The following is a 103894-nucleotide window of genomic DNA, read 5'->3' on the forward strand; positions in this document are numbered from 1 at the left end:
CTCTGCATATAGAAACATGTTCTCATATCTGCAACGCATACTCCTTTATCACTCAACTTTTTTATACGATAAATTGATTGGAAGCAAAAGAAATTTGAAACCAATAACCAGCTTATAAATATGAAAATTGTATTCAAAACAACACAAGCATACTTGTATAGAGCGAAGGAATAAAACCACACAGTGGTTAAAAAGAGTAATCAAACAGCAATATTGGACAGTTATACATGTTTGTATACCGTTCGACTACGAGAAGAAATTTGAACTCGACTCCGACTACTGCAGTCCGGACATTAAGAAATGCTATGCTTTCCATGTTATCCTTTTCGAATTTTGTGGCATTAGGTTATCATGGCTGTATTACAGTCGTCATTCCGTTTGTAATATCCTGAAATATTGACCTGCAAGCCTATAAGGTTTATATATTCTTGATCGTTTACACGTTCGATCTAACGATGTGTTTCCATGCGGATGTCGAAATCACGATAGCGTCCAAACGAATGGAGAAATTTCCGTCCGTCTGCCGATTATAACTTCCCGAATATTGTGCAAATCGGTTATCTCCGTCCTTCCGATTTACGGTTTTTAGCCCATATAAGGTCCATCAATTAACCAACTTCGCTGAAATTCGGAGCAGTGAGTTGTGTTACACCCTTCGACATCCGTGCCGAGTTTGTTCCTGATCGGAGCAGAGTTAGTTGTTGTTGTAGTAGTAGCAGTGTGTGGTACACTGAGGGGGCATGAAGGAATTCATCGGGTCAATCCGGTACATACAACCGTCTGCCATGGGATTGCAGAGTTTGTTGTAGTTTCTATGGGTTTATAAATGGTGAATTCTTCACCGGATTTTAATGAAAAGTAGTAGCCGGCCGAACTTAAGCGCTTATACTGTTTTTCTTTTATGTATTAGGCATGCTGCATTATATTTCCCCTGAAATTTTGCGCAACGACTTCTCTTATGACCTTCAACATACGTACTATATTTGGCATCGGTCCATAACCTGATATAGCTTCCATATAAACCGATCTTCTGAATTTATTTCTTGATCCCCGATTTGGCTGAAATTTTGCACAGTGACTTCTACTATAATCTCCAACATCCAAACCAAGAATGACATGAATCCGTCCTCATCATTTACCTCAAAAAATTAAATTTTTCTTTGAATAACAAAATAACGCTTGTTTTTGGAAAACCCTATATATCGACCCCCCAATGTAGGGACATGGCTTCATGGAAAGCACATTTATTATCTGATTTCGCAGATACAATGAGTTGTGTAGGCCTTTCGACATCCGCATCGAATATGGTCTAGATCGGACTTTATTTGTATACTGCCACTATATGTACCGACCTCCCGATTTATGATCTTGGACCCATGCAAGATGCATTTATTATCCGATTTTGTTGAAATTTAACACAGGGATTCGAACAGATGAATTTGGGCACAACAAAACACCATTGGCATATGTATTTCACTTTGGTGAGGTCTATCATCAGTACCAAAACGCTGTTCTCTATTTTTGATGTTTAAAAAATTTTTTGTCTGTTGTTACTTTTACATAATAGTAAAGAGGTCATATCTGTAAAATACTCTGTTGGAATAGTAACAAGTAAAAGCGAGTTAAGTTCGGCCGGGCGGAATCTTGGGAACCCAACACCATCTGCTAAAAATTTATACAAAATAAAAATATATGCAAATAAAAAGTTATGCAGCAGCAGTGTGGTCTAGTCAACTTTGTGACACGCAGTGGAATAATATTCAGATCTGTCAGAATGCCACCCTCCGAACTGCGACGGGCTGTCTCCTCAGTTCTCATGTGGACCACCTCCATCAGGAGACAAAGATCCTACCAGTGCGAAGACATAACTACATGCTGTCAAAACAATACCCCACCGCCCATAAGCCTTAAGGTAGATCTACACGATCCAGAGCGTGAGGTTCAGCGCTACAAGAGAGAACCTCTAGATCAAGCGGCATATCAAGCGGGTCTGAACAACATTCATGCAGACACGGTAGCAGACGCGGTAATTGGCTACCGGGTGAATGTAGTCCTTGGAGAACGACCGCCACCCATTGCACCCGAAGAAACCGACCTCCCCCGGCAAACCAGAGTGGTTCTGGCTCAATTACGTTCCGGCAGATGCAGCCACCTCAATTCCCACAGAGCTAGGATTGATGCCGACGTGCAAGATGTATGTCCCGATTGTAACCAGGGACCGCACGATACACGTCACCTGTTTAACTGCCCGGCCAGACCCACTCGACTTAGACCCGGATCCCTGTGGACGCAGCCCATCTTAGTCGCAGAGTTCATGGGTCTTGACACTCAACAGAATCAAGCAGACGAAAGATAGAACACCATAAACTGCTACAACAACAACAACAAAATAAATTAAGTTGAACGGCATAATTTTATTCTAAAGGGTGATTTTTTGAGGTTAGGATTTTCATGCATTAGTATTTGACAGATCACGTGGGATTTCAGACATGGTGTCAAAGAGAAAGATGCTCAGTATGCTTTGACATTTCATCATGAATAGACTTACTAACGAGCAACGCTTGCAAATCATTGAATTTTATTACCAAAATCAGTGTTCGGTTCGAAATGTGTTCAAATTTTGACAAATTTTGTTCAGCGATGAGGCTCATTTCTGGTTGAATGGCTACTCAAATAAGCAAAATTGCCGCATTTGGAGTGAAGAGCAACCAGAAGCCGTTCAAGAACTGCCCATGCATCCCGAAAAATGCACTGTTTGGTGTGGTTTGTACGCTGGTGGAATCATTGGACCGTATTTTTTCAAAGATGCTGTTGGACGCAACGTTACGGTGAATGAACACAATTCGAACCGAACACTGATTTTGGTAATAAAATTCAATGATTTGCAAGCGTTGCTCGTTAGTAAGTCTATTCATGATGAAATGTCAAAGCATACTGAGCATCTTTCTCTTTGACACCATGTCTGAAATCCCACGTGATCTGTCAAATACTAATGCATGAAAATCCTAACCTCAAAAAAATCACCCTTTACATACCAAAATTCTGTCAAACCAGCAAAAATTAAAGCTTCTAGGAATCTAACACGAATGATCAAGAGACCGGTTTATATGGGAGCTTTACCATGTTATAGACTCATTTGGACAGTAATTGGCACAGTTGCTGGAAGTCGTAATAAAACACAACATGCCAAATTTCAGCCAAATCAGACAAAAATTGCGGCTTGAAAGGACTCAAGAAGTAAAATTGGGAGATCGGTTTATGTGGGAGCTGTATCTGTGCAAAATTTCGACGATCAAGACTATATGCACTTTATGGGGTCTCAGACGAATGTTTCGAGGACTGAATGAACGGAATGACTGGATGATTATACCCCCATCCTAAGGAGGTGGGTATAATGAATATACATATCATACATATATACGCCCTTATTGACAAAACTTAATATAGATATAGATAAATACGAATTTCATATTTGAAGACTCTTCTTTTCACTGTGTACTATGTATTTGTTTCATTACAATATTCTAGTTTAAGGACATGCAAAAAGCGTCACATTCCCATACTCAAAGAGGATACGGAAAGACACATAGAAAATTATGCGAACTCATTTATATTTTTGCGCAGCCAGACCAATATCTGGGGGGGGGGGGGGGATAAATTGGTTGGTAAGCAAACATTGATACCCATTCCAAAGAATAAGAAATGATGGCCAGCTAGGCCACTAACCATGCACAGTTTCAGTAGCTCAACACTGTACAAATGCCTTGATTGGTAGCAACGGGAGCTGAAACTAGGTTGTCCTGAAAAAAAGGAATAAAACAAAACAAAAAAAAAATTAAAACTTTTGTAAACAAGTAAGGAAAGGAGGTGCAGACTATACAACATCCTATATCTGCATTATAAATGTAAATTGAGCTATATCACTAGATGGAACCTACACTACATAATTGAAATATTACTATATCCTTATTTTGATATCATGTTTCTTTGGCTGAATTAAAAATTTGCAGTTTTTAATAATGTGTTTTTTGAATAATGGAAAACGATCGGACATCTTCAACAAGTAAAAGTGTGCTAAATTCGGCCGGGCCGAATCTTGGGAGCCCACTACCATGGATTCTGCAAAAAATGTATACAAAATAAATTTAGTTGAAGGGCATAATTTTATTCTACATACCAAACTTCTGTCAAACCAGCGAAAATTAAAGCTTCTAGGAACCGAACAAGAATGATCGAGAGACCGCTTTACATGAGAGCTATATCAGGTTATAGACCTATTTGGCACAGTTGTTGAAAGTCATAACAGAACACAGCATGCAAAATTTCAGCCAAATCTGATAAAAATTGCGGCTTGTAAGGACTCAAGAAGTCAAATCGGGAGTTCGGTTTATATGAGAGCTATATCAGGTTAGAGACCAAATTGGACCGTACTAGTCAGAGTTGTTGGAAGTCATGACAGAACACTACATGCACAATTTCAGTCAAATCGAGTAAAAATTTCTACTTGTAAGGGCTCAAGAAGACAAATCGGAAGATCGGTTTATATGGGAGCTATATCAGGTTATAAACCAATTTGGACCGTACTAGGCGCGGTTATTGGAAGTCATAACAGAACACTACATGCAACAAAGCCAAATCGGACAAAAATTGCGGCTTGTAAGGGCTAAAGAGAGGCTATATTAGGTTATTGACTGATTGGATCGTACTTGGCACAGTTGTTGGAAATTGCGGCTTCCAGGGGATCAATAAGTCAAATCGTGAGGTCGGTTTTACTTACTTACTTACATTAATTGGCTATGACAGAACATTTGTTCCACCAGCCGAATGCGTTCCAAGCTCCTCGATCTTCTGCGCTCATTCTAAGATCTCTGACACCAAGTTTCGAGGTGTCTTCCACTACTTGATCTTTCTAACGGATTTTTGGTCTTCCCAGTTTGCGTGTACCACCGTGTTTGCCTTCAAAAGACTTCTTTGCTGGAGCTTCTTCATCCATTCTGACAACATGACCTAGCCAACGCAGCCGTTGTATTTGAAGCTTGTAACTATGCTATCGTCGTCATACAGTTCATACAGTACGTGATTCATACGTCGCCTATATTCTCTATTAACGCAAACTGGTCCATATATTTTACGAAGAATCTTTCTCTCAAATACTCCAAGCACTGCCTCGGTTTATATGGGAGCTATATCTAAATCTGAACCGATATGGCCCATTGGCAATCCCCAACGACCGCTATCGTGATTTCGAAAGACGGATGGACGGACATGGCTAGATCGACTCAGAGCGCCGAGACGATCCAGAATATATATACTTTATAGGCTCTTAGACGAATATTTCGAGATGTTACAAACGGAATGACTACATTAGTGGTGGGCATAAAAATATATATATATCATATATATAAGTATATATATTGCCCTAGATTAATATTTCCAGGTGTTAGAGACTGAATGAAGTAGCCAGCATGTAAAGGATATTAAAATTAAAATATTCCTAAAATATGTTTACAGTATTCCCACCACCCTTATATAGCAACGCCATATGATCCATTGGTGTATGCATGCCACATATTGAACACATACAAATGAAAACATTGCAGAATTGGTAAGGGACAAAGTAAAACTCAATATTCTTCCATCAGACAAAGTTCAGTCTTAATTTAGAATTCCTGTGATAAGGATCAGCTAATTGTAAAAGTGATATTAAAGGCCATTTTTGAAAATTAGCATACAACCTCCAAAATGATTTCATCTCGCGTAGAACGTTTTCGCCAATGTTTCATATCCCATCAAGTTTTTGAGGCCTTGCAGCCATTGTTTCTCATAACCTTTCTGTATGGCTTGACACCATTTCATGTGGCCAAAGACAAAAGCGGTGAAAGTGCAGTGCGTATGTCCTTTTTCGGTTTTGTCAATATTGCTTTGTATACCCTGCTCTATGGTTCCTGCTACATTGTATCCCTGCTGCAGGATGAAACTGTCGTCGGTTATTTTTTTCGCACGGAAATTTCCAATGTCGGTAATACTTTGCAAATTTGTAATGGTCTTATAACCGGTGCGGTCATTTATATTTCGGCTGTAACGCAAAGGCGAAAGTTATTGCGCGTCTGTGAAATACTTTTCAATTTGGATGACAATTTTGCCAATATAGGCATAAAAGTGAAATATTCTCGCATCTATAGATTTTGCATATTGATGATTGTTTTCAAAATATTAGTGATTGGCTCATATTTTGGAGGAGTTCTTCACTTGTTGAAATCTATGGGAATAACACCTTCTTTTAGTGTTTGTGTGACTTTCTTTTTGCAACATTCGGTGCTGTCGATTGCTATTTGTCTATTTTGTTTTATGGCAAGGAGTTTTGAGCGGCGCTTGGTCATATTGAATAAGGTAGGTGGGCAACTTGAAACTCCAGAAATTTAATCCAGACATTATATAGCCATTCACACTTCAGCTAGCAATATTGATAAAAAAAAAAGAACTCCGACAGGTAAAAGCGTGCTAATTTCGGTCGGGCCGTATTTTTTATACACTCCACCATAGATCGCATTTGTCAAGTTCTTTCCCGTTATCTCTTTTTAGGCAAACAAAGGATAAAAGAAAGGAATGGCTATTCTATTGGAGCTATATCAAGTTATGGTCTGATTCAGAACTTTATTGAATTGAATGTTGGAGACCATAGTAGAAGTCATTGTGTAAAATTTTACCAAATCGAACAAGAATTGCGCCATTTAGGGGCTCAAGAAGTAAAATAGAGAGATCGGTTTATATGGGAGCTGTTTTAGGCTATGACCGATAAAGACCATATATGACTCGTATGATAAAGGTAATGAGAGAAACCGTTGCACAAAATTTTAGCCAAATCGGATACTAATTGCGCCCCCTAGAGGCTCAAGTAGTCAAGTCAAATCGGATAATAATTGCGCCCCCTAGAGGCTCAAGAAGTCAAGATCCTAGATCGGTTTATACCGCAGCTATTGTATATTAGGTTATGGACCGATTTAATACATATTTGACACAGTTGTTGGAAGTCCTAATAAAACACGTAATGCTAAATTTCAGCCAAATGGGATAAGAATAGCGCCCTCTAGTGGCTCAAGAAGTCAAGATTCAAGATCGGTTTATATGGCAGCTATATCAAGTTATGGATCGATTCAATTTGATGCATTTAACTATGCTATCGTCGTCATACAGCTCGTTGTTCATACGAAATCTATATTCGCCATTTAAGCAAACTGGTCCATATATTTTACGAAGGATTTATATAACCTACACCATTACTGTGGTACAGGGTATAACTTTGTGAATTAGTTTGTAACACCCAAAAGGAAGAGAGATAGACACATTCATAAGCATACCGTTCGACTCAGAATTACTTTCAGATTCGATTTAGCTATGTCCGTCTATCTGTCCATGTTAATTTGTGTACAAACTACAGGTCGCAATTTTCATCCGATCGTCTTCATATTTGGTATGGGCATGTTTTTCGGCCTAGAGACGAAGCCTATTGAAATTGGAAAAAATCGGCTCAGATTTGGATATAGCTCCCATATTGCAGTAATTATACAATAAAATGGTCATTTGTTACCCGATTCTCTCGAAAGAATCAGGAAAGGGAGAATTTTCTAATGACTCCCGACATTACTGGTCGAAATAGAAATCGGTTCAGATTTAGATATAGCTCTCACAGATATAGAATCGCCGGATTTTCACTCCTAGAGCCACTGTAAGCGCATTTATTGACCAATCTTCCCAAAGCTTTGTACAACACTTTCTCAACGACTTCCACGAGTGTCATTTGTTTCGGTGCCAAGGTAGGTAAAGTTGCTGATTATCTCAAAGTTGTAGTTCCCAACTTTCTCCATTTTCCTTATCTGATCGGGTTTAAACGGCTTTGTAGAAGTTTATATCATCCACTTTGGCTTATCTCCATTTACTGCCAGACCCATTTTCATTGATATCCTCTCGATTCTTTCAAAGGCTGCAACTACTACTTCCGACTATGACAGCATAGGCGAGTAGCATTTGTTGTCTTGTGAGTAGTGTGCCATATCTGGTTTTCAGTCGGGTCACAGCTAATTGGACCTAATTTTGACAAGAGATAAACATTCTATACCATCATGAGCGATTGGTTCTGCGGTATAATCATCACCGTCATCGTCGGATACTAGCAACTTAGTAAAATGTATCTTCCATATCCTCAGCAGTTACCAGATATCCTTCTTTGTCTCTGCAGGAGGTTGTGCTAGAACCAAAGCCATCGGTTTAATGTTTGATTCTATGGTAGAATTTCTGGAGTTCATTCTGACTCCTTTACATCTCAATGCGCACACACTTACTTCTTTACAGAGTGGACATTGGATTGCCACTGCGCCACTATATCATCGGAACAAGCAGTGCTTTCATCTAGCAGTTGGGTCAGTCGAGTGGAGTATGCCGTTAGAGTATGCTGTTGTGTTTGTAGTTTTTGAATGTTCAGCTTCTGTGCAGTGTCAGGTCATACTTTTCTCGCCATACTCAAATGAGTGCGAATCTTTCCTGCAACAAAGTAATGATTCGAATCTAATTTGCTCTACGGATCGATCATACACCTAACACAAGATCAATTTGGTTTCTCGTGCTCTGATCGGGTGACAGCCATGTGCCTTTGCAATTATTTATACACGACACCACTACTGTGGTACAGGATATTTTAACTTAGTGAATTTGTTTGTAGCACCCAGAAGAAAGAGAGATAGACCCATTGATAAGTATACCGACCGACCCAGAATTAATATCTGATTCGATTGAGCTATGTCCGTCTGTCCGTCTTCCCATGTTAATTTGTACACAAAGTACAGGTCGCAATTTTCATCCTATCGTCAAATTTGTTACAAGCATTTTCTTGAGCCTAGAGACGAAGCCTATAGAAATTCGAAAAAAACGGTTCTGATTTGGATATAGCTCCAATATACATGTTCGTCCGATTTGAGCTAGTATTGCAATTATTTGGTCATTTGTTAACCGTTTCACACAAAAATTGGCACAAAGGATTCTCTTATGACTCCCGGCATTGCTATTGAATTTCATGTCAATTATGGTCTGAATCAGTCCATAGCCTGATACAGCTACCATATAAGACGATCTCCCTATTTTACCTCTTGAGCCCCTAAAGGGCGCAATTTTTATTCGAATTGGCTGAAATTTTACACAACGTTGCAGACCAACATTCAGTTTAATTATGGTCTGAATCGGACGATAACTTGATATTATAGTTCCAGGATCATAGAAATTCTTTTATTTTATCCTTTGTTTGCCTAAAAAGAGATACCGGGAAAAGAACTCAACAAATGAGATCCATGGTGGAGGGTATATAAGATTTGGCCCGGCCGAACTTAGCACGCTTTTACTTGTTTCAACCTAATTTAGCCTATTAAATACTTTAAATGTTATTTTTTAAAATCTTTAAACAGTTGTCAAACTATTGAAAATCTTATACGTTATATTCCATTAAAATTGAAAGATGGAATATTAATTTTTGGATAAGTTGGATTTGAATAAGGGAAGTAAGATTTGATTTATTTTCTATTGCGCTTATGAAACAAGTCGATTTAGAGAGCCCTGTTCAAATTCAGATGTGTGCTTTACAACTTACTCTAGTTGGAATGGTTGTAAAGCACCATTATCTATTTGACATCTCCTGCTGATGGTTTTTCTTGGTCAAAAATTAAATCGCCATACAGGAAATCAGTCAAATACTTCTAGCAACAACACGCTTCTTGTTGACTATTAAATGTTTTTTGCTATACTATTCTTTGTATAGAAAGCATTTAACAATGGTGTAAAGCCGGACAATATCCTCCAATGGAATCTCAATAAGATTTTAAGACCAAATAAAGAAAGCGCAAACAGATTTATTTTTTTTAAATATGTTTCTAATTTTTTGTTATTATCAACCTTTTACCATCTGAAAACCGTGATCAATGTTTGCAGTCTTCGGAAAAAATTACTGCTGTCCCATTTTCAGCATGTCTTCGTTACAGCAAACATTTTTGCTACATTTACTAAAACATTTCTAGGGGAACTACTTGAATGACAACAAACATATCTATAGAGTTCGATGTGTAATAATGACGAGGTGGGATAGCAAGCATCCTTTATGACCAGTACATCTGCCTGAATTATGTACTCGGCAATGCTCAGGAAGCTGCAATGAATTTGTTTGAAGTCGTCCTAACTGATTCCTCGTTTATTTCTCAAACTAATATCAACTCATTTAGGATTGAATTCCAAAGAATCCCCGCCATTTAAATAAGGCCAATGTCAGAGAACAATTACCAGCCAGCCAAGAGATTATCCACTCATCCATCTGTCCACCCACTGATTCTAACATTCATCATGCATATATATGAGTGCGAGCTCCTTCATAGTCATTATTAATGATGATGACGAAAGCTCCTGGGGAAGACGGCAATTTGAATAAATGGCCATCGATATTTGTTTTGTTGAATGTTGTCGCAGCCAGGAAATGCCATGCGAGAGTGACATCCGGCTGGCACCATAACATAACTGGGTTAAATGCAACAGGTCGATTAAGATAATTTTATGATGGTCTCCTGGCCTCTTAGCCATTGTTTCGCAATTACTGCGTGGTGGTTCAATCACTTTGCGTGACATGCAATTCCTAGTTCCTAGTCAGTTGTCTGTGAAAGTTCAAGCGATATGGACGTGGCTATTCCTGAAAGAATTCCTCTGGAAAATCCTTTACGCAGTCGTTGGCGTAGCTTATTCACAGCGAATCAAATGTACGAGTGTCTGCAACCGCTTATGTTTCTGCTCTACTGGCATGGCCTGTGTCCCTTTTACATAGCCAGTGATGGACATGGCCGCAAGGAGTTGAAAGAATCCTTTTGGGGTTATATAAATGTCGGTGTCCATATTCTTGTGTATGGTGCTTGCTACATTTTGACTTTGATGAATGATTGTGAAACAGTGGCCGGTTATTTTTTTCGAACGGGTATTTCGTATTTTGGAGATTTCATGCAAATCATCAGTGGCTTTTTGGGTGTAACGGTTATCTATCTTTCGGCCATTATACCCAAACAATATGTCCAGCATAGTCTGGGCATTATACAGATGATGGATGAGCAATTGCGAGAATTGGGCATAAAAATTCTTTATACAAAAGTTTTGCGTCATAACTATTGCTTTTTGGCTTCGATGATTGTGGCCAATGTTTGTTATACCATTGGTAGTGTTTTTGTTTTGCGAACAGGCGATGAGACACCTTCAGCTTGGTTACACATCACTTTTGTGGTCCAGCATACGATTGTTTTGTATTCAACAATAATATTTTCGTGTTTTACCAAAATGTTGGAAATGCGTTTCACAATGATGCAACAGGTAAGTTTTCTTTTTACAAAGAGAGAAAGAACTACTCATTGAATTCGGATGAAGTATAAAATTATAAAAAATGAGACCGAATCTTGTATATCCTCCACCAAGGAGCGCATTTATTGGAAGTAATAACAGAAGTTTCGTACAAAGCTGTGGGATGGAGGGACACAAAGGTAATTTTCACAAAGGTCACGTTCAGCATTCTTCTGACACTTTTTAGCACTTATTTGGCGTGGACAAAATGTCAATGCCAATGCCAAAAATTTATTAATTGATGCGTTGATGATTTTGTATAACTTCCACCATAGGATGGGGGTATACTAATTTCGTCATTCTGTTTGTAATTCCTCGAAATATTCGTCTAAGACCCCATAAAGTATATATTGGGTTGCCCAAAAAGTAATTGCGGATTTTTCATATAGTCGGCGTTGACAAATTCTGTCAGTTATCAGCTGTTACTTTTAGCTTGCTTTAGAAAAAAAGTGTAAAAAAGTATATTTGATTAAAGTTCATTCTAAGTTTTATTAAAAATGCATTTACTTTCTTTTAAAAAATCCGCAATTACTTTTTGGGCAACTCAATATATTCTTGATCGTCATGACATTTTAAGTCGATCTAGCCATGTCCGACCATCTGTCTCTCCGCCCGTCTGTCTATCGAAATAACGCTAACTTTCGAAGGAGTAAAGCTAGGCCCTTGAAATTTTACACAAATACTACTTATTAGTGTAGGTCGGTTGGGATGGGTTGTAAATGGGCTATATAGGTCCACGTTTTTATATAGCTGCCATATAAACCGATCTTGGATCTTGACTTCTATCGATTCGCCTGAAATTTTGCATGATGCGTTTTGTTATGACTTCCTACAACTGGGCTAAGAATAGGTTAAATCGGTCCATAACCTGATGTAGCTGCCATATAAATCGATATGGGGTCTTGAATTCTTGAGCCACTAGAGGGCACAATTAGTATACGATTTAGCTGAAATTTAGCATGACGTGTTTTGTTATGACTCCCAACAACTGCATAAAGAATGGTTTAAATTGGTTCATATCCGATTTAGCTGAAATGTAGCTTGAGGTGTTTAGGCGTAATTTCGTCTAAATTGGATAAGAAATGCACCCTCTAGTGGCTCAAAAAGTCAAGATTCAAGAGCGGTTTATATGACAGCTATATCAGGTTATGAACCAATTTAAACCATACTAAGCACAGTTGTTGGAAGCCATAACATAACACGTCGTGTAAAATTTCAGCCAAATCGGATAGCAATTGCGCCCTCTAGACGCTCAAGAAGTCAAGACCCCGGATAGGCTAATATGACAGCTATATCAGGTTATGGACCGATTTCAACCATACTCAATACAGTTGTTGGAAGTCATAATAAATCTCCTCATGCAAAATTTCAGCCAAATCGAATAAGAATTGTGCCCTCTAGTGGCTCAAGAAGTGAAGATCCAAGATCGGTTTATATGGCAGCTATATCAAAACTCGGACCAATAAAGCCCATTTACCTACGCTAATAAGAAGAATTTGTGCTAGCTTTACTCCTTCGAAAGTTAGCGTGCTTTCGACAGACAGACGGACGGACGGACATGGCTAGATCGACTTAAAATGTCATGACGATCAAGAATATATATACTTTATGGGGTCTTAGACGAATATGACGAAATTATGGTGGAGGATATACAAAAAAATAAAGTACTAATTTTTCCATCCTGCCTTGAAGACGCAGTCAGTTGCGGCACCTACTCTGAATAAGTGCCCATTTAGTATTATATTTTTCTTTAAGATATCGAAAGCTATACTGCCAACATCCTCTCAGATATAGCAATATTTTTCAACACGCAGGGGACGTATCTTGTGAATGCAATGCATTGTTTGGCTTGTTTAATTTATTGATATTTGCCTTACATTTCTTGATGTCATAGTCAGGTGGAAAAACATTTGTCGGAAGTCGTTTCCACATACGAACGGTTAGGTTAAAAAACAAATTTTCTCTGGTGGGCATGGTCTGGTTAGCTGGCCAATCAATTACAAATGGGAATGAGTGGAAATCAATCAGACAGTCTTTGGTCCTCAATCTAGACCCCTAGGCCGACCCTGTCCTCTAGCTTTGATCTCAACATGAACTTTTAGATGTCAATACCAGAGTTCTAGCAATCGCAGACTTTGCTACCGGCACCAGGCATCGCTCTTGACAGTGACACGATTAGAAACATCTTCCTATCTATCCAGTTCTCCTGGCGACGCCTAGATTCTCGCGATGGTATTACCTGGTCCTTTATTCTATCGCCTCTCCCAACGCCTTAAGGCTCATAGCCACATTGACTTCCTCAAACTTAAGATGCTATCAGACAATAAGTATTTGTCATATGACACTTTTTGTATCCACATGTCTTTCCTTACGTATGTCAGATACGAATAAAGCTCGCTCGAATTAGCATGTATTTGGCATATGTACTGTACTTTTTATCCACTTGCTCGTGCAATAAAAATAGAGCTCACTTTAATCGAAACAAGCAATTGGCTAATGTTCGGCCGCGCATCAAGTTTAACCCCAACCCCAAAACTTCTCTAAACAGATATATTCGAAGTTCAAATACACCCAAATGGGCATATTAGCCGACCATGGCTATATGGGACTCAAATGAAAGGTTTGAGGGACTAGATTACGAACATGACATTAAAATTTGCGTTCAAGTCGAGGTGGAACTTTTCTTCCCAAAAATACGTCAAATGGTTTATTTGACCCATTATGATAATATGGGACTCAAATGAAAGGTATTTGAGAGTAGAAAACGAATTTGATATCCAATTTTGGAGCCAAGTGTTTTGGGCTACGCCCTAATGCACCCTCTTAACTGAATTTCCGTTGGGAATAAACTTCCGTTAATTTGACTAGGGAATAAAGAACGAATTTGATATCTATTTTCAGAGCAAAGTGCCGACGGGCGCCCCAGCCCCAAAATACCCTTCAAACGGTTCATATTTACGGCCATGGCAATATGGGGCTCAACTTAAAGAGATTTGGAGATGTCTGAGGTGTCATTCCTCCCCTAAGGAAGAACATTGCCACCAGAAATCGAGAAGAGGCAAATTCTCACACATCAATGTGTGCTTTCCGATTCAAATTTAAACTCAATGATAAGGGACCTTTTTTTATAGCCGAGTCCGAATGGCGTCCGGCAGTGCCTCTTTGGGGAAATTTTTTTAAATAAAGATTCGAACGCGTTCATCATCATAGGCTACAATGGCACGAATTCGATATCCGCATTCAGGGTGAAGTGTCCCCACCCTAAAAAGAAATTAGAGAATTAAAGAAGGCGCAGCGGAGCGGGCCCCGTTTGTCTACTATATAGGTCTTACAGATCAATACGCCTTTGATGGCTGCCTTCAGCTGTTAATACCAAAACTATCTCCGGGACTCGCATATACTCTAACGGACTGAGTATATGCGAGTCTTAAGCAAGCTGTGGGGCGCCAGGTAGTCCGCCTCCTGAAATATTCCATTAGGTTCTAATGACTTAAATGGCTGGAAACTTTTCAAGGCTTTTCATTTATATACATATAAACGCTAAACCTCAACCATAGTGATTCGATGACTGCTTAGTAAATCTCTTGCCAACTAATTCAAAGTTTTGACGCATTTTCTTTAACACAGACATAATTTATGTGTGCTTTGAACCAGCAGCAATCGTGATTAAGTGGGAAAACTTTAATGACAATCATCATCTTTGTGAACTCCTATTATACCCTCCACCATAAGATGGGGGGTGTATTAGTTTCGTCATTCTGTTTGTAACTACTCGAAATATTCGTCTGAGACCCCATAAAGTATATATATTCTTGATCGTCGTGACATTTTATGTCGATCTAGCCATGTCCGTCCGTCTGTCTGTCGAAAGCACGCTAACTTCCGAAGGAGTAAAGCTAGCCGCTTGAAATTTTGCACAAATACTTATTATTAGTGTAGGTCGGTTGGTATTGTAAATGGGCCATATCGGTCCATGTTTTGATATAGCTGTCATATAAACCGATCTTGGGTCTTGACTTCTTGAGCCTCTAGAGGGCGCAATTCTTATCCGATTTGAATGAAATTTTGCACGAAGTGTTTTGTTATAATATCCAACAACTGTGCCAAGTATGGTTCAAATCGGTCCATAACCTGCTATAGCTGCCATATAAACCGATCATGGGTCGTGACTTCTAGAGCCTCTAGAGTGCGCAATTCTTATCCGATTGGAATGAACTTTCGCACGACGTGTTTTGTCATGATATCCAACAACTGTGCCAAGAATGGTTCAAATCGGTCTATAACCTGATATAGCTGTCATATAAACCGATCTTGGGTCTTGACTTCTTGAGCCTCTAGAGTGCGTAATTCTTATCCGATTGGAATGAAATTTCGCACGAAGTATTTTGTTATGATATCCAACAACTGTGCCAAGTATGGTTCAAATCGGTTCATAACCTGATATAGCTGTCATATAAACCGATCTGGGATCTTGACTTCTTGAGCCTCTAGATGTCGCAATTATTATCCGATTTGCCTGAAATTTTGTACGACGGATTCTCTCATGACCATCAACATACGTGTTTATTATGGTCTGAATCGGTCTATACCCCGATACAGCTCCCATATAAATCGATCTCTCTATTTTACTTCATGAGCCCCCAAAGGGCGCAATTCTTATTCGAATTCGCTGACATTTTACACAGGTCTCCAACATATAATTTAATTGTGGTCCAAACCGGACCATATCTTGATATCGCTCTAATAGCAGAGCGAATCTTTTCTTATATCCTGTTTTGCCGTAGAAGAGATGCCGGGAAAAGAACTCGACAAATGCGATCCATGGTGGAGGGTATATAAGATTCGGCCCGACCGAACTTAGCACGCTTTTACTTTTTTGTATATCAAATTACTTTTCCTTTTTTTTTTGTAAGTTTGAAACCATGCTGGTGTATAAATTTATGAAAAGAGTGATAATTATATATCAATAAAATAGAAATAAATCGATTGACCAACGACACCACTTGGCTAAGTGCAAACAAACAACTTTAATTAATAAACAATAAAAAAACTACTAAACAATAAAAACAACTTCATTATTTCACAGTCCATCACACAAGGGCCTAGAAATGGAAAAAGAACAAACATTTTGTCGTCGGTCGGCTAATGTTAACATAAAAGATTGTGGGAGCTATAAAACAGTTGTAGTCGGTCATTAAATATTTATCCAGCGTGTTGTTATTGGTCTATAAAAGTAATACCCGCTGTTCTGTTCCTGGGGTCATTATTTATGGGCCAATGGATAACACGCAACAAGAAACACATAACAAATGCAACAGGTTTATGAAAGTGTCAATAGAGGGTGTTGCCCATATGCTAATTCCTTTGTCATAAACCACCATGAGAGGGTTGTTGCTTGTGGTCAGTTGTCTTTTGAATGTCATACGAAATGGACGAAGAACGCCAAGGAAGTCCGCAATTGGAAAAACCAATGCATAGCCGCCTGAGGCGTTTTTTCTCAGCCAAGCAGCTCTACGAGTGTTTGCAGCCTTTATTCTTTTTGATGTATATGCATGGCTTGATACCTTTCTACATTAGAAGTGATGCGAATGGTAAGAAGGAACTGAGGCAGACACCTTGGGGCTATATCAATGTAGCTCTACATATCACACTCTACAGCGTCTGCTACATCCTGACAATTGTGAATAATTTCGAAACGGTAGCTGGTTATTTCTTTCGTACCGGCATTTCTCATTTTGGAGATTCCATGCAAGTTCTCAGCAGCTTTTTGGGAGTTACGGTGATTTACATAACGGCCATTATTCCCAAACACTATGTGCAACGCAGTTTAGCCACCATGCAGGAAATGGATCAGCAGCTCCATGGCATGGGCATAAAAATCATGTACAGCAAGGTATTGCGCTTCAGCTACATTTATATGCTGTCGGTAATGACTGCCAATCTTCTGTACACAATTGGCAGTTTATGATTGTTGCGTAATATCAATGAGGCACCCTCGGTAGCGCTGCATGTGACATTTATTTTGCAGCACACGGTGGTTTTATTTGCGGTGGCCATGTTTTCGATTTTTACCAAAATGCTACAGATGCGTTACAATATGGTGCATGAGGTAAGTGAACCAATGAATGTTAAGAAGAAGTGAATATGTGGTTAAGTGTTAAACTGGACAAATAATTTAATAATTTGTAAACCTAATCAAAAAGACTGAAGCCAAACTTGAAGAAAGTTGCCAGCGATAAGTTGTAGTTCAATTCGAATACTTCTTATATCAACATCAAATAGAAGCATCGGTTTATATAGGAAGAGCTGTATCGACCTATGAACCGATATGAACTTTTGGAATACCCTAAAATCTAGATCAGGAAAAAGGATGTTTTCAACATTTAGTTTTAGTGATTGTAATGCCGACAGATGAACGGAGAGCATTGGATGCATTGTCTTGGAATGTCAAGAGGATCATGAATAGCTTATATAGCTCAAGTTGAATCTTTCGAGGTGTTACAAAATGAATAATCATTTTAGTAAAAAGTTAAGTTAAACATCAAAATTAGAAGAATTCATTTAAATTCTATGTTAAATCAATTCAATGGAACAAAAGCTGAACTAGACCTAGACAAAATGTTCACCCCCGTACATTGAACAATATTTCGCTGCCAGACGTTACTTAAAATTGTTATTGTATGTATTGTATTTGCTTGTTTTCCCATTCGTATGCAGTATCAGGGAATCCTGATACCTAATGTTGTTGTAATGTAATGTTCAAACTTAGTTGTAATAGCGTGAGTAATTTATCAAATTATTGTAATCTCTAGCATTTTAATGAAAAGTTTTTTAGATCAGTCGATGGTTTGGTATAACTGCTTTAATAATTAATAACATTGCATTGGAACACAATTCAACTTTTTTCGAAAATTAACGGAAACAAGTAAAAGAGCGTTCGTTCGGCTGGGTCGAACTTTACATACTCTTCACCATGAATCGCATTTGACAAGTTCTTTAAATGACCTTTTCAAATATATACATAGGAGCAATATCAAGGTATGAATCGCAGTGATGTCAACAATTTACCGGCAAAATATGTAATAAAAATTGTAAAAAGGATAATATTTTGTGTAAAAAAAGCAAATGCAAATTTTGCCCATGAACATTCCACTAAGGCACAGGGGCAAACTTGGAATTGTTCTTGAAATAAGTAAAAAATCCAAGAAGATTACAACGAGTGTACGATTTGACGGTGACGTCGTCATCGATTGTTTTCGCTTTGATCTTTGATTTGGTTGAGCCGTCGGAACATGTAGTTAAAGTCCCAGGTGAAGTCTCAGAAACTTGTTCTGTAATGGTTTTCTCATCATTCCGTTTTAGTTTTTCTCTCATTTGTGATATATTCAGGCATTAATTTAAGGGCACGTTTGTGCAACTAGATCTGGGGACCATTGGATATATTTTAAAAATTCATAAAGTTGTCCCAATACCAAAAGGAAATCGTCCAATATCAATATTGCCAGTAGTTAATAACATCTTTGAAATAATTATGGAACGTCAAATATCTGCTTTTTTTGAAACCAACGAACTTTTAAGTAGAAGTCAGTTTGGGTTTAGGAAAGGATGTGGAACTGAAGAAGCTCTGATCAATGTTCAAAATCATCACATATGTAGTTTATTGGATAAAGGTTATACTGGTGTCGTAGACATTTTTTCGATTTATCAAAGGCATTTGATATGATTGACCACAACATTATTTTGGAAAGGCTTGGCTATTACGGTGTTGGAGGACAGCAATTAGAATTGAATGCATCCTATTTAAGTAATAGAAGGCAGTTTGTTCAAATTAAAGGCAAGAGAAGTGAATTGGCTCTAGTGAAACATGGGTTACCTAAAGGTAGTGTCATAGGTCCCTTACTTACTAACAGTTAATAGGTGGACTGTTTTTGTTCGCTGACGACTTATGCTTATTTTACCCATATAAATTCGATGCTTCTTTAAAGTGTTATACAGAACGGGATGTTGCGTTAATTTTTGAATATTTGCGTATTAACAGACTTTTTCCAAACCGATCAAAAACGAAATTAATGCGGTTTCGGCCTCAAGGGATTTTTAATTCAGATTTTACCATTCAAATCGACGGTCGGGAATTACCAGAGGCAATGAAACCTAGCTTGGGATGAACATATTGCAAAAAATTAAAATTTTGTTCATGAACATTCCACTAAGAAACTGGGGCAAACTTCTCACATATTAATGAGTGTAGTCCGATTCAAGTTTAAGCTCAATGATAAGGGGCATCCATTTTATAGCCGAGTCCGAACGGCGTGCCACAGTGCGACACCTCTTTGGAGAGAAGTTTTACATGGCATAGTACCTCACAAATGTTGCCAGCATTAGGAGGGGAAAACCACCCCTGAAAATTTTTCCTAACGGTCTAGCCAGGATTCGAACCCAGGCTTTCAGCGTCGTTGGCGGACATGCTAATCTTTGCGCTACGGTGAATGAACATATTAAACATTTTAAATCAAAAATATCATCTGCAATGGGTATATTAATAAATTGAAATATGCTTTTGACCACAAGACAAAGCTGCTCATTTATCAGCGTTTAGTTCACAGTCAACTTAATTATTTGTCAATTATATACAATACAAACTACACAATTAAGATCTTTGCAAAGACTTCAGAATCAATCTGTAAAGTGCATAGCTAATGTACCATTGAGTTATCCGACACATTCGTTATTTTGTAATCTGTTTCCAAACGTATTACCGCTCCGTGTTTTATACAAATTTCAAACAAATTTATACGTTTTTAAATGCGTTAACAGTATCGGCCACCACACAATTACGTTTAGAATAAATCAGAATTTTTTCAGCATTATGTCGCACCGAAACAACACAACAAAACAACGTATTGAATTTTCAGGAAGTACTGAGTTCAATAATTTGCCACAGGAAAGATAATCTTGTAACAGTCTTTCCATTTTTAAGAAATTATTAAGAGAGCATATTTTAACAAGTCTACAAAATCTACTAGAAACCATTTTCTATGAAAAATTGCTTCTGGTATATGCCGAATCACTTTCTACACTAAATTAAAGTAGCATACTTCTTTTGTATATATATTTATATATTTTTTTCTTTATATTATCGTAGCAGTGAAGCCAACTTGACTCTACAAGGTCTACCGCCACTGAGGCAATAACTTATTTCTGAAATTAATGTATACAATGAAAAAAACCAACAACAAAAAACTCCGCCCTCAAGAGGCTCAAGAAGGCCCGATTAGTTTAGATACTCAAGAAGTCCCGAGATCAGTTTATATGGTGCTATATCATGTTATCGAACATACTTGACACAATTATTTGAAGTCATAGCAAAGGATTAAGAACAAAATTTCAGTCCAATCGGATTATTGTGCCTTCTTGAGAATCAAGAAGTGAAATCTGAATCCAAAGGATGCTTATTGTAACATGCTCAAAAAAGACGTTAAAGTTCTACTTACACTCCACGACTATCCATTACACCTCCATTCTATTCTCTTTGCCCTAACGACCAACATACTGTCCGCAAAGATGTTTACATTTGACGTTCTTGCCTCGACACTGGGCACTTCGTGATTACTCGAATTTTCGACCGCAGGACCGAGATATTAATAGGTTACCCGAAACAGAACTGGGTATCTGATTCCCCATTGTAGATGACCAATTTTGTTCTCTTTTCTAGGTTTGGCCTACTCGTGTGGCATAAACTTTCAGATTGCAATTCCAAGGGTCGAATTAACACATACGTTGTTGTTGTTGTAACCCGACGTTGCAGGTTTATATTTTGATTCTTCTGTATCTTTAGACGTTTCTGCTCTCCCTCTGAGATCAGTCTGTTCCGGCAATTTGGTCCCTTCAATTGGAGTAGTTTATACTGCCTTTTGATGTAAGATTGGATGGTCTCGCCGGGCCTCCAAACAGGTGATTGGTGTGATGGGGTCCAGTACTGAATTTAGGGCAAAAATTGGAAGTTCACTGTGGGCCTTAACCTTAGTGTTTTCGTGTAGATGGTCGGTGCTCGCCAAAGACCGGCACAAAACTATATATTTCCAATACACGAAGACAATGAGATGAGTGAATGCAAATAGAGTGACATAGATTTCAGTGATTGCACGTTGTACAATGCAAGTATTACGCGAACATTTTGCTTCAGACAAAGTATTTTGCTTGTCGTCTGCTTTCGTTTCGTTAATTTATTTATTTTCATAATCGGTTAGCCATTACTCGGCCAATTTGATTATGTGGATCAACATTCTACGACAATAGAAATAACAATGCGAGCATTTGTAATGCTATGTTAAATAATAATTGTGAAAAATTACAGAAAAACAAATCTTAACAAAAATCTAAATTCAAAAATTTGTATAATTTAGCACAAATACGAATGAAAAAATGAAAAAAAAGAGAAAATCAACGTCTGTCATTAACAAAAGCACATAAGAATCGAAAGTCTTATACATAGGATATTGCAATAGATTTAAACTCATTGTTAATCCCCAAAAAATTCCTCTTATCATATGGAATTGAACTATTCCAGATATGTATAGGACGAATTTTGAAAGACATCCCATCAACAGGGACTGATACCTGGGCACGATTATAGAATGGGTTCTGTTCGATGCTCCAAACTAAAATTTTGATAATAAGTAGTCTGGGCTTTGGAACTTCATTATTTTATAGAACAAGAAAATAATGTTAAAGTTGATAAAGCTGTTAAAAGTGCCTTCTAGAAACTGAACAGTATATGAAGATACGTGGTCGTAATACTTTAGATTATAAACATATCGTACTATACGATGAATACACAACTCCAAACTATACAGACTACCTGTGTTCACACCAGAAAATACCTCTAATCCATAGGTAACGTGAGGCACCAAGAGTGATTTTCCAATGTGCAATTGGACATTTAAAGGAAGATTTGTTCCTGTATTATGGATTTTGAACAAGATAAATGTAGTCTTTAAAATTATCTTGGTCAAATTTAAGGTCTTCGTCAAGATGCAGGCCCAAAACTTTAAGATTTATTACGTTATCAATAAGAGAGCCATTGAGAAAAAAGCTAAATATTCGACCAGATAAGTTGTTGAATGCGATAGACTTTGATTTGCTTGGGTTGATAACTATAAAATTGTTATGACATTACTCATTTATTCATCCTAAATCATAATTAACCAAATGCTCTATATATGTTTCCGACCCTATCTCACCAGTTGGGATTAGTTGTATGTCATCTACGTATAAATGACACTTCATAAATGATACTTTATCAAATATATTATTGATATATAAGGTGAATAACTTGGGTCCCAAAACAGACCCCTGTGGCACACCTCAAAATGTAGGATGTATAGAAGACCTTTTACCATTACTGAAACCATGTTGAGATATACCAGATAGGAAGGACTTTAATAGGTGACATGCTACTATGGAAAACCCATAATGATGAAATAACTAATTAATCAATACTTCATGACTCAACGAATCAAAGACCCTGCTAATATTCAGACTAACTAAAACCGCAAATTCTTTATGATCTACACTCTTCCTTAGTCCATAGACTAGATCTATCATTAATGTAGTTGTACTATGGCACTTTCTAAATCCAGATTGATTTTCAGAAATAATAGAACGCTCTGATATAGATGTGGATATCTGGACGTCCATAAATACCTCAAAACCCTTCGATAGTACTGAAACAATACTAATTGGACGGTAGTCAAAAGCACTCTGCGGTCTTGGAATTTTTGGCACTGGTATTACCCTAGCAATAGTCCAAACTCTAGATCGTAGTACGAAATTCGCACGAAGACAACGTGGTTGATTTGACAAAAGTGTCGGTAAATACGCACTCACACGCGTATGTTTTTTATATGAGACAGACACAACAACGATTTGTGTGATCAGTTCATCTTTTAAAAATGACAGCGAGAAGCTTTCATATGACTCAGTGTGCAGCGGGTTGTTTCTCTTATTTCACTGTAGCGGTGATAAATTCGAGATAAAAATACTACCAAGCACTCAGTGTAATCCAATCACTCAAGTCTGTAATCCAATCAGAAAGTGATTCAGAGTCTGTACGACAGTAGTGGTATGGCGTATAGAAACATGGTTACATTCCTTTTGATAAGTCGTCGCTGTCTCCCGCTGACTCTGAAGAGGTCAATAACTTAGTGAAGCTGTCAATAACTAGTTCGCAGTGAAATGAAAGACGAACGTTTTTGTATATATAGAGTAGAAGAATTCACCAAACTTTAACTTTTAAGAATTTTTGGACTAAACCAAATATCAAATGTCATATCTTGGTTATTTTTAGGGCATGCTATCAAAGTGGCTAAAAACTTCTATGAACATTTGGAAATCTTCTTTTATAGAAGTGCATCACCACAATGTACTCTATTAACTTTAATGGCCCTTAATGATTACAAACCAATTTGAGGCTATTAGTGCTATTTACACATTAAATGCGCATTGCACAAAGTGCACGAAAACAAAAGGATTCAACGCCTTTACTCACATCAGTTAGTTAGGGTATACCATGGAATATCACTACAAAGTTAGTCAGAGACAGAAAATAAAAATTTCATTCATCTTTAAATGAAATGTCAATCAGAGAAATTCTTTTCAATTTTGCTGTCAATAAGAAAATATGAAATTTTCCCATGATGAACAACAAGGCAAAAGGTGACTATAAAAGCTACATCTTAAGCGGCAACGATTTTTAGTTACAAGTGTATTTTCCAAGAGTGTTGGTTTTGGCCCAAGTTTTCCACCATGGCAGTGCTAACGGACTTTTTGCATCCCCAGGATTCCTATGCAGCCGAAAAGATTATGCTGCTGATCACCTTCTTCTTAGGCCTAACACCATTACGCATAGCGGGACCATATGGCAACCGTCGTATCTTCATATCTCGCCTGGGTTTGATGATCACTTTGGTGCAGGGCGTCTTTTTTGCCTACTGCTTTTTGCACTCCTTCTGTTCGGAGGAGTCCATTGTGGGTTTCTTTTTCAAAACGGAAATCTCCAAAGTTGGTGATGTTTTGCAAAAATTCATTGGCCTCACCGGCATGATGATTTTGTTTGGCATGAGTTTGAGTAAGTGTCGCGACATGAAGGCCATGTACCAGATGGTGGCATTCGTTGACGAGAAGTTCCTAGATTTGGGAGTGGAGTTTAACTATCGTTTTATATTGAAATTTCGTCAAACCAAACTATTGATGATGATGTCTGTGTGTTGCAGTTACATGACCACTAGCATGTGGATATTGTTTCACAATCAAATATGGCCTTCATTCCAAACTGTGGGAGCCTTTTTTGTACCACATATTTTCATACTGAGTGTGGTGGTTTTGAATATCTCATTTGCCATGCGCTTTGGACAACATTTCAATCTGTTAAATCGGGTAAGTGTGGAAAGAAAAATGGATTTCGTTGCTTACTTCAATGCTTTTTTTCAAAAGAGGAATTTCAAGAATAAACGCTCTACAAAACTTAAACAAATCTACAAAAACATTTTTTGGCTTGCCTTATATCTTCTATAGTTTCCAAGATATTGGAGGTTCTAGCCTAGACTGCAGTTATGTTTTGAATATAAATACTGGTAGAAATGTACAATAATTTTCAAGCAATATGTATGAGCAAAGTTATTAAGGACATTCAGCGAACTGATCAAACACAAACAACATGCCTATGTCAAGGGAACGTTGGTTGAGACTGACCTGCACGAGGTTGTGCATAAAACAGATAAAATAGAAGAATCCTTCGAAGCCATACGTACTGGCGGTATACATTGACATCGAGGGGGCGGACCGACACATTGTTTCAATCCGTAGACCAGTACCGGCTGGGCCTGGTCCTTAGACTGGATAAACCTATGCTAAGGAACAGGTGGATAAATTGTGTGTATCATGGCATAAATATAAGGAAGAAATTGGCACAAGCCACGACCCAGAGGGGCTTTTTATCGCCACACCTATGGGTGACCATCATCAATGACCTATTACGGAAGTTGACTGAGGAGGCACCTCGAAATATTGATATAAGACCCTATAAAGTAAATATATTCTTGATTGACCAATGACATCAATATCTCGGAATCGAACTCAAGTGGCGCCCAAGGTATCCGATCCGATCTCTTTCAATCCATGTAGGTTTCCTATCGTCGCCTCGATTATCTCTTAATGGGATAATCGATAATACTTTATTCTATTCACTCTACCATCGCCTTGAATCTGATAGTCGCAGTTATCGGATCGGATATCTAAAATAATCTCTAGTGCCCTTATACCCAAACTTGGTCTCGATCGAGCTTACTATGTTTTCATTCATTGGTTACACTCATTTTAATATATAAATACCCCTAAAATTATTTTTACAATTCCATGGAGCCATGGATATGTCTATCCAAACTCAAAAATTAATCCATTAAAAACAGAAAATAAACACCACTTGTCCTTATAAAGGTGATGTAAATTGACAATTAAAAGCTATCTATTGGAATAATTATTAATAGTAAATGTGTTCGATAAATATCAACACCCCAAGGGGTCAGCCATTAAAACTCCAAAGTCATTGAATTTGGTTATGGTCATAACTTTAGTATTTCATAAGCGTTCGAGTTGGCACAATGTGCCTTGCTTCGGTTATACCCCTCCCCATAAGGATATTCCTGCATGATTTGCATAGGCCAAGTGATATTTATGGCTGCTACCGAGTTCTTTTGCTATGGACTTTCATCGTTGGTGTTGCCCCTTTGGAATTGCGGTCGATACCCAAACGTCACTTAAAGACCACCATTTTTGGTTCGCTAACAGCCATTTGTCACTTGGTTTTCTATTTTTGCATATTTCTGTATCATAAGTCCCAAGAGCAGTCATTGCTGGCACATTTTTATGAAGGTGATGTTTCGCGTTTTGCCGATAATATGCAAAAATTCAATGGCATGGTGGCGCTACTTATTATACTCTGTCAGGGTCTTTCACGAAGAAAATTTTTGATTAAAATTTTGGAAAAATATGAAAATTTGGAATTATATTTTACGCAAGAGGGCATACGTTTCGCCCATAACCACTTTGCCTATTGGATAAATTTGAACATTTTCTTTATGATTTGTGCAAATCTTGGCTTCATTTTGTATGGATCTTTGGTGGTATTTTATCGTAATGGTGTTTCGGTATCGGTATTTGCTTCGATAGCATTTTATTCGCCATTTTTAATATTGGGCAGTGTGATGATGTTATACCGCGCCATATTGAAAAATCTGTCAGAATATTTGGAAGCCGTTTATCAGGTATGTCATTAGAACTAAAATAATAAGCCATAAACTTAAAACAAAATGTAGGGTATAACAAACGTGAACCAATCCTAGCACAAGCAATAATTCTTTAAACCGCTATAAGAGTCCAATAATAAGATCGAACTAGAGCTGGAAAATTATCGATGTTTTTGACATTTCTGATTAAAGTTTATTTGCTATCACCTATCTTTAAAACGTAAATGAGAAGTAAAAATCAGGATATCGGTTTATATAGAAGCAAAATTTATGCATGGACCGACTTAAACCAAGTTTAATAGAGTCAGTTGGGAATAATGAGGGAAATCATCGTACAAAATGTATGCCTAATCGGATGAAAATTGCGCCCTCTATAGGCTGAAGAAGTAAAAACGGGAGATTTAATAAGGAAGATATATTAGGTTATGGAGCGATTCGAACGACACTTGAAATACTTAACAAAAAGGACGATTGAAAAATGCATGATTGGTGTAGCGCACTCATGCATTCATGCCAACCAACCAACTATTAACAAATAGAGTGCTAAATTACACTAAGCAACAGCCAACATGAGCGAATCGATAGTTAAGCATAAGCAGCAATGTGAAAATGCACAACCATGGTGGCCAGCAAATTCTTTTCATTGTCACAGCCGCTAAACACTTTCACTGATATTGCTACAATTCTTATACACTTTTCGGGAAAATGCAAAGGCATTGACCTTAAAAAGGACTTCATAAATGCACTAGATGCATATTTTGTACAAAGAACTTAGATGTAAGAAATATTTGTATGTATTAGTAATAAGTGTATTGAACGGATTAATTTTGGGGAACCATCAAATGTATAAATTCTATGGCATTTCTCAAAAAAAAAAAATAAAGTAATGTCATCAGGCATATATCTGCCTGATCCAATAACACCCTCTGTGAAGACATCTTTTTATACCCTCCACCATAGGATGAGGGGTATACTAATTTCGTCATTCTGTTTGTAACTACTCGAAATATTCGTCTGAGACCCCATAAAGTATATATATTCTTGACCGTCACGAATTTTTATGTCGATCTTGCCATGTCCGTCCGTCCGTCCGTCTGTCTGTCGAAAGCACACTAACTTCCGAAGGAGTAAAGCTAGCCGCTTGAAATTTTGCACAAATACTTCTTATTAGTGTAGGTCTGTTGGTATTGTAAATGGACCATATCGGTCAATGTTTTGATACAGTTGCCATATAAACCGATCTTGGGTCTTGACTTCTTGAGCCTCTAGAGTGCGCAATTCTTGTCCGATTGGAATGAATTTTTGCTCGAAGTATTTTGTTATGATATCCAACAATTGTGCCATGTATGGTTCAAATCGGTTCATAACCTGATACAGCTGCCATATAAATCGATCTGGGGACTTGACTTCTTGAACCCCCAAAGGGCGCAATTCTTATTCGAATTGGCTGACATTTTACACAGGTCTCCAACATATAATTTAATTGTGGTCCAAACCGGACCATATCTTGATATCGCTCCAATAGCGGAGCAAATCTTTTCTTATATCCCTTTTTGTCTAAGAAGAGATGCCGTTAAAAGAACTCAACAAATGCGATCCATGGTGGAGCGTATATAAGATTCGGCCCGGCCGAACTTAGCACGCTTTTACTTATTATTTCCACATTAGGATACATTCAATTTTACAAATAGTATAACTTTGCCTATAGTATCGATAGGAAAAATATCAATCGATATTCAGCCAAAAACTGTAATACTCGTATCGATTGACCCATCGATGTTTTGCCAGCTCTAGCCTGAACCCTCTACATACATTGCCACATCTGTTAAATATGTTGGGGGTCAAGAAAAAGTCATCGTTTAAATTTCAAGTTCTCTAGTTGGTGAAAAGGTAAAGTTGGAAAATCGGTTTATAAGGAACCGGTTCGAATCATGCTTGGCAAGACTGTTGAAATTTGGCACAAAGTCCCAAAGTCCCACAAATAAATTGTACCATCTATAGGCTAGATGGCATGGGAGGCCATGCCATGACCGTACATTCGTCCACATATGGTACGATATCTAGAAAGGGTGGAATGGTGGATAGGTAAAGGCTAAATAGTGCCGGAGATATCAACCCGCCTTGAGTAACACCCTGTTTCACCCTACAGGGTTTCGACTTCTAATCCCTAAATAACACACAGACCACAGAGATAATTGGTGACCCACCGTTTCAGGACTAGCTGGATAGACTTATTGGCGATGGCCTCAATACGTCTTACCAATGCCAAGAGGATCGTCCTATCACATGGCCTGGATATAAATAGGATAGTCGACGAACACAGAGGTTAGCATGTCCGCCTATGACGCTGAACGCCTGGGTTCAAGTCCCGGCGTGAAAAAAATTTTGAGCGCTGGTTACCCCCTTACTAATGCTGGCTACATTTGTGAGGTAATTTGCCATGTTAAAACTTCTCCCCAAAGAAGTGTCGCACTGCGGCACGCCGTTTACACTCGGCTATAAAAAGGAGACCCCTTATCATTGTGCTTAAAATTGAATCGGACACCACTCATTAATATGTGAGAAGTTCGACCCTGTCGCTTAGCGGAATGTTCATGGGCAAATTTGCATTGCATTTGCATCCAGCAAGAAAAGATGGAAATTGAGTCACAAATGAAGATTTGTCAGCCCGCACAAGTGTCCAAAGGCCAAGGAGCCTGTCAATATCCCCCTGGCGCACCTAGAATCTTCAAATTGAACACCATCGCATTAATCTTAATTATTCACATTTTCAAAGACTTATCATAGGGCCCTACAATTTTGTATCTCATTAATGAATTTGCTGCTCAGCTCAAGCTATTCAAAATTGTAAAAAGTTATCTCTACCCGTTGTCAAACGGCATCATCTTAATTCTCTTAGCCGCGAATGTTGCCCAATATTTTATCTGTATGTCCATGAGTATGACGATCCTCTCCATAGCTCCAATCGGAATTGTTATCATAGCCCCACCTATGGCAAGACTGCAAATGCGTTGGATTTGTTGGAATGTTTATACCCTACACCACCACTGTGGTACAGAGTATTATAGATTTGTACATTTGTTTGCAACGCTAAGAAGGAGAAGAGCTAGACCCACTGATAATTATACGGATCGGCTTAGAATCACTTCCTGATTCGATATAGCTATGTCCGTCTGTCCGTTTGTCCATGCATTCTTGTAATCAAGGTACAGGTCGCATTTGTTGTCCGATTTTCACAAAATTTTGTACAAGTCTCTTTTTTGGTCCAAGGACGAATGCTATTGATTTTGAAAAAATAGGTTCAGATTTAGATATAGCTCCCATATATATCTTTCATCCGATGTGGCCTTTAAAGCTGTAGAAGGCACAATTTGGATCCGATCGTTACAAAATTTGGCAATAAGTGTTTTTTGACGTCCCAACATGTGTGCAAAATTTCATTGAAATCGGTCCAGATTTAGATGTAGCTCTTGTATATATCTTTCATCCGATGTGGCCTTTTAAAGCTGTAGGAGCCACAATCTTGGTCCGATCTTTACCAAATTTAGCATGAGATGTTTTGTGTAACGTCTCAATATATGTGCAAAATTTGATCTAAATCGGTTCAGATTTAGATATAGCTCCCATACATAACTTTCATCCGATTTGAACTATTAAGGCTGTAGAAGGCACAATTTTGGACCGATCTTTACCAAATTTGTGTCGTCCCAATATGTGTGCAAAATTTCATTGAAATCGGTTCAGATTTAGATATAGCTCCCATGTATATCTTTCATCCGATATGCCCTTTTAAAGCTGTAGAAGCCACAATTTGGGTCCGATCTTTACTAAATTTAGCATGAGACGTTTTGTGTCGTCCCAATATGTGTGCAATATTTCATCAGAATCGGATCAGATGTATATATAGCTCCCACATATATCTCTCATCCGATATGGTCTTTCAAGGCTGTAGTAGCCACAATTTTGGTCCCATCCTTACAAAATTTTGCAGGATTTTATGCGTTTCGGCTTTTAACGCTTTAGTAGCTGCAATTTTGGTCCGATCTCTACAAAATTTTTCATGAGATGTTTTAATTGACATCCCACTATGTGTGCAAAATTTCATCAAAATCGAATCAGATTTGGATAAAACTCATAAATATATATATATATTTCATGCGTTTCGACGTACAATGCTGTAGAAGCCACAATTTTCGTACAATCCTAAGAAAATCCTACAAGGTTCATGGGCAAAAAGTATTACGTAGACTTAGTGGTGTAGGTGTATTATATAGTCGGCTCTGCCCGACTTTTGCTTTTCCTTACTGGTTTTATATTGCGCTTCCTCTCCTTTGCGGTGCACCATACTGCTTGTGCGTAGAGCAGAATCGGCCTGATCACACTTTCGTAGAGTCAGTAAATCAACTTGGGATTCAGTCCATGGGTCTTCTGCATAGTAACCAACATTTATAAGCCTCTCCCTCGTACGCAGCTGAATGTGCCACCTCCAGTTCAGCTTCCCTTCCAAATATTCAAATATTGAGATCATATTTCCCTATCTTTCTGTGTTCGTAGTGAACAGTTTGAGACCCAGTTATATGCCAATTCACTTTACAATTTTTTCTGTGCATTTGAGTCGCATTCCCATGATGTTTTATTGACTCACAAACCCATAATATATCATTTATAGCAGAAACTCTAATAATAATACACCTTGAAATGACAAACACGTATTACAATATATAAAAATCATAATCATAGATAAAATAGTTAACAAGTTTACCCAATTAATTTAACAATTTTTAGATAACATCAATGCACCACAAGGCAATAAACATTACCACACTGAAGTATGGTTGAAGTGAAGTGGCCTTTAATCATTTTACATAGGCTAGTGTATGATATTTAATATAAGCAAACAATTTTCGTCCTTTAGTTTCATTTCAAATTCCCGGCAGCAATGTATAGTACCTCAATATGGGTCCCCCTTTGTTTACAAATATTTGTACATGATTTCTTCAAACCAGGCGATGTTTTTGCCTGCTATCGTCTACTGTTTCTACTTAACTTTGCGGCCGGTATTATTGCCTTCGAATTTCGTTCGCTACCCGGTCGTCATGTGGAAACTACCATTTTAGGTTATACCAACTCTGCACTTCACATTTCCATCTACACTACAATATTTGCCTTTGGCATGATGAGTGAAGAGTCCTTGTTGGATAATTTCTATGAGACAAGAGTGTCGCGCTTTACGGACTCCTTGCAAAAATTCAATGGCATGTTTGGCATTCTGATGGTACTGGTCTACAGCCTAATGAAAAATAGATTTTTAATTAGACTTGTATCGGAATACGAATGGCTGGAGTTGTGCCTTTCGCGTTTGGGTATACGATTTTTGCAGAAGCATTGTGCTCTACGAATAAATATTACGATTTTTTTAATGTTTTGTGTGAATATTGGATTTATACTGTATGGCACCTTGATGGTTTTTGCTAGAAATGGTGTATCGGTATCGGTGATTGCCTCTATATGCTTTTATTCTCCCCATTTGATAATTAGCAGTGTGGTGGTAATGTTCTGTACCATGTTGCAAAAGTTGGTTGCCTACTTTAAGGCCATCAATAAGGTAGGAAAAGGATTCGAAGTTCTCATAATGAATCAGAAGGTTCACTGTCAAGTTTATTGAACTACCATTTCAACTCCATATACTTTCAAAAACTTCTACTTTCGTTGCAAGACCTCTTTCGTAATTGTAATTTTTCTCTAATTATTTAACCTCTCTTTCTCCTTTACAGGTCCTTAAAAATCTCTACCACCAATGGGATACTCGCACCATTAAAACCATAACGCAAAAACAACGTTCCCTACAGTGTCTTGACTCTTTCTCCATGTACACAATTGTCTCGAAGAATCCCTCGGAAATAATACAAGAATCCATGGAAATTCATCAGCTCATATGTGAAGCTGCTTCAACGGCCAACAAGTATTTCACCTACCAATTGCTGACCATCATCTCCATAGCCTTTTTGATAATAGTCTTTGATGCGTACTATGTGCTGGAAACGCTATTGGGCAAATCGAAGAGGGAAAGCAAATTCAAGACAGTGGAGTTTGTGACCTTCTTTTCATGTCAAATGATTTTGTATTTAATAGCCATTATATCGATAGTGGAGGGCAGTAATCGAGTAATTAAAAAGGTGAGAAAAAATATTGACTATTTTATATTAGGGTGGATTTTGATTAGTCTCATGTTTGCAGAGTGAGAAAACCGGTGGCATTGTCCATGCCCTGCTCAATCGAGCCAAGCAACCCGAGGTCAAAGAAAAATTGCAACAATTCTCCATGCAATTGTTGCATCTTAAAATAAGTTTTACCGCCGCAGGCCTATTTAACATAGATCGCACCCTATATTTTACGGTGATTTTATGATTTTTTTCTCCCCCACCTAACTCTAAAATCTTTTGTGTTTGCAGATAAGTGGAGCTTTAACTACCTATTTGATTATTTTGCTTCAATTTACTTCAAGCAGTCCGCCTGCTGTGCAAACTGCATGCAGCATCCTTAACTCAACTGAGATTGCAAATGTTACACAAACTTAAAGAAGAGTACCAAAAAGTTTTTTTTTAAATATTTTTAAGTGTTAAATGTGGTCTTAATTATTAAAAGCTGTAATAAAAATAATCATAAGAATATATCTATGGATAATAAAAAAGTGTTTATACATTAAGGGAAGGGACATTAATGTGTGACTCCATCAAAAAATTCAACATTTCACTGAAAATCCAACAAAATTTCAATTGGCTGTATCTGCTAAACTATGCGTGCTAGAGGGAAATGGCCTTTCATCAAAAAATTTAAAATTTCATCAAAAATCGAATTTTCAGTTTGAAAATTTTAAGTTGTCTGTATCTTCTTAACTCTGCGTTCAAATGTTAAAGGGGTCTCAATTCTTGACTTCTTAATTTCTGTATCTCCTAGTCATACGTACTAAAGGTAAAGGTGCCTAATTGGTGATACCATTCAAAATTGTATCGAAAGTCCCCTAAAAATAAAAATTTCACTATGAAAACTTTAGTATGGCTGCATCTCCTAATCATGCATCCTAGAAGGAAAAAGGGACTTAACTTGTGACTCCTTGAAATAAAATTCAGAAATTTAACAAAAATCTAACAAACAACGAAATTTTAGTATGAGAACTCTAAATTGGCTATATCTCCCAAACTATGCATCTAGAGGCAATTGGATCCCAACTCATCCAAAATCGAAAATTTATTTGAAAATTTTAAACAAACTGTATCGCTTACACTATATGTTCTGGAGGGAAATGGGGCTTAATTCGCGATTCCATCACCAATTTCAAAATTTCATCGAAAATCCATCAATAATCTAAATTTTGGTTTACAATACTTCTAATGGCTGTATCTCCTAAACTATACGTCCTAGCGGGAAATGGGCCTTAATTCGCGACTCCATCAAAAAATTTAAAATTCCATCCAAAATCCATAAAAAATCTAACTTTCAGTTTGAAAAATTTTAAATGGGTGTATCTCCTAAACTATGTCTCCCAGATGGAAATGGACTTTAATTCGTAACTTCATCAAAAATTTTCAAAATTTCATCGAAAATCATTAAAGTATCGAAATTTCAGTTTCAAAAATTTTAAATGGCTGTATCTCCTAAACTATGCGTCCTAGAGGGAAATGGGCCTTAATTCGTGACTCCAACAAAAAATTTAAAATTTCATCGAAAATCCATCAAAAAAATTAAAAATTTTAAGTTGCTGTATCTCCTAAACTGTGATTCCTAGACGGAAAAGTACCTGTATTCGTGACTCCGTCAAAAAATTCAATAGTTAATCGGAAATCCATCAATAATCGTAATGTTAGTTTGAAAAATTGTAAGTGGCTGTATCTCCTAAACTATGCTTCCTAGAGGAAAATGAAAATGTAATTGAAAATCCGCCAAAACTCCAAATTCCAAAATAAATATTTAAAATGTCTGTATCTCCTAATCTAAGCGTCCTAGACGGAAATGGGATTTGTGACTCTATCAAAAAATTCAAAATTTCATCGAAAATCCATTAAAAATCAAAATTTCAGTTTGAACAATCTTAAATGGCTGTATCCCCTTAACTATGCGTCCTAGAGGGAAATGGGCCTTAATTCGTGACTCCATCGAGAAATTCGAAATTTCATCGAAAATCCATTCAAAATTGAAATTTTACATTCAAAACTTAAAATGGGTCTATTTCCTAACTATGGGTCCTAGAAGAAAATGGGCCTTAATTATTGACTCCATCAAAAATTCGGAGTTTCATCGAAAATCCATTCAAAATTGAAACTTCACATGCCAAACTTAAAATGACTGTATCTCTTTAGCTATGCGTCCTAGAAGGAAATGGGCCTTAATTCGTGACTCCATCAACAATTTCAGAACTTCATCGAAAATCCTTAAAAATCTAAATTTCACTTGCAATGCTTAAAATGGCTGTATCTCCTAAACAATGCGTCCTATAGGGAAATGGGCCTTAATTCGTGAATCTATTAAAACATTAAAATTTTCATCGAATACCTCAAAAATCGAAATTTCAATTTGAAATTTTTAAGTTGGCTGTATCTCCTTAACAATGCAACTTAGAGGAAAATGAGCCTTAATGCGTGGCTTCATCAAAAAATTCATTAAAAATGCTTGACTCAATCAAATAACTTAAAATTTTAATTTTAAATTTCGTGAAGAGAGAGAGAGAAATTGGCCTTACTACGTGATTCCTTCAAAAAATCATAATGTCATCGAAAATCTTTATAAACTTAAAAATTGGCTATATCTCCTGTACTATCAGAATATTCAAAAATTCATTTAAAATTCATCGCAAGTGGAAATTTCAGTTTAAAAGCTTTATATGGACTGTATCTCATAAACTATACGTCCCAGAGGGAAATGGGCCTTAATTCATGACTTAATGCACAAATTCAAAGTCTGAAGGAAAATCCTCCAACTATTGCACGCTCACTTCAAAAATTCTAAATTGAATGAAAATCTTTAAAAAAATGAACTTCAGTTTGAAAACTTAATTGCTTGTATCTCCTACACTTTTCTCTAGAGTGAAATTCCGCAATATCCTCGAGATCTGAAATATCGTAGTTATAAAAGATTGCAAATTTGACCATGAACGTTCCATTTAGAACCAGGGGCTAACTTCTCACATATCAATGACTGCTGTCCGATTCAAATGTAAGCTTCGTAAAAAAGGGGCCCCATTTTTTATAGCCTTGTCCGAACGGCGTGGTGCAGTACGACACTTCTTTGGGGAGAAGTTCTTTCAAGACTTTTATGCATAACATAGTACCTTACAAATGTCACCAGTATTTTGAGGAGATATCCACCGCTGAAAGTGTTTCTGATGTTCATGCTAGGATTCGAATCCAGGCGTTCAGCGTCATCAGTAAACATGCTTACCTCTGCGCTTCGGTGGCCTCTCTTTCTGGATTGTCTATAAGCAGGTTAAGTTCGAAGATGGGCCATATCGGATTATATCCTGTTATAGCCGCCATACATATCGATCTGCCGATTTAAGGTCTTAGGCCCATTAAAGCCACATTTATTACCCAATTTCGCTGAAATTTGAAACAATGTGTTGCCGATTATGGTCAAGATCGGGCTATATTTCGATATAGTTCATGATGCATTTTCCCCGGATTATGACGAAAGGTGTTGAACAGAAATACGCGAGGCGGTGGGTATCCATAGTTGGGATAGTTTTTCGTATCACACGACGTGTACAACTTTCAGGGTTGCCATCTTTGAAAATGCATATGACAATACATTTCGTGTGATAGCAGCTTAACAATTCTTTCAAAATTTCACCGATTTGTATAACCTACCTGTTTAAACACATCATTCCTTTAAGTTCATCTGTATACAAAAGGTTAAATTTATTTAACTTAGTCGCCTCTCGATTGGTTTACAAGAAAGAATGACCTTTAAGCACTTGTTAGCAAATACTAATTGGAAAATGTCATATTACACTAGGTTAGTTGGCCTTTGTTTGATTGGTACTGACCTTTATGCCGTCAGTTTGTTGGCATAATTTAACAAACAGGACATTTAATAGACGCACTCTTGCACGCACACCCACCCATATGCACTACGCTGTACCTCTAGACGAAAGTACTTTAGTAACATAATACAATTGAAATATTTGCTAGAGCATGTCATCGGTACCCCCCAACAAATACGAGTATGAAATGAAGTTCTCTGCCATATTATGAAATTATGATTGCTTTGTTTTCCTAGAACATGAAGTTCTTCTTCTTTGTTTGAAAGCAAATAAGCGGCATAACTGTGAGCCTTTAAGGGGTAAGAAATGTCTGCAGTACTGTTCAAAAATGTAGCAGAATTTATGTTGTCATGCCTATGCAATAGAAAACTGTTATATTTACCCCTAAAGTGTTTATTTTATTTACACCCTAAGCGTATTTTCTAGGGAATTTTGTGTGGCTTATCTTATCCCCGACTACTAACGGCATTTGGGTTGTTTTATTTACCAGTTAGCGCTAGCTTATGGATAAATAAAACGCTCTTCCCGAAAATGTATTTTGAAGCGTTGAGCGGAGTGGATGTTTTGTTATTTCACTCCGCAAGAATAATAGGTAATTATTTTTGAAAAAAAGTCATTCAAGGATAACTAAGATAGTGTTATCCATTAGGCGGTTAATGATCTGCGTCTGTTTCCACTGGAGCAGCAGATCTATAGCTCGGGAGTAGGCTTTGAATGGACTCCAAAGACCCAGCAGCTGCGGTTGTGATATCAGGCCGTAGCATGTTGTCTGCTACTGAAACCTGGACTGGTGGAGCGGATGCTCCATGCTCCACTAGCAGACAGACGACTGGTCAGCAGGGGCTTTTGACGAAGACACCTGGCTCGAGTCTTAAGGACGCGGTCGAATCTATTCCATATTCGAATGTCACTAATTTGCCTAGGCCATTGGGCCACCCCGACAAACCAAGACGCTCTTTAAGAGGTTGGAATAGTAGAAGGTTTATAGAGAGGCTTGGTGCGAATGATCTTAAGATTCTCACTAATAGGGAGAGAATCTCCCTCGGGGACTCGCTGCACAGGCTACCCCAAAAACTACACGTCTAGATTCGGAAGTCAGCAGTCAGCCAAAAGGCTGCGGTCAGCTGGAGGGCATCCCATGCCTTAAAAAACAAGAGCGAACAATAGTAATATGGGTCCAAAAACCTTGGCTAATGTCGCTAGGGACAGTTTGGTGGTGATGACAGTTGTCGACAAGGGATAAGAACAGGACTGCATACCTAGGAATAATTGGAATGGGATAGTCAATGGACTGTCATCAGTATACTCCGATGTTCTTGAGGAATTTCCTGGGTCTCCTTCAATTTGTGATGTGTCCAAGAACCTTTGCTTAAGTCGCTAGGGGCAGTGTGGTGATGGCAGTTGTCGACAAGGTAGAAGAACAGGGCTGCATACCTAGGAATAATTGGAGTGGGATAGTCAATGGACTGTCATCAGTATACTCGGATGTTCCTGGGTTTCTTCCAGTTTGTGACGATGGAGGCTGGTAACGGGGCCGATACAGACTAATTGCCTTCGGGGATCAACTCTCAATTGAAATGTATCATTGCGCCCTAAAAAAGATTGGTGACATCTGGCCAGGCGCAACACTAGATTTAGTCAAGAAGGTAGGTATTCCTTCTCGATCAATGGCGCATGCTTGGATACCTCAGATCCTGAATCCATATTTGTAAGATGGGAATTTAATCCAAATTAGAATTTAATGCTACATCTAATGCCTTTGGACATTGTGGCTAGACAAATTGCTGCGACAACTGCCGTGAGCTTTCTCTTTGTTCATGTGGCGGCTACGGACACTGTGTTATCCTTGATATAATGTCCGATGTTCCAGGCAGTGTGGATTACAGCCGCTATATATATATTATATTATACTGCTATCAAGCGGAGATCCTTGCAAATAAGGAAGGGATGGAATGGCTGAGATATAATGTTATAACGACAATTGGCATAAATATCTTCTCAGACAGCCAAGTAGCAACTAAATCCCTAAATCCACTTCTGAACACAAAAACCTCCCTCGACTGTCGCAGATCTCCCAACGAGTTGGCTGCACAAAATTCAAAATTCACCTGTTCTGTGTGCCGGGCCACAGAAATATCCCAGAGAATTGTAAGGCGGACGAGCTTGCGAGACTGGGAACTACCTTACACACTTCAGGAAAACTAGAATCTGTGGGTATGCCTCTAGCAACATGTAAGCTTAGTTTTCAGTATTAGGCCTGAAGGACAACGAATGATAGATGAGCATTCCAAAACTATGTGGTTCTAATCTAGACTTGAAGAGGTCTACTGCTTTGCTGTCACTGGCTAGAATAGAAGTCTCAATCATTGTGTCCGTCATGACACGTCACTATCTAATCGGAAAACATGCTGACAGACTGAAGGTTGCCAGTAACGACTTTTGCAGAAGCTGTAAGGACATCGAAGAAGAAGAGACTATCGAACACCTTCTGTGTGTGTGTGCCGCACTGGTAGTCAGAAGGAGTTCTACTTAAGATTTTCATTTCTTTGAGAACCTATCTGATTTAGCAGATGTGAACATTCACAAATGGTTGGGCTTTTTAAATCGATCTGAATGGTTCAATGGTAAGAACTAGAAGGCATCTTCCTTCCTCTGTTCCTGTGGTATCACTATGGGCAAAAACGTCTAAGTGAGTCTGATGGTAGGCTGCCAATTAAACCTAACCTAACCTAATTTGCCCTTCAATGCTATGTACTCTAACCTTGGCAGCATTGACACACATCCGATATAATCAATGGAAGTTCCAGTTTCCATTTGTAACTAGTTACCATGCTTAAGGCCCATCTTCTCTATTTAAAATTGTCGTCTATGCTATTATTTTGCACACAGATGTGATTAAGGCTTTGTTGTCTTTTGGAATTGAAATTGAATTTCAAATGCGCCACATTGCAAGAACTCGTGTCACAATCTGACAATTAAATAATTGGCCAAATTGTTTTCCTGCTGTTGTTGTTACTATCTTTCTAGCTACAAGTATTAACATCATTGTTCTCTAAATGCGTAGAATAATGTATTCAACATTATGGCCAAAATGACACATATCTGTCGCTGGAGACGTACAGTCAACAAACCTTAATAAACTTATACTTGGTAATGCTGCTAATGGGACAAAAAACGCCTGCGCCGCTAATACAATGAATGCCAGGGATGTCATACAGTTATTTACACTGCCAATGGAGGACTAAAGCTAATGACAGAAGAAGGGTGTGATGTTTGATGAACAGCATTTAATGAGAAAGTGACATTACCTCAGCAGCAGCAATCAGACTGGCTGAAGTATCTTCGCACATAGACTTTGTCAGTTATCCTGTAAGTATAACATGGGTCAATTGGCAGTAATTAGTTACCAGCAAGTGGCCTTTGGCATCGGACGTGAATTTCTTTTTCGCTACATAATACAATACGGTCGGAAAATTCAAATATTCCCCTTTAAAAATCATAATGGGGGTTTCACTCTGGGAACGTTTTACCCAGGCCGATAATATATTTCAATCTCTAAGACCTCTGACCTACATCTCCATCATTGGATTAGCCCCTTTTCATTTAAAATCACAAAATGAAGTTCGCACCTCTGCCTTGTCCTTTGTGGCTGGCATAGCCCATTTTCTGTTTTTTGTTTTGTGCTTTTTTATGTCGCGTTGGGAGGATGGCTCGATTATTGGTTACTTCTTCCAGACCAATATAACCAAATTGGGTGATGCTACCTTATCGTTGACCGGCGTCATAGCCATGCTGACCATTTTTGGATTTGCCATTGTCAAGAGAAGTCGCCTGATTAACATTATACAGAATAACTTGGTGGTGGATGAGATATTTGTACGCCTTGGCACCAAATTGAATTATCGTAAAATTTTGTGGTACTCCTTTGTAATTTCATTTGGAATGCTGCTCTTCAATGTCATCTATTTGTGTGTGAGCTATATGCTATTGAGATCGGCCCATATAACGCCCTCGTTTGTTGTCTTCACCACATTTGCTTTGCCTCATATCAATATCAGCATAATGGTCTTTAAGTTTCTGTGTACCACTCATCTGGCGAAGAGTCGATTTCATATGCTGAACGAGGTAATGGTGAAAAGTGGAAAATGTATTAAGAATTATTTTAAAAAAAATTTCTTCGTAAGTGAACTGTACAAATTGTTAAAGAAAAGTCTCTTTTACACAAAGTTTCGAAACAAGTGCAAAAAGAACAACACAACAAAGATGGAAGACGTGAAGATCCTTTACTCAAATTTTAAATAAAGAGTTAAGACAAATTTTAAAAGTGAAATTTACACCAAAAAAAGATACAAAATTCAAGACGATCAATTCAAAAATAAACAAGTAAAAAGGCCGGGTATATATGTAAACCACCTTTCGTCAAAATCTGGTGAAAAATTCATACCTTATGCCCCATGGCAGCTATATCAAAATATGCTCCGATTTGGATCAAATACTATAACGTACAAGTCATTGTTCAAATTTGTATGACCAAATAGTGGTCTTTTTAGTAGCTGTATCTAAAAATAAACCGATCTGAACCATAAACGACACGGATGTCTAGAAACCTAACATAAGTAACTGTGTCAAATTTCAGTGAAATCGGATTATAAATGCGCCTTTTAGGGGACCAAGACTTTAAATCGAGATATCGGTCTATATGGTAGCTATATCCAAATCTGGACCGATTTGGGCCAAGTTTTTGAAAAAATATCGAAGAGCCTAACACAACTCACTATCCCAAATTTCGGCGAAATCGGACAATAAATGCGCATTTTATGGGCCCAAAACCTTAAATCGAGAGATCGGTTTATATGGCAGCTATATGCAAATCTTGATCGATCTAGGCCAAATTGCAGATATATGTCGTGGGGCTTTACTTAACTCACCGTCCCAAATTTCAGCGAAATCGGAAAATAAATGCGCCTTTTATGGGCCCAAATCCTTAAATCGAGAGATCGGTTTATGTGGCAGCTATATCCAAATCTTGATCGATCTAGGCCAAATTGCAGATATATATCGAGGGGCTTAACTTAACTCACCGTCATAAATTTCAGCCACATCGGACAAGTAATGTGCCTTTGATGGGCCCGAAACCTTAAATCGATAGATCGGTCTATATGGCAGCTATATGCAAATCTGAACCGATCTGGGCCAAATTAAAGAAGGGTGTCGAAGGGCCTTATACAACTCACTGTCCGAAATTTCGGCGACATTGGACAATAAATGCGCCTTGTAGGGGCCCAAAACCTTAAATCAAGATATCGGTCTATATGGCAGCTATATTAAATCTGGACCGATCTGGGCCAAATTGAAGAAGAATGTCGAAGGGCCTAACACAACTCACTGTCCCAAATTTCAGCAAAATCAGACAATAAATGCGCCTTTTATGGGCCTAAAACCTTAAATCGATTGATCGGTCTATATAGCAACTATATCCAAATCTGGACTGATCTGGGCCAAATTGAAGAAGGGTGTCGAAGGGCCTTATACAACTCACTGTCCCAAATTGCAGCAAAATCGGATAATAAATGTGGCTTTTATGGGCCTAATACCATAAATCGGCGGATCGGTCTATATGGGGGCTATATCCAAATCTGAACCGATCTGAGCCAAATTAAAGAAGGATGTCGAAGGGTTCAACACAACTCACTGTCCCAAATTTCAGCGACATAGGACAATAAATGCGCCTTGTATGCGTCCATAACCTGAAATCGAGAGATCGGTCTATATAGCAACTATATCCAAATCTGGACCGATCTGTGCCACATTTAAGGAAGATGATAATAGAACTCACTGTCCCAAATTTCAGCAAAATCGGACTATAAATGTGGCTTTTATTGACTTAATACCGTAAATCGGCGGATCGGTCCATATGGGGGCTATATCAAGATGTAGCCTATATTCAAACTTAACATTCTTATGGACAAAAAATTAATCTATGCTACTATCTCGATATGTGCTATTTATCTCGATATCTCTATCCCCTGTTCCTTAGTGGAGTGTTCATGGGCAAAATTTGCATTTGCATCTCTATTTTTATACCCTACATCACCACTGTGGTACAGGGTATTATAGATTTGTGCATTTTTTTGCAACGCTAAGAAGGAGAAGAGCTAGACCCATCGATAAGTATACGGATTGGCTTAGAATCACTTTCTGATTCGATTTAGCTATGTCCGTCTGTCTGTCCATGTATTCTTGTAATCAAGGTACAGGTCGCATTTGTTGTCCGATTTTCACAAAATTTTGCACAAGTCTCTTTTTTGGTGCAAGAACGAACGCTATTGATTTTGAAAAAATCGGTTCAGATTTAGATATAGCTCCCATATATATCTTTCAACCGATGTGCCCTTTTAAAGTTGTAGTACCTACAATTTTGGTCCGATCTTTACCAAATTTACGAGTAAAAGGGTTTTCGCTACTCTTGCAGAACTTTTGGCCGCTTTTCTTCTCATAGTTTCTATGGTAAAATTTTTTCTTTGCAGATTTTACACAGAACAAATGAAAAACATGGTTCAATTAAGAAATTTTTACATTTAATTTAACAAGTAAAAATGTGCTAAGTTCGAACCGATATGGCCCATTTACAATCCAAACCAACGTACAAAAATAGGAAGTGTGTGTGCAAAATTTCAAGTGCCTAGCTCTACTCCTGCGAAAGTTAGTATGCTTTCGACAGACAGACAGACGGACGGACATGGCAAAATCGACTCAGAATGTCAAGGAGATCAAGAATATGTGTTGTGTGTTAAAAACGGAATGACGAAATTGGTATGCCCCCAGACTATGGTGGTGGGTACAAAAACAAATTAGGCAAGGCAAAAGGTCGTCCCCCAAAATAAAAGTTAACAAGTAAAAGGTTGCTAAGACCAAGTACGGTCCAAGTCGGTTTATAACCAGATATAGCTCCCATATTGCGATCCATGGTGGTGGGTTCCCAAAATTCGGCACGGCCAAACTTAGCAACCTTTTACTTGTTAACTTTTATTTTGGGGGACGACCTTTTGCCTTGCCTAATTTGTTTTTTCGAGAGTCATAACAAAAAACTATATGCAAAATTTCAGCAAAATCGGATAAAATCGCGGCTTGTAAGGGTTCAAGAAATCAAATCGGGAGATCGGTTCATATGGGAGCTATATCATATTCTTGGCCGATTTGGAACGTACTTGAAACAGTTTTTGGCAGTCATAACAGAACACTATATTCAAAATTTCAGCCAAATCGGACAAAAATGGAGGCATACAGGGTCTCAAAAAGTCAAATCAGGAGATCGGTTTATATGGGAGCTATATCAAGTTATACACAGATTTAGAAAGCACTTGGCACAGTTATTGGAAGTCATAACAGAACACTACATGCAAAATTTCAGCCAATTCGGATAAAAATTGCGTTTTCCAGGGGTTCAGGAAGTCAAATCGAAAGATCGGTTTATATGGGAGCTATATACAAATCTGAACCAATATGGCCCATTTGCAATCCCCAATGACCTGCATCAATATTAAGTATCTGTGCAAAATTTCAAGTGGATAGCTTTACGCGTTCGACCGCTATCTTGATTTCGACAGGCTTACGGACGGATGGACGGACATGGCTAGTTCGACTCAGAATGTCGAGACTATACATAATATAGAATATATATACTTTATGGGGTCCTATATGAATAATTTGAGGTGTTACAAACGGAATGACTAGATTAGTATACTCCCATCCTATGGTGGTGGATATAAAAAATTACGCGATTTTAGTATATGACCTCCTTATTCCAAATCTGAATCATTTCGATGGGTTTCGGCACAAATGCTCAGATGGTTCGGTACTAAATTTCGTGAAGATCGTTTCAAATTTGTAGTTTTTGAGTCTAAACTAAATACTGAATTTCCCATTTAGGATATATATTCTTGATCGTCTCGACGTACTGAGTCGATCTAGCCATATTCGTCCGCCTGTCTGTCGAAACCACGATAGCGGTCGAATGCGTAGAGCTAGCCGCTTGAAATTTGGCATAACTACTTAATATTGATGAAGGTTGTTGTGGATTGCAAATAGGCCATATCGGTTCAGATTTAGTTATAGCTCCCATGTAAACTGATATCCCGATTTGACCTATTGAGCCTTTACAAGCCGCAACTTTTGACCGATTTGGTTGAAATTTTGCATGTGGTGTTCTGTTATGACTTCCATCAAGTCTGCCTAGTACGGTCCAAATCAGTCTTCAACCTGATAAAGCTCCCATATAAACCGATCTCCGGATTTAACTTCTTGAGCTCTTACAAGCCGCAATTTTTGTCCGATTTGGATGAAATTTTGCACCTAGCGTTCTGTTATGATTCTCAACAGCTTTGTAAAGATCGGTTTGTCCAAATCGGTCTATAACCTGATATAGCTTCCATATAAAACGATATCCCGATTTGACTTCTTAAGTAGAGTACGTTCCAAATCGGTCTATAACCTGATATAGCTCCCATATAAACCGATCTCCGGATTTAACTTCTTGCGCTCTTACAAGCCGCAATTTTTGTCCGATTTGGCTGAAATTTTACACGTTGTGTTCTGTTATGATTCCCAACAGCTTTGTAAAGTACGGTCCAAATCGGTCTATAACCTGATATAGCTCCCATATAAACCGATCTGCCGATTTGACATCTTGAGCCCTTACAAGCCGCAATGTTTGTCCGATTTGGCTGAAATTTTGCATTAGGTGTTCTGTTGTGACTTTCAACAACTGCACAAAGTACGGTGCAAATCGGTGTATAAGCCGATCTTCTTATATATAAAAATCAATTTGTGTTTGTTTGTAGGTTTGCTTGTTTGTTTGTATGTTTGTGTGTTCCTTATAGACTCAGAAACGGCTGAACCGATTTTCTTGAAATTTTCGCAGATGGTGCATAATGACCCCGTGGTGAAAATAGGGTACTACATTTTTTGATATCTTAAGGGGGGGGCGGACCCTCCCCTTACCCTAATTTCCAGAAACGCCAGATCTCGGAAATGGTTGGTGCGATTTAAGCGAAATTTTGTGTGCTCTCATATAGTACCCTAAAAATAAAAATTTGGTATGCAAATTTCGGATGGGGTACCTAGGGGGGCTGCCCACCCTAAAACCTACCAAACATATATTTGGACCAATCACCACAATATGGGACTCAAATGAAAGGTATTAAGGATAAGAACACGTATCTGATATCCAATTGTCGGACCAAGTGTTAGGGGGACCCCCCACGCCCCAAAACACCCCTAAATCGGACATATTTACCGACCATGGCAATATGGGACTCAAATGGAAGGTATAAAGTAAAAGAAGGCGCAGCGGAGCGGGCCCGGGTCAGCTTGTTTTGTATAAATTCTTAGCAAAATCCATGGTATTGGGTTCCCAAGATTCGGCCCGGCCGAACTTAGCACGCTTTTACTTGTTTCTCATAGAACCAATCTTAAAATATTTGTGTTTATGTCTTAATTTTTACAGATTCTTCAGGACATTCTGGATTCACACATAGAGGATAGCAATGCCGTTGAGTTATCACCACTGCACTCTGTGGTGCGCATCAATCGCAGTGTACCCAGAAGACGCCCAGCCACCATAGTTAAAGCCAGCAATCAGCAACGTTACAGTGTGGCCTCGATAATACGTCAAAATCCTGAATTCGCTCTCAAACAAGTTACCAACATACACAATGTGCTGTGTGATATATGCAACACCATTGAAGAGTATTTCAGTTATCCTTTGTTGGCCATCATAGCCATATCGTTTCTATTCATACTTTTCGATGATTTCTATATACTCGAAGTGATGCTAAATCCCAATTGTGTGGAAAAGTTTGAAGCTGATGAATTTTTTGCCTTCTTCTTTGCCCAAATGTTGTGGTATGTCATAACCATTATACTGATTGTAGAAGGCAGCAGTAATACCATTAAGGAGAGTGGTAAATGTGCCGCCATTGTTCACAAGATATTGAATATAACGGAAGATCCCGATATCAGAGATCGTTTGTTGCGTTTGTCACTACAGCTGCAGCATCGTCGTGTGCGTTTTACAGCAGCGGAACTATTCAATTTGGATAGAACTTTGATTTTCACGGTAGGTGGGGGAAATGTCTCCTATTAAGTTGGATAGTTCAGAGTCCTTTGCCAAGTCGTGTCACCAAGGTTGATGTAATCACTTAAACAATTTGAATTTCGTCGCTAGTACCCCGTTTACACAGCTCATTAAATCCGGATTCAAGGTCAGCTGATTTTATAAAGGGAAAGCAGATGATCGGGTCATTAAATTCGTATTTAAAGAGCAGTGTAAACGGGGTTTAAGAGTATAAGCGTCTAAATGAAACTCGAAATTTTACCTACGCTGCAAGAAGTTGGGGATACTGAAAATCAACTGGAAACTTTCTGAACTGTCCAAATTTTTTTTTCTATCAAACAAGATTCTATTCTACTCTAGCCTAATGGAATTACTTTTACAATACTATTTCAGATAACTGGAGCTGCTACTTGCTACCTCATCATTTTGGTACAATTTCGTACCACTCATCATGATCCAAATTATAATGTTACGAATTGCGTGTCTTAAATGTCAAATGTCTTGTAATGTGTGCCAAAAACTTGAATGTCAAAATATTACGGGTTTAATAAATAAACTATGTGCCTTCCCTAAAAATAAAAATTATTTTTAGAAGAAAAAAGAAAATTTTCTTTGGGGACCTACTTGAACTTAGAAAGGGGCTTGGACAGAGAGTTGGACTTTGAAAAAGGCTTTTAATAATAACAGGGAGCGGAAATATATCTGGAATTTAGACTCCTGAGTCTGGCAAAGAACATCGCCGGTTCGGCTGTGCTAAGTCCGTGGTCATCCGAGGATGATGGGCAATGAGTTTTCCGGGAAACTAGCAGGGATAGGTCATTGATATACTCGGCTCTCCCAAACAAAAGAAACAAATTAAAGTGTGCTAAGTTCGGCCAAGCCGAAAAAATTTCAAGCGATTAGCTTTACGCGTTCGACCGCTATCGTGATTTCGACAGACGGACGGACGGATGGACATGGCTAAATCGACTCAGAATGTCGAGACAATCCACAATATATATTGGGTTGCCCAAAAAGTAATTGCGGATTTTTTAAAAGAAAGTAAATGCATTTTTAATAAAACTTAGAATGAACTTTAATCAAATATACTTTTTTTACACTTTTTTTCTAAAGCAAGCTAAAAGTAACAGCTGATAACTGACAGAAGAAAGAATGCAATAACAGAGTCACAAGCTGTGAAAAAATTTGTCAACGCCGACTATATGAAAAATCCGCAATTACTTTTTGGGCAACCCAATGCAATTTATGGGGTCGCAGATTAATATTTCGGAGTGTTAGTATACCCCCATCGTATGGTGGTGGGTATAACAATAAGTAAAAGCATGCAAAGTTCGGCCGGGCCGAATCTTATATACCCTCCACCATGGATCACATTTGCCAAGTTCTTTGAATGACTTTTTCAATTTATATAGAGCTACATCAAGTTATGGACTGTTATGAACCGTACTTGTCATGGCTGTTAGAAGCAATAGAAAACCAGTAAGGAAAGGCAAAAGTCGGGTGGTGCCAACTATATAATACCCTACACCACCTAATGCATGTAGTACTTTTTATATCTAGAACTTATCTCGAAATCTAGTCAGACTTTAATTTGGATACCAATTGAAATAGCAATTATTATTTATTTAGAACCTTGTAAGACTTTCCTACCATAGGACAAAAGATTTGGATTTCCACATCTTTAAAAGGCCATATCGGATAAAAGATTATATGGGAGTTATATCGAAACCGGTGTCATTAAGATGTGACCAAAATTGTGGTTTTTACTGCCATAAAAGTCCACATCGGATGAAATATCTAAATTGGGACCGACGCACGTATTGTAACGTCAATTTAAACGTCTCATGTAAAATTGTTCGAAAATTGTGGATCCTACAGCCTTAAAAGGCCATATCGGATGAACGATATGTATGGTAGCTATATCTAAATCTAAACCGATTTTTATGAAATTTTGCACATACATTGAGACTTCACAAAAACGACTCCACACCAAATTTGGTAAAGATCAGACCAAAATTGTGGCTTCTGCAGCTTTTATAGTTCAAATCGGATGAAAGATATATATGGGAGCTATATCTAAATCTGAACCGATTTATATGAAATTTTCCAGATATATTAAGATCAGAAACAAAACAGTCCGTGCCTAATTTTGTGCAGATCGGTTGAAAATTATAGCTACTACGGCCATTTAAGTGCAAATCGGGCGATACATATATATGGGAGCTATATCTAAATCTGAGCCGATTTTTATGAAATTTAGCACACATATGGAGACGTCAAATAAAACACCCTATGCCAAATTTTGTAAATATCGGACTAAAACTGTGGCTTCTACAGCTTTAATAGTTCAAATAGGATGAAACATATATATGGGAGCTATATCTAAATCTGAACCGATTTTTTTCAAAATCAATAGCGTTTGTTCTTGGGCCAATAAAGAGACATGTGCAAAATTTCGTGACTATCGGACAACAAATACGATCTGCACTTTTATTACAAGAATACATGGACTCACAGACGGACAGACGAACATGGCTTAATCGAATCAGAAAGTGATCCGAGTCGATTGGTATACTTATCAATGGGTCTAGCTCTTCTCCTTCTTAGCGTTGCAAACAAATGCACAAATTTATAATACCCCGTACCACAGTGGTGGTGCAGGGTATAAATACCACCGCCAAAATTTCAGGCAAAACGAGTAAAAATTGCGTCCTCCTGTGGCCCAGACTGTCATATTGGGAGGTGGGTTTATATGGCAGCTATATCAGGTTTTCAACCGATTTAGGCCATGCACGAGCTGTATGACGACGATAGCATAGTTACACGCATCAAAATACAACGGCTGCGTTGGCTAGGTCATATTGTCAGAATGGATGAAGAAGCTCCAGTAAAAAAGTATTTTGAAGGCAAGAACGATGGAACACGCAAACCGGGAAGACCAAAAGCCCGATGGAAAGATCAAGTTGTGAGAGACACCTCGAAACTTGGTGTCAGAGATTTTAGAATGAGCCAAGAAGATCGAGGCGCTTGGAACGCTATTCTTCGTTTGGCTAGTGAAACAAATTTTCTGTCATAGCCAATTAAAGCAAAGCAACAGTTGTTGGGAGTCATACCAACACGACTTATGTCAAATTCCAGCCAAATCGAATAAGAATTGCGCTTTCTAATAGAAACTCAAGAAATCTAATCAGGATATCGGTTTATATGACAGCTATATCAGGTTATCAACCGATTTGAACGATAGCACAGTGGTTGGAAGTGGTATCAGAACACCATGTTCAAAATTTCAGCCAAATCGGATAAGAACTGCGCCCTTTAGAGACTAGCTTTACTTCTTCGAAAGTGAGCGTGCTTCGACAGACTGAGGGACGGACATGTCTAGATCTAGTAAAAAGGATATGAGGATCAAGAATATATATACTTTATGGGTTCTCAGACGCACATTTCGAGATGTTAAGTATGCCCCCATTCTAGGGTGGAGGGTATAAAAAGAAAAGAGAAGGGAAGGGGAATTATGTGCCTCAGATTCTTCTACCCCCTACTGACAGAAAGGACTTATCATCAGTGAGAGCTTAATTCAGTAAGCCGCTTCAGGCTTCTACATAAGTCTAAAATGACGAGAGTTGAGTTATTCATTCATAACTCATTGCCTGGTCCCCGCATCAACAGTGAAACAAAGTGCTTCGCCTTATCACCATAAACCCTGAAGAAGTCTGCCTTTTCCTGTGACCAACGCCCCCGTCAGCTATCCGACGGCATGTTTTTTTAGCCCCACGATACATTACATCCTGTTCCAAGAAATACTCGGCCGCGGCCGTTTATTTTATTTTTTTAAAACATATTTTCACAATTTGATATTTATAGGCTGGTACTTTATTCGTTTTTCATAGGTGAAAACACGTGTTTTCACGGCTTCGTTTTGAGACGCTACAAAAATCTCAATCATAACCTAATATTCGTATGAAAATCTTTTCATAAGTAATGAAATGAAATTTGCAAGTTTTTCATAAAAAAATTTATGCTAAAAGCAAATTTTTCTAAATTTAAAGTCTAGGGGAACTTTGCCAACATTTGATGTCCAACGAATTCATTTCAAAATTTTATTAATTGAAAACATTGTAAAATTTTATATCTATAAAAAACTTGCGATCAATATTTTTACAGAAATTTTTAAAAGGCGTCAGTCCAAAGATCTTTTGGTAAACAAATCGTTTTTGTTTTTTTAATTATTGGCTTATTGCAACTATTTTTATAAAACCACTTGTTGTGGTTTGTTTATTGGCCCCTTCTATTTGTGGAGTTGTTACTTCCCTTCTTCTGCTAGCAGCTAAAATTTTTTACATTTCCCTATAAAAATTCACAATAAATGCTAATATTGGCATTCAATGTACCTTTATTGAAAGTACCTTTATCGAATTTCATGTTTGAAACAGGGAATTAGTAACGGTTATTTATTACTGACAAGAGATGGCAACATCACGTTTGAATGACAAATCATTAACATTGTAACGTCACATTAACTGTTAAACGTAATCCACTAATCGTGCACTGAGTAAATGGTCAGGGATGGCAATGCCATCATCTGTTTTCTGCTTATTGTGAATTATAAAATTTGCCTTTGAGCCGCACAACCGCAAAATGGAAGCACAAATGAAAAGGTAAATTTAAATTACTGAATTTAGTGTAATGATATACATTTTAAACACAAATTTAGACCAAGGACATGGCGCAAGCTGGTGAAGAAGCTCCAAAGAAAAAAGAGACGGCAAAAACTAGCACGCGACAGAGACAAGAAGCTGGAGGAGGGTAAGAAAAAACTTTGTCCTTATAGTTGGCCCACCCTTACATCGCTTTTTTTTACAGAGGAATTACAAAAACAAAACGATCCCTCCTATAAACAATGGCTAGAGCATCAGGAGCACATGGAAGAACGGCAAAGAATTGCCTATGAAAAAGAGCAACAAGAAAATGAAGAACAATGGTTGCGGCGAGAATTGTTGGCTCAAAAGCAATTCCAACGTGAACAACAAATGCGTTTAGCTGAGGAAAAAGCACAAGAAGAACTAAGAGAACAGCAGTACAAGAAACTCAAAGAGCTTGAAGAAGCTAAAAAACGCCAACAAGAGGAAAGGCAAAGAAAGGCTAAGGAAGCCGCTAAGGAGTTGGAGGAAACCATAAAGATTTGCGATGAATATCTACAAGATCCTGGCATGGCAACTCCCACACGTATGCAGGGATATATAGAGACACGTCCTGGTGAAAAACAATGCGAGTTCTATAAGAAGACGCAATGTTGTCGCTTTGGCTACCATTGCAGTCACAGTCATACAAGGCCACTGTTGTCCAATATAATTTTGATAAGGAATTTCTTCCAGCATCGCTTGCTAGACCAACAGCAGCATGAAGAATACAGCTCTGCCGAAGAGCAACTAGAAATGGGCGAAGGAGATTTAAGAAGCGATTATGATGAATTCTGCGCAGATGTTTGGCCCGAACTGGAACAGTTTGGAGAAATTGTTAATTTTCGAACGGCACGTAATGTACAACCGCATGCCAGGGGCACAGTATTTGTGGAGTATAAAGACAAAAGGTATTTCCTTTCTCCATTTACATTTGTACTTTTGTTATAATTAGAAAAAAAACTTGCTTTTGCAGATCTGCTTTGAAAGCCTTTATAAACTTGCAAAGTCGTTATTATGCTGCCAAACGTTTAAATGTCGAATTTGCCCATATAACTCATTGGCGTACAGCGGTCTGTGGTATGACTTGAGTATCCTTTTAAAAAGAAATATAAACAAAAAACTATATTAGGTTATGCTAGGTCATAGTGGCAGTCTACATCAGATTTGTTTAGACGGTTTTAGTCCACCACGCGTTTAGTCACCAAAGGGCAAATCCTCTGGTAGAACTCGTACCCACAGCCCCGCAACGGTAAACCTAGCTGGCTGCCAAGTAAACTACCGGTGGTACCATACATGCAAAGCCATATTAAAATTTTTCAAAATATTATTTTTATTTTGTATGAAGTACCTTCCTTAACACAATTCTATGCATCTTTCAAGGTTTTTCTTTAGCTCGTAATTGTCCCAAAGGTGCATATTGTAACTATTTGCATATCTTACAAAATCCAGATAATAAATATAATACACCATATGGGTCACTGGATAGAAGTCAAAGAAGTTCAACACGCGGTACAAGCACAAGGTTACAAACTCCAATTATAAGGTAAGAAATGTGTTAGTTTTTAAACATTCTAAATTATTAAAATTATTCATCCACACAAAAGTTGGAATAGTGTATCCAGAGAAGATGCCGCCACACCTAGCCAAAGACGCAATTGGCGTTGGTCCGAGAGTCCAGAAACTGAAAATGCAACCGAAAAAACACCTACGGTACAAAATACAACTAATTCAAATAAAAAGGTCTTAGTTGGGATTCCAGACGCGCTGGATACATCTCACAAATCTCCTAACAGCAAGAAACCCAGTCCCAGTTCTAGATATAAAAGAAAATCAAGATCGCGCAGTCGAGAAAGTCACACATCTCAGAAATCAGGAAAAGAGAAAAGCAACAAATGGGATCGTAAAGAGAACAATGACCATAAGCCATCTTCACAACGAAACTCACCTTGTTCCGATCGGGCAGAAATCATTGTTGTTTCTTCTAGCTCTAGCTCAGACTGTGGGGATGAATATCATAGTTCCAGTTATAAATCAAAAACTTATAATGATTCTGATCAAAAAAGGCCAAATCACCATGAGAGCAGTAAAAAGCAGAAACATAAGAAGCGTAAAAAATCAAGAAGCAGAGATAAGTCTCCACGAAAAAGAAGAAGTCACCATAGGCATAAGCAAAAGCATACAGACAAAAGGAGCTCACCCTGATGATGAATACCAACCATCAAGAAAGTCAATATTTGTGTGAGAGGTGGAAAATATGGACATACAAAGAGAAGAAAATCATTGGTATGAACGTAAAAGTAGTTCACCCTTAAGTGAAAAGAACTGAAGATGCACAATTGGTGTAACCATTATATTTTTATACGCACCCTATATGTCTTTGCCAAAGTTATTGAGTGAAAATTAGCATTATAATCTTGTAAAACATTGAGATTGCAGAAAGAGTTTTAGGAATGTAATATTTTAAATGAAATAAAACTTAAATTTGAAGAGCATACAATGAATCTTATCCCCAAAAAGGCTCAAAAAAAGAGGTTCTAACTGCCCTTTAAGTCGAGCAAGGGGATACTTGTGTATAATGAGCCATCCTTTAATATATGAAAAAATGTCCCTTTCAATCAAAGACCAGGACGAGCTACGAGCAATCCCATGACAGCCGGTTGTAATTTATCGGATGATGGAGTCCTTCATCGGCAAGGGTTGTCGCCTCAGGGCACAAAGCACTGCAACAGGTGCAGCAGCAACGAAATAAGTGAGAAGGTGTGAACAATGGGGAGGGCCTGATACTCGTACCATAACCGTACAATGGTTCGCTCTGGCTATTGATGTTGTAATAGAATTTCACGTCTACAACCTTAATTTGCTTGGCAACATGGGTGTGGTGCGCCCCAAGTGGACTAGTGTTTTCTAAGAGAAAGTGAAAATATCAGCAACTGTAAAGCTTTCTGAGTATTGCAGAGTATTTTAGCGGAGATACTGGTCATAAAGGAAGCTGATATCGCCCTTCAGCAACATCACATATCGAACTCTATCAGAATTTTTGTAGGTATACTCGTCAAGCGCATCTTCTAACATTGAGAACGTACATTTTCTCGTCAAGGCTTGTGAATAAGTGTTAGGTAGAGCTTGGTAAGTTTGGTCGTATGGTTACATAAGTTTTCACTCGGAACCCTGGTCATAGGGGACTTGTCGGGAATGGAACATCAGACGAACTATAGTTGCTATAGCAAGATCTGGAAATGCAGAAAGCGCCATTATCAACGCCGTTGAGGGTCCTTAAAGGTTAAAACTTTAAGTACCGTATTAGACAAGGGAGACCAGGGGGATAAACTGATACATGTCGTTTATCATGGAATATCTGGTCACAATACACCCCAAGCACACAGTCCATGTTCAGCATAGGATAGGTTGGGTTATCTGCCATGGTTGTTATTTGTGCTTACCGATGAAGGATTTTATCGGGTCAATCTGGTTCGTACAACCGGCTGTCATAGGATTGGCGGGCGGTGGTAGTCTACTGAAGCAGAGTCTGGTGTACTCTCTGAAGTTATTCCAATCGGATATACTTCCGGCGTTCAGAGATTACGAATTCGGATGGTAGTTCTATGGAAAAAATTATGGGCAGTTGGTCTGGTCCCAACGATGATTACTGCAATAAGCCATAATTCTGTTGGGGGTTTCTTAATTTTCGGTGCAAATCGTGGAGCTATCTTTCTTCTCTGCCTAAGCCATGCCCCTCTCGTCATTAGAGAGAATGTCATAAATTGTAAGTCTCCAAGTGCCAATCAAATAAACCTAGACATAAAGGGATTGATGGCAGGCCCTAAACCTTGGGCACAACCACCAAACTGCTGTTTGTATACGTTTTAAAGCTCTATTTCGGTAGTTCCTAACTTCGCATGTACTTCCATACAATCTATGTGGAGTCACCAGCGCCAAGCGATCCAAGTGTCAAGATCCAAGTGTTGGTCAGCTCTATCTCCAGGATCATTGGCCTTGTATCGCAGAATTTTGCAATTTAATAGAGATTCACCCTAGACCATGGTTCTGTGTGGTATGCAGCTAACGTCACCAGTCGGGGATACAATACCCCCTACTGCACGAATCTGTTAACTACTACCTCGTCACGAACATCTTTGCCACTATCACCATTCCGAGAGCGACAACCATCCAGTGATGGGGGACAGGCGATCCCTAGCTCAGCCACCCAGGTGGCAAAGGCAGTAATGATGACAGCGGACTGAAAAATCATACTTCAGTTAACCGGACACCAGCAAGGAACCCAGTCGAAACGGAAAGGAATTCACGCTATGCTGGAGCATTATCCGCTCCGCCTTGATTAAATTGATTAAATCTTCCGCAAGAGGGAGAACTGCTCAGGTCTGGATGGCCATAATGACTGTTTCTTAATGGAATGGCAAATTTGCAAAATTATTGGCGTCGTGCTGAGATTATTACGGATCATCACCCCTGTCCCCTAAAAATCACACGCCTCCTTCTCCTTCATCTCATTGATAACCGAGGCGACATACACAGTATCGACAAAAAACTCAGCAACCATGACTTACCTCCCCGCCACCAACCCCACCACTTCCAAAACCCCCAAAAACTTCGCTATAACCACACATACAGGACTATCCAAACTGACCGCAGGTTACAGGATCAACATCTCGAATCGCAGGCGATCGCCTTTAAATCAGATATTACAGAGATAGAACTATTTAATGTCTACATTCCTCCAGTTCCTCCAGCCAATCCGCCTATCGCGCTGATGTTGGAGAATTGCTGGAAGGCGAGAACCGCAGACCACGTTCCTGTTATTAAAGAGCTTCGTCTACTGAATGACTTCATAGTTTCGAAGCGCCAAACATACCTTAACCGGAAGAAGGTAAACTGATCAGGTTTCTGGGACCATACTGAAGACGCATTCAGACGACAACCGCCCCCTTCGAACAATCACAGTACAGCCAGGATTCTCCGCTTAGACATTACAACATCAGCTGTCAATTTGATTCCAGCCGTTCGAATTCTGACCATCCAACCAAATTTCCAGATCGAGGCATTGAGATTGACAGAGGAACGTGACAAGCTTGGTCTGACCGACCCTGGCGGCATTAGGATACCGGAAAAATTGACAGGTTGGTCAAAGATCACAAACGAAATATATGGTTGGAACAGGTCGAGAAATGCCACACTGGCTCTAGCGCCAATAAATGTCGGTCTACAGTGGGAACACACACCAAACCTTAAGGGAGCACATGCCTAGCCCCAATTGCCCTCAATGGACAATGGACAACATGTAATATATCATTTCTGGACCCTAAAGTACCTGGACCCAAACAGACCTGGACCCCAACATATCTGGATCCCATGACTCTAATCACCATTTAAGATGATGGGCGAAATCATCAAACCTAACTGCATAGGCACAATGGACTGCTCCAATTGAAACGGTCAAATTATTAGAGCTGGATCTGAGGACCGTGATCTCCGTGATCTCCGTGAGAGAGAGAGAATAAAAGCTAATAAGACAGAGGGATTCTAATCGTCATCACGAGAAGCTAAGCTAAGAGCTAGCTACACGGCGCGTCTACAGACTGCGGATAGTGGATTGCTTCGTATACGAAGTAGCTGCAATTGCAGTCACGGAAAATCAACGATATCGAGTGGGGAGTCTCAGTGAGAGGTCAGGTGGCACCGGCTCTTGCTAACCCTCCGACCAATTTTTTTAAAACCAATTTTTTTTTTAATTTTTAAATGGAACAAGGTCCCCAGGGACCTTCTCACCCGCCGCCCCAGGGACCTTCTCACTTGATATGACAAGGCAAGTTATTGGCGCCTTTAAAAAACCAATGGCCATAACTTTCCGCGCAACGATCAGTCCCATGGACCGGAACAAGTTTGCTCACATATGGAGCTTGACGAGGATCGCTACCTCCACATACCAATTTGGCTACAACAACAACAACAGACGAAGACAAGTAAAGAAGAATCGATGAGTATAATTGCAACATGTGCCAATAAAACAACAACGGATGAGAACGCTTCAATCCAACGGAGAGACGAGAGGGCTTCCTTCATCTGATTTCTCTATTCCTCTTTATGTCATTGTTAAAATTTTTGCAACAAATTTTTGCACAGTTCAAATTTGCCCAACTCCCATTAAGATTAAAAAAACTGAAGTTTTTTTTATAATACTTTTTATTGATTTTTTTTTAATTTTTATACTTTTATAAATTCAAACAATTTTCGAATGAGTCAAATTTTTCTCTGAAAAAGGAAAAAGCACAGATCTGATAAAAAGGGGTTTCTTTAGAAGAATCGTTTTTTTTTCGATAGTGTAGTGAGAAAAAAATAAATATTTTATAACAAAAAAATGTAATTTAGCTCAATTATGATCTAAATTTGTGCTCGTCCTTATTTTTAACTGGCAGTTAAAATGGTGATAGTTTTTTTCCATGTTTGGTTTTTGTTTTTTTTTTTTCTTTCGAACGCAGAGGTGAGAATGTAAAAAAATAGTTTTTTGTAGTTTTTTTTCTTGTTGTTTTTGTTTTTTTATAAATTCTAAAGTCTATTTTGTTTTGTTTATAAAATAAAAAATAAAAACAAAAAATAAAATTAAAAATTCTCTCCTGTAATAAGTTTAGGTTTTATAGACGAATGCCAGGATTGGTGGCAGCAACATAACGCAACAATTCATCGTTATCCTCACAGATGAAGGGCTTCTCGTGGTAGCAGGCAACATCGTGCCATGCAATGCCATCATTGTAGACATTGTTCAACACCGACAAGCATTGTTCCTTGGTTTGATTGATGTCGTATTCGGCATTGTCGGGTTGTGGGCGCTTCTTGTGACCGGTCTGGGACCAGGGATTGTAACCCCAACCTTGAGGAATGCGGTTGGTGGCTTGGATCTTCTCACGGGTGGCAGACCAGAACCAGCCATAGATGTTTTTGGGTTCCAAATCGGGACGGTTTTCACAACCATTGAAATCGCAGATGCGACCGGCGGTCCAGATGTAGGGCACATCGTTTTGTTGAATGACACGGAAGATCAGATTGTTCTTTTCTTGGGTTTCCAAAGCCACCAAATCCATACAGTATTCACGGCAGAGATTACGACCATCGAGCCAATCGACTTTTCTGTTGGCCAAGGCAGGGACGTGGGTGCTCAAGAACATGTTGCGGCCGCGATAGGAGAACTCCTTGGGACCTGAAATGGGCAAACAGAAAATAAGGATTAGAATTTGTCATAAAACCGTCTAACCGTAACAAGGTTTTCATAAAATTTTCTTAGCTACCTAACTTTGCAGTTTATTATAAAATTTTTCGCAAAGAATTTTTTTTTCTATGAAATCAAAGAATAGAAAAGGTCATTTATTAATGAAAACCTAATTTGATGCATAAACACAACAAAGACCTCTAAATGCATAGAATATTTTTTTTATCAAATTTTTCTGTGATATTCATAATTCTTTTTTGTAGTCCGTCATAATCTATTATGAGTCTTTTGTATGTGTGCTGTTGTTGAATACTTGTTTGTGTTGTAGGTATTTAGGTATTGTTGGAGGCTTTGTATTGCTATTAAGGCTAAGATGCCAATTTCAATTTCATTCATGACTTGACAATTTCATGTAGCCTCAAACATATTGAATAGCTTAGCAAAACCACCGCACAGCAGTAAAGCAAATGTAGTACCTACAGCAGCATTAGCAGCGGCAGCCGCCACAGCAGCTTTATTACGATGATGATAACTTGCGCAACATCATTATCAACCACATCGTGATGTGGCCCAGGCCACTTTGTATAGTGCATCATAATGATTTTTGTGTATGGTGGTGTTTTGTTTTCCTTTTCATACTGTATAGTTAATATTTTTGCACTTCAAATGGCGGTTAGACAGACAGACAGACGGACAGATAAATGGATGTATGGACCAATCGACCGACAAAAAAAAAACCAAAACAAAAGAAGCCTTTGTTGGCTGAGTGGCTGACTGAATGACTGACTGAGTAACTGGCTGCTTGGCTCCCTGTCTTCACCAAAGTGCATAATAATAATGTCTTAATGAAAGACCAACAACCTTTTCCGTTCAAATTTACACAGTATTTGCCAATATGTAAACATATGCAACATCCAAAACAGCCATGATGAGAAGAAGAAGACAAAAGCCAACTTCAACAGCATTCAATTGAAGTTTGTTTTCTAAGTCTTTTGTTTGACGCTGTGTGGTAGTGCTCTTTACATGAGCACTGTAAGTTAAAACAAAAAAAACAAACAAAACTAACCCCTCTAATGTAAGAAAACTGCAGCTAACTTGTTTTTACAGTTGTTTAGCAGTAACAGCATCAATTTCATTAAATCATTCCATGCAATAACTTCTCAGCTACAAAAGAGACTGAGACAAAGAGAGAATGCTGACATTATTACAGCTTACAGCATACATTCATCTTATTTGTCTTATGTCTACAAAGAAATAATTTGAGCTAAAATCGCTCGAAATTAAATTTTAAACATGTTTTCTATACAAATCGAATTTAGTCAAAAAGTTTTAGTTTTGTAGTAGTATCCATTGTAAATTGATTTGTGTGAATTTTTAATCCTATTTTCTTTTTGTTTTATGTCGGTTTACAATATCACTAACTCAAAAAGAACATCCAGCATTTATTTTATTTTAATTATTTTTTATGGTATTTCATTAATTTTTATTTTATTTTTTTATGGTATTTTATTTATTTTTATGTTAATTTAATTTTATTTTGTTTTATTTTATTTTATTTTATTTTATTTTATTTTATTTTATTTTATTTTATTTTATTTTATTTTATTTTATTTTATTTTATTTTATTTTATTTTATTTTATTTTATTTTATTTTATTTTATTTTATTTTATTTTATTTTATTTTATTTTATTTTATTTTATTTTATTTTATTTTATTTTATTTTATTTTATTTTATTTTGTTTTATTTTTTTTTTATTTTTTTTTTTTTTATTTTATTTTGTTTTATTTTATTTTATTTTATTTTGTTTTACTTTATTTTGTTTTTTTTATTTTATTTTATTTTTTTATTTTATTTTATTTTTTATTTTATTTTATTTCATTTTATTTTATTTTATTTATTTTTTATTTTATTTCATTTTATTTGATTTTATTTCATTTCATTTCATTTCATTTCATTTCATTTCATTTCATTTCATTTCATTTCATTTCATTTCATTTCATTTCATTTCATTTCATTTCATTTCATTTCATTTCATTTCATTTCATTTCATTTCATTTCATTTCATTTCATTTCATTTTATTTTATTTTATTTTATTTTATTTTATGTTATTTTATTTTATTTTTTTTTTATTTTACTTTATTTTATTTTATTTTATTATACCCTCCACCATAGGATGGGGGGTATACTAATTTCGTCATTCTGTTTGTAACTACTCGAAATATTCGTCTGAGACCGCATAAAGTATATATATTCTTGATCGTCTCGACATTTTATGTCGATCTCGCCATGTCCGTCCGTCTGTCTGTCGAAAGCACGCTAACTTCCAAAGGAGTTAAGCTAGCCGCTTGAAATTTTGCACAAATACTTTTTATTAGTGTAGGTCGGTTGGTATTGTAAATGGGCCATATCAGCTATATCAATATAGCTGCCATATAAACCATATAAACAGCTCCCATATAAATCGATCTCTCTATTTTACTTCTTGAGCCCCCAAAGGGCGGAATTCTTATTCGAATTGGCTGACATTTTGCACAGGTCTCCAACATATAATTTAATTGTGGTCCAAACCGGACCATATCTTGATATCGCTCTAATAGCAGACCAAATCTTTTCTTATATCCTGTTTTGCCTAAGAAGAGATGCCGGGATAAAAACTCGACAAATGCGATCCATGGTGGAGGGTATATAAGATTCGGCCCGGCCGAACTTAGCACCCTCTTACTTGTTTTTTTTTTTTTTATTTTATTTTTTATGGGGGTATAATAATCTAGTCATTCCGTTTGTAACACCTCTATATATTGTTCTGGGATCGCAGATCAATCTTTGACATTATAAGTCGCATTAGCCATGTCCGTTCGTGCTCGTGTCCCTCCGTCTGTGGAAATCACGACAGCCGTCGAACGCGTAGAGCTAGCTGCAGGAAATTTTGCAAAGATAGTTCTTATTGATGTAGTTCATTTGGGATTGCAAATGGGCCATATCAGTTCAGATTTGTATATAGCTCCCATATAAAGTGGTCCTTCGACTCGACTTCTTGAGCTCCTAGAAGCTGCTAATATTAACCGATTGGGCAGAAATTTTGCCTATAATGTTTTGTTGCCACTTCCAACAATCATGCCAAGTATAATCTGAATCGGTCTATAACCTGATATAGCTCCCATATAACCCGATCTCCCGATTTGACATCTTGAGCCCCTAAAAGCCCAATTTATTATCCGATTGAGCTGACATTTTGCATGTAAGTTTCCGTTATGACTTCCAACAATTGTGGCAAGTGTTGTGCAAATCGGTATATAACCTGATGTGGCTCCTATATAAACCGATCTCCTAATTGGCATCTCGAACCCCTGGAAATCACAATTTTTATCCAATGGGGCTGAAATATAAGACTTCCAACAATGATGTCACGTACGTTCCAAATCCTTTGTGTAAACTTTTAGCAGAACCCGTGGGTTTGCAAAATTCGGCACGGCCGAACTTAGCGCGCTTCAGTTTCTTGATTTAATTTAGCTATAAAAAGCTGGATTGTTATTTAATATTGTTCATTTTATATATTTTTGATTTTTTTTGTTATTGGATTTTATATTTGAAAAACTAAAAAAATTGTAAACCTCACGCTAATAGTACCTGTAAAAATGCATTCTCACTTGAGCCCCATTAACGCATTTATTTCAAGTCTGTCCTTCCATTGCGAATAACATTAACATAGTGCCTAGAAATTGTTTATTCGCATTTCTCACTAAACTGATGTGACTTGGCTGAACTCATAACATAATTATGACTGTTTGTTATTGTTTTATTGTTTTTTTTTACTTTTTTGTTTGTTGCTTTAGTAGCAGCCGCACTCGCCTCGCCAATAGACCAAGCAAATGTATACACATGCGTGTAGAAGCAAAAAAAAAATGTTAAACAGAGTTTAGTTACCTATTAACCTGATTTTTCGTATTTTTTAACTCAGTTTTTATAGTAGTATATGAGAGCTGTATGTGATGGTGCATGGCACTTTTATTTTAACGATTTTCCCCGCGTGCATAATTATAAAATTATGTGTGAGTGAGCCAGCCGGTGTTTCTCACTTCAATCATTTGCATATGTTTTCTTTGTGGGCATTTCTTTTGATGTACGGCATGTTTTCGTTTAGTTTTATGTTTTATTGCTACTGTTGTTGTTGTGATTTCATTTATTGAAATTGGAGTCATTAGCATGATTTTATTGTTATTGGGATTTGGGTCAAGGTAAATGCACATTTTGTGCATTTTTTGTTAGTTTTGATAAGGGATAAAAATGTGGTATGAAAGTGTTTTTTTTAGCCATTAGAGTGAAAAAAAAGTATTTAGTTTGAAATAAATTGCTGGAAAATGCGATATTTTAATGCTATTTTTGAGTGGGTTTTTCTAAATGCATGTTCGTTTCTTAAGTCTTTTGATTTTTCTTAATATTTTTCGAGTGTGATTTTCTAAAGGCATGTTTGTTTCTTAAGTCTTTTGTTTTTTATGTCTTATCATTTTTCGAGTACGGTATGCTTGTTTCTTAAGTCTTTTGTTTTTTCTTCTTAACTATCCTTAGTCATTAAATATTCTTGAATCTCAACATATTTAATTATTTATTGTTTATGGCCTAATGTGTAAGGCCTGAAACAATAAACTTAGGCAACACACCTAATATTAAGTTCATTGCCCCATTGTAAAATTAAAGACTTAAGACACAAATATTTTAATACAAATATTTTTATAAAGTTAAGATATTCGATGCAAACTGCTGGAATTATGTAAAGCTTGTTTTCTAATTCTTTTGTTTTTGATTTTTTCTAAATGGTTCTATAAAATTATTTAAATTCTATTGTCGTTATAGGTTAGCAGGCCTAAAACAAAAGACTTAAGCTACACACGTGCCAATAAACAGGGGGACTCTTTAAACTCAGTGAAGCAAAAACAATTTACTATAAAGTGGTTTACTTTGTCATTGACTAGATGATGACATAGGCAAATTGTGTACACCCAGCCTACTTTTTTATACACCCAAAGAGTTGTATCACGGTTGCTGCCATCATTTTAGGAGTATTTTTGCTTTGTAAAACTTCTCTACTAAGAGATGTCCCTTAGCAGCTTGCCGTTTGATCTCGGCATTGAAAAGAAGGTTCCATATAATTATTGATTCATTTATGTGAGAGAAATCACTCAGTTGTTTTTAGTGGTTGTTTATTGTTGTTGCAACTTTTGCCCATGAATATTCCACTAAGGAACAGGGGCACACTTCTCACACATCAGTCTTTGGAGAGAAGTTTTACATGGCATAGTACCTCACAAATTTTGGCAGCATTTGAAGGGGAAAACCACCGCTGAAAAATTTTCTGATGGTCTCGCCAGGATTTGAACCCAGACATTCAGCGTCATAGGCGGACATGCTAACTTCTGCACTATGGTGGCCCCCAGTGGATAATGTCAACAAATTTCAATGTTGGTTATTTTCTCCTCAATGTTGGGTGTATAAGTTCAGATTTTTGCTATGAATAACTTCCCGACGGACTCAATTAAAACACGTGCTAACTTCTGCGCTACGGGGGCCTCCAGTGGATAATGTCAACAAATTTTCAATGTTGGGTGTATAAGTTCAGATTTTAGCTATGTATAACTTCCCGACGGACTCAATTAAAACAAGAAGTCAAGATCCCAGATCGGTTTATATGACAGCTATATCAGGATATGAACCGATTTGAACCTTATTTGACACAGTTGTTGAAAGTAAGAATAAAATACGTCATGCTAAATTTCAGCCAAATCGGATAGGAATTGAGCCCTCTGGAAGCTCAAGAAGGCAAATACCCAGATCTGTTTATATGACAGCTATAGCAGGTTGTGAACCGATTTGAATCATACTTGGCACAGTTGTTGGATATCATAACGAAATACTTCGTGCAAAAATTCATTCAAATCGGATAAGAATTGCGCCCTCTAGAGGCTAAAGAAGTCAAGACCCAAGATCGGTTTATATGACAGCTATATCTGGTAATGGACCGATTTGAACCATGCTTGGCACAGTTGTTAGATGTCATAACAAAACACGTCGTGCCAAAATTCATTCAAATCGGATAAGAATTGCGCCCTCTAGAGGCTCAAGAAGTTAAGACCCAAGATCGGTTTATATGCCAGCTATATCAGGTTATGGACCGATTTGAACCATACTTGGCACCGTTGTTGGATATCATTACAAGACACGTGGTGCAAAATGTCAGTCAAATCGGATGAGAATTGCACCCGCTAGAGGCTCAAGGAGTCAAGACCCAAGATCGGTTTATATGGCAGCTATATCAAAACATGGACCGATATGGTCCATTTACAATACCAACTGACCTATACTAATAAGAAGTATTTGTGCAAAATTTCAGGCGGCTAACTTTACTCCTTCGGAAGTTAGCGTGCTTTTGCTAGACAGACGGACGGACGGACAGACGGCCGGGCATATATTGGGTTGCCCAAAAAGTAATTGCGGATTTTTTAAAAGAAAGTAAATGCATTTTTCATAAAACTTAGAATAAACTTTAATCAAATGTACTTTTTTACACTTTTTTTCTAAAGCAAGCTAAAAGTAACAGCTGGTAACTGACAGAAGAAAGAATGCAACTACAGAGTCACAAGCTGTGAACAAATTTGTCAACGCCGACTATATGAAAAATCCGCAATTACTTTTTGGGCAACCCAATATATACTTTATGGGGTCTCAGACGAATATTTCGAGTAGTTACAAACAGAATGACGAAATTAGTATACCCCCCATCCTATGGTGGAGGGTATAAAAAGGGAGTACCTTATTATTGAAATATAACACGGACAGGTCTCATTGATATGAAAGAAGTCTCCTCATAGCAGACTTAATTTGGTTGTATTGCCTTTACATTGGTATATGTCTGCTTTTCAATTCAACCGGCCCGTTTTCTCATATTTTATCTCCCCGGTGCATGTGTCTTAAGTCTTTTGTTTTGCAATAACACTCATATCAGTCATTACAAAATTTCTAAACAATTTCAATGCACATAGCAACCAACATTTATCTTCACTTCAAATGGGAGGGCAATCGCAAGTTCATCATCAATAAAAAAATATCTGACAAAGGTGCCGGCTGCTGCTGTCATAACCACAAAAACAATGTGTAAGTACTTAGAATTTTATGGCCCTCACACCAACACTCAATAAGTGATGGCATGGGTCAGCTTTCGACATCGCAACAAAACAAAAACAAAAATGAAAATCCATTAAAGCAAGCAATTGCACAATGATTGTTGCAATAATAAGCCATTGATTGTTAAGATCTCTGACATGGGTGGGGTTAACGATGCAAGGGGAGAAAAGGGTAAAGGCTACGAGAAGTCTTACATCAAAACTAATTTTAGAAAAAATTGCAAAAGTAAATCTTTTATTTACCTTACCTTAGCTTAACTATGATGAGGCGGATGAGTTGTAACCATTCGACCCAAACAGCCAGCTGGCCAGCTAACAGTTTTGTATCCCTTTCCCAATAGCTGGTTGTTTGGCTATGTTGTTGTTGTTGGTTGTTTAGATCGTGTGAGCCAAGTGTGTTGAAGTTTGCTTATTTACGGTTACATAAGCTCAGCAACAACAACAATGGCTTTAATCTTTACAAAAACAACAGTCCAAAAAAAAAACGGTTGAAACCCTTGCATCCGCTTGGCAAATTAATAGCATTCAATATAATTATTATTAGTTTACATTGCATGCACTTACAAATGCAAGATGCATCTTCATTGTGTAGCCCTCCTCTTGAATGTCTCCTACAACTACAACCAATTTAATAAGAAAAGAAAAAAATTGCTTAAAAAATTCCCATATAATCTCTAAGAGAATAACTGCTATGATGAATTTCTATTGAATTGCAATGGTGTTTCCAGCAATTACTCATTTCCAAAGAAAGATTATTGCCATTATGAGCCATGGCTAAACACTTAAATCTAAAGTATTGGCGTGGCAAGAATCTCATAAAATAAATGCATATTTTCATCATATTTAACATCATTTCATAACCTCAGACATGTGCAAATATTCATGAAGGAATATTTTGTGTCCGGAATAATAATAACTTAACATTTTGCCAGCAAATTCGGCGGCGTCTATGTAGTTAATGGGGCACACAGTGAATATACCAACCAAATGTATGGCCAAAAAAAAAACCCCCAAAAACCAGAGCAGATTGCCCAGCTTAGCTAGCTAGTTAGACCAGTTCTCTGATCACATTTGAAATGTGCATACATTTGGAATTTTGGATTATATAAACTAAACTCAATGGCGGTGATACCGGCTAAACGCAATGTCCCACAAAATTTATAATTAAATTGTTTTAAAATAATTTTTGGCGCTGCCAAATGCATTCATAGCATTGCATAACCGCACAAAACAGACATAGAAATAGTTTGAAATAAAAGTGCCGAATTGAAATCCTCAAAAACCACAACATTAAGCAATTCAAAAAAAAAAAAATGCCATATAAAAAACCTAAACCTCAAATTAAACTATAATCATTTAATTTATTATAGACTACCGTTATGTCAACTGGTCATTAAACTAGATTGAATTTGTTTCTGTGTGTGTGTGTGTGTGATTTAGAAGACATTTTGAGGTTTTAACTAAATTTGTTTTTTATGCTTAAACTGCGTATCGGTTTCTTGGTGCCAATAGCATCATTCATGTATTCATTCATTATTTTTTTTATTCTATTTTTCTTGTTTGTTGGTTTTTTTGAACTCAAAAAAAAAAAGAACGTGGTATTTAATGATATCTTTATAAACAATATTCTATTTAAAAATTTTGACAAATTTAATAAAAAAAATACTAATGAAAAATGCTACAAACTTGGATATTCTTCTGCTAAAAATGTAATCAAATTATTAATAAGAGGATATATAAGGGCTATAATCTTTTTGGGATCCACCGTGGTGCATAGGTTAGCATGCCCGCCTATTCCACCCAAACGCCGGGTTCAAATCATGTCGGCGAGAACAACTTAAAAAAACATTTTCAGCGGTGGTTATCCCCTCACCAAATGCTGACATCATTTGTTAGCATTTCAACCATGTACCACTTCTCAACAAAGTGGTGTCAATTTTCAGTGACACTCTGTTCTGTCTTGGCATAAAACAGGAGGTCCCCTTATCATTGAGCTTAAATTTGAATCGCACTCAATTGATTTTGTAAGAAATTAGTTTCGCTCTGCTTTTGCCTTAATGGGATGTTCGGGAAACACTGAACTATAAGTGTCCTTCAAATACCAAAATTCAGCCCCATTGAATAAAACTAGAGGCTTCGAGGAGCTACACAAAGTGACTTCTAGGGCCTAACGACTGCAATAGGTACTGGACAATATTTGGAGCGGGTTGGGAATCATAAGAGTATTTACATAGCAAATTTCAGTCCAAACGAATAAAAATTAAGGCTTCTTTGTAGGGGCTCAGAAAGTAAAATTCAGGTACCGGCTTATACGATATATGGACCTAGCTGAAAAGTCACCAGTGTGGATGTTGAAGAATATAAATGCAACACACATACCAAATTTCAGCTCAATTGGATAACAGAACTATTATTTGAATCACAAAGTGTCCTTATCGACCATCATATCTAGTTGGATGTTTTTGAAGGTGGACGACCCCCAGACACTTGGTCCCAAATTTGGGTACTATAGTACTCCGAAAGATTTTTCATCGAAGACCCATATTTTCCAATTGGGATAGCTTCCCAAATCTTAGTCGCACATATCGTTAGCAAATTCGTACTATATTCGTAAACGGTATTTACGAATATAGTACGAATTTGATAATTTGAATTACATATAGAGCTGGCAAACCAATATGTCTGTTAGGGTATTTTTGCAGGTGGATAATCCTCAGACACATGAGTACTAAAGACTTTTCATTTATGCCATATTTTTTTAGTTTTGAGGATTTTTTGGGGTTAGCAATAAAAATTGTTTCAATAGGCCCAATATTTGCTTCAATTTCTGAGTGGAAAGTAATTTTCGCAATCTTTCATAATAATTATCGATCCGATATTTATTCTCAATCCGATAATCGATAACATGAACGATAACTAGATAGACAAAAAAGGGGGTTTTAACACAATTTGAAGAATTATTTCTAAAACTTTAAACTTTAAAAACGTTAAGTTCAGCTGAATTGAATCTTATTTAACTTCCACCATGGAGGTCACGTTTAAACTTTCAACCACATTAATGCGGCTCCAGAAGTCATAATCCGGCGATCGGTTTATATGGGACCTAGGTTATAAATATATTTGCACAATACTTGACACGGCTGTTGGAAGCCTTAGCAAAACTTTACTTGCGTACCCAAATTAGATGGTGAAGATCATTTTTTATGACGGCTATAACAAATTAAGACCCGATTCAGACCATATTTAGAACATTTGTTGAAAATTAAAACAAAACACCCTGAGCAAAATATCAGTCAAATCGGATAAGAATTACGAACTCTAGAGGCTCAAGAAGTCAAGATCCGAGATCCGTTTGTATGGCAGATATCACAAAACGTGGATCGATATCGCTCATTTACAATCCTAAACGACTTGCACTAATATGAAGTATTTGTCCAAAACTTCAAGCTCTTAGCTTTACTATGTTGAAAGTTTGCGTGCTTTTGACAGACGGACGGGCATGGCTAAATCGACTTGGAATGTCAAGAGCATCAAGAATATTTAAACCTTGCTAGGTCTCATATCAATATTTCGAACAAACCTATGACGGCTAACGCCTGGGCTCAAATCCCGGCGTTAACATCAGCAAAATTTTCAGCTGTGATTATCACCTTACTAATGCTGGCTACATTTGTGAGGTATCCTGCCATGCTAAGATCTTCTCTACCAAGTAGCGTCCCTTTGCGGTACACCGTTCGACTTGGCATAAAGAAGGAGGCCGCTTATTATTGAGCTTAAAACTTTAATCGGACTGCACTCATTGATATTAGAGAAGTATCCCCATGTTCCTTAATGGAATGTTCATGGGAAATTTAGTTAGATTACATATGGAATGACGAAATTACTTTAAACCCAGCCTTTAGTGGGGGTATAAAAATGCTTGTTAAGCTATTTTGCTATTTACCCAAAAATGTTTGTTAACCCCCTTTGCATTTTAGACGGTGATATAGAAATGTTTTTTTTTTTTTTTTTGTTACATTCCTTTCTTGCTCATAATTTATTCTCCCAAAAAACGGTGCCTTTTAAGTTTTTTTTTTCAGCTATTCAACTTGTTTAAGCTCTAATTAATTTCCCCCTCCCAAATAAACCTGACATATTTCACACACCGTTTTTAGATTCGTATGTGTATGGCCCAGATGGTTTTGTGAGTTATGCAACAAGAGCTGCATGACATTATAATCAAACGAACATTGTTTATCAATAAAATTGATTTATAGTCATTGATAGTTGTATTTAATATGCTACCATTAGCGCGATTGATTTCAACATTTATGTGTAATAAAATACCAATCATGATTTTAGAGAGATCAATTTGGAGATATTAATCGCCTTAAGATAAATGACCTCAAATTAAAGAAAAATATCAATAAAAATGAAAATGAAGAAATCCAATTTCGTATGAAAAATTGTTTAAATTGTAGAGGTAAGATTTTATGACTGTGGCGAAAGATGCATTGTATTTGACAAATGGGGTTGTAGTACACCATTTCCAGGTGGAAAAATAATACTATAACAAATTTGAAATTGTTCATCAAAAAATTATAAAAAAAAGAAAAATTAAAATGTTGCCCACTAAAGCTCGACTACATTGAGTGGTAATCAACACGAAGTTTGAATTGAACAAGCCAACAACAAATGAACAAAGGGAAAATTATTTAATTTAACTATAGATTACCTAAGGTAATGGTCTCGAATTACTAGTACGCCAGATATTGGGTTCGAATTTCATTCAATATCAGACTGTAACTATTATAACAATAACTAACATTGATCTAACAGATTTATTGTGAAACACTAGATTAAAGAGCAGTCATGGGTATATCCATATGTACAATGATGTACATTATTGTCTACACACATACACCAGAACATAAGCCTTTGGGCTTCACAATAGTGTGCACATGTATTAGAGTTCAAAATATACAAAATAAATTTTGTTTCAAATTTTTCCTCTATTATTTCGTTACCTACTTTATCTGACCTAGCCCCCAGAAATTATGGCTAATGTTCAATTTCCTTCTTTGGAAAACTAAATTTGAGCATAAGTCACTCAGTTTCACTTTTTTCAAATTACCTATGATTTCAATGCTAGCTGTCTAGCTCTATGCTGAACCTAACCATTGGTTCAGTCATTGACATTAATTTCACCACATTTCAACTTGGAATGTTGTTGGCCAAACACATAGTTTGGTTACTAATGCTTGCTCTGCTCGTTTGCTTTTGCATTGGCAATTACAGAAACCCAATTGGTTTCTATCATTTTCACTAATTACATATGCAAATGTCATTGAAACTGAAAGACAAGAAGTAAAACTTGCAACATTTTCCATTTTAGGAAAAATTGTAAAACCATGTTGGAAGAAACGTGTATTTCAACGACGACGTTTGCTAAAAGACCAAGACAATGAAGAAGGTGAGGTCATTAGATACCGGTAACATAAGATGGTTGATTATTGTTTGCATTGCGCATTGCTGTAACTTGGTATTGAGAAAATCAATAACCTTAAAGAACCTTGTCGTTGAAAAAAATATATATACAAATTTCAAAGAAAAATTTGGGGGAGCGTCCGCCCCCCTCTCTTAAGTACCCTATATTTACATATTTTTGATTATGAGGCGGCCACTCAGTGACTTGGCCCTGAAAATATATATCAGATACGTGTTCCACTCTAAAATACCTTTTACTTGAGTCCCATATTACAATGAAAGGCAAATACGTCCTATTGACGGGTGCTATGGGAGTGAAGTGGCCCCATAGACACTTTTTGCCAAATATTGTTATCAGATTCATACTCTTCTCCCAAAGACCTTTCATTTGGGTTTTTGGATTACTCTAAGAGTGCATACAAAATTTCCCCTAAATCGGTCCACCCATCTCCTAGATATAGCTTTATTTTGAAGTAAGGGAAAGCGTCTGCCCCCTCTTAAGTACCATTTATTCACATGTTTTTGAGTATGAGGCGGCCACTCAATGACTTGGCCCTGATAATATATATCAGATACGTGTTCTACTCTAAAATACCTTTTACTTGAGTCCCATATTGCAAAGGAAAGCAAATACGTCCTATTGACGGGTGCAATGGGAGTGAAGTGGCCCCATAGACACTTTTTGCCAAATATTTTGATAAGATTTGTACTCTTCTCCCAATTACCTTTCATTTGAGTCCCATATTGCTATGGTCGGTAAATTTGTCCTTTTTGGGGGGAGAGGCGGTCCCCATAGGTAACCCATCCGAAATTTGGACACCAAATTTTCGTTTTTAGGTTACTATACCACCACCCACCGAGATCTGCCGTTTCTGAAAATTAGGGTTAGGGGGAGGGTCCGTCCCCCTTTCACATATATAGTACCCTATTTTCACCACAGGACCATTCTGCTTCATCTGTGAAAATTTCAAGAAAATGGATTTAACCGTTTTTGAGTCCATAGGGACCAAACAAACAACCTCAAATTCATTTTTATATTTAAGAAGAAGATTGTCAACATTTCTTTTGTTGACAATTTTTACAGAATTTAACTTTTACAAAAAATCGGACAATATACGATAGGAAATTTATTTTTTAGGTAAAATAATATTTAAAAAAAAGTTTTATTAAAATCTAATTTTCTCTTTGCCTTTGTGCCTTCAAGATCTTTTGTTTGAAATAATCTTATCGAACTTTGATTTTCCTAGAAATTTTTAATTATTTTTTTTTAATTTTGTCAAAACCTGTTTTTTTAAAGTTTGATAGAAGTTTGATTTTCATAGAAAATTTTGTCGGAATAAAAATTTTTGAAAAAGAAATTATCAAAAGAAAATTTTTTAGAATATTTTTTTCAAAATTCCATTATCTCAAATTCTTTGTAAAAAATTGATTTTAATAGAAATTTGATTTCCTTGAAAATTTGGTCGAAGCATGATATTCATACAAAATTTCATCATATATGATTTTCATAAAAAAATTCGGTCAAAATTAAATTTTCATAAAAAAATTCTTGTATTTTTTTTTTATTTGCCCCAAAATTGTTTTTTTTTGCCCCGGTATTGTTTTTTTTTTTTAATTTTCATTTTTGTTATTTTTTTTTTTTTTTTTGAACTGCAAGGTATTTTTCGAGTGGTACTTACGGCTGGCACATTTGGCGGGATTGGGCAGCGACAAAAATCTGCCTGGTTTCGTGGAGGTGGTGGTGGTACTTCTGGCTTGACTAATGGCTGGTTCAGCATATGATGCTGCCACACAGAATGCAGCTAATACCAAGGTGACTTTCATCTAAAAATAAAACGAACAAAAAATTTACAAATTTGAGAAATATCACAAACGAATGAATAAATAATTGGTAAGTATATATTTGTTGATATATATTTTCACAAAATTTACATATAAAGTGTTGATTTAAACATGTATACGGCTACTATGGATGCCTTATCTGAAGATTAATGAAGACATTAAGCATGCAAAGAATTGAAGATGGTATTTTGTTGTTGTTTTTTTTTTTTTTTTGTTGGACATTTATGTTAATGCCTATATAAACATACTAATGCATTTTAAGTAGTGTTGTTTGGTGATTATGTTCATAACAAAAGACTTAAGACACATACTTGACTACTCAACCTATCGCAACAAACCATTCAAAACTGTTTTTGGAAATTTGGTCAATGGACTAAATCTCCTATTGCCAAATCCAAGAGAAACATGCCTAAACTTCAATGGGAAATTCATTAACTATTCCGAATAGAAAACGCAAACAACAACAACTTTGAATATGCAAATTTTGTAGACATTTTGTGTGTGTGTGTGTGTGTTTTTTTTCTTCCTTTGACCGGTAGATAACAAGAAAATAACCACTGATCATTATAATGAATTGTTTTACACACATATCGAAAACACACCCGAAATCTCAAGCAGAAACAAATCTCGCAAAAGGGTGTTAATAAAAAACAAAGGTAAATGACCAACATTTCCGTTCAACAGACCCATTGGTGGTGGTCAATTTCTGTGTTTAACCAATTCATTATGATATTCAGTGCATATCAGAAGACATCAGTGGTGTATGTTAACAATGATGGACGATTGGGCTTGATAAGCTTGTCATAAGCCGAACTGTGCTGCATTGAAGCTACTCTTAGTTTGTTGTTATTGAGGCTCATATTAGCTTTTGGTAGTGTAAATGTAGATGGCGGTGGAGGAGGCCGGGGGCAAGAGGCTATTAAAAATGCACTATGCGTGTTTTGAAGTTTACGCATTGAAATCATTGTCATTGTAGCCATAACCATCGCCATTATTGTTATGATTATCAACGTGATCATGAGGTTGATGATCATCATTATGCCCCCCCACTACCCATTTATGACTATGCCTTGGTTGGTGTGTTTGTTGGAGCTGTTGCTGGTTGTTGCTGCTGCTTCTTCTTTTTTCGATAAATACTAATAGCATTTGTAGGGGTTTTTGTGTCAAGGATGTTTTTATAACCGGTTAAGTGTTTTGTTATTTACAATATTGGCAACAGCAACAACAACAATAATATCAACAAACATCGGCTTTAGTCTCAACAGCAGCAGCCGCAGCAGCAACAGCAAACATCTCAACAAAAGCCGTTTTTTTTCTTTTGAAAATTAAAACTACAAAAAGAAAAAAAAGAAGAAGCTTGGTGCTGACTGGCGCTTCTTTGGCTATTGAGGCCTTACATTATTACACGGTTAACAGGCTATACAAAAAAAAAAATTGCCACCGATCTTTTTCTTTTTTTATATCGTTTAGATATGCGATTCATGTACAAGCACTACTTGGTCATATCTATGTCCGTCCATCTGTTGGTCGGTTGAATGCTCGCTAGTACGCTTGGCCTTTATGTCATTCTGCGTATTGCGAAGAATTTTAATTTGTTTTTTTTAGTATTACTTTTTTGCTCTTGGTGGGCAAATTGACAGAGTGTGACACCTTAGTGACCTCTAAATTAAAAATGGGAATATCCATAGGCCTTATAAATGTCATATGGCTAGGGTGACCAATGTGAGAGGATAAGGCCATAGCTATGGGATGGGCGTAGGCTTATTTCTGGCTGAAACTTCAAAAAAATGCCACAGATAAGTCTTTTTTTAAGCCATTTATCATTCAACTTGTTTTGGATGTGATGGTACAATATTTAGGTGGCATAAAACAGAATTTATTTAAGTCTGGGAAGTACTGAAGCATATTAACCTAAGCAAGGCTTGGATTCCCACAACCATGTAGGAGTCAAAATATTGTTTGACCTCGAACTTTTGTTAGAACGAGTTGCAGTAAAAGGAAAATTTCTTTGAAATTTCCTACAAAAACTTAACACCGGTATTCACGAGACTTAATGTAGATTTTAAATGGGTTTATTTGACAGATTTCCTTCATAGAACTGTCAAATAAACCAATTTTAAAGGCCTGATTATGCTCTCGTAAACATACCTTAAATGTAGGAAAACGTGTCAGCTTTTTTTTGCTTTATGAAAACACATGCAAACGATTACCGAACGTCGGTGGACCGTAACCGGAAAGTAGAATTTAGTAAAAACAAAATTTTACGTTCCGTTTTCGTGTCTACTTTTACTTTACTTTAATTAGCTATGACAGAATATTTGTTCCACTAGCCGAACGTAGAATACCGTTCCAAGCGACTCGATCTTCTGCGCTCATTCTAAAATCTCTGACACCAAGTTTCGAGGTGTCTCCTACAACTTGATTGTCCGTTTTCGTGGCAGCTGATAAAATTTGAAGTTTGAAGAAATTTCAAAACCAAAAAAGATGTTTAGAAAACTGCCATTCTTATATTCTACGAATTCTCTGCAGAATTTATTGTCAATAATTAGTGTTGAATGGGAGCCCACCTTGATAAGGTGGTCAGGCTGAGCTGTTGTGAAAAGTAAATGAAAAACAAAGATATATGTAAAAGCAAGAAATTACAAGAAGAGAGTAGGAGGTAAGCGCCAATACGGCGCTCTTGTATCAGCTAATCTATGCCACCACTATATCATAAAACTGGGGTCTATTCAGGGTTTCCACATACTCCGCCAAGCAGTTTGGCCGCACTGTACTAGCACCCATGTCCTTGAGGGGCGCCATATACACATACTGATTTCGACGCGGAAAGAAATGATTATAAGCACCACATCAGTTGAAACTCTGAGCTCCAATTTATTTCATGTTCATCGTCATAACGAGAAGTTCTGGCTGTGGTTAGTGGAATGCTTCGCATACGGAATAGCTGTAATTGCAGTCGCAAACAATCATCAGTGAGAGGCCGGACTGCAACGGCTCTTGCTTAAATACTGAGTGCCTGTGATACTCGATGTGACAAGGCGATCTATTGGCGTCTTTTAACAACCAATGGCCATAACGTTCCCGCGGCGTTTTAGTCTTATGGATCGATCAGAGCTTGACGAGTATCGCTACCTCCTCATACAAATGTGGCTACAACATCAGCAACAACAACTGATTTCGAAAATTGTGAATCTCTTCTCAGAATTTCTTTTGCGTCTATCGTTATAGCACATAACTCTCCCTGAAATGTTGTGTATGTCGTAGTATAGCCCCAATCCAGACCCTGTTTCCTGAAACCCTTCTCAGTCTGCCCACCGCTTTCATCCTGTTTCGTGAAACCCTTCGCAGTCTGCCCACCGCATCCATAGTGTCGCGAAGGGAACCTTGGATGTATTCTGTCTTCCCGTGCAGCTCAGGGCGGTAACTGTAAAACATCTCCTCGTTGTTCAATGCCCTCTCAATATTCGAGAAGGACCCCATCGCGTACTCCTTCAGATGGAGACATCTCAACTTCTCGCATTACTGCGTGGAGGGTCGTCTTCTCTGACCTACCCTTGAATTATGCCTGAAGTTCTTCGACATCATCATCGACATGGTTTCAACTTCCCAAAAAGCCTTGCACAAACGAGCAGATAAAGAAAATGGAGAAAGTTGGAAACCACAACTTTGAGATAGTCAGTAACTTTATCTACCTCGGCACCGCCGTAACCAAAACGAATGACACCACTTTTGAGATAAAGCGAAGAATAATACTGGAAAACAGATGCTACTTTGGGCTAAGTAAGCAGTTTGGAAACAAGGCCACCTCTCGAAGACTACACTTTACAAGACACTGATACTACCCGTGCTGTTATATGGTTCTGAAGTATGGGTACTTGTGAAAGCAGATGAGGCAGTGCTTGGAGTATCTGAGAGAAAGATTCTTCGTGAAATATATGGAACAGTTTACGTTAACGGAGAATATAGGCGACGTATGAACCACGAGCTGTATGAGCTGTATGACGACGATAGCATAGTTACACGCATCAAAATACAACGGCTGCGTTGACTATGTCATGTTGTCAGAATGGATGAAGAAGCTCCAACAAAAAAGTCTTTTGAAGGCAAACACGGTGGTACAAGCAAACCGGGAAGACCAAAAGCCCGATGGAAAGATCAAGTTGTGGGAGACACCTCGAAACTTGGTGTCAGAGATTTTAGAATGAGCACAGAAGATTGAGGCGCTTGGAACGTTATTCTACACGCAAACGGGGAAGTCCAAAAGCCCGATGAAAAGATCAAGTTGTGGGAGACACCTCGAAACTTGGTGTCAGAGATTTTAGAATGAGCACAGAAGATTGAGGCGCTTGGAACGCTATTCTACGTTCGGCTAGTGGAACAAATATTCTGTCATAGCCTATTAAGGTAAGGTCTTCGACATCAGACCATCTCTCACCTTGTTTTATTTGAAATTTCAAATGCCAGGTTTTGTAGTGAACATTATTGCCTCCATACATTTACGATACATTTGTTCTACATTTACACTACATTCATAAAGTTTTGTGAATAAGGCCGTAAATTCTTTACAAACATAAGGCCTTATTCACCAAATCTTATGAAGCCTTAGAATTGACTTATTTGACAGTTCTATAAAAGAAAACTATCAAATAAACCTATTTCAAATCTTTATTAAGATTTGGGAATACAGGTGTTATTCTCTCCCCCATAGTCAATTGATGGCATTCGATTTTAAAATTCTTTCCATTTCAAAAATACCTGATGTGACATAACAAGGACAAAAACTAGCCACCAAACCACTCACTCATATTAAACTATTAATAAAAATGTAATAATTTGCCAAAAACTAAAATCAAACATTGAAGACAAATATTTAATCTGTACACCTGTTCCAGTCCGCAACGATGAAATCTGAAGTAGTTAAATTTATGCATGCCCAACTAAACAAAGCCGGCAACTAATTATGACAAATTATAGACCCCCATATCAATCAATATCGCCATTGCTAATACCAAAGGCGATAGATATTTGCCTTATATGAAAACAAAAAATAGTTGAATACATGATGCCAACAAATTCAACAGAAAACAAACCCGAAGTTGTCTAATATTTCACATATGTGTGGGGGGATAAACCCCAAATGTCTGGTGGTCATAGACGTCGTCTTCATAGCTGTCTGGCTTTAGCTCAGTCCGCTCATTCAGACTCATGTATAAAATTCCTGCACAGAGCTATTGTGTTTTTTTTTTTTTCTCGGATATCCCCTTAACCTTAACACTGTCATCCCGCTGCCCTTCCTCCTTTGGCTTGATCACTAACTCACTGCCTCATCATTTGATTATTGAAAATAAATGTTGTATATTAATTATTGATTGCTGTTTTTTTTGTGTTTATATCAATGTGGCGGTTTAAAAGTCTCATTTCACATTATTAATGATTTAATAATTTTCGACATGAAACATGCTATCAAACACACACACACAAACACATATTTTGGCATATCTATCAAATCGAATAAAATTTATTATACTAGCGTTTTTTTTCTCTCTCTTCTTTGTCTTATTATGGACAATTAAACAAATGATTGACAGTGACACTGAAACATGCGTGGTTTAACATTGTTTTTGCCAAATTTGTTCATTGGAATTTTTATATTCATTCATTGTTATTGAATTTAATTGCCAATTGCCAATTGCATTGAAACGGCTGTAAATTCAAAGAATATTCTAGAATATCGAAGTATTGGGTTGCCCAAAAAGTAATTGCGGATTTTTCATATAGTCGGCGTTGACAAATTTTTTCACAGCTTGTGATTCTGTAATTGCATTCTTTCCTCTGTCAGTTATCAGCTGTTACTTTTAGCTTGCTTTAGAAAAAAAGTGTAAAAAAAGTATATTTGATTAAAGTTCATTCTAAGTTTTATTAAAAATGCATTTACTTTCTTTTAAAAAATCCGCAATTACTTTTTGGGCAACCCAATATATTATTTTATTGAGTTTTAAACACCATATCTCGGAGATGGATGGGACAATTAAGTTCGAACTCATCAATACTACTTCCAAAAGATGCACACAAATGATATGTGGATACATGGAAGGAAAAAATCTATCGCAACAAAGAAAATACATGGAAAAGAACAGCTAGTCTGAAAGGTGTCAGACTTGTGTTAGTGTCATACTTACATGGTAGACACGTTTTCGCGATATATTCGAAATAAGTACGGCCTACCAACAATATATGACCCTTGAAACCTCCACGCCCAATATGGCTGATGAGTTATTCTCACCAAGTATTTAAAACGCACAACAATCCAATTGCTGGTTTAGGTGTATGTCCATAGTGGCATGGGGCGGCTTTATATCCGCACCCTCTTTTCAACCTAACCTATTCTAACCAAATGACAAAACGAGTCCCATAGCGGTTGGTGTGTGTTGTGATCTCTGGTTTTCATTTTCCATTGCAAAAATCTCCCATCATTGAGCTCGTCTCGAAGAGAAACAAACCAAAAATTGTGGAATTAAATGATCTTCACCCTCTCTTCTCAGGCCAAAAAAAAAAAAAAAACTTGAAAGCGAAGTTTTGATTCGATACTTAATGCAGCCTTAGACATAAATGTGACAAAAAGCAAAAACGAAGTTTTGTTTCAATACTTTATGCAGCCATAGACATAAATGTGACAAAAACTTGACCATTAGGTTTAAAATTGAATCCAAGACTCTGGTAGCATGATCATACTATTGGCTTATACAAATTTGGGTCAAAGTACCGCTCCACAACCCCCCAGAAAATTTTTAAGCTAACATGTAAATCAAATGCAAATTGAAAATGTTGCCCACTCCACTAAGGAACAGTGGGGGGAAACTTCTCACATTTCAATGAGTGCAGACCGATTCAAGTTTAAGCTCAATGATAAGGGGCCTCCTTTTTATAGCCGGCGTTCAAACGGTGTTCAGCAGTGCGACACCTCTCTGGAGATAAGTTTTACATGGCATAGTACCTCACAAATATTATCAGCAGGAGGGGAAAACAACCGCTGAAAATTTTTTTCTGATGATCTCGTCAGGAACTGATCCCAGGCGTTCAGCGTCATAGGTGGACATACTAGCCCCAGGCGTTCAGCGTCATAGGCGGTGGCCTCCAACATGTAAATCACTCTGGACCATATGGGCCCCAATTGAAAGGAATGTGTGAATGACATATACCGCACCCGGACAACTATAAGGATTACTCTGAGAAACAACAAAATCGTAAAAACGGTCTCCCAAAATGTTGACGACCCATGCAATCGAAAAAAGGACCATGATCTGCGGACCTGCACCTGGACTCTTTATAGAGAACTCAATATTCAATATATTCCCCAGTACGTATACTGCACGTACTGGGGAATATATTGAATAAGTACAAGGCATATATTACAGCCTTACAGGAAGTGCGACAGAACGGGAATCACCTCACAACGACACCAAACAGAGACAAACTATACTAACTACTAAATTTCCAAAGAGTGCAATCCTGGTCAAATTTTAGCTCAAAGATATGGGGCCTTGGCACAGTTGTTGGAAGTCGCATCAGAACACCACACGCAAAATTTCATCCAAATCGGACTTAAATTGCGGCTTGTTAGGACTCAAGAAATCAAATTAGCAAATCGGTTTATATGGTAGCTATACCAGGTTATTGATCGATTTGGACTTTACTTATTACAGTTGTTGAAAGTCACAACAGAAGACTTCATGCAAAATTTTAGTCAAATTGAACCAAAATTGCGGCTTGTTAGGACTCAAGATGTCAAATCGTGAGATCGGTTTATATGGGAGCTATATCCAAGTCTGAACCGATATGGCCCATTTGTAATCCCCAACCACCTACAGCAATATTAAGTATTTGTGCAAAATTTTAAGCGGCTAGCTTTAAGCGATCGACCTCTATCTTGATTTCAACCGACGGAAGGACATTGCGATCTAGCGAACAAAGATTCGGATAATTACCCTATTGCAGCAAAATTTCGCACTCGTTTAAGCGAGATGAGATAAGTACACTGTGACGCTGCACGAAAGCTGGACATTGAAAAGCTGCTAATACAACAGATGGCAACGGCATACTCCACTCGACTAATCTAATTGCTTGATGAAAGCGCTTCTTGTCCCTATGATCTAACGATGCATTGCCCACTCCATGGAAAATCCCGCAAATCCATACTTGGGTAACAGAAACCTCACCCAAGAAACCCATGACATGACCAAGAGTGTTGGAATGCTACTGAAGCCAAGAAGTCGGCACTTAGAATAACCCTGCAATCAGTAGCAAAGCGCCAGATAAAAGAGAGGTATTAGAAGATAAGGAGAAACGTATGTTCCTCAGAGAGTAAAAGAAAATGTAAAGACGTGAGTGTGAGCGCTTTGAGGTGATAAGGAGAAACGTGTGTTCCTCAGAGAGAAAAAAGGAAATATAAAGACGTGAGTGTGAGCGCATTGAGATGTACAGGAGTCAGAATAAAGTCTGGAAATTTTACCAAAGAATCAAACATCAAACCGATAGCTTTGGTACAAGCATATTCTACTTCACAGACAAAGAAGGAAATTAAGCGGCTCTTCTGTCATTGAGATCGAATATAGTTCCGGTCTTGTCGGGAACTAGAGCTTTATTTTATGCGACCATTTTGACCAAATTCGAATGCCGATGTCGAAAAGCCTAACACCGCACCTTGTGCCAAGTTTCAGCAAAATCGGATAAGAAACGCTGCATTTATGGGCCCAAGGACTACAATCGGGAGATCAGTATATATGACAGCTATATCCAAAAAATAAATCGATCGAAACCATGGATGTCGAGAAGCCTAACATAGCTCACTATGCCAAATTCCAGAGAAATACGGGAGATCGGTATATATGACAGCTATATCCAAATACAGAAAGATTGGGGCAATATGGAACACGAATATCGTAGACTCTAACGCAGCTAACTGTGCTAAATTTCAGCGAAATCGGGTAATATATGCGCCTTTTATGGGCCCAAGACCTTAAATTGGGAGCTCGGTCGATATCTATATCCTAATATAGACCTGTCTGAACCATATAGAGCACGTAGAAATCCTCTGAATGTGGTGCAACAAGAAAAATTTATAAAAAATATTCTAACATATAAAAAAACAATCCAGTAATTTTATGACATTTTGTAGTACTTTTAACACATGTTTTTAAACGTCCAAAAAAATCTGAAAAACGAAATGAAACTATTGAGTAAAACAAAGAATAGTGTCATAAAATTGTTTAAAAAATTAAACAAAAAAAAACGTGTCTCGTTTTTTATTAAAAATTAAGAACTAAAATTCAGCCGACCATGGAAAGGCAGACCCTACACCAATCAGTCTGCGTGCCACTTTTAATGCTTGGAATCTATGTTGAAATATAGTCAGAATTTATAGCTAAATCGAATCAGGGCGTGATTTTAAGCCATTTGGTACACTTATCAATGGATCTACCTCGTCTCCTTCTTAGCGTTGTAAAAAAAATGCACAAAATTAAAATTCCCTGTACCACATTGGTGGTATAGGGTATAAAAATCGAATTTGATAGGAATTTTTTCTATATTCATATTTGAGCGAATTTTTAAATAAAAATATTCATAAATTGATTTTTTTATAAAGTTCATATATAAATCACAAATAAATTTAAAAAACAAAAAAGAATTTAAAAATTCTAAAATGTTCAAAAATCTATGATCATGAGAAATATCAAATCTTGACGAATTATTACACAAGTTTTCTAACTAAAAAAAAAATATTTCTATTATCAATTTTTCTTTCTTCTCAAATATGCGTTACAGTTAAGAAAACACTATCAACATTTTTCTATTTTTCAAAAATTATCCCTAAAACATAAAAACAAACAAAAAATAAACGAAACTGTTTGTTAGTCCCAAAATAAAAGAAAGCTCCAGATTTTGTCAATGGATACAAGAAAATTATAAAACTCCTAAATTTTCGTTCTTTATTGTGGATTTTAAACTGTCATTATAACCCCATCCTTTAATCATCTCCAAAAGTTTATCACTGATATAACTCCTATTCGTTTTATGAAATTGCGAAATTATGTCAAAAGTTTAGAACGAAAATTCGAATCTTACTCAATGAAGAAGCTAATGATTTCTATTCTAGAACTTTTATTTCAATTTCTAGAACTTATCACAAAACTATTGAAATTCATCACAGTTATACATAATTAAGGGTTCTTGTCCTTGCTACCAGTCAGTATTTTAAAAAACTCAAACAAATTATTAGACATTATAGCAGCTAACAAACTGTTCAAATATTCAATGTAATCAGTCTTTAATCAGCCTTATTTCGAAGGAAAAACTACACAGTTTTAGCTTCATTTCCACTTATTTGTTTCTTTCAAACACTTCTCAAGGATCAGTTAATGACATATATATTTGTATCAAAGAAACCCATAGGTATTTATCCATAATTGGTTTCTGGTACATTTCATTCATTCAAAACATGTAATCTGGCTTTTAGTGAAATTACAACATTTTCAAAGAGGTTTCACAACACTTTTCTGGATTTCGCATTGGCACAAAACCATCGATATTGGTTGATCGGTTAGTTGGTTGCATCATCTGTGATGAGACCACACTTACAAAAAGTTGATTTGCACATGCCACACATACACACACACACACAGATTTAGACTCAAAGCAACAGCGCCAGCACCTCACACCACACCATAATGATTGACACTTTTTTTAAGTTTCTACTCTCCAGCAAAGAACACTAACAAAATCCCCATTATAAATGTCATTGGTTTGTTCATAAATATGCATTATGACGTTAAGCATAAGTAGCGGCACAGCTTGATTTCATACAACCACAACAACAACAACAAAATCACTCGTAAATTTACAACATAGATGTTTTGGTGGTTTGTTCGATTGGTTGACAGATAGTTGATACGTAATCAAAAGACTTAGGAAACAAACTTGTTTAATTTTCAGATTTTGTCAATTGGCGTTTTTGTTTTCAGTTCTCTTTTAAATTTTTCCATTAGAAGTTCTTTTTGCAAATAATAGTCTTTTCTTTCTTATTTCACTTTAAACACTTTTTTCATAGTTTTTTCTTTTCAATTATCCATATATTTTTTGGCTTTAAACCAGGTAATCCAGAATTTTGTCGGCACATGTGAATATCGTTGAGTAATCCACTTGTATGCGGCAGCGGTTATCCTTTTGGCTGATTGACGTAGTCACACTCCTTTGCTTACCTTGGATTTGTAAAACTCTCTGAGATGCTGAAGTTTTTCGGGGTTTTTTGAAGTTGATAATCGACCGGGTTTGGTTCCACAACCAAACGCTGAAACTGGCAAACGAAAACAAAAGTCAATTGCGAGGCGCAAAGTATTTTATAGGCACTTATAATGTTACACACACCACCACACCAGAGACGCACTAACACCAAGGCAAGAAACAAGTTAAGAGCATGCGCATGCTCTTTTTTTTCACACTGTGTGCTTTGTTGTCTTCTGGGGAAGCTTTGGTGCTGAGTCGTGCCATCAAGACGAAAAGCCCCAACTATAAAAAAAATCATCTTCTTTAGCAAATGTTGTATGTGTTGTTGTTATTGTTGCTGCCGTTTTTTGGTTCTTCTAATGCTCTCTTCATAGTGGCTATCGCTGTGGGTATTGGTGTTGGCGGTGTTTGGTGGTTGGCGGTTGGGTGGTACGGTATTAGCAATAGTTGATAGCTTTTTTTTTAGTCCAACACAAATAATCTTTCCAGATCATTAGCATGATCTAAGATAGATTTCTTGCTAGAGATATTTTGTTTAATGTTTTCATTCCTCACTCAAAGTAGGTATTTTGAAATGGAAATGAGCGAATGTTCTTCTTTTTTTTTTTTTTTTGAAGTGAGTGTATAAGCTCGAGTATATGTGTGAGTATATTTGTTAGAATTTTTATTTGGCTCAGAATTGTTTCGTTTATTTTCAATAAATCAAAGAAATCGTTAAAAAAATACAATTTATTGCTTCAGTTTATTTTATTATCATGGTTTAGATTATAATTTGACATAGAGGTAATTAGAACAGATTGTTTCTGCTGAGCCATTCCAGCAACCTAACAAAAACAAACACAAAAGGAAGTTGGCTATGTTCCGCCAGAACTATTAGTTTTTGTCGATGCGAGAAATAATTGCATCAAATTCTCATTGAGATAAGGTTTTTTTTTTGAATCATTTAGCCTTCATGGTGTTTAGATAACATGGAAGGCCTTGTTCCTTCAAGGATGGAAAGTTTTATTAGATTTGTAAAGTAAAACAGCATAATAATTTCAGTGTTTTTTTTTTTGCAAAATCCTATAGCACAATTTTCGCTTTGAACATAGTACCGAAAATGTATGAAATATTTATCTCCATTCTTATAAACCACTAGCTGACCCGGGCCCGCTCCGCTGCGCCTTCTTTTACTTTATGTGGAACAAAAGTTTCCATGGAATATTTATTTTCGACAATTATAGATCGTTTTTGTGAAATACCATGCAAACTTGACTAACAGTTTAACAATATAAGTGCCTTTATGTTCTTTATTGGTCTACGAATTTGGATGTAAGTTGATGTCTGATTTAGTGGTGTTTTCGGGGGAAAGGTGGTCCCCCAGATACTTGGCCCTGAAAAAATATCAGCATCGTGCTCTTCTCTCAAATACCATTTATTTAAACCCATATTGCCATTGGCTGAAGAGGAGTTTACAGGATGAGGCGTCCCCCAAACACATGGCCCCAAAATAGGTTATCAAATTCGTTTTCTAATCTCTAATACCTTTCATTTGAGCCACATATTGGCATGATCGAAAAAATGATTCCCTTTGGGGGTGTTTTGGGAAAGGGGTAATGTCCTAAATACATGGTCCTATATTTGGATATCAAATTCGTATTATACTTCCAAATACCTTTATTTGAGCCCCATACTGCGATGGTCACTAAAAAATTGCTGTTTGTGGGGTATTTTGGGATAGGGGTAGACCCCCAGAAAATTTGTTCTGAAAATGGGTATCAATTCTTGCTCTACCCCCAATACCTTTCATTCAAGCCCCACATTGTCATGGTCGGTAAATATAGCCGATTTAGGGGTGTTTTGGGGATTGGAAAATCCCAAGCCCGGAAAATATATCAGCAACATGCTCTATTCTCATATATCTATATATCATATATTTGAACCCCATATTGTCATTTCCCTCAAAATTGGATATCAAATTCGTTTTCTAATCTCATTTAAACTCCTTATTGCAAAAGTCAGCAAATATGTCCGGTTTGGGGTATTGGGCCTAAAAACTATGAATATTAAGTTCCACTCTCTTTAAGACCCAAATTTTCTTGGGGAGCAAATACGTCCTATTTGGGGGTGTTTATGGTGGTGGGACGTCCGGACGGGGCCAACTGTCCCCTAATGTTTATATAAGATACGTGGTCTACTCCCAAATACCTTTAAATTGAGCCCCATATTTCCATAGTCGGCAAACATGATCGGCTTGGGGGTGTTTTGAGGGATGGGCGGCCACTCATTTAGTTGACCTGGAAAATTTATATCGGATTCGTGTTCTATTCTAAAAACCCTCTTATTTGAGCCTCATATTGCAATAGTCAGCAAATACTTTCTAGTTGGGTGGTGTTGGGGGGGTGGGTTGGCCCCATAAACACTTTTCCCGAATATTGATATCAGATTCGTGCTTTACTCCCAAAGACCTTTCATTTGAGTCTCATATGGTTATGGTCATAAATTTGTCCCCTTTGGGGTATGTTTTTGGTGAGAGTGGGCCCCCCAAACACTTGGTCCCATAACACCTCCATCCTAAGTGCTTGTCTGAATCAGCCCATAACTTAATATAGCTCGCATATAAACCGATCTCCTGATTTTGCTTCTTGAACCTCTGTGGGATGCGATCTTATCCGAAATATTTGCACAACGACTTTCAAACATTCAAACCAGTCAATAACCTGATATAGCTCCCGTGGCATAGGAATTCTTATGCATCACCCTGTTTATACCCAACACAGAAGGATGGAGTCATATTTATTGGGTTGCCCAAAAAGTAATTGCGGATTTTTTAAAAGAAAGTAAATGCATTTTTAATAAAACTTAGAATGAACTTTAATCAAATATACTTTTTTTACACTTTTTTTCTAAAGCAAGCTAAAAGAAACAGCTGATAACTGACAGAAGAAAGAATGCAACTACAGAGTCACAAGCTGTTAAAAAAATTGTCAACGCCGACTATATGAAAAATCCGCAATTACTTTTTGGGCAACCAATATTTTTCTTGATCGTCGTAAAAATTTAAGACGATCATATCATATCTTTCCGTCTGTCTATTGAAATCGGGCTACAGTTTTTTAAAATAGAAATGTTGAACTAAAACTGTTACAAATTATTTTTTTATCCCTAGGCAAGTTAATTTCGAAGATGGGCTATATCGGAATATATCTTGATATAGCCCCCATATGGACCGATCTGGGGATTTAAGGTTTTAGTACCATATAAAGACTCATTATTCGATTTCACTGAAATTTGGAATAGCGAGTTGTGTTAGGCCCTTCGATATCCCTGTTGAATGGGGCCCTCATCGGTCTAGATTTGGATATAGCTGCGATCTTCGGATTCAAGTTCTTTGGGCCAGCAGCGTAATTGTAATCCGATTTTGCTAAAATTTTGCGTAGTGTCTTTTTCTATGACCTGTAACATACGTGTGATGAATGGTCTGAATCGGTCCATAACCTGATATGGCTCCCATATAAACCGATCTCCCGAATGCACTTCTTGAGAACTTAGATGGCGCTTTTTTTGCCTGATTGAGTTGCAACTTTGTACAACTAGTTCTCCTATAACCTTGAACACATCCGAATGGGAGTAGAGCGCAATTCTTATCGGTTTGAGGACGCCATTCTTATCCGATTTGGTTGAAATTTTGCACAATGGCATGACATGATCTACAACATCCAAGCCAAGCATCATAATGTCATAGCAGTTTTTATCAATTATCGTATGTTTGCCTATAAAGAGATATCCCAGGCACGGGATAGCTATGGCTCAAATCGGTTCATAACCTGATATAGCTCCCATATAATCGGATTTCGGATAGTGACTACATGAGCCACTAGAGGGCGCAATTATTATCCGATTTGGCTGAAATTTTGCACGAAGTGTTTTGTTCTAACTTCTCACCAATGTTCTATGTATGGCTCAAATCGGTTCATAACCTGATATAGCTCCCATATAATCGGATTTCGGATCTTGACTTCATGAGCCACTAGAGGGCGCAATTATTATCCGATTTGGCTGAAATTTTGCATGAAGTGTTTTGTTCTAACTTTTAACAAATGTTCCATGTATGGTTCAAATCGGTTCATAACCTGATATAGCTCCCATATAAACCGATTTCGAATCTTGACTTAGTGAGCCTCTAGAGGGCGCAATTATTATCCGATTTGGCTGAAATTTTGCACGAAGTATTCTGTTCTAACTTCTAATAAATGTTCCATGTATGGTTCGAATCGGTTCATAAACTGATATAGCTCCCATATAATTCGATCTCGAATCTTGACTTAGTGAGCCTCTAGAGGGCGCAAATATTATCCGATTTGGGTGAAATTTTGCATGAAGTGTTTTGTTCTAACTTTTAACAAATGTTCCATGTATGGTTCGAATCGGTTCATAAACTGATATAGCTCCCATATAATTCGATCTCGAATCTTGACTAAGTGAGCCTCTAGAGGGCGTAAATATTATCCGATTTGGGTGAAATTTTTCACGAAGTGTTTTGTTTTAACTTCTAAAAACTGTTCCATGTATGGTTCAAATCGGTTCATAACCTGACACAGCTTCCATATATAACGATTTATGATCTTGACTTCTTGAGCCGCTAGAAGGCGCAGGTTATATCAGGTTATGAACCGATTTGGATCATACTTGGCGCAGTTGTAGATTGTCAAGCTAAACACCTCATGCAAAATCCGAAATTAATTGCGCCCTCTAGCGGCTCAAGAAGTCAAGATCATAAATCGCTTTATATGGAAGCTGTGTCAGGTTTTGAACCGATTTTATCCAAACATGGAACAGTTTTTAGATATAAACCATTTTGGGATCTTGACTTCTTGAGCCGCTAGAGGGCGCAATTAATTTTCTATTTGGCTGAAATTTTGCATGAAGCTTTTTAGTTTGACTATCAACAACTACGCCAAATATGGTTCAAATCGATTCATAACCTGATATAGCTCCAATATAAACCGATCTCCCGATTATACATCTTGAGCCTCTAGAGAGAGCAATTCTTATCCGATTTGGATGAAATTTTGCACAATGAATTCTACAAATGCGATCCATTGTGGAGAGTATATAATATTCGGCCCGGCCGAACTAAGCACGTTTTTTACTTGCTAATGATGTTCTAGCCAGGATTCGATACCCAAGCGTTCAGCTTTCAAATAAACCGATCGGCCAATTTTACTTCTCGATATCCAAATATAAAACCCAACTGGAATACAATTGAGTGGAAATCTTGTATTCGCAATAAACTCTTCTCTTCAATACTCACCCACCCCAAAAATATGATCAAGATTTGGTTCTGAAGAGATAAAGTAGAGCAATCCCAAGTTTTCACTGCTTTAAGGTATCAGTTATTGGTTGATTGGGTTTCTTTAAAGCAGTGATGGGCCCACTACCACTAATGAAAATACCAAAATGTGTTTGCGTGAGTATCATCAAAGCCGAACGAAGCCACACGAAGTTGTTTACACTGTACGTGTGCTTTTGTTCGATTTTTCTATGACCGCGGACAAAGTGCGGAAGTTTATGTTGTTCATCTAAGCTTTAAAGTAATCCACATACAGTACATTGATGTAATTCACCTATATTTTTTGGAATTTATGGAGGTGGCCAACATTAGCTCATTTTCACTTGTTTTCTTTTATTTATAAGTTTTAACTATAGTAAAAGAAAATACACATGTGTATATATTGGGTTGCCAAAAAGTAGTTGCGGATTTTTTAAAAGAAAGTAAATGCATTTTTAATAAAACTTAGAATGAACTTTAATCAAATATACTTTTATTACACTTTTTTTCTAAAGCAAGCTAAAAGTAACAGCTGATATCTGACAGAAGAAAGAATGCAATTACAGAGTCACAAGCTGTGAAAAAATTTGTTAACGCCGACTATATGAAAAATCCGCAATTACTTTTTGGGCAACCCAATATTTGTGTTATTGCATTTCGTAGCAGGTACTTTTCAAATGTTAATAAAATAATGTTACCAAATTTTAATGAATAAATTTGCAATTATAGCTTACAATGTTAAACAAATTCACCACCACCTCACAACCACTTTCAATGTCATATGTCTGCGCGGTCTTCATCATCACCATAAACAATTCAATTAATATTCCATAGGGAATTCAATAAAATTTATTGATGTTAACAAAGAAGTGATGTATACTCCAAATACAGACCCATAAAACTTTGTTGCACTCGAGATACATTTTCTGAATTTTAAATAGAAATTTGTAAATTGAGTTACTTATCACAAAACGTATGCACTTCCTATGACCTTAAAAAGTCAAGAAATTAAAAGCTACCAAAATTTAAATGCAAGGGAAATATGTTAACTGAGTAGGAGCAGATGTACGAGTATAGTTGATTGCACTTGGAAAGGACGGATGACCTATGTATATTCGGAATATCCTTGGAAATTATGTTTCATAAACTTAGTTACACCATATTTTAACGAATATTGGAGGTATAATGCATTTCATGCGGTGGCCACCGTAGTACAGAGGTTAGCATATACGCTGAACGCCTAGGTTCGAATTCTGGAAAGAAAAATCAGAAAACAAGTGAAAGCGTGCTAAGTTCGGCGGGGCCAAACCTTGGAAAACCAACACCATGGATTCTTCTTCAAACTTCCGTCAAACCAGCAAAAATTAAAGCTTTTAGGAACTAAACAAGGAGCTATACCAGGTTATAGACCATAACACCTTAACAGAAGACTATGTACCAAATTTCAGCCAAATAATACAAAAATTGCGGCTCATAAGGGCTCAAGAAGTTAAATCGGGACGTGGTTCAGGTTATATACCAATTTAAACCCTACTTGGCACAGTTGTTGGATGTCATAACGGAACACTTAATGCAAATATTAAGCCAAATCAGACAAAAATTGAGGTCTTCAGAGGCTCAAGAAGTCAAATCGGTGATGGATATAAAAATTTCCAGCGGTTGTTATCCCCTCCTAATGCTGGCGACATTTGTGAGGTACTGTAACCATTTGAAGCCTATTAAAATTAAGTTATGGTTACAACTATAAGACACCAATCAACGTATGTAGCCTCTTATGGTTAATTAATTTTCTCGAACTCTTTCGCCAACTATTCTGGTGCCAAACAAAGAGCACATGAATTGTATGCAGATAAAGCTTTGTGGTAAAGAATAAAAAACAAAAATGGAAGAAAAACTCAGAAGCCATCAACTAACGGCAGACACAATAAGGCAGACAATGGCTCATTTATATCACCGTGTACATAAAAACAAATTGGATTTGGGTTGCATGGAAATGGTTGCCAAAAATAAAACAAACAATTATTGCAAAAAGACAATAAAGCACTTAAAGGGTTTCAGGTGAAGCAGCTGCTGGCAGCACTGGCAAATGTAATTTTATTCGAAAAATTTTCCAGTTTATAAGTTGAGTTAAATTAAAAAGAGAGAAGATGTAATTTTTAGAAAATTCAGGAAGAAAACAACAAAAACGAAAGATGGAAGCTCGGATGGGCATTTTCCAAGGAGTGGGCATTGTATTGTCACTGCGTCGTTATATCATCGGGACAAGTGGTGGTTACATCAGGCAGTTGGGTCAGTTGTGTGGAGTATGCCGTGTCCATCTATTGTGTTTGCAGCCTTCTGATGATACTGAATGTATCCTTTAAGATGCTTTGCGCCTATAGAGGGCGCAATAGTCATCCGTTTCAAGTTCTTGGGCCCAGCAGCGTTATTTTAATCCGATTTTGTTAAATTTTACGTAGTGACTTTTTCTATGACCCGTAGCATACGTGCGATAAATGGTCTGAATCGGTCTATAACCTGATATGGCTGCCATATAAACCGATATTTGTACCAAATATGGTCTGAATGGGGGTAGAGCGCAATTCTTATCGGTTTGAGGGCGCAATTCTTTCCCGATTTGGTTGAAATTTTGCACAATGGCATGACATGGTCTTCAACATCCAAGCCAAGCATAACCCGAATAAGCTCGGATGGGCATTTTCCATGGAGTGGGCATTAGATTATCACTGCGCCGTTATATGATCGGGACAAAGGATGGTTACATCAAGCAGTTGGGCCAGTCGACTGGAGTATGCCGTGTCCATCTGTTGTGTTTGTAGCTATCCGATGTACAGCTTCCGTGTATTGTCTCAGATCATATTTTTCTTCCCAATCTCTAACGGGTGCGAACCTTTGCTGCAACAAGGTAATGATCTCATAGACTCGGATCGATCATACATCTAATATACTGGATGAATGCCTTGCATCTATTACAACGTGATCAATTCAGTTCGTTACTAGCATAATATAGATGGCACCATCGATATTATCGATGATATTTTACCACTGTATACTATCGCAAAAGTTAAATTTTTTGCAAAGCTAAACAAAAATTAGCAATCCGATACTGAATGTATCCTTTAAGATGTATTGCGCCTATAGAGGGCGCAATTTTCATCCGTTTAGGCTAACATTTTGTATAATAATTTCTCTCACGATTTCCAATTGACTTTATTAACATTGTTTTTATTAGCTCTGTGCATTGATATTGCTTCTACATAAATCGATCTCCTGATTTTTACTTCTCATTTTCGTTTGAAGTATAGGTGATGGGAAATTAACGATTTTATCGATATTATCGATATTTATTTTTAAAAGTATAGAAAATATCGAATGTTGCTATTATCGATAATTTGCCAGCTCTATTCGATACTTCTTGGTTTGAGGAAAACCATGTGCCTTCATAAATTTCTATACCCACCGCCATACTATAGGGGTATACTATTCTAGTCATTCCGTTTGTAACACCTCGAAATAGTCGTCTAAGACCCCATAAAAGTAATTGCGGATTTTTCATATAGTCGGCTTTGACAAATTTTTTCACAGCTTGTGACTCTGTAATTGCATTCTTTCTTCTGTCAGTTATCAGCTGTTACTTTTAGCTTGCTTTAGAAAAAAGTGTAAAAAAGTATATTTGATTAAAGTTCATTCTAAGTTTTATTGAAAATGCATTTACTTTCTTTTAAAAAATCCGCAATTACTTTTTGGGCAACCCAATATATATTTGATGTAGTTCGTTGAGGATTGCAAATGGACATTTCGGTTCAGATTTAGATATAGCTGCCATACAAACATATCTCCGGTTTTGAATTCTTGAGCCTCTGGAAGCCGCAGTTTTTGTCCGATTTGGCTGAAATTTTGCTTGCAGTGTTCTGTTATGATTTCCAACAACTGTGTCAAGTACGGTCTAAATCGGTCTATAACATGATAAAGGTCCCATATTAACCAATCTCCCGTTTTGAATTCTTGAGCACCTGGAAACCGGTGGAAGGCTAAAATTTTGGTTGCAGTGTTCTGTTATGATTTTCAACAACTGTGTCAAGTACGGTCTAAATCGGTCTATAACCTGATAAAGCTCCTTTATTAACCGATCTCCCGATTTGATTTTTTGAACCCTTACAAGCCGCAATTTTTGTCTGATTTGGCCGAAACTTTGTATGTGGTGTTCCGTTATGACTTCCAACAAATGTACCAAGTACAGTCCGAATTCGTGTATAACCTGATATAGCTCCCATATAAACCGATCTCCCGATTTGACTTCTTGAGTCCTTACAAGATTCCATTTTTGTCCGATTTGGATGAAATTTTGCATGTGGTGTTCTGTTACGATTTCCAGCAACTTTACCAATTACTGTCGATATCAATCTATAACCTAATAAAGCGCCCATATAAACCGGTCTCTCGATCATGCTTGTTCGTCTCCTGGAAGCTTTAATTTTTGCTGGTTTGACAGGATTTTGGTATGTAGAATAAAATTATGCTCTGCAACTAAATTTATTTTGTAAATTTTAAGCAGAATCCATGGTGGTGGATTCACCAGATTCGACCCGGCCGAACTTAGCACGTTTTTACTTATTTATGTTGAAATCTGGTTCTGCTAACTATCATATTTTGGATATGTTCTCTGTGAATAATACTTCTAATATTTCGCTCTATAACCAAATATCTGCCCCTTGTTTCTTAAGACATGATTTGATTTATCTGGCTTACAATTTCACTGTGTCAAAGACAATGGAGAAGTTATGGTACCGCAAATTCAAAAATGTTGACTATTCTGCCTTAGATGAAAGGATTCAGGAAGTCTATTGGAATGGGATATATGATCTTATATCTATCAATGAGAAATGTAGCTTTCTTCAACATTGAACTATCTATGTTGCAACAGTCCCCATTCGGACTAAGACGAAGAATCGAGTACTAAGCCTTTGTTTAATTTCACTATTAGGAATTTTATTCGTAACAGGGACCTAGCCTACTTCAGGTGTAAACGTTTTAAAACGCCTGAACTTCATGAGGATTTCCGCACGGCAAGAAATAAAGTTAATGCACTGATATGAATGAAACTTTTGTTAAAATTTCGACCTTAGGTATAGACTCGACTCTTTACCAAGACACTAATAGGCTTTCGGAAAGCACAAATGTTGATTGTAGTTGTGAGTTTAGATGTGTATCGCACGGCGAAGTTTTACATTGTCTTAGATCAGTCAAATCAAATGCTATTGGTCTTGATAACATTGACCCGAGATTCATTAGAATATTAGTTCCTTACCTTCTACCTTATTTTACTCATCCGTTTAATTCAATTCGAATCCCCAGTGTATATCCGACTATTTGGAAAAGATAATCTCAATCCCTAAATCGAATAATGATTTCCGTCCGATTTCTATATAATGTTACCTCTCGAAAGTTTTCGAGAAGATTTTGCAGGAACAAATGTCCGAATATCTCCCTCATGAATCTGTTCGATAGACAATCCAGGTTTCGTGCCCATCATAGTTGCGTTAGTGCATTAGTTGAAGTTTCGAATTCAATTAGAAGCGAAATTGATGATGGCAATGTCACTTTTTTCGTCCTACTTTATCAATCAAAGGCTTTCGACTCGGTTGATCATCATAACTTATATATGAAGCTCAGAAGATTGTTCAATTTTAGCGATACTTCTATCAAATTGGTTCAATCATATCTTAGTAATTGGCAACAGTCAGTGGACGTAGATGATTCAATATCTGAGCTAACTCTAGTTTCTAGGGAGCTCCACAAGGCTCAGTAATTGGTTCGCTTCTTTTTTCCCTCTACGCAAACGATCTTACTACCCAGCTGGTCCATCCTTATGTATGCTGGTGATGTTTAGTTATTCCTTAGCGGCTCTGTTAATAATATTAGTGAATGCGTTGCAAAACTCAACGAGGACCTGTCCCATGTCTATAAGTGGGCTACAGCAAATGGTTTATTTCTGAACGCCCAGAAATCGAAAGTGATTGTTATTCACAAAAATAAAAGATTTAGTTTGCGAGACCTGGATATCACTATAAATCAACAGAAAATTGATATTGTGTCTAGTGTGTGAATGTGAATTTAGGTGTGATTTTTAACAGTTCTTTAAATTGGTCAAATCATATAAATGCTATTGCCGGGCACACATATGCAAAGCTGCGTGCACTGTGGATAACACACTCTTATACACCAATCGAAATTCGAATTCTATTAGCAAAGACATATCAAATTCTAAGTCTGGTCTATGGGTGTGAACTTTTTTCAAACTGCGATTCACTAAGCCAACGAAAACTAAATTTAGTATTCAACAGCATGATTAGGTATGTCTATGGTATAAGAAGGCTTCTTCCCTTTATGGCTGTAGCTTCGACAATCTACTTAGAACTAGATCCCTACTATTCTTACATAAAATCTTTGGAAGCAAACACCTAAATATCTCTATGACAAATTAAAATTTGCCAGATCTAGAAGGAGTAGGAAACTTGTCCCTTTTAGAAGAACGAGTTTAGTATTTGAATGTCGGTTTCATACGAGTGCTATACGCCTTTGGAATACTCTTCCTCACAATATCCAAAACATCAGCAACGCGTCAATTAAAAAAAAAAAGACTTTCCATTTTTCTTCGAATTTAATTTTTTTTTATAATATTTAATTTTCTAACTTATTCTAAAGTTTATTTTTATTATTTTCTATAATTATATTTGAAAATGTTTATTCCTTTAAATATTGTTTTATTATTTCTTCAGAAGAATACCTGCCTCTTCTTATAAACCTATACTATAACTATAAGATTTAATCTTGTTGTGTAGGTATTCATTATATTGTATAAATAAAATATTTTTTGCCTCGGCAAAATCTTATTAGCTTCAACACATTATCGGACATTATCCGTGGAGGCTACATATTCCGACTGTAGGACCAAAGATAGTTTCCTTTCCTTCCTGCGCATTTAATTCTTCCAGAATGATTTTAATATTATGGGCGGGGCAGCGGTAGTATTATTTCTAGAGCTCGTCCTTGTCTTCCCTCGGGTCAGGGGCACAAGCAAAACTGATGTTGAAGAATTTGACCTTTATGCGGATTGTGGCTAGCCTCTCATCCACCGGAGTAAACCTGGAGTCCATGTGTTTCATTCTCCAACCAAATATAAATCCACAACCAAATTCATGTCCCATGTCATTGCAGCTATAGTATAGTGCATCACCGTTCGGGGTTGTTGTGGCGCCTATCCCAATCCATCACACTTCCTATAAGACGATAATATCTGCCTTGTACTTCTCCAATCCATTCGCCAATACATAAACGGCACCTTATTTTAAAAAAAGTCAGGACATTCCATGTGCAGATCCGCAGGTCATGGTCCTTCCTTCGTTTGCGTGGGTCGTCAAGGTTAGGGGCTATTCGTTATCCTAATAAAAGTCTACTTATGATGTTTTTTCCAAGACCGACAAGACTGGTTGTCTGACAGTTTCTTTACTGTAAAAATCTTCCGTTCAAGCCATATTCACTTTCATGGTCATATATTGTAGTTCGACTCTCTCCCCTTTGGGAGACAAATAACGTTGAGAAATAATAAAATTGCCATGTTTAGCACAATCTAGTATAAGATTGTTCTGCATTGAAGATTAGAACACTTTAGATTCTTTTGAAAAATCATCTATTATATGAAACTTATAACCAATAGAAGAATTTTGAAGTGCTAAAGCCTTAAGGGTTTGTTGAATAACACGATAAATGACTCAATAATTGTATGGAATATTGTTGATGAAGTTCACTTATAGTTTTGGCATTCGCAATAACCAATTCAAAAGATACCGCTCTTCTTGCATAAGCAAATGCCGAAAGACTATTTATTGCGAAATAATGTGGCCCTGATTTTTAAATTGATTCCTTTTCATTAACTAATCACACTTTGGCATATCTATCAAAACATCTCTAATTGATGGCAACTATAAGAAGCTGCTTAAATTCGTTGATTCGATCACTTCTGAAGAATTGCGAGTATCTTCTCGAAAATACTAAAGGCTTTGAAGTCAATGGCAACGTCATACTTTTAATGGAGAAAAGCAATTATTTTTTGTTTTTCAAATGAAAAAAAAAAAAAAACAAAAAAAAATTATTAAGTTGTTCTCATCTTCAGTACCAAGAATTTTGTTTTTCGCCCAAGGAAAGCCAAAAACGAAAAGTTGCGCTCAGCCGCACTCATCAATGTTATAAACGTAAATTTCATACATTAATGTGGCTAAATATGATTGTGGTCAAGAGTTTCAAACTGGTACACAAGTCTCGGCCATTGTAATCATTTTTTTGTAAAGTTCAAGAGTCGCAGTGACCATCATTGGCTTTACAAAAAAAAAAAAAAAAAAACCGCCCGGCTGCCGGCCTGCCAAGTAGTTACAAGCGGTGGGGTATGGTGCGAACGAGACATCGCACCTAAATTGCCCATGTTTCATTAAACTTTTAGTTATTTATTTTTGTTGGACTTTACGTTAATAAATTTTGCGTTCAAGTATATTTTTGGTAGTTCAGATGCCAAAAAACAAATTCATGCGAGTATATTACATTTTAAATGGAAATCCAAAACGGCTCGTTATGTAGGTAGGTTTGTTCTCAGAAAATGTTACTTGTCGCAAATTACATTTGAACATTTTTAGCTCATCTCAAATGTACTAAAATGAAATACAATGCTGGCAATGTTGATGTTCTGAGCACACCAGGGAAGGGAAATGTTTTGGAAGGGTTACATAAACCTGAGCGCGGTATAACTTATTTGGAGCTGGAGAACAACAAAGCAGAAGCAGGAGCCGATGGGTTACGCTCATAGAAAAAAGTTTGCTGAAAATAGCAAACACTGTCTGCTGAATATTTGTATTTAATTGTGCTGCTATTGTAGCAGTAGTTCTGCTATTACTGCAGTAGTACTGAAATTTCAGAGTAGCAGGCTTACTGCTGAAAAGCCTGTTGTTTGCTGAAAATGACTGCTGCTTAATTATGAAGGGGATATTAGAAGAAACAAGTAAAAGCGTGCTATGTTCGTCCGGGCCGAATCTTATATACCCTCCAAAAAAAAGGAAAAAGGAAGCCCCTTATCATTGAGCTTAAACGTATCATTGAGCTTAAACTTAAATCACATTGATATGTGAGAAGTTTGCCCCTGTTCTTTAGTGGAATGTTCTTGGGCAAAATTTTAATTTGAAATTAATAAATAATTCTCAACTTGAGCTAGATTCTTGGAATGATTTTGACTTTTGGTAAAACGTGTTTTCTTTGTATATGTATCCTCTACATTCTTTCCTTTGTTTGTCCACACTTCACAACTCATTAACCATAACTACTCAATGTTAGAATTTCTATATACCCCACAAGACTTCCCTAGAACATCTGACAAAGCATACAATTTCAGAGGAATCTCACTAAGCATGGCACATGTCCATACACACATCAACAAATACGTGTTGCCAACTCTGGTGAAGTCATTTGGCAAATATCAAAAAAGTTGTTAATATAATTTTTATAAGTTATGTAAATATGTACATTAGTCCACCGCATGAAATACCCCATTCATTGAGTCGTATAATTCCCCCTCAAGTATCATCATTCCATTTTACGATTGGCGTTAAAAGCCTTACTGGCCCCCTAGCCGACCCACCGACCGAACGAACTATCCCGTGTATTCAGTTTAAGTGTCTGGCCTTCTTTCTGTCTGTCTATGTGACCATTGCACTGGCCATTTGACGCGCTCCCCAAGTCTGATGTAGCTTCATAGCGACGAAATACCAGCACCATCTCTACTACACTGCGCTACTCCAACAACGTTTGTCACCATTTAACGCGTTTATCATATGATGTGGTCAAACAAGTGCACTTTAAAAAACATATTCATAAATAACATTGTTCGTTTGTTCATTCTTAGGTACAAACTTTTTATTTTTATTTCATTTCAGAAATTCAAAAGAAGACAGCAGACTCTAAGAGCCTTTAGGCAAAGAAAATAAACATGGATGGTGTGGAAGATCTGTAATCTTAGGAAAAAAAACCAATGCTACTCAAGCACGTGATTCAAGAATTAAAAACAATTTCTAAAGTCGAATCCATTTAACCGATTGCACAAATACTTTGTATTAGTGTACGTCGTTTGGGTCCATATTTTGATATAGCTGCCATATAAACCGATCTTGGGTCTTGACTTCTTGAGCCTCTAGCGGGCGCAATTCTCGTCCGATTTAACTGAAATTTTGGACGTGGTGTTTTTGTTTCATTTCCAACAACTGTGCTAAGTATAGTTCAAATCGGGTTACAGCCTGATATAGCTGCCATAAAGACCGATGTCTCGATTTAAGGCCTTAGGCTCATAAAAGGCGCATTTATTGCCCGATTTCGCCGAAATTTGGGACAGTGGTTGCGTTAGGCTCTTCGAAAACTTTCTGCAATTTGGCCCAGATCGGTCCAGATTTGGATATAGCTATCATATAGACCGATCTCTCGATTTAAGGTTTTGGGCCCATAAAAGGCGGACAGTGACTTGGGTTAGGCCATTCGACATCCTTCTTTAATCTGGCCTAAATCAGTTCAGATTTGGATATAGCTGCAATATAAACCGATCCCTCGATTTAAAGTCTTGGCCCCATAAAAGGCACATTTATAATCGGATTTCGCTGAAATGGATATATGAATAGGATATGGCTACCAAAAAGACCAATATTTTACTCTACAAAATTTAACAATGACTTGTACTTATTAGACCACTCAATATCCGTGTCGAATTTGTTCCAAATCGGACCATATTTCGATATAGCTGCTATGTGGGCATAAATTAAGCCATTTCACCCGATTATGACGAGAGGTGGTTTACAGATATATCCGAGGTGGTGGGTATCCAAAGTTCGGCCCGGCCGAACTTAACGCCATTTTACTAGTTATAATTACTAACCTTTTAATTACAAAGCCATTGTCTAAAATTCTGCTAATAGAAAACATTCTTAATTCTACAAACTTCTTTTAATTGAAATGTAATCCGGACTTCGCATTATTGAAAACATCGGATAATTGAAACAAATTTCTTGTATTTAGCTGTTTTCAATCAAGCGGATTCGTCGGTAAAAACCTATTCTTCCCATATAGAAATCATCCCGATCAGTTCCTATGTTCTTTTCGGGCGTTTTTGAGGTGGGTTTCCAAATGGCGCCTCACTCATATGAATGTTTTGGGTTCAATAGTTGCATAAAATACTTTCCATTTTCTAGTGCTGTAGCATTTTCGACTACAATTAGTGTTGTGAGAAGGAAGAAGAGAGTCTCAACAGGTGTAGAATCGAAGAGTGTTCAAATTCGCGTTCTCTTTGGCCACCTACTTATAGTCCACATTCTAATGTGTTACAGACTTCGAGTCATTTTCTGGAACGCCATATTCAGCAGTATGTTTTAGTGGTAACTCGTAGCAAATCGCGTCAAGTCATCACAGTTTGCCTGTCGACGCTCAGTCATGCAGATATTTGAACCGAAAACGGTGTTATACGACGACCGGTAACTAAGCGACAAGTAAATATTTTACAGTTCGGAAGACGCTCCTATGAAGGAGATTGCACAACAGCTTCCAGTAGTTAGAAGCTCCCTAAGAGGAGAAAATACCGAAGCAGTTGTTATCCGGGAGATTGCACAACAGCTTCCAGTAATTAGAAGTGTCCTTAAGACAGAAAATACCGAAGCGACTCCAATCCGGGAGATTTCACAAGAGCTTCCAGTAGTTACTAATGCCATTATGGCAGAAATTACGGAAAGGCATCCTATCCGGAAGATCTCACAAGAGCTTCCAGTAGTTACTAGTACCATTATGACAGAAATTATCGAAGTGCCTCCTATCCGGGAGCCTGAAAACACACTTTTCGGTGGTAAAAATTAGTCGGTTCCGGCGAAAGTTTAGCAAAGATGTGTTCTGTATGGCAAACACTACAAATTGGGAGACTTCTATAGTTTTCACCGACTGTCGGACGACAAAAAGTTCAGAATTGTTATGTCCCAGTGTTGTTGCTCCAATTAACTGGAGAAGAACAATTTCCGCAGCACATGTCCAAATTCGAGGTAGTCCCAAACCTGATGATACTCCTCTGCATGTGATTCAAACGAAACGTACTTGAAAGCATACGAAAATTATTATAAAGTTTTGGGTCTATTCTCAGATAGATCGCGACAACTCAAAATGATGCACCAAATTAACATAAACCGAACGACACAAGATGGGACTTAAACGAATGATATTTGAGAGTAGAATAAAATTTTGTTCAATTCCCAGGGAGTCGCCGCACCAAACAATTATGCCTAAAATGATCATGTATACCAAACGGGACGATATTGGATTCTAAGGAAAGTTTTTAGAGAATAAAATACGAATGTAAATAATTTTAAAATCGATGCTAAAAGGGAGCGGCAAACACTTATGGGTGTAGCGAAGCCCACCGGACCAAGTATTGTAGTAGTATTGAATAAAACACGAATTGAAAATAAATGTTCACAATTGACGGTTCTATCCTTTACTGCATTCTCTGCACATAGAGTTTAGAATATAAGAATCGTTAGATATTCCAAGGCCGGCGGCAATCTTAAATTACAAATAGTATGACTTTTTATCTTGAATCAAATTTGCTCAGCACCTGCGCAAAATAAGAGTTCGCTCAGTTGTTGTAAAGCACCGTGTTTTCTGCGCTCGCTTTGAAATTCCTCCTCATGGCCTTGTTCTTGGCCGTAATTCGATTCTGTCATAGGGAAACTCTTGTCGGGAGTGTGGAAGTGTTGCTTAACCCTGAAAAAGACTTCAACGAAATTTCAGAACTCCGGAAAATATGGAAAGAGTGAGACTGACACCACATTTCGACGAATTCTCTATCAATCACATGGCAGCCGGTTGTATATATTGGATTGGCCCAATATAATCCCTCATCGGCAAGGGCTGCCGCCTCACTTCAACACACTGCTACAAAAACAACAATGAATTCTCACTCATAAATTGGCTGTTGTGCAAAAATTAACTGAAGAAGATTTTGTTGCCCGTAGCTTTTTTGAAAAGAATATTTAGGAACGAACCTCCGCTTGAGATATTAAACATTTGAAGAAATAGTATGTCTTAAATATGAGTAGCAATGTTCCCTAAAGTTTTTAAAAAAATTGATACTCTATTCCTATTCCACTTCTACTCTACTCCTACTCCTACTCCTACTCCTACTCCTACTCCTACTCCTACTCCTACCCCTACTCCTTCTCCTACTCCTACTCCTACTCCTACTCCTACTCCTACTCCCACTCCCACTCCTACTCCTACTCCTACTCCTACTCCTACTCCTACTCCTAATTCTACTCCTACTCCTAATTCTACTCCTACTCCTAATTCTACTCCTACTCTTAATTCTACTCCTACTCCTACTCCTACTCTTACTCCTACTCTTACTCCTACTCCTACTCCTACTCCTACTCCTACTCCTACTCCTATTCCTACTCATACTCCTACTCCTACTTCTACTCCTACTTCTACTCCTACTCCTACTCCTACTCCTACTCCTACTCCTACTCCTACTCCTACTCCTACTCCTACTCCTACTCCTACTCCTACTCCTACTCCTACTCCTACTCCTACTCCTACTCCTACTCCTACTCCTACTCCTACTCCTACTCCTACTCCTACTCCTACTCCTACTCCTACTCTACTCCTACTCCTACTCCTACTCCTACTCCTACTCCTACTCCTACTCTACTCTACTCTACGCTACTCCACTCTATTCTACTCTTCTGGTCATACAGTGGTCATTTATAGACTCCGAAATCAAAAACATTCGGGTTTTGCTCTAGCTCCGAGACCCGAGCAGACAACAAAAGTCTTTGTGTGTACTCCAAAATACAACATATACAACATAAGTGTAAGCCCCAAAGTGACAATGGGTTGCATGGCGATTATCGGCACAGGGTTGTAGGATTTATCGAACAGGCCTGCAGGAATGGGCGGACCGGATGAAACGGATATGCTACATTACTCAAC

The 103894-nt window shown here is 37.3% G+C and overlaps 4 protein-coding genes across 10 annotated transcripts; 3 read left to right on the forward strand and 1 right to left on the reverse strand.

Moving 5' to 3' along the window:
* The first annotated feature begins 5706 nt into the window (after window positions 1–5706).
* LOC106081704 (putative gustatory receptor 28b) lies at window positions 5707–33343 on the forward strand. Of its 3 annotated transcripts, none has more exons than XM_013243862.2 (4): window positions 5707–6390; window positions 32486–32887; window positions 32949–33107; window positions 33164–33343. In XM_013243862.2, the coding sequence occupies exons 1-4, from the start codon at window positions 5743–5745 to the stop codon at window positions 33287–33289; spliced, it is 1335 nt and encodes a 444-aa protein (XP_013099316.1). In that variant the 5' UTR covers window positions 5707–5742; the 3' UTR covers window positions 33290–33343. The 3 variants fall into 3 exon arrangements, with proteins under 3 accessions (XP_013099316.1, XP_059221014.1, XP_013099317.2); XM_013243863.2 differs by lacking the exon at window positions 5707–6390 and adding an exon at window positions 24198–24843; XM_059365031.1 differs by lacking the exon at window positions 32949–33107.
* Window positions 33344–40175: 6832 nt separating this feature from the next.
* Window positions 40176–47392, forward strand: LOC106081705 (putative gustatory receptor 28a). Its single transcript, XM_013243866.1, has 3 exons — window positions 40176–40872; window positions 46253–46864; window positions 47255–47392. The coding sequence occupies exons 1-3, from the start codon at window positions 40249–40251 to the stop codon at window positions 47348–47350; spliced, it is 1332 nt and encodes a 443-aa protein (XP_013099320.1). The 5' UTR covers window positions 40176–40248; the 3' UTR covers window positions 47351–47392.
* Window positions 47393–51478: 4086 nt separating this feature from the next.
* On the forward strand, window positions 51479–54058 carry LOC106081703 (U2 small nuclear ribonucleoprotein auxiliary factor 35 kDa subunit-related protein 2). Of its 5 annotated transcripts, XM_013243856.2 has the most exons (6): window positions 51479–51519; window positions 51576–51667; window positions 51725–52451; window positions 52517–52620; window positions 52924–53086; window positions 53148–54058. In XM_013243856.2, exons 1-6 carry the CDS (start codon window positions 51500–51502, stop codon window positions 53743–53745), a joined length of 1704 nt encoding a protein of 567 aa, XP_013099310.2. In that variant the 5' UTR covers window positions 51479–51499; the 3' UTR covers window positions 53746–54058. The 5 variants fall into 5 exon arrangements, with proteins under 5 accessions (XP_013099310.2, XP_013099314.2, XP_013099315.2 ...); XM_013243860.2 differs by lacking the exon at window positions 53148–54058 and having other exon boundaries at window positions 52517–52631; window positions 52924–53013; XM_013243861.2 differs by lacking the exons at window positions 52924–53086; window positions 53148–54058 and adding an exon at window positions 52716–52917 and having other exon boundaries at window positions 52517–52631.
* A 3948-nt stretch (window positions 54059–58006) lies between these two features.
* LOC106081717 (uncharacterized) lies at window positions 58007–84630 on the reverse strand. The gene is made up of 3 exons (XM_013243885.2): window positions 84504–84630; window positions 73086–73230; window positions 58007–58753 (listed from the first exon to the last, which is right to left on the reverse strand). The coding sequence occupies exons 2-3, from the start codon at window positions 73228–73230 to the stop codon at window positions 58191–58193; spliced, it is 708 nt and encodes a 235-aa protein (XP_013099339.1). The 5' UTR covers window positions 84504–84630; the 3' UTR covers window positions 58007–58190.
* Between the last annotated feature and the right edge of the window lie 19264 nt (window positions 84631–103894).

This window comes from Stomoxys calcitrans, chromosome 3, assembly GCF_963082655.1.
Source record: "Stomoxys calcitrans chromosome 3, idStoCalc2.1, whole genome shotgun sequence".
Lineage (NCBI taxonomy): Eukaryota > Metazoa > Arthropoda > Insecta > Diptera > Muscidae > Stomoxys > Stomoxys calcitrans.

Excerpts from the sequence above, each read along its gene's own strand:
- LOC106081704 (XM_013243862.2), top strand. The coding sequence starts at position 5,743 with ATGATTTCATCTCGCGTAGAACGTTTTCGCCAATGTTTCATATCCCAT. Across the intron at positions 6,391-32,485 it reads GCTTGGTCATATTGAATAAG|GTCCTTAAAAATCTCTACCA; the intron begins GTAGGTGGGCAA and ends TCTCCTTTACAG. Across the intron at positions 32,888-32,948 it reads GTAATCGAGTAATTAAAAAG|AGTGAGAAAACCGGTGGCAT; the intron begins GTGAGAAAAAAT and ends TCATGTTTGCAG.
- LOC106081705 (XM_013243866.1), top strand. The coding sequence starts at position 40,249 with ATGGGGGTTTCACTCTGGGAACGTTTTACCCAGGCCGATAATATATTT. Across the intron at positions 40,873-46,252 it reads GATTTCATATGCTGAACGAG|ATTCTTCAGGACATTCTGGA; the intron begins GTAATGGTGAAA and ends TAATTTTTACAG. Across the intron at positions 46,865-47,254 it reads ATAGAACTTTGATTTTCACG|ATAACTGGAGCTGCTACTTG; the intron begins GTAGGTGGGGGA and ends ATACTATTTCAG.
- LOC106081703 (XM_013243856.2), top strand. The coding sequence starts at position 51,500 with ATGGAAGCACAAATGAAAAG. Across the intron at positions 51,520-51,575 it reads ATGGAAGCACAAATGAAAAG|ACCAAGGACATGGCGCAAGC; the intron begins GTAAATTTAAAT and ends ACACAAATTTAG. Across the intron at positions 53,087-53,147 it reads TTACAAACTCCAATTATAAG|TTGGAATAGTGTATCCAGAG; the intron begins GTAAGAAATGTG and ends TCCACACAAAAG.
- LOC106081717 (XM_013243885.2), bottom strand. The coding sequence starts at position 73,230 with ATGAAAGTCACCTTGGTATTAGCTGCATTCTGTGTGGCAGCATCATAT. Across the intron at positions 58,754-73,085 it reads TCCCGCCAAATGTGCCAGCC|GTCCCAAGGAGTTCTCCTAT; the intron begins GTAAGTACCACT and ends TGCCCATTTCAG.